Source organism: Pinus tabuliformis, chromosome 4_2 (genome assembly GCF_031772625.1).
Source record: "Pinus tabuliformis cultivar Carrire ecotype Pingquan chromosome 4_2, CPIR1, whole genome shotgun sequence".
Taxonomy (NCBI): domain Eukaryota; kingdom Viridiplantae; phylum Streptophyta; class Pinopsida; order Pinales; family Pinaceae; genus Pinus; species Pinus tabuliformis.
Genome location: NC_142304.1, coordinates 327,335,643 through 327,479,821, shown reverse-complemented (window position 1 = coordinate 327,479,821; position 144,179 = coordinate 327,335,643). Strand labels below are relative to the sequence as shown.

Here is a 144,179-nt window from a genome sequence, read left to right as displayed (position 1 = left end):
TAATAATATAATCTCATTGAGCCAACACACTTTCATGCTTATATTGTGAATGTTGTAAGACTATTCTTTAAATTTTTGTGGTATGTGTTTATGTTTTTATGTATTAAATAAATTGAACTACTTCATTTGCTTTGGTGCTCATCTTGCTGAATATATGTTGTATTTTCTTTAATGATTGTTATGTCTATGTGAAATAATTCACTAGATTATTAAAATTCTTTCATATGTATGTGTGTGTGTCTTTATTAGAATAATACTTTTACTTTTCTTCTAAAGACTCACTTTCTCTTCCCTTTTGTTGAAAAAACCTTGACACATTGCAATTGAACATTTCACAGGGCTTACTTACTTGCTCATTCGAAAGTACATGTGTGTTGCTTTCTTATGATAACTATTGCAACCAAGGAAACTCTTTAAGATAATGGTAGCCAAACCACATTCCGAATGGGGCTCCTATAAGGAAGCCGTCAAAATTGGAACGGTCCGGTTTCCTGTATTATTTGTACCCGATTAAACAGCGATGGGGAAAAATACAAAGGCAAAAGCATAGAAGGCAGTTGATCATCCCTAGCAGCATGAGTGGTAGAGTTCCCAGACGCATGGGAAAGCCCAAAGTGTCTACCGACTAAACCGCATGCGGCATGCCGGACGCTTTAGTCAAGGCCTATGGTGCCTATATGTACAAATATCTCGTCGAAATTATCAGGGGTGTTGGAGTTGATACTTGGCATACTTAATTTTTTTTAATTACGAAAATCGAACCCTAGATTGCAAAAATTAAACCCTGAATTGCGTGTTGGCCAAAGTTCTTTAAAATCAAACCCGAAATTGTGTGTGGGCCGAAGTCTATAATGTATAAATCAATCGTGCATGTGGAGTCTATAATGTATAAATCAATCGTGCATGCAAATTTTTTGGTGAAAAAAATTGGTATAAAAATATCTAATATCGTACCACAATCCTAAGGTTATCCCACAAATCTAGCAGTCACTATTGTTATAGAAAAGGGAAAATGCTATTTCCAACCCCATAGCCTCATTAATGCGGGGCTACATGTGCAGGAGATAGCCACCTCGCGTTTAGATAATAAAAAAAAAACGGCGTAGTACCCACCTCGCGTGTTATAAACTCCTATCTCCTGTGCATGTAGCCCCGCATTAATGAGGCTATGGGGTTGGAAATAGGAGTTGCGATAGAAAAGTATATCATTGTCCATTGTCTGACAAAACCAAAAGATAATAAATACCTGTGAAAAAAATAAAAAATAAAAAATAATATAGATATAGATATATATGTGTATGTGTGCAGTGAAATGAACTCTCCAGTGAATCTGCGAGCTGAAATTTCTCCGATGGATCCATCGATTTTGTCTTAAATGCAAATTTATCACATTCCCTTACATTGCATGTGCATCCGGGAAAACAAGAAAAGAAAGAATTCCTATCGCTGATTAGCCAGAGGAAGGCCTCCATGATTGCAGTGATTCCTGCAGCGGATTATTTCATTTTCCTCGTGCCAAAACAAGGTAGAGGCTCGCATAATTCGACTCCTTCATTTTCCTCATGCCAAAATAGGGTAGAGATTTGAATTAATTTGAACAGTGTATGCAAATAGAAACAGAGCATGGCTTTCTTCCCAAAAAGCTTTGACATCTAATTTGACATACTAGATGGGGAAATTGGGGAAATTAAATTAATAATGGCAGGAAATAAAGTAAATTTGTGAAATTCAAGTAAATTTCTCTCAAATGCAGTACAATAGAAACTTCCACGTTTGACCAGTTTGGAATGTTTAAAATATTTTAATGAGGAAAAACAAGTGCAGTAAATAAAAATGAATAAACCTTGAGGTAAACAAATTACTGATTATACCCAACATGTTTAGTTTGTTGTTTGTGCCACAGAAAATCTTCCAGCGGGAAACATTGTTAATACCACAACAATTTCCAGTGAGAAATATTGTTAATCAAGGTGACACATTAACCTCTTTAAGCATGTCGTTCCATGATTTAATGGATCCATTTTGTATATAAAAGTCATTTTAACATAAATAAATTAAAATGTTGGCAAGATTAGATGCTAAGTATTTCAAACCAGCACTTAGATTATTATACATGCCATATTTTTAAGATAACGAAAAGATGATTAAATTAAGAAATATAGGATAAATCCAGGATAGTGTAAAGGTAGGTGAAATGGTAGTTTAGCGGTCAATGCTGGAATTTTAAACATTGCCAGAGCACATTTACAGATACGTGGATAGGCACAACGTAGGTTTCCTCTAGTATAACCCACTTTGAATTGACACGTATAGAAATTTTGCGCCATGTTTTTATTTGTTCTTTAATTAAGAAACAGTGCCCAAATTTGATTTCTTTTTTGGAACGACTTCGAATTCAAATTCTTCGAGGAATTTGCACAGTTCAAATTTGGTTGCCTTCTCAATCACAACTGAACAGAAGTTAGGGTGACAAATCTTCATTTGGTGTTCTGTTGGAATTCCAGCCTAAATTCTTCAGTGTCAGATATCAATTTGACTGGATAGGAATTGTATTCAGATAAACAGTGTGATGACAGGCTTCCATTAAACTTGTATATCACATCAAAATATGAAGCATGCGAGCATCATTTTTAACTTGCGTGAATTATTCGGCAAACAATTCTGTACATTTCCTAATCTATTTCCATGAACAATTTATGTCTCCCCAGTTCTGAATAATTCTTCTGCATCTTTCTGTTAAAAATATGTTCATCATTTATTTTATTTTGCAGCTTTTAATGCAATTTCCTTCTCTCTTTTTCATATCCAGGCTACTTTTCTATATGATTCCTTCTCTTCATTTCTGAAGTCTGACAGTTCAGATGGACCAATAATTAAATATCCAGAAACATGGGCCCTTTCATTGATTTAAACTTTGTTTTCTTGGAGTATTTGTGAACAATTGGTACGGTTTTATATGCAAAATGATTTGTTTTTAAAAGAATCAATTTTGAATATGGCTTAAAGTTTCTACCAGAATCCACTAGGCATTTTCCTTGATTAGTTACCGTCAAAGTTCTTAAGGCACGGTTATTGAACTAAATATTGTTCAAAGGGACTACTTGAATTTAAATGGAAATAATTGAAGGCCTATGATTTGAATGACACCATGGTTGATTCTCTAGGCTAGAATTTTCTTTTTATTCTGATGTTATGTCGCCCATTGCATTTACATTCTGTCCCCGTCTCTTATTAATTGTGATGCTTACAGCTTCTATTGTCCATTGACTACTAGAAGAGCCTATTTTTGGTACCTAGAATAACGCAGTGGCTTTGAACAAAGGTTATGAACCCTGATTATGAATGCCTCTTATTATCGCTGAAAATAAATCCCAAACTGTCTATTATATTCTCTATTTCAATCTGCTATGGTGATCCTTCAATTTAGAACACAAATTTTTAACACTGATGAGTTTTACTTTCATTAGGGAGTTGTGGTATTTATGGGTCTATTCGTTTCCTCTCTAGATAAAGCTTTGAAATTAATCTTGTTTTTGGGAATAAAACAATGTTAGTATTAAATAACACCCTTAATCGTTAAAAATCCTTTCTATGCTTTATGCTTTTAACTATTACAGTCTGAATCTATATTTTCTTGCTTCAATTCTTTACATGAGTACTTTAGAGTTATCAACTGAAGCAATCTATTGTTCCTTGTACAAGTTTTTGGGTTGTAGATGATAAATGAAAAAGAAAGTAAACATATTATTGTTCAGACAACAAAGTAGTCATTGGGAGTGGTTATTAAAATATGATACAAACATTCTACTTATTTTTGGAGTGCCTAAGGAAATAAATTTTGTATTGCAGGATGAAAAATTTATATCAAAGCTTTTGTAAGTGATATGTCCTTTTAAGATGATGAATTGGAACTTGGAATGGGAATTTTTGGTTCACTAATTTCAAACTCCTCAACCAGTCTCTTTGATCAAGAATATGTTATTGCTACCAATGGCAAGATCAATGTGCTTTAAGCTTTTATAGTCTGAAAATGAAAAAAAAAAAAAAGCGTTGCTCTAAGTTATTTTCCTTAAGATGTTTTAGTAACACGTGCTTCTTTTGAAATGATCAGTGTCAGCATGGACTTGTATAGTAAGTAAGAGGTGTAATGCTAAGATAATTCAGTTAGTTTGTAAATTCAAAGAAATTAGTTTGTGTGGACCTTGATATCATGTTTCCTGAATATAAGACAGTCTAATATGTTTTGATCTAGTGAAAACTAAGGCGTGTTATTCCCTTCATTCGTGCTTTGTTATTTGTATTTTTGTGCTAGTAAATCCACATATTGACATTTTTACTCAAAGTTAAATTATGCAAAAAAAAAAAAATTTGCATGAACAATGGTGGGCAATAACTATGGGTAAATATGTTTCTTTACCTGAACGTAAATAATAACTCAAATAGCTCTTGCACTATTCTAGTCATTTACGCTTCTTGGTTGTGCTAGTTTAACATTGTGAGAACCATTACATTATTTTCATTATTAAATTATTTTTCCATATAAATAATGGAATTTATTATTATATATGATTTCATTATTAATACTTGTTCTTAGATATCTTATATACCAAAGTATAACAATGTGTCATATCATACACTTTTAGCTATATAAGCACTTATATATTATATCATTAATGTAAGCCCAGATTAATTATTGCTTCGAATTGGTATCCCTATCATACATGCATGTAATATAATAATTACCCTATTCTAGTGGTATGTTATATAACACAATATTTACCTAATCTTAGTATTAATATTAGGGTTTTTGGTACTTCCATTATTAAAATCATAAAACATTAGAAACTTACTCTCTCTCTTTTTACTATTGACAATCTCAGTTTATGTTATGATAATGCTACCAACCACCCTACCATTTACATGACATAATGTAGTCTAAGCCTACTATGCTGAGTAGATTGAATGGATTCTTTTAATTAAATCTTATAGGAATATTTGAAATTGATAGGTGAATTATATAATCAAGAACCTATAAACACATCAATTGTTCCTTTGGAAGTATATTACCGAGCTCCAAAGAAAGAACAAAAAAAAAATCAGCAGAAAAATGTGAAGAGATTTTTCAAAGGTTAAAGGTGTTATTAACGACAACACCAATTTTGAAGGTGCCAGATATGGAATAAGAAATTTTTGGTTTGTACTGACGCCTCCAAGGAAGGGCTGGGTTGTGTGTTGATGCAAAAAGGAAGAGTAATATCTTATGCATCAAGGAAACTTAGAAACCATGAAGAAAACTACGCAACCCATGATCTAAAAATGGCAGCAATTGTTTATGCACTAAATATTTGGAGACACTACCTTCTAGGAAGGAAGTTTGATCTTAGGACTGACCATGGTGGGCTACAATGCAAATTCCCTCAAGACCACTTAAATGCAAGACAAAGACGATGGTCTGAGCCAATTAGTAAATATGATTTTGATATCACTTACATAAAATGAACGATAAATAGGGTGGTTTATGCTTTAAGTAGGAGGCCTCAGATATTTTCAGTGATTCCCTTAAAGACAAATTTGAGGGAGAAACTGCTTGATTTTCAATTTAAAGACACCTAGTATCATGAGGTTAACAAAATTTTGAGGGAGGATGCAATGAGGGTCCCAAAATATGAAAAATGATCCCTTGATAATTATGGGCAACTACGATTTTGGGGAAGATATATGTACCACCGAATGAAGATATACTCCAGTTAATCTTGAATGAAGCACATCGTGTAGTATACATGGCACACCCTGGTGTTAAGAAGATGAGTGCGGACCTGAAACCAATTTTGGGAAAGGATGAAGAAGGACATCGTGAACTAGGTAGCAAGATGCTTAGAGTGTCAACAAGTAAAAGTTGAACATAAACATCCAACAGGGTTATTGAGACTCATGAGATACCAAAATATAAATGGGAAGCTACATCAATGGACTTCATTTTGGGACCTTTTGAAATCTTAGAAAGAAAAGGGCCGGTGGCATATAGGCTTGCCTTACCTCCATCTTTAGCGCGTATGCATGATGTGTTTCATGTTTCTGTTTTGCGTCATTATATTTCAAGATCTTTCGCATGTTATTGACTTTGGTCATTTCAGGTTTCAAACGAGGGAACAGTGATGGTTGAACCAGTTCACATACTGGATCAATGAACTTTGCAGCTTAGAGGACTGTTAGTAGACCAGGTTAAGGTCTAGTGGGACAACTATAGTCCCAATTGAGCTACTTTGAACGACACCAAAGAGATGTGTCACCAGTTTCCTTACCTATCCCAAGGACTTCGAGACAAAGTCCATTATTAAGAGGGGTTGTATGTAGTGCCCCGCTCTAATTGACTAACAATGATATGTCATTAACATTTAGTTAGCCCTAAGGCCCACACTTTATTCTTTGAGGACCTCAGGTTGAGGATCCGAACATATGACTCTATTATTAGTGGTTGTGATATTAGTGGTTATGATGTTTATGTATGTTCTCCATTGATACTATGATGAAGATAGAATAAATGGTTATGTTTGGTCTCTATTGATGTTATGATGATGATAGCCATGATGGATGTTCCCCCATGCTACCTACTTGCATTAGTTCTGGTTCACAATGAGCAATGATGTGAATGACTAGGTGATGTTAATGATGTTATTATGACAATGACTAACACTAAGAAACCTTCTACTGATGATTATTGAGTATGGCAGAAAACCATCAGAGGCACTTGCATATGATGAGTTGATGACACCTGGTTTGATGAAAATTTATATTATTTTATCTTTGAAATTCTAAGTCGATTTTGAAACCTGCTATATATGTTTATCTATATTTTGATGATATGTTAATGGTTGCACGCACAGATTAGTTGCTTGACCGAATGACTCACATATGGGTGATGGGATTGTATAAGTGGATGGAACTACATGGGAGGGGTGGGACAGTGTCCCTGATCTCACCCACTAGCATTCCCGCCGTGACTTGGGCTAGAAGGGTTGAAACACCTTCGCCTTGAAGATCACGATGCCATGAGGGCAGGTCCCAAAGTTGGGTCGCTCATGAGGATTATATCGGGGGGCGCACATCAAGGCAGATTCCTTGATCCCCGACACCATTAGTCTCACTATAGCAGGCAACATAAGAGATGATAGTGGTCTATGTCGTTGCACCTATATTTTCCCCTCGTAGTCACTAAATGCTTGAAGGGAAAGTGGTGTGGCACCCTTGGAACTTCAAGGGAATTTCTTGAAGAGCACGACCAACTTGGCACCCTTGGCATCACAAATAAACTATTAGGCGTGGCAACCTTGGAACTTCAAGGGAAGTTCTTGAAGGGCACGACCAAACTTGGCACCCTTGGAACTTCAAGGGAAGTTCTTGAAGGGCACGACCAAACTTGGCACCCTTGGGATCATTAAAAATAAATTAATTGATAATTATAATCAAGAAATGAAAACTAGGTAAATTTACATCAAGGGTAAATGATGTTAGAAACCGAGGTAATTAAACCAAAAATAAAACTTGGGTTAAGAGGATCATAGGAAGAAATAAAATTGTTACCTTAAAAACTTTACCCTTCCCATATTGGAAAATATTAGGTAGATTATGTAGTTTAATTAGGTAAAAAGGGGAAAATGGGACATAGTTGTAAGGATAAAGATTAATCCTAAGATAGTTAAACCTAATTAAGAGAAAAGGATGGTGAATTAAATAAGATTAATAAATTTAATTTTAGAGAAATGTAGAGAACCTCCATGTGGCAAGAATATCCATATAAGAGATAACTTGAGTTAAATTAGGGAATAGATAGGGGATCAAATCTTGAACTCATTAATTGATTTTAGTAATGAACACAAATTAAGGAGTAACAAGGGGGATCAAGAGGCAACTAGGAGAAGAAATAGGAATCTTGTTGAGATGAGGAAAATATTAGTTTTAAATTAAAATTTAAGTAAATAATTTTGGAGACGCTTGATGAGAGAGTGACATATGGATGGGTGAATAATCAAGCAGTTGAATTATAAAAAAAATAATTAATTATGCATGACATGCCAAGTGTCACCTATGAGGACTCCTATAAAAGAAGGGGTAAGCCTTGGGAAAAGAGACTTTTGGAATCCTATGGTTAGATGGATGAGACTATGTCAGAGCAGTGATTACAAAACTATAGTGAGTTTGGTGAGGTAGAGGATTTTAGAGAGGGGACACTTGAGCCAAGGAGTGTCCTCCTCTTCCAGCTATTTCATTCCTCCATTGTACAACCCCATTGCAGCTGGGGGGTCCGCAGGGAAGAAGAGTAGCCAAGGAGTAGGTTGGGAAGTTAACCGGTGGGTCATTCGGATCAAGTATGTCGTCATTCACTCTTGGAGGTGACCAGCAACAATGGAAGACAAGTAACGGCAAATCAAGTGGAGTCTTGTCTTCTGATGAACGGTACATATGTGTTGCAATATTTCTTTATGGCCTTAGTTAAATATATGTAAATTTCATGATATGTTCAGTGAAATGAATTTTGGAATGTTTAGACAGTGCTGAATAAATTGCTCGTGAATTCCCAATGTTTTTCTCTTCGGGTTGTGTTTTATTGTGATATATAACAAAAATAGAAAAAATTTATATATAGTATAGAACTGTTCCTTACAGAAGTATTGGAAACTTTGTTATACTAAGAGAAGGGGTGAATCAGTATAACATCGATTGGATCATCATTAACCAATTTTTACTTTTCATTAAGAAATTAACTTATCCATTAATTAACCAATATAACATATGAGCAACAAATCAAAAACACAATACATGAAAAGGAAAAGGAAAACCACATAAGCACCACAATCATAAAATTTGAACACTAGGGATTTTAAGTGGAAACCCTTCCTGGATAAAAACCATCGAACTCTTTGTCTTATTATTCTTCATATCAATCTTCTTTTACAATGTACTAGAACCAACCAAAATTCAAGCACTGACTTGCAAAATATGTGAGCACCCACTCACTTTTTACATCAACTTTTCTAGGCTTCTACCTACAAGAGGCTTCAACCTTGCTTTTCTTATGCAAGCTACAACTTGCTAGAAGCACCCACTCCCACTTATTACAAGCTCCAACATGCTCTTTTTCAGGCTACTACCTGAAAGGAGACACCAATCCCTTGACAATATTACAAATTTACTTTTTTGGTTTACCTGGTCTTTGAATGAATCTAAGTTCTTCTTTTTCTTTGGCTATGTTTTGTACTATATCTATGCTCCCTTTATAGTTGCTTATCTATTGCTCTTGATCCTCAATTTTGTTTCACATTTTCTCCTCTTCCTCTTTTTTCTAAGTAATTCATGAACTAGGTCTCACAAAACTCAATCCTCTAACTATTATGCCATCCAAAAGCACATATTTTTATATACATAGATTGTTGATTGTTTGTATTGCAATGCACAGATTTGAAGTGAAAGTTTGTCTCTTTGTATTCCAAGGTTGTCTCTTTGTGGTCCACCTATTCGTTTCCAAATTCTTTCAAGTTTTGAAGATCAAATAAAAATAAATGGTCCTCCAAATATTATTTGAAGATTAACATCAACCAACTACAACGCTTGCATAATCCAAGGCCCAAAATTTTCTTTATCTATGCTATGGGAAATAGAAGTTGATTACCCACTGGTAATATAGGTTGTGGACGTGAATTTCCCACTGGAAATCTAGGCTACAAATGTAGATAGCTAAGCTTTAATCTGTGTTTGTTGCCTGAATTAAGGAAAACTTAGAATGTCTCCTCCCAAATCAGTAATACTTGCTTCAAGCACTTGCTATGAAAGAAGTGAGAAGACAAAGCATTGAATTTTGCATTAGAGAATGTAATGGAGACTACAATATCGATAACTAACATCATATGTATTATGCTTCATGTTGATTTTGGGTAGCATCGGATGTCCTCTAACCATGAAATTTGGTGGAAAATCGTTTGGAGAAATTCCACCCGGATGAAGAGATACTAAAATAATTAATATTTTAATGGGTTCCTAAGTCTAAACTTAGGAAAATAAAAATATTAATGTGTATTAATATAAAATGGGTGAGAAAGTTCTAAGTGATGAGGATCAAGCTAGTTCTAATCTTAGCCATTGATTAGGGACTTAATCTCGGCCGTTGAATCTTCAACAGAAAAAGTATAAGAGGAGGCTTTAGGGTTAGTTGGAAAAACACCAGGAGAGATCAAGGATTTGATTTTTGGGCTAGGTTTGCCGAGGAAATCAAGTTAGAGATCAGTTGTAGTGAGGGGCAGTTCAGCAAGGGATTTCGATCAAAGGCTGAAGAATACATAGCAGAGAGGCAGTGAAGTGCCGAAAGAGTCAGTGCAGGTCCAAGAATGGTTGACGTAGAGGCCGAAGGAGCCAGCGCAAAGGATGTAGAGGGTCGTAGAGGCTAACGCAAAATCCATAGAGGCTGATGCAGAGGAAGCAGAGGGCTTCAGAGGCAGTGCTGGGAGATTCGATGGGGCAAACAGGGAGTTTATCAGCAGATCCTGAGACGGGAGAGGGTGATGTAGTTCTAATGATCCTAGGTATTGCAACAATAATGTTGCAACTCCCAGGGCTACCAGCTTTACTTATCAACCCAGGTTTCGTACATACTTGGAGGTGACAGTGTTATATGCACAAGTAGAAGTGAAGGTCCTGTCTGTTGTCACTATTTATAAAGTCAAAAGAAACTTTAATTCTTTGATAGAAGGAGAGAAAATCTTATTCTAAGAGAGAGCTACTTCTATTGCAGTAATGAAGAAAACAACATGAAAGGCTAAACTTGCACCATAACCTAACTTAATCAACCAAATAGCTATGCTAAGCAGAACTGCTAATTTAACATTAACCTAAGGCTAATTATCTATGTTGCAGAAGTAAAAACATTAAAACTAGACTAAGGGGTAACAAAGAAACTTAGGCTAAATCAGGTTTCAAGCGGAAAAATTGATCGGAGGTTGAAAAGAGTGAAAGGAGGGTGTGAGGGAGCAACAACGCACGAGAACTGTTGGATCAGTCGGGTGAAAGGAAATGAACGGCGGAGATTTGATCGCGGAAGGTTACGTAGGTAGATGGGTGAACAAGGTTGCTAATGAGATAGACGGTTGATATCTTATCGCGAAGGTTTTAAGTGAAGGGATGGACGAATGAGGGAGCAAGGCGAATGAACGGTGGAGATCATGTTGCGAGGGATGAGGTGAGTGGATGGACGGATAAGGGAATAAAGAAGATGAGTGGCTGAGATTTAATCGCACTTGTGAGGCCAAGAGATGTACGGGTGAGGCTAAAAGGAGCGATGGACGGCTAAGATCTTATCGTGCGGGTGAAGGTCAGAGATGGACGACGGAGATCGCACCGTAGGAAAAGCAATGTGCAGAAATGAGGGAGCGGGTTTCTAAGGCGGAAAGTAGTTTCTTGTGCGTCCTTCAGGCAGTAAGCAGTTTTCAAAATTTTCACGCGATTAGCCTTACTGTGTGACACGTAACGCAAGAAAACCACTTTTCTCGCGTGCTCTCGGGCGGATAACTTTCGTGCATTAATCCGCGCGAGATCAAGAGGGGTTGATCAATGGTGGAGATCGGCCAAGCTAGTTGGCGATCAGGTGAAGCGACAGTCGTCGGATCAAGCAAGCCAGATTGACGGTGGGGGCTTAAAGCGCCTAAAGTGATCGAGTGAAGCGACAACCGTCAGATCCGGCAAGGCAGATAGATAGTGGGACTCAAAGTTCATGAAGTGAATGGTGGACTCCACGCGAGGTAGCAGTTGGAGAAAATAGTGGATCGGATGGTGATTGTGAAGGTTTGTTGGTGATCAGACGACGAGGAAGCGATAGAGGGAGAACATGTTGGAGGTGGTTTTAAAGGAAAATAACAGAGAAAACCAACAAGGGTATACAACTAATTGCATTCAAACAGCGAACTCCATAGCCTATGCGAGAACCAGAAACTGTGTTTTTGGGGTTGTTGGCGGCTCTCTACCTGAAGTCATGGTCCCAGAGGGAGGATATGAGGCTGAGACACCTGCGCACAACTTGATAGCAATCTTTTCCTCTAATCTGACTTGTGAATTAAAAAAACACAAATGACAGTAAACTACAGCAAATGCAACTACTGAAACAGATGAACAGAAACAGGAAGCTATTCACATAAATGAACAGAACTAGAAAGTTGCTTAACCAAAACTTCTTGAGAAAATGCATCGGCAAACCATGAAACTACTTAACAACTAAACAGAACAGGATTTTATGCTAGAATAACATAACAATAAAGAGGAGTTGTGGCTGCTTGGGTCGGGCACTAACCCAAGAGCTTTAGCCCTCGAAGTTTAACTCAGAGCTGGCTTAAACAGAACTCCTCTTCATTATAAAAACCATGGATTACAGAGCAAATTCACAAGTCTTTGCAGTTCAGAAATAAAACAGAGTTTTACAAATGATGTTTGAATCCTAGTGAGGTCCTAAGCCTCTCTATTTATACATATGAAGTCTCCAACAACTTCCTCTCAAATTAGGGTGGTTTGGCTCCAAACTCAAAATAAATTGTTTTCTATCCTTTTCACTTGCGTGGTTGTCTTTTAGTCCTCATGATGTGGCTGTTTGCACTCCGAGTAGGTGGAGGAATATTCGAATGGAGCGGTAGTAGATGAGGAGGATTAACCTTCTATAATTCCTCTACCTCATCCCATTCGAGTCTTGACCAAGGTCTTTACTATATTTCTTCGCTTTTATCCTTTATACCTGCATTTCTCCTTGCTTTTACCCTTTATTCTTGCATTATATGCACATTAGACCACAAAGCCAAATATCCAACTCTAACTCATTTCATAAACAAAATATAATCAAAAGTATGCAATAAGTTGTGAGAATAGTTGGTTTGACTAAGCTAGGAGGTGAATTAAGGCCAATTAAGGCCCATATAATTACTCAATAATGAGGCTCATCATCACCCCCCTACTGAAAGTGTTGCTCATCCTCTGAGCAACTTAGTGGCTCTGGTAGCCTCTCTGACATCCCATGCTTCTGTGGTGGCTTCTTCTTCTTGTTCATAGAATCCTGCTTTCCTTTCTACTTCTTCCCACTGCCTCTTTTCCTCTTCTTCTTTCCTCTGATATTCAAATTGTGTGGCATTGTGTTCTATTTTAGTAGGCATGTATATTATCATCTCTTAGCAGCTTAAAAATATCCTCAAAATGTGAAATTTCTTGCCCTTGGGCAGCAAGATATCTAAGTTCGAAGTGAGGATCATTTGCAATTAGATTATGGGTGCTGAGTAGGGCCATGGGATTTGATTTTTCAACTCTGATGAAAAGAGGTTCATTTTCTCTCTAGCCAATATTCTTTCATCTCTGCAGCCCTTGACTTCTCATGGTTTAGCCATGATGCCAAAGCCATTAATTGTAGATCTCCTAGCTCTGCATTAGGATCCCAATTATTCATGTCTGTTAGGGCCATGTTATGCAAGTAAAACTCAACTATTTTGGCCCCATCCTTTAGTGCACTTTGATCACAAAGATAAATAAACTGTCTGTAGTCCTGAAATGGCATGGTGCTCCTTTATGCTAGTGTCTTAATCTGAAATTGCAGCCATTGTTCTCTAAGGAAAAGAGGATAGGATTTAGGTGGTATCGTACACTGGATGGCCTCCAAGGAGAGGTTGGCCATACATGCTAGCTGGTTTTCCTTTTCCTACAGTTGTCCACTTTGTTTTTCTTATCTTCTTCCTTTTGTTGTTCTTTCTCATCTCCATCAGTTTCTTCCTATGTTTCAGCATGGTCCTATGTATTAGTTTCTTCTTTATTCATCTCATCCCATCTAGCTTTGTATCATCTTCTTGTTTTGCCTCCTCTTCACTGACATAAGGACTAACATCATAGATGAAGGTTTTAATGTCATCCTCTGTTGGTAAGTCTCTAAGGACAGACCATTTCATAGGGATCCTAAGGTTTTGGAGGGCATCCTCAATGAGGATTCTAATCAAATCATGGTGAGCCAACTGTTGGGAATTCCCTTCCTTTACTTTGTTGCTAGAGTCTATCAGTGATTGCATCAAGAAAATAAGGTATGTTGAGTCTTTGGTGAACTGGTGTTTCTACCCCAAACCTTAATTCTTCAAACATTCTCAAATTGTTGCCATAACAATACTGTATCTATAGACTCTTTCATTCTCTTTTGACTTATTAAAGAATTTTCTTTTTGCCATCTTTTCACTTATAAACCAACCACCTCTTAACCTTTACAACTTTTGATCAAATGATGCATATGAGTGAGTGAGTAGAATACTTACATGTGGTCTTGATGCCATGCTGCAGTTTTCAAAGATTAGAGGTGTTGCCGATGGTCATTCTTCTTCCTCCTCTGTTGTCTGTTGATGGTTTATTAGCTTTTGCAGGTGTCTGTGACTGAAGATATAATGTTGTTGTTACTGTTGTGGAGCTCTTGGATCTGATGTTGTTGTTGCTGATGTGGAGCTCCTGGATTATCACTTACAATGTTTAGTGTCTTCCTTAGGATTCTTGATCATTTCGTTGGATGGTGCTGTGAGGATGTTGTAATGAATGGACAGAGGGAGTAGGAGTGTATGTGGATGCAGAGATGATGGTAATGGTTGAGGTGATTCTGTTAGAAAACACAATCTTCACCTGAATGGAAGCAATGAAGTAAAAACAATATAATTGACAGAGGGATGCATTGGTGAGGAGTGGAGGAGATGAAATATATGTGAGGCAAGGTTCCCTTTGGATCTTCTCTCCGCTCCTTAGTTGTCTTTCTCACCCACCTGCACATAACAATTATGGTTTTTTTCTTATATATATATATATATATTTAAAACAAAACACCTAGGCTGCCTCATAGAGGTTTTCACCCTAGATATTTGCCCTTGGTGCCTCAAGGAAGGTTTTCACCCAGGTATCTTCTTATCCTTTTCATTTTTCTCATCCTTGGGCTACCTCATGAGGTTTTCAACCCAAAGATGGGAATTAGGCACCTCATAGAGGTTTTCACCTGAATCCTTATTCTTTTTTTCCTTTTTCAACGACCGGATGAGGGAGGAGTTGGAACTTGCTCCACCATCATCACTATCTTATTAATGTTGTCAATGAACTCTTGTCTTGATAAAGGCCTCATGTACATTTTCAATGTGTCCATTAACTAGCAATGGAATGGATTCTTCATCAATAGTTCTAATTTGCACTAAACCATTGTCATGGCATCTTTCCACCACATAAGGTCCAAGCCATCTTGTCCTTAGCTTGCCCTTGAAATCTTTAAACCTGGAATCATATAACAATGCCCAGTCTCCTTAAAATTGCTTCTCCTTGATGTGCTTGTCATGCCAGATCTTCCTCTGAAGCTGAACTCTTTATGTATGTAGGAGGGCCTGCATTCTAAATTCATCTAAGCCATTCAAATGGGACAATATTTCTTTCTATGCATGACTGAGATCCAAATCTGGTTGGGCTACCATCCTCAATGTATTATATTCAAATTCAATGGACAGCAAAGCCTTCTTCTCATAGACCAACTCATAGGGTGTAAATTTAGTAGTGGTATTCCATGTTGTATTATAGGCCTAGGTGGCCTCAACTAGTCTTTCTGCCCAATCCTTTCTGTTGCTATTCACTACCTTGGTTAGGATGTTCTCCAGTGCTCTGTTGGTCACCTCACTTTGCCCATTAGCTTTTGGATGATAAGGAGTGGAGGTTCTATGCTTGATTTTGTGATGCTTGAGCAGTTCTTCAATCATGTTGGAGATAAACTAGCTGCCTTGGTCTGCGACTAGCTCTCTAGGGTACCCAAATTTGTAGAATATATTCTCCCTTAGGAATTCAGCCACCTTTTCTTCTGTTGTTGCCTTAATTGCCTTGGTTTCAACCCACTTAGTCAAGTAACCAGTGCACACAATAAATTGTTGTTTTTGCTTTGAAGGAGGATTGATAGGCCCAATGAAGTCCATGCCCCACTTGTCAAATGGCTCGAAATTCACTTGAGGTTGTAGGGGCATTTCATCTCTTGGAGTAGGCTTTCCCATCCTCTGGCACCGATCACACTGACTAATGTACTTCCTCACATCCTGATGAAGAGTAGGCCAATAATAGCCTGCTTGCAACACTTTGAATGTTGTCCTCTTTACTGCAAAGTGACCTCCACAAGGCCCATCATGACAGGTTAGAAGGATGTCAAAGACTTCCTCTTCCCTTACACATCTTCTCAAGATTTGATCTGGGCCAAGTTTGAACAGATTGCCCCCAATCCAGGTGAAGGGGGCACTTTTCCTGATTATCTTGCTCTTTTCTCTAGAGGGCAGGTTTGGTAGGAACTATGTTTATTCCAAATAGTTTGATATATCAGCAAATCATGGGGAGAGTACTGAGATAGCAAACAAATGCTCGTCTGGTAACTGATCATCCACCATTCCTTCTTCACCTGCAGGTAGATTCATCCTAGATAGAAAGTCAGCAACAACATTCTCCTTACTAGGCTTATCAACAATAGTTAGATCAAATTTTTGTAATAAAAGTAACCATCTTATGATTCTACCATTTACATATGATTTGTTCATTAAATATTTAATTGTAGCATGATCAGTATGCACAAATGTTTGATACCCTGTAATATAATGCCTAAACTTGTTCAATGGAAGCACAACAGCCAGGAGTTCTTTTTCAGTGACAGTATAATTTAACTCAGCCTTTGACAGGTTTTTATTGGTAAAATAGATGGCATAAGGCAATTTCTCCTCTACCTGGCCTAAGGCTGCTCCTATGGCTTTATGTGAGGCATCAACATGGATATGAAAATGGAGGGCCTGGTTTGGGCCTCTCGGGATTGGTACAGTGATTAATTTACCCTTTAGAATGTCTAGGGCCTCTTGACAGCATTCTGACCATATAAATTCAGAATCTTTGGCCAATAATCCGAACAAAGGAGAGGCCAATTTGTTGAAGTCCTTTATGAACCTTTTGTAGTATCCAGCTAACCCTTAAAAACTCCTAACATCTCTCTACTTTTGTGGAGGTGGGACCCTTTGGATGATGGTTATTTTGTTTGGGTCCACCTATAGTCCTTGCTGAGATATGGAATGACCTAGCACAGTCCCTTCAGTCATTAAGAATTCACATTTTTCTGGACTGAGAGATAGGTTCATTTCAATGCACTTGCGTAATACTTTGCCTAAGTTATTTAGGGACTCTTGAAGATCACAGTCGTACGGTGTAAAATCATTCATATATATCTCTACAACATCATGTACTAACTCAGCAAAAATACTCAAGAATGCTCTTTGGAAAGTGGCAGGAGCATTGCATAAGCCAAAAGGAAGGACCCTATAGGAAAAAGTACCCCAAGGACAGGTGAATGTGGTTTTATCCTAGTCTTCTGGGCAGATTTGGATTTGGTTGTACCCACTGAATCCATCTAGGAAAGAAAAGAACTTCTTCCCTGTCAGGCCATCTAGCACATGGTCAATGAAGGGTAGGGGAAAATGATCCTTCTTTGTGGCTTTGTTCAACTCCCTATAATCAACACAAATCCTCCACTTACCATTCTTCTTGGGAACTAACACTAAAGGAGAGACCCACTCACTGTCATAGATAGGGTAAATGAACCCTGCATCTAACAATTTTTGCAGTACTTTTTTGACGATGTCTTTAAGGGTTGGATTCATTCTCTTTTGTGGTTTCCCGACTAGCTTGCAACCTTCCTTGATGTATATGTGGTGAGTACACAGTAAAGGGTGTACTCCCTTCATTTCCTTATAGCTCCGAGCAAAGGCTTCTAGGTTCTCTTTCAACAATTTGCATAGATGTTCCTCTTCTAAAGTAGAAAGAGATGGATTAATATTCAAGGTTTTCTCTGGGCCAAATTCTATGGTTTTGACTCTGAGTGGGTTGGAATCGGCCAAGCATAAGTCAATTTGATGATTGTTCAATGTTTCCTTTACTTCTTCTTCTAAGGGTAATAAACTAGGAGTTGGACTTTGGAGCAGGTGTTCAATTAAGTCATCCTCCTCTTGTTGTCCTCCTCCTATGATTGCTTCCATAGCATAAATTTGGGTAGAATAAAGCTCATCTTCTTCCTCCTCCTCTAACCATAAAGGTAAATCATGCTCTAGAGAAGGTTGAGTAGGAGGGTATAGGACTAATTGTTTGGACATATGCCCATTCTTGATGGTCATATTCCCAGCTTTGCAGCTAATGTAAGCATCAGCTATGGCCAACCATGGCCTCCCAAGGATGAGAGGGTAACTAGTAAGCTTAGCCTTAGGCTGGGGAACTAGGAACTTTGCAGGGTATTCCCAGGAATCCATGGGAACCATCACATCCTCCACAATTCCCTCAAGGGTGACTGTGGAACGGTCTACAAGTTGCAGCACTGTTGTGGTATTTCTCAATGACCCTTAGAGGTTGAGTTTGAGCATGGTGTCTTTATTCATCACATTAATGGCAGCCCCAAAATCAATCATAGTGTGTGGGACAATGGCGCCATTGATGTGCACATCTACAACAAGGCTTCCAAGGTCCAAATATTTTGGACATATTACCTGCCCCAGCATTAAGTTAGACAACTGCCCAATGACATTAATGGTAGGGGCATCCCTTTTTCTTCTTCCTGGATGCTTGAAGCACTTCTCCTTAATCAATTTATTGTAAATAGGCACATCTTTGATTGCCTGGAGAAGGGGGATCTTTACACATAAATTTTTCAATTCTCCCAGAAGTTCAATTTCTTCTGGGGTAGGCTGGAGTGGTTGGGTTAATCTTTGAGGAAAGGGTGGATTTACTTTAAGGTTGCTTTCCTCTCTTTCTTCCTCAACCTCCCTATGTGGAGAAGGAGGTTGGTTGTCTGGGAGAATTATCCCAGATCTTAGGTTGATCTCCTGGATTTCTACAGCATAAGCTGGGTATGATGTCTCTCCACTGTATGCTTGCTGAGCCTGCCTATTGTTTGGGTTCAGATTTGGTTGGGCAGGCATCTGGGGTTGCTTAGGTGGAGCAGAGTGCAGGAGTTTTGGTTGGTTAGGTGGTGGATGAAATAGGGCTATAACATTGTTAAATTGGGGCCTCCACCCTTGGGGTGGGGTATTCCACTGATGTTGTGGCTAAACATAAGGTTGAAATGACTGGTTGGCTGGCTGTGATTGATATTGAGATGCATAGGACCAAGGAGGGGGTGTAGACCAGGAAGGATGAGCAGGGGGTCCCCAAGAAGGTATAGCGGTGGCTTGGTTGGGGTTGTAGTATGCATGGGATGGCCCTTGCATACCCTGCTGGTATGGTCTAGGCCCAAGAGGTCTCCTTTGGTTGATGTAGCAAAGCTGCTCAGTGACCCCTTCAGCTCCTTGATATACAGCTTTGAGTCCAGGTAAAGAAGGGCACTTGTCTGTGGAGTGGTTTTCTTCACAGACTAAGCAAATCTGAATACAGTTTAATGGACATTCGTTCCTAGGATGCCTCCTAGTGCATCTAGGACAAAAAATGGCCAAGGCTCTCTTTGCTTCCTCTTGCTTCCTTTTGATGTTCATGGTGTCCAATTGCAAGGCAAGGGTTTGCATCATGTCACTTTTGAAATCTTCCAGCATATTTCCAATTTCACCTTTGATGGATAAGTTAGAGGATGATGTACTGGCCATAGGTTGACTACCCCTACCCTTTTTCTTGGCTGTCCTAGAATGGTTTCTAAAGACAGCCTTAATGTCCTCATAGGGTAATTGGTATACATCTCCTCCCGCTATCATATGTAAGGTATCCAGAAGATCTTCCCTTACTCCTCTAACCAAGACCAACTTTAGTGACTCAAGGTCAAGTGTGCACCTAGCCCTTTTGTAACTAAGTTGGAATCTTTCTTCATAGTCTTCTAGGGATTCATCTTGGCCTATCATCATCCTAAAAATATCTTCTTTAGTATCCTTTGAACTGTAGTAGTCCCTATATTTGTCGTTAAAAGTTTGCTACATCTGAGCCCAAGTTGTGATGCTATCTCCAGGTAAACCCATGAACTAGCGCAATGTTGCATCCTTGAAGGTAGATGGGAAAAGTTTTAACCTTTTCTCATCAGTTGTATACTGATAGGTTCAGCATATAACAACAAATTCAAATAGGAAAGTGTTAGGGTCCTTTGTGGTCAGGCCATGGAAATGAGGTAGAGTAGAGGGGCTTATATTCTTCATCTTAGTGTCCCCATTGGTTTCCCTGATGGGGAAGGCACTCTCAATTATCTCTCTATCTCTCCTTTCATTTTGGTTTCCAGCCATTGGTTCAGTAGGAATGGGTTCTTCCTCTTCTTCTTCTTCTGTAGGTTCCCCAAATAGGTAAGTTTGCTCACCTAAAGGGTCTTCCAATTCACCGTCACTGAAGAAGAGAGAAGGTTGCCTGTTGGATGCAATGGGGGTATTTGACAAGAATTTTTCTGAATTGTCCCTAATCCTATGAGGCATGAAAGGAAATGTTTTTGGGTTGGTTTTTGTAAGATTTTGTTTTAAAGCTAGAGAGTACTTGCAAAATGGAAAGGAAAGCAGCTAATGATCACTGAAAGAAAGAAAGAAACTAGATTACCTTTGCAAATATAAACTAATAGAAGAAAGTTTGAAGACTAGAAGTAGAATAAAAGAAAGTAGGAGACTAGAAATAGAAGAAGGCAGTAATTATTTCTACTTAGACACCTCCCCGGCAAAGGCGCCAAAAAGTGATGAGCCTAGGTATTGCTGCAACTCCCAGGGCTACCAGCTTTACTTATCAACCTGGGGTTCGTATAAACTTGGAGGTGACAGTGCTATATGCGCAAGTAGAAGTGAAGGTCCTGCCTGTTGTCACTGTTTATAGAGTCAGAAGAAACTTTAATTATTTGATGGAAGGAGAGCAAACCTTATTTTAAGAGAGAGCTACTTCTATTGCAGTAATGAAGAAAACAACATGAAAGGCTAAACTTGCACCATAACCTAACTTAATCAACCAAATAGTTATGCTAAGCAAAACTGCTAATTTAACATTAACCTAAGGCTAGTTATCTATGTTGCAAAAGTAAAAACATTAAAACTAGACTAAGGGGTAACAAGGAAACTTAGGCTAAATCGGGTTTCAAGTGAAAAAAGCGATCTGAGGTCGAAATGAGTGAAAGGAGGGTGTGAGGGAGCAACAACGCACGAGAACGGTTGGATCAGTCGGGTGAAAGGAAATGAACGACGGAGATCTGATCGCGGAAGGTTACGTAGCTAGATGGGTGAACAGGGTTGCTAACGGGATAGATGGTTGAGATCTTATCGCGAGGGTTTTAAGTGAAGGGATGGATGGATGAGGGAGGTAGGAATATGAAGGTGGAGATTGTGTCGCGAGGGATGAGGTGAGTGGATGGACGAATAAGGGAATAAAGGAGACAAGTGGTTGAGATTTAATCACGCTCGTGAGGCCAAGAGATGGACGGGCGAGGCTAATAGGAGCGATGGACGGCTAAGATCTTATCACGCGGGTGAAGGTCAGAGATGAACGACAGAGATCACATCGCAGGAAAAGCAACGTGCGGAAATGAGGGAGCAGGTTTCTAAGGCAGAAAGTAGTTTCTCGCGTGCCCTTCATGCAGTAAGCAGTTTTCAGAATTTTCACGTGATTAGCCTTAGTGCGCGACATGTAGCGTGAGAAAACCACTTTTCTCGCGTGCTCTCGGGCAGATAACTTTCATGCATTAATCCATGCGAGATTGCACGATAGTTGTTGGATCAGGCAGGACTGATCAACGGTGGAGATCGGCCAAGCTAGTTGGCGATCGGGTGAAGCAACAGCCGTCAGATCAAGGAAGGCAGATCGACGGTGGGGGCTTAAAGCGCCTAAAGTGATTGGGTGAAGCGACAGTCGTCGGATCCGGCAAGGTAGATCGACGGTCGGGACGTAAAGTTCATGAAGTGAATGGTGGACCCCAGGCGAGGTAGCAGTTGGAGAAACTAGTGGATTGGACGGTGATTGTGAAGGTTTGTTGGTGATCTAACGGCGAGGAAGTGATGGAGGGAGAATGTGCTGGAGGCGGTTTCAAAGGAAAATAATAGAGAAAACTAGCAAGGGTATACAACGAAATACATTCAAACAACAAACTCCATAGCCTATGCGAGAACCGAAAACTGTGTTTTTGGGGTTGTTGGCGGGTCTCTGCCTCAAGTCATGGTCCCACAGGGAGGATATGAGGCTGAGACACCTGCGCACAACCTGATAGTAATCGTTTCCTCTAATCTGACCTGTGATTTAAAATAACACAATGACAATAAACTACAACAAATGAAACTACTGAAACACATGAACAGAAACAGGAAGATATTCACATAAATGAACAGAACCAGAAAGCTACTTAACCAAATGAATCAGAACCAAAACTTCCTAAGCAAATGCATCAGCAAACCATGAAACTACTTAACAAATAAACAGAACAGAATTCTATACTAGAATAACATAACAGTAAAGAGCAGTTGTGGTTGCTTGGGTCGGGCCCTAACCCAAGAGCTTCATCCCTCAAAGTTTAACTCAGATATGGCTTAAACAGAACTCATCTTCATTTTAGAAACCATGGATTATAGACAAAATTCACAAGTCTTTGCAGTTCAGAAATAAAATAGATTTTTACAAATGAAGTCTGAATCCTAGTGAGGTCCTAAGCCTCTCTATTTATACATATGAAGTCTCCAACAACTTCCTCTCAAATTAGGGTGGTTTGGCTCCCAACTCAAAATAAACTATTTTCTGTCCTTTTCACTTTCTTGGTTGTCTATTAGTCCTCATGATGTGGTTGTTTTCACTCCGAGCTGGTGGAGGAATATTCGAATGGAGGGGTAGTATATGAGGAGGATTAACCTTCTATAATTCCTCTACCTCATCCCATTCGAGTCTTGACCAAGGTCTTTACTATATTTCTTCGCTTTTATCCTTTATACCTGCATTTCTCCTTGCTTTTATCCTTTATTCTTGCATTATATGCACATTAGACCACAAAGCCAAATATCCAACTCTAACTCATTTCATAAACAAAATATAATCAAAAGTATGCAATAAGTTGTGAGAATAGTTGGTTTGACTAAGCTAGGAGGTGAATTAAGGCCAATTAAGGCCCATATAATTACTCAATAATGAGGCTCATCATCACCCCCCTACTGAAAGTGTTGCTCATCCTCTGAGCAACTTAGTGGCTCTGGTAGCCTCTCTGACATCCCATGCTTCTGTGGTGGCTTCTTCTTCTTGTTCATAGAATCCTGCTTTCTCTTAAGGGTTGAGCCATTTCTGGCACCCTAGGTGTATTCACGAATCTACTTAATAATAAAAACCCTCTATATGTTGCACAGGTTTTCCTGCATTGGGCTTTTCTGGGGACGATTGTCCAAAAATAACGGTGTCCGTTGTGTTATTGTTTCTGTTTACTTTAGTGCATGATCTGTATATCTGTGAAGGCTGCATTTGTGTTTACTTTCATGTTTATGCAATTAAATAACTTGTTAATGTAAAGAACAAGTAGGAGATAGTAAACCAGAAATTGCAGTAGGGGTTTCTGATGTGTTAGATTCAGTAATTTTCACATGGTATCGGAGTGATTGCAAATAATAGGAGATTGAAGGCACCAGTTGGGAAATCTAAGTGTTTGCAGTAGAGAAGCAGTTGTCCCGAGAGACGACGTTGTTCTAGAGCCAAAGACATAGAAGGAAGGGTGACACAGTGTAGAGAAGGTGACACATAGGCTCACGTAATGCTTGCATCAACATTCTGAGCCAGGAGAGGAAGATGTAGTAGCTGGGAGGAGCCCACACAGTAGCTGCATCAGTTGTCTAAGCCAGCGCAGAGACAGATGGGGGAGGAAGATCAGGCCTATGCATCTTTCTCAACCAAGAAGGATTGACGTAGTGGCCAAGAGGAGTTGATCCAATTCTCATTGTGATCGCGTAGAGCCATAAGGGCTCAGATTCTTTGAGTTGTCGGGGCTAAGGGAGCTGTGCAGATTTTGATTTGAGGAGTTGGTGGGACATTGGGTTTGTCAGTGCAGAACAATGTCTAGGTAGACTGAACCAAGGTTGAGGGAAGCACTACCTCGACAAATTTCTAGCCAAGAAATCTAAGTCCGGGTTGTAGCAGCAAAGGAAGATTGGAGAGGAGTGATTCGACAGTTGGCCAGAGGATTTTCGAGAGGGAAATCAAGATTTAGAGGGGTCTAGAGAAGAGGAGCAGAGATGGCAGTGAATGGATTGAGGGATAAGCACTGATTGGATGGGGCTTCCAATTTTTTCATCTGGAAGGCCAGGATCCTGGAAATCCTGGATAAACATCGCATCAAGGACTATGCCTTAAGAACCATAGTTGTCCCCGTTGACCCTGATCCAAATGAGAAGTATGAGGAGGCCCATGCGAAGGCGAAATGCATGATTCTAGATGGGGTCAAGGATCATGTCATACCACATATTGTTGAGAAGAACAAACAAGGGAGATGTGGCAGACCCTGACCACCTTATACCAGGTCTCTTCCGTGCAGCAGAAGATGTTATTGGAGGATCAATTAAGGTCATATCAGATGCAGAAAGGAGAGGAGATAAATCCATTCCTTCTCAGGTTGCAAGGGATTCGCGACCAACTTACTTCCCTGGGGTCTACATCGGATCCCGAGTTCATGGTCAAGACTGCCATGAATGTAGTCTCCGAGGAGTGGGAGGCATTTGTCCAAAGCATCTTGGGCAGAGCGACTCTCCCCAATTGGGAGTAGATGCGGGCATCTCTTCGACAGGACGAGCTCAACAGAATGACCAAGGCGGGGAGTAGCAGGAAAGGAGTTTGAATCAAGAAGGAGGAGGAGGAGGATGCAGCTCTAGCATTTGCGGGACAGTAGGGGGTTCAAAAGAGGAAGAAGAAAAATATCTCCAAGGTCAATTTCTTCAATTGTGGGGAGCTAGGATATTATGCCTCTCAGTGCCCTAGGAAGAAAGGCAAGGGAGAAGCATCTAAGTGAAAGGTTCCTCCAACAAAGGCGGAGAAGGATGTCAAGATTGATGACGATTGTGCCATGAGTGCTCATGCACCTCTAGAGAGGAGGTGGGAAGACATAGAGTTGTAGTCAAGAGGACTACAAAAGAAAGGGGCAGGATCCTTGAGGTGCCCAAACTTTAGGACCACATACGGCTATGGGAGCCCTTAACGATAGTAGCATGATGACAGGTGTCAGATGGAGAAAAGTGTGATGGAGAGCGGCAAGGCAGTGCTAGAGTGCAGAAGTCTACATCAGCGCAGTGGAGGTTACAGCAGTGCAAGAGGCACAGAAGAGGTTGCAGCAGCGCAGAGGCAGCAGAGGGAGCACAGGATAGCAGCAAAGGTAGCTTCAGCATCACGAAGCTTCCCCACTGACCAGGATGTTAGTGTTTGAAGTCAGTTACTTCTCGGTAACGAAGTTGTAGTGCAACAATTAGCATGGGTAGCATTTTTGAGAGGGAGATGCAGTACAGATGTAGCAGTGGAAGTGGTAGTGTCATGGGCAGCACTACAGGAAGCAACAGTGCAGTGGATGTAGGGCAGCAGGCTAAGCATCAGCACAGAGGACCAATGCAAAAGATCAGTGTGATGCTTCTATGGTGAAGCATTGTTAGAGCACATTCCTCCCTGAGAGGGAGTGTTGATTTTGGGTAGCATCGGATATTCTCTAGCCATGAAATATGGTGGAGAGGTTAAGGCACATGAGATCTCCAAGACCTAGAAATCGTTTGGAGAAATTCCACCTGGATGAAGAGATATTAAAATAATTAATATTTTTAATGGGTTCCTAAGTCTAAACTTAGGAAAATAAAAATATTAATCTGTATTAATATAAAATGGGTGAGAAATTTCTAAGTGACGAGGATCAAGCCAATTCTAATCTTAGTCGTTGATTAGGGACTTAATCTCGGCCATTGAATCGTCAACAAGAAAATTATAAGAGGAGGCTTGAGGGTCAGTGGGAAAAACACCAGGAGAGATCAAGAATTTGATTTTCTAGGGTTGGGTTTGCTGAGGAAATCGAGTTAGAGATCAGTTGCAGTGAGGGGAAGTTCAGCAAGGGATTTCGATCCAAGGCTGAAGAATACATAGCAGATAGGTAGTGAAGTGTCGGAAGAGTCAGCGCAAGTCCTAGAAGGGTTGACGTAGAGGTCGAATGAGCCAGTGCAGAGGACGCAGAGGGTCGTAGAGGCTGATGCAGAAGCCATAGAGGCTAACGTAGAGGACGCAGAGGACACAGAGGGCTTCAAAGGTAGCGTTGGGAGATCTTGTGGGGCAAACTAGGAGGTTATCAACAGATCCTGAGCCGGGAGAGGGTGACGCAGTTCCAAAGAGGGTGACATTGTTTCAAAGTAGTGTATGGAGTAGCTTTCGTTGTCTAGCACAAGGAACAGCCAGAGTCACTGTGGGGTTGTTCATCCAGTTGCTGATTTTCCAAAATATCTGTCTCTGGAGAGAGGTACTACTACCAATGATATTCTCTTAAGGGTGAGTCATTTCTGGCACCCTAGTTGTATTCACGAATCTACTTAATAATACAAACCCTCTGTATGCTGCACCAGTTTTCCCGCATTGGGTTTTTCTAAGGACGATTGTCCAAAAATAACTATGTCCCTTGTGTTATTATTTCTGTTTACTTCAATGCATGATCTGTATATATGTGAAGGTTGCATTTGTGTTTACTTCGATGTTTATGCAATTAAATAACTTGTTAATGTAAAGAACAAGTAGGAGATAGTAAACCAGAAATTGCAGTAGGGGTTTCTAATGTGTTAGATTCAAGAATTTTCACACTTCAAGGTACAGAGAGCCAATCACTTCATAAAGTAGTAAAATGAATGGATTAGAAAGCATGGCATTATCCAGAACTATTTCTTCCCACAAACGCAAGTGCAACAATTTTATTCTCTTTGTCAAATATCTTTCTTAACCTTTGACAGCAATGCCAACTCTTTCATCAAGAAGGATAGTTAATAAATTCCCCATGAAATACTTCAAAATTGTAGCATACATGCCTTCCTCCTTGCATCAAGACCGCTCTCATAGCATATCCACTCATTCTATCTCCACTTCAACGTTTTGTTGCAAGTTTGTAATGCTAGAACTGGTGTTTGACTGATCTTCTCCTTTAACTCCTCAAAGGTCTTCTGTCAACCCTTTCCCCACTGGAAATGTTGCAACTTATTATAGCATGAAGTGGTGTTGCCACTGTTAAAAACAATGTTATTAATTTCCTCAATTATTATGTTGCCCCAACAAAACCCCTGACCTCAAAACATTGGTAAGCACTTGCCACTTCATGATGGCCTCCATATTAGCAAGAGATATCCTTAGCTCTCCTGCACCTATCACATACCCTAGATACACCAAAGGCTATTGTGAAAACTGACACTTCTTGAGATCTAATTGCGTTTTTGCATCTTTAATGTCTCTAGCACCTATGTCAAATGTGATATTTCTCCTCCCAGATAACATTGTATACCAATATATCATCCAAATATACAATAACAAATGAATCTATAAAAGGGCATATAATATCATTCAATAACCTCATAAATGTAGTTGGTGCACTACATAGTGTTAGGTATGTATTATATTCTTTCCACGGCCCAATAATTGTTGGGCATACCAAAGAATGGGGGTTGGACCCAAGGATGGTGGGTAGACCCACCCATCGTTTTGTGCATGGTTTTGGGAATGATGGTTTTTCCCATGGTATTTTGTAGATCTAGTCAAGGGAACTGCAATTATGTTCTAATCCAAGGTTAATGGAATGGAGTTTATGAATGTTTCAGTATGTATATAATGTATTGTAACATTGAAAGGAATATAATGAAAAATCAATCTGGTTTTCCCAGTTTTGGGTTCCAGAAGAAAATCTGTGTGTATATTTTTATGTTCTCGCCATTGTATATTTTTCTGTTTTTAAGAATTCATTTGCATGTAATTTTGTACAAGCTTAAAACATATACATAGGCCAAATGGTATGATTAACCACTCATACAAACCTTTCCTAGTTTTGAAGGCAGTCTTCCAGGTATCTTCTTCTTTGACTCAAACTTGGTGATATCTAAACTTTAAGCCCAGCTTAGTGAAGTATTTCACTTCTTGCAATTGATCCAACATATCATCTATATTGGGCAAGGGGTACCTGTTCTTGAGCATAATTTTGTTTAACACCATGTAATTGATACACATCTGCCAAGTCCCATCCTTCTTTGGCATAATAATGATGAGTGACCCACATGGTGAGGTAATGATATTGTGTTCCATTAGTTGTTGCAATTGATTCTTTACCTCTATTTTATAATGGATTGTCTGTATAACCCAATGTTTGGCAATAAGAAGTCCCACAATAGTTGGATCTCATGTTCCACTTCCCTCTTGGGTGGTATCCCTTTAGGCTCCTAAAACACTTCCTTATATGCTTGTAGCAATCCTTCTAGTTATTGTCCACATTTTTTAGTACACTCCTCCAGGGATGACATTGCTCTTATTGACTCTTATATAGATTGATTTCTCTTAAAATAGTAAAACGTACTTTCTATAACTAATCAGTTTTCTGATTAGGTTAGCACTTATCATTGAAATTTCAAACTTATGCTTGTGTGCATTGATGGTGAATGATCTTATATCCTTAATGAGGTGGTACGTGTTGACTCTCTACATAAAAATTGTATCATGAATGTGTATGTATGGACTTATAAACACCACTTCACATCCATCAAATGGGAACAACATTTAGTTCTTCTTCATCAATAAAATCAACACTAATAGCAAATCTAATTTTGCATTGTTTAGTTACCTTTATTTATGCATCCTTATTTACCCATCCCAATGGATATGGGTTTGAATGATCACGAACTTTGAATTCCAATTCGTTGACCAACTCTACTACAATGAGATTTTTCTGTGATCATGAGTCAAACAAAGCATCAATATTTATCTTCATAACCTATATCTTTATATGTAAGAGTTTGGTATTTCCGTTCTCTTCTTGTTGTTGAAGACTACTTAGATTCACCTCCTTTTGAATTGAAGTACATATGATCTTCTCATCCACATATGAGCTACTTTCAACATAGTTGCTCGAATCAGTGGCCATGAGGTTCTTCTTATTTACATTTTTCTTTCTATTCTTCGGGTTCAGTTTTGGGTGCAACTTCTAGCACTTCTCCCCCATATCATCGCCAATGTTATAGTGGTTGTTGGGATATTTCCACTAGTGTGTTGTGGCTACCATAATTTTGTCTTTTACTATTTTCCTCTTCTTCCTCCCCTCCATAGAAGTGTCATGGTTCTCCTTCTACTTCAACCCACCTAATTGCTCTTTCTTTTGGATTATGTTCTCTAGGTATTTTCCTTATACACTAGCCTCATCCACCAATCTAGGTTTTAACAACATCAATTGCTTCTACAAATGGATGTGTATAGCCCCTAGATACTTGAAGAGTACACCTAGGTTAATTGGGGATATAATTAGCATTATGGTCATCTTTCTAAACTTTGCGGTGCACCCCTGTACACTTTTCCCCTGCTTCTTCCTAAAGTAATATCACCGGATCCATTGGTCCTATATATACCCGACAACGTAAAATTGTGACTTTATGAGGGTTTTAGAACCCTCCCACTAAGTCACTTGAATATCTCCCTCCAACCTCAAGGTCTTTGTGTGGATTTCCCACCAGGTCAGAGCATGGCCTTGTAATTTTAGCCAAGCAAACGAAAACTTATGTTCTTCCTCTATATGATGAACAAACTTATAATTACTGCAACCAATGATTTAGGTTTAGGGCATCAATCTCACCTTGATACGACTTTATGTCAACCTTCACTTGTGTTTTGAACAGAGATTGTGGATGATTCACGGGACTTGAACTGGGTTGATATTTTTCAAGTTATTTATTTGGCTCCTTTATTTCTTCCTAATACCCTAATCAAACCTTTGCATTAGAACCCCCATCTTCTTCAAATACCCCAATATTATTGGTCAGGGTTTCCATAAGGAGGTTCACATTATAATTTATATTTGTAACTTGTGCTTCCAGCGCACAAAGCTCTCATTTGTAGGATCATTAGGGTTATTCACAATTCATTAGCCATGACTTGGGTTTTCTAAATTTCAATTTAACCAATATGGATCCCCTACAACTTCCCACAATATACTTAAAGAAACTTGCCCTGGTACCAATATGATCCATAAACGATCATGGATACTCCACTGGACAATTCATCACAAAAAATTTACTAAAATATGTTAGAAATCTGAAATCTACATGTTGAAGGTTTATTTCTACTATTCTAACTCTATTAACTATTTTTTATTATGTATGCATGGAAATTATAATTATGCAGAAAATAGAGAACAATGAAATAAAAACTCACAAACCATAATTGACACAAGATATATTCTGGGAAACCCTTTTGGGAGAAAATCCCAGCCATAAGGTCGATACTCTACTCTCTTTCTATGAATAGAAAATAGATGTGAGTACAAAAAAGTGAGGCATGTGGCCCTTGGGTTACTGCAGTGCATTAATCCTCTTTGTTTTTTCTTTCCCTATCCAATTTCTGATTACTCTACTCATCTATGGAACAAAATTCCTCCAATAGAATGGAACTCAATTTTCTCCTAGTGGCTAGGTTATAACACAACCCAATAGTCTACTAATGGTTTGGTTTGACTCGTTCAACTCTTAACTAGAGTTATATATTGACTCTTCTAGATTCTTCTTCATCATGATCACCTGGCTAGCCCATTTCCATGAGTAATGGGGGCAGATGTGGCATCCTCTAGAAATTATGGTGCTCAAAACAAGAAGGTCAACTTCTGAGTGGCATTACATTTGCATATAGACTCCAATTGAGATTATTTTTATGACATTGGAAAGGTATGTTTGTGTAGAATAGCACAAAATTGTTACACGCTTAAGTGACAAATTTTTACCCCTTCCCCTCCCCCCATATGGAAAATTTTTAATGCCTCAAATTGATCCCAGAAGGTTTCAAACCCCAATTTACCAAACTAGGTCCTGTCGGTAAAAATGAAACTGTGAGTTGATTCCTTCGCTTTTTCCACTCTAAAAGCATCGAGATGAATGAAAACCATATATTGATCCAATGTGAATCAGTATTTGAGTCTCCATTAATTTTAAAATAGTCCATCTATGTAAATTAAATGGTTGGCAAACGTCGATACTCATCAATTCATGATGATCATCAAAACATGATATATCTCACATTGCTAAGATTTTAAAAAATCATAAAAATCAACTAAATTATAATTTTATTATTATTATTATTATATTTGAGATATGGGTGACAGGAGCAGGAGGGGTGATCTTCTACCCTGAAGAACAAATAGAGATAAGATTTGCTTAGGGTCTGGGTCCAACAACAAATAACCAAGCTGAATTTTTGGCACTGTGGAAAGGACTAGACATAAATATAAGTAAATTAATAAGGAGATTAGAGATTCTCGAGGATTCGATGATAATCATAAAGATGATCTCCAACAAAATCCAATCAAGGTCCTTCTCCCCCGACCTTAGTGAATAGAACTACATTGCAATAGGAAATTTTGAGGACATTTCCCTCTTCCACATCCTCAAGCACCTAAACAAAGATGGAGACAAATTGGCAAATCATGGGGCAATGCTCGAGCTTGGAATATTATAACTAAATAATGAGCATGGGGTCTTTTCCCCATTCCTTAATGTAATTCTAATGTGTTATATGGAAAGGGTGAACAATTGTATTGGCCACTCCTTGAATTGCAGGAGCTTCATTGAATGCAATAGTTTGATTGCCATAATTGAAAGGTGTAAGGAGTCTCATGCTAATGGCACATAATGCAAGTGGAGGTCTTCATGTGGAGGGATTGTGTACTTCGCGTCTCTTTCCCATCTTCAGTGGCAGCAGCACGAACAGATGGTTTGGTTTGATGATATGTTTTAATTGGGATTAGACGAGCTCATCCAATTCGCTTATCCAACCGAAATTCCCCAAGTCATCAATCTTAAATGCTTTGTGTCATTCCTCTAGTTTAGTCGTTCTGCATATGGCAAATCTCTCTCCTATCGCGGGCTCCCCGATCTAAGGAGATCAAGAATTAATAACACCTCTCAAGATTCGTCTCACTGGGGGTGTTGCGGAAATGTTATATTTGCAGGGGATTCCTGGTTTATTTTCATATTTTCCTTCTGCTTCCAGATGTGTTTAGCAACTTCATATCCTAAGTCTAGATGGAAGAAATCAGTGGAGAATGTGTTTAAGGTGTTGATGGGCATGGTTGAACTCACAACCAAAAGGTTGGAGCTTGTAGAAAGCAAGGAGGCAAGATTTAATCTGTTAAAGAAAAATTATGAATGGCTCCAGACAAGAATGGATAGGAAACTCATTGGTTTGGAGCCAGAGTTGTTCATCTAGAAGATTAATGCTAGCGGATTGGAGTCAGAGTTGTTCATCTAGAAGATTAATGCTAGTGGAAACAAGTTGTTTGCAAGTGACCTCAGTTTTAAGAGTGGCAATGAAGATATTATCACAGATGTACAGACATGGGATGTTGGTTGCGCTGCAACAAGCGATGGTTCGTCTCACGGCAAAGAGGTGATCCAGAACTGATATGTTGAATTTGGGTTTTCAAAGCCTGTTTAATTTCCACTTTTGAATATTTATTGCCAGTATGTTAAATTTTTGGGTCAATTTTGTAGAAAATATGGAAGGTTCCAATGTAAAAATTTAGTCCAGAAACCTCGTAAAGGCAAAAAAAATTGCTTTGGATACTGGAACATTGAGATAGAAGAAATCACTGGAGCATGTAAATGGTTCTAGCTATGCCACCACATTTTCTACTAGATAAACTACCTTAATAATAATAATAATACATGATAAATATATATATCATTAAAAAACATATAACAAGATTCTTAACCATGGACATTCACCCACACTTTATCATGGAAATTGTTAATTGGTAAATAGGGTTTGTTACATTATGGACGAATACATGGCTTATTAATTCCACATGCAAAAAAAACCATAACTTATTTCATATAACACTTGATCATATGACATTTTTTAATTAATTGATTTAATTAAAGGGAATAACTAAAATAAAATTTTGGAAGCTCTCTTCCAAATCAAACTTATATGACACTTGTACATATGACATTTTTTAATTAATGACTTTAATTAAAAAGACAAAAAGAGCATAATTACCTTTGAAATAAATATCAATTTTTTATTTGTGACTACTACTAAAAATATTCTAGAATATTCCGTAGAGGTTAAATTCCTACCATCCACCTAATACTTATTGATATTTAAATTAAAATTCAAGAAGCTTTAATCCAAAATAGACACATTTATTGAAAAGAATTAATACATTAGTTATATATATATATATATATATATATATATAACATGTAATAAGATTCTTAACTATGAAGATTCACCCCCACTTTACCATAGAGATTATTTTTTGTTACAATACCATGGTTGTATAAAACATAAAATTCTTCAACCCGGTGTTGGATGTAATGTCTTGTTTAACATTTTTACTTGGTCAAAATAAATAAATTAAAATAATTAATTAAACTAGTCCATATCCATCTAGATCCATCTTAACTTTGAATCTAGCAAGCGCCCAGAGGGATCAAATCTCTTGAAATGAAAACCTCTTTTAAGATTAAGATGGATCTATGTGGTTTACTAATACAACATGCCCATAATACATATTCATATGACTTTTTCTTAATTAATCAGTTTGATTAAAAGGAAAGAAAAGGCGTAACTACTTTTGAAATAAATTTCAACCTTTAGTTTGTGATTACTATTAAAATTATTCTAAAATACTTTATAAAGGTTAAATCCCAAAAGTAAGATAGAAAAATAAATGGAAGAATAAATTTATTAAATATTTTAAAATAATTAAATTTATTCTTTTAAATTTTAATATCTAAATTTTATAAATATGTATTTAAATTAGAATACATATTAAAAAAAAATATTAATTATATTGGTTGTCAATCTTCTAGAATTTAATTGTGTATAGATTGATGATATCCCTAATGATAAGTAGAGAGTTCTCTAAAAATTGGCCAATCCAAAATCTATACAAAATCAAATCTTAAAAATTGACAACCAATATAATGAACAATTATAGAAATATACGTACTTAAAAAATATTAATTTTTAAATATTAAATTTAATACTAAATATAAATATTGAAAATTTAAAAATTAAATTATAAAATTTTATATTATTTAAAATATATATATATATATAACTACATCTAATTGTTCTATGTTTTATTTTTTATTTAATAGTGAAATTATAATTTTTATTATTTAAATTATTTATTGAATAGATAAATCCAAAGTCTAAAAAACTTTAAAAAACACTTTGCTTACTCAAACATACCATTCTAGCACATTATTTTAAGATTAAACTGCACCTATATATCTATGTAGAGAGTGCACAAACTTATATATCTGGAGAAACATATATATCGAGAAAGGAATTTATATGGAAAATGGAATTAAATTAAAATATTTTAATATTTTGCTAAAATTTATTTGTTTTTATTATTGGAATATTAATTTTTATTGGAATTTTATTATATGCAAAGTAATAGGACTCAAATTTATGATTAAAGATTTTATTTTTATTTTTTAATTATTTTATTAAAAATTATAATTGAAGGTTTTTTTATTATAGTATTAATTATTTTTGGGATTTTATTATATAAAAAGTAATTTGATTCAAATTTGTAATTAATTTTTTTAATAATAGTATATTTTAAATTATTTTATTAATTATCTATTAATTAATGTGTCTTAATTATTAAGATATTAAATTGCTAATTATTATAATTTCTCAACATTAAACATAGTAAATTACTAAATAAATATAGTTATTCATAATTGACCTTACTAATATGTATTCCCTAACTTAAAAAAAAATTGTGCATTGTCTAGTTAACATTTTAAGAGCTATACAACTTTGTAACATTTACAATTCATTGAATATGTTCCTACAATCAAATTTAATTGTGAATTACAAAAATACCAAATTTTCACTTTAAGAGTTTGAAGGTACAAGTAATAAACATTTTGAATTTTGAAAATTTTTCATATTTTATATTTTATCAAAAATTTACTTAAAAAATGCTTATTAGTTTTTCTCTATTGTATTTAAAATATATATATATATAAATTTCAAAAATTAGGATAACAAGAAAGGGGGTGGTGATGGATAATCTTATAGGGTGGAAAACAAGTACAAGTATATTTTACTTAGGATTTAGGAGTGGCAACAAACAACTAAACAGAAGCTTATGGTCTCCTACAAGGTATAATTCACATTAAGACTTTCAATATTTATAAGCTAATCATAATTCAAGATTCTAAAAATTTTATCTCCCACCTCATAATAGAATATATCCTAAAGGAAGTAAAATTAAACACATTTCTAAATAGACACCATCTCAAGCATATAAGAGATTACTTTGACTTCCATGTATTAAGACAAAACAATTAATAAGCAAATTTAATGGCCAACAAAGGAATTGAGAGAGAAATCATATCATTGGTTGTAATTGTAAGTGAACAAGCATTTTTTCCCATAACATATTGGGAAGGGCCACAAATTTTATTATGGATGGATACCAAGTGACCTTGTATAGTACAAGGTGACATGCAAAAATTATGTATCTATTTCTATGTATATTCCGAGAAGTATCCTTCCCAACGTGGGATTGGATTCAGGATCGGGCTTGGACAAGTGACAAATGCAATCATCATGATAAGTCAAGGTGGTGATAGTCCCATAATTGTATCCTCTGTCATGTGGGGCAATTAATTCAAATAATCATTAGGGTAATCCATCTTTAATGGCAGTTATGTGATGGAAAGTATCGTATAGAAATTGTGATGGCATGGCAAGTTAGTTAATCCAAATGGTAGGTTGGCAACTTGGGTTGAGGGAGTTTTGCCAGCAAAGCCTAGATGGACCGTAACAAAATTCTCCCTCATCAGATAATTCTACTAACCACGACATTCTAGAAATATCTAATCTAAAAACCTGTTCCTAATCAAGAAAATGAGGAATAATTCTACTAACCACAACATTCTAGAAATATCTAATCTAAAAACCTATGTCCCTAATCAAGAAAATGAGGAAATATAAAAGAGAAAAGTCTAAGTCGTGGCTTGGTAATTAAGTAAATGTTAACTAGAGGAAATATAAAAGAGAAAAGTCCAAATGGTGGCTTGGTGATTAAGTAAATGTTAACTAATGCAAGTTAGATGATGTCAATTTTTAGGCTCCTTTTGGAGGAGTTGTAACGCAAGTTAGATGGTGTCAATTTTTAGGCTCCTTTTGGAGGATTTGTATCTCTCGATGTTTTAGAACTCTAGTGGATTGATCTTCAAATCCTTTTGAATAGAACTCTAGTGGATTGACCTTCAAATCATTTTGAACCTAGACGTCTGAAAAAAGGATGATATATATTGCTTGAAATATTTCATTTTTGCAGTAATGCCATATTGTTGTGCCTCCAAACATAAATTTTAATATGAATATTTACAGTTACAATCAGATTTTTAAAAATAATAATAATAACTAATTCAATTTCAAAAATTTATGAATAGTAAAATCATATACATATATACACATTTTTCACTGTCAATTTTTCCTCATTCAAAGAATCTACAGAATGGGAATTTTTCAAGAGTTGTCATTATGATAACAAAGATCAAAAACCAGTATATTAAATTTTAGACAAATCTATCAATATATGTTGAATCATTATATTATTTATTTTATGTCAAAGGATCCAAGGGATGGAAACTTTCAAGAATTGCCATTGCACCGACAGACACTCTACAGCCTAGTATGGGGTGATGTTGTAGTGGTGCAAATGTTTGTATACATTTACTTGTCTACTCAATTAAAAAATAATAAAAGGTCAAAAGTATTAGAGCCCAATATGTTGGAGATGTAGGAGTGTTCATAAATGAGTGTACACATTTAAATGTTGACTTAACTAATAAAAAATTAAAAGTATTAAAAATAATAAAATTCAATTTGTTGTATAGTAATTTTGTTTTTCTAAATAAAATTACAAACAATTTTTTAAATAAAAGAAAATCATAAGATACAGGTCACATTAAAATATATAGCATATAAATAGTAGCTACAAAGTAATATTCATTTTACCATATAAATTAAAATAATGATTCTAACCATATTTACATTTAATTAATAAACACAAGAAAAACTTAATATTTACAATAAACTTACAATATAACAAGATTTTTAACCATGGATATTCACCCCCACTTTTCCATGGATATTATTAATTTGTAAATAGACTTTGTTACAATACATGACTTATCAATACCACATGCCCAAAAATCATAACTCATTTTACAATCAAAATTCTTTATAAATATTTTATTTAAATTTCGTTTTATAACAATAATAAATAAAAATAAAATCTAAAAGCAAAAAAGTTATAATTACTTCTTAAATATATCTAAACCTCTATCCTCGCTACTACTAAAAATATCCAATGGATATTCCTCAGATATTAAATCAAGGTTTTAATAAAATAAAAAATGAGAATGCTTATATATATAGAGATGTGAAATTTATATAATATAAATAACATTATTAAAACCAACATAGATTCATATTAAATAAAGATCTATTAAGCAATGGGAGGCATCAAATCTTTTCAGGTGCAAACATTTCCTTAATTTTTGCACTCAAAAAAAAGTTTGCATCTTGAGAGATTTGATCCTTATTAACCCTTGGTAGATTCAGAATTAAAATGGATCTATACTGGTTGCAATAACCATGATCAAAAATTAGTTTCAATATGACTATTTACTTCTAAACAAATCATAATAACTGAAATGTAATGTTTAAATAACTTGATAATGAAATTGATTGTGTTTCAAGTTAATAATTAAAGACACCCAAGCACGATTTCCACATACAAAAATCCTTCTAAATACCTTGTCCTAATCCTAATCTTGAATGTTAAAATCATATCATTTAAGGCTACAAACTCTTTGAGGACGCATAGTTTGAATCACTCAAAACACCTTGTCCTGATCCTAATCTTGAATGTTAAAATGGCTACAAACTCTTTGAGGACGCATGGTTTGAATCACTCTAATGTACGAGCAATATAAAAGAACCACACCATAGTTTCACAACTTCCCAACAAATTGACTTTTGTCATTCCCATTCTCCCAAAAAGCTTATTTCTGGTTTTAAAAGAGGTAATTTTTTGAAACGTGCGCAAGTCACTACCATTGGTGTACAACTCCTAAGCCATGATGAGAATGTGGATGCGTATGTTACATTTAAGACATAAGCCTCACGTAGAACTCCTAAGCCATGATGAGAACGTGGATGCGTATGTTACATTTAAGACTTAAGCCTCACGCTACCCGCATTCCTTTAAAGTATAATTTCAAACTGAATTTAAAGACGCCCAATAATGCATACCAATCATCATTCATGTAACATGATTTCAAACTAGTTAAAACTTAAAGTGTCTAAAGATCTGTGTTGTAAAGATGGCCACCCTTCTCAAAAAGATTGAAAAAATGTTTCTGTTGCATTGAATGTGCTCTGTGCAACTTTTGTGGCAATACAACGTCCACGTGTATATTAGAAGGGCCCAATTTTAGCTCATTTACTATGGAAAACATGCAAAATGTCATTTGTACTTAAACTATATATATATATATATATATATCATCGAATCATTTAACCTATTTGAAATCACGAGGGCTAACCTAAAAGCAAATTAAACATTGCAAAATTGTAATTGGAGAACTAGAGTTACACATCAATACATGGAGGAGTTTGCAATGAAATCCCAGAAAATGTTAGTATTATGGTCTAATGATCCTCCATAGCATGCAGCTATTATTTCCAGCTAAGCCAGTCTAACTATTATTTCTAAAATCATGAAACCATAAAAAATTATAAGCCATGTCTAACTCATAAAAATAAAAATAAAAATATGCAGTATACCAATTAGAATGCCACTCATTTTCCCAGTCTTTCCAAGTGCTCTGATGTATGCTTCAGAGAAGCGTCATGGAGTTCATCCTCATCATCTTCAGAAAGCAAGCAATCCTCGATTTGCCTCCTAGAAAACCAAACAGAAAAAAGTTATTTGACAGGAAGTTTTGTGTTGTATATGCTAGTTCCTGTTATAAGACCCATATGTGTCTATGATGCAAAAGCATATATTCACTAAAGGTACTTATATTCCACTAGAAACTGACCTCATCCAGCTTTCATTCGTGATGATATTTTCCACTGCTCTTTTCTTCATTACATCTGGTAACAGAGAATGAATATGCTGGCTTGATGACTTCTGGTCATGAAAGATCTGAAATTGACAACTAGGACAACATAGGCGCTGCAAAACAGATGAAGGCAAGTCCGAAGTTGTCTCTCCATTATTTATAGCAACAAGAAAAGCCCTGAAGCTTGAATCTGTCCCAAGACTCTTTATTATCTCCACAAAGTCCTTGTCATTCAATGGAGCACTACAAATTGGACATAGTAATTCCGAGGATGTGTTGTTAGTCATGCAATTTCGCAAGGCTTCCCGTCTCCTACGAGGCAACTGGTAAATAGCCTCACTTTCTGGAAGCTGATTGAAGCTAAATGCATTGAGCTTCTCTGCTGTTCGTACTATTGTACGTTCCCTTGAAGGATTTTCTTCCTACAACCCAACTTAAACTCATCATTAAGTGAATTTCATGATAAAATAGGGTAATCCTCACGGATAATAACACATGTTACCTGCAGCAATGCAACAAATGATGCTATTAAACTGTTCACACTGAAATGCGATCCAGCAAGAGTTGACAAAGCCTTCGTGAAAACAGTCTTCCAGCTGCCCTGCCAGCAAAGCATTATGAATGTATCATCTACCAGGCAAAATTTCAGGTGCAAGTCCTGATCTTTTTTTATTTTTCTTCATCAACAGTTCTCATCATGTCAATGAACTATTCTAGACTGCATTAAAAAATATATACAAATCAAAACCCTTAAGTGATCGCTAACTCAGAAGAAATAATACAAACCTATTCAGATGGCAAAGCATCGCCAATTCTTTCACAACACAATCACGGAGAGGAAGAACCACGGGAACTTTCCATCTTGCATCAACATACTGCACATCTGCAGGTAAAGAGTATCCTTGTCCCTAACAACAAACAAAACAACCAAAATAAATTGCATGAATTCCAATATGCATACTTTCATCTCATATAAGGAAGTGTGTCAAATTACAAGCATATGATGCAATGAAAGATAAATCACCTCAAAGGCTCAAATGACAAGCAGAAACCAAGTTATCAATTCTACATGCTTACAACTATCTACGGACAATAGATCCTGCAAGGCCGTTTTGACGAACAAACACATGACCAAATACATTAACCAATAACATACATAAAAATATATTTTAGCTTAAAGAATTGGTTGATTTGGGACTTTGTTCAAATTTCAGGGAAATCAAGAGCTTATACCGAGACAGAATTTGATCCTGAAAAGTAGGGCACTGAAAAGTGAATTTGGACCTCACACAAAAAAAAATTGCTTGCAGCATGATACAAAATTGCTGATGACTGGGGGAGAAGGGTTAATTCAAAATCTGGTCACCTGCAATAGAGAAAAAAGATGGTAACCCAAGCTGCTGCAGAAGTATTACAGAAACAAGTTGATATGAACATGAATGAAAGGTAAAATTGCCACTTCAGTGAATATATATGTATAGTACAACTTACAAGACATTCATTCTGCTCTGCAGTCTTTCCAGTCGTTTTCCTGTAACCACATTTACAGGGAATTGAATATCAAGGTGGATGAGCTCTCCAAAGAAGCTCTCCAGCTGCTAGCCAGCTCCTTCAAGCTGTATGAGTTTATGGACTGGACTGAATTGGACTCGATGGAAATTCATTTCTAGTTTATCCTTCATTTCTGGAATGTCTGTATGCTCTGGTTATGGGCTCTTGTGTGGCACCATTTTACAGGTGTGAAAGTATTGCCATTGGATCTTGTTTTGTCATCATTATCCAGGTGGGATACCCATTTATAAGAGCTCTTTAACAAGCCTCTATGGCTGTTTTGTACAGTCCGTTCTTGACCACTGATAAGAACGGTTTCTGTAAAGGATTTTGATCAGTCCTAAAATTTGGGCAGGGAACAGTCAATATGCTCATTGGCTTACAGCTGAGAAGTCCTTGGATGGGAATATGTATTCCCTTTTTTATTAGAATGATCTTTCCCATATATATATATATATATATATGAGAGAGAGAGAGCTTAATCCAAGCCGCTGGAGAAATATTACTGAAAGAAGAAAGTTGGGCATGAGCATGAATGAAAGGTGAAATCACCACTGGAGTGAATACACACACATACCCACCTTTGAACAAAGTAGCCAAGATGTGTTGAGTACAGGTGTGGATTTCGGTGTAGTTGCACCAGGTCTGAAATTTGGGCGAGATCACTTATATAGAGATGTTTATATACAAATAAAAAATAAATAATAATATATATATATATATATATATATATATATATATAGATATATATATAGATATATATATATCTATATATATATATGAGATGGAAAATAGTAAAATACAGAAATTAAGAAATAAGAAATGTAGAATTTAAATATAAAACAATGTTAAATATGATAATGACATTCATAATCACAATTCTAATTTCATATTGATGATTTAATTTCAGAATTTCAAATTTAAAGATTCAAACTTAAGCACTTTAGTCATAATTGGCTTGGTGTCTTAGCATGTGGAAAATTGTCTCTTTAGATGATAAACTTTGTAAAGTGATTTTATAAAGTATCTATTGTATTTAATGACTAAAAGTGACTTCATTATAAGTTGAGACACTCAAGTGATTTAAGCGATCTCTACGAGAGATTAAGTCATGATCATTGATCTCAAGTAATCAAAATTTAATCTTGACCACTAAGATCTAGGGTTATGGTTTTTAGTCATTACTAAGTTATAAAAGATTTGAGGGAGAGGTGAAGACACCTTGTACATAGTTTGAGTGGAGGGATTTCACTCAAGTGTGCAGGTCGGGTAGGGGCCTAAGTGTGCAGGTCGGGTAGGGGCCTAAGGGAAGGGAGCAAGGGGTAGTTAGGGAGTAGCAACAAGGCTGCTCCAACTATCTGTATCTTTCCTATGATTGGTCATTATCCCTAGTACGGGAACCCAAGTTCTTAATAGAACAAGTTTGTTGATTTTTCCCCTTTGTGGGTTTTCCAAGGTATATCGTGTGTCTAACGTGTAATGATGATTTATGTGTGTTTTTGTTGTGCATTTTTTGTTATGAACCTAGTTGTGCATAAATTAATAAATCATGTAAGGGTTTGTTTGAGATTTATTGTCAGGGGCTAGGTTAGAGGAAATTTAACATGGTATCGACGCAGTGAGACTCTATGCACAGAGAGAATCAAGTTGGTTTGTGTGATTGCTAGTTCACTATTTGTGAGGGTGTGCTCGTTAAGCGAAGTTGTTGGACGCAAGAGGGAGTTGTTGTTGCCGGCAAAAGAACAGGTCAAGGCCAAGCATAATCGAGTGGGGAACAATAGGGCGAGGCTCGTGAAAAAGAAAAAGCAATAGGCACAACCGAAGGATCACACCGACAGCATCTCTGCAAGTGATACAGTCAACAGTGAGACAAAGTCTGGGTTGCAACAGAAGACTTGATGGCTCGAGACAATCAACCACAACCAACCGAGTTTGCAAGCGAGGTCGAACTTAGGAGAATCGATCGGGTCGTGAACAACCAAGTCAACGGCACAGCGAATCGCAAAGTCGAGTGGTCGAGCACGAACGAGTGGTGGTGATTGGCCACAGTCGGCCGACAAGATATTAACTGTCACACAAGTAGAGGCCACGAAGGGCAAAGGGTCACATACATATTGAGTAAGCTCTAGTTAGGGTTAGGGTTTCTAAGGCACAAAAATACTTAGAGAAGGATGATGTCATCCCTCCTAAGGGAAATTTCACCATGCAAAAGACTAGATTTTGAGTTAAAAGGATCACCAAGGTAAGATCTAGGTTTTATCACCTAAAACATCCAACCAATAGAGCCCTAAATCAATTTGGCCCTACCTAAATGCCCTAGTAGTTTCCCTTTAAAGCCATAGAAAATAGATGAAACAAAAATATTAAAATTTTCAAAGTTCTTGATCAACACCAAGGTTGTCAGTGCCTAATCCTACTTGGGTGATGGAGTCTTTAGGGCTACTCCAAGAGATAGTGGACAAACGCTTGGAGTAAGGGGGGAAACCTCTTGTTTTCACTTATATAAACCATAACTATCTTTGTTGTGAGGGGAGAAATTAAATAGGGGAAGCTCACTAGGAGGTCTCTTATGGATTTTAAGGAAGAAACATTCAACATGCAAAAATTATCCAAGATTCTCCATAAGCAATTTGCATTTAGACATGGATCATAGAAAAATCCTAACAATAATTAATTACATGTAAAGAAAATGCAAAATTGCAATAAACTTACAATTCTTACGTGAAAAAGCCTTATTTCAATCCTAAAAAGACATCTCCAAGACATAAGCCAATCTCCAATAGCAAGATCAAACCATGTCCATCAAATAGTCAATGCCATCCTAGGGCATGTTGGGCCTGTTGGGCACATCATCAAGAATCTCCACCACAAAGCAAGAGGAGCTCAACATTTCAGCATATTGTGGTGCTCTGTGTTGAGAAATCTAGGGTGGCATTATTAGGGCTTCTTATCTAATTTGATTTCTCCATTACTTGACAATTTCTTGTGATTAATTATTTCTTCTTCTTATTTATTGTTATTATTATCAGTGTTGAAAATATCGGTATCGCAAAATATCGGCGAGGGTCCAGAAAATATCTTATCGACAATATCGGCGAAAATATCGGCAAGCATAAAAAATAATTTTTTCAAATTTTTAAACATAGCAGATATTTTGCCGATATTTTCTTGGCGATATATTGTTTTGCCGAAAATATCGCGATATTTTTGAATATCGCCGATATTATCAACAGTGATTATTATCATCAAGATAATTGCCAAAAACACAAGAGAACACAAGATATAGGCGGTCAGCCATGGCAAAACCCCTATAAGGGGAAAACCCAGTCATAAACTCTTCCTACAATAGATTCAATTCAAGATGAAACATACCTGACCTTTGACCAAAGACATAGACTCACTCCATCCACCAAGCCAACCCTTAACACATATTCTTGTCTTCTTCTTCACTGCAACTACTGCAACTTAATTTCTCCATCTCAGCCCTATAATTTGCTTCATGATCACATGTGCAACATCAAAATTTTGGTTTCACAACTTCACAGACTTCTTGCTTTTTCATTTGAGTTTACTCTCCTTTCCTATATCTTCGCATTACTTTTCTTCAAGCTAAAACTTTAGATCAAATATATGTATGAAGTGTCTCACAATAGGTCGAATCCCTTCAGTATATATAGTAGGATGAGGCTTCTTGGAGGCCGGCTTGTAGGAGAGATAAGCCGACATGTAGAAGAGGAGTTGACTCCTGAGTCCCATTTTACATATAAATAATTTTCTTCTTTGACTAAAGGTGCCCATGAAGGGTCTTTTACATCATGACTATAATTTTGACTCAATAAAATAATCCTAGAGCACTCAGGGTGCTTTGACCTATTAACTATTGACCCAAGCATGAAACCCATGCTTTAACAAGTCAATTTAAATAATAATAATATTATCTTTTGACAAATACATTACATAATGACTCAAGTACAATTATGACGACTGACACTAGTTACATTCTTCAACACTCCCTCTTAACTAGAGAGGTATTCATAATTACATACATATGAAGGTACATGGAAGATCTCAAAATGAAATGAACTACGAAGAGTTCTAGCACACTCAGTGTTGCGGACTAGATACTTGACCAGGGTAATCTATCTAGGGTGGGACTAAGATGGACTCAAGCTTTCAGCCACTCTAGGTACCATCAAGCTTACTTGCTAACCATCAACCCAGGGATCTAGGTGCGTATCCAAGGTCGGAGCTCCATGACCAATGCCACCCTCCCTCTTTGGGATCTAAACATCAACACATAGGCCAGCCAGATGTCCTCCCAAGCATCCACCATTAGATGCTTCAACTCTCCCTATCAAACTAGATATATCCATTTGTCCAAGCATGCTTCCAAAGTGTTCAACCTTTTTATGGAGAGATTTACCTGTACAAACACAACCCCAATCAATAATAAACTTTCAAATATAAGTAAACACAAACCTTCGGGGTCCTCTGATGCTACTATCATCAAGTTATCCATATACAATTTGTCGGAAGCTTTCTTCTTCTTTCATTTCTTCAACAGCACCAAATACATCTTCAGATTTCCTCAAGTCTTTTGTTTGCAACTTCACAAACGTTTATTGATAGGCTTCATTCTTACTTCAAGGAATTCACTAACATAATATTCCCTCCCTCTTAACTGGGGAGATATACTCTTTCTTCTATCCAAGCTCCCTCTCAACTTAGGGAGATCAATAGCTTCATAATATCGAAGAAACTTCATCCTTTCAAGGCTTCATTCATTCTTATGGCATCAAGGTCATCTTGATCATCATAATTTATATAACTTCCTTCATCATGCTTACCAATACTATCATCTTCACTTACGAACATCCTCAACATCTTGAAGATTTTGTACCTGCAAAAACTTTAATAGCAAGTACAACCAAGTACAAGTATACAGTAGTATAAAATCAACTATATCATTATAAAGAAAGCATCAAAGAATTCAAACTTTAGACATTAGATACCTAAACCTACTTAGGTTCATAATCAGTAGAGGTTACATTCTTTAGACTTTAACTACTTGCTAGGGTTTTTGTCATAAATCCTAGACTTTATTTCTGAAACACAAACCTTAGATAAGTCAATCAAATAATAATTTAATCATAGTCTTATGCATCTAGGACTTCAATATTACTATCAGAATGATAGATTCTACTAGAATTTATTGCAAACCCTAGATTTTCATCATAATATCATCATGTCCTAGAATATCAATCTCTACAAGGGTTTTGTTCAATACCCTAAATCAACAATACTAGCATATGCATATCTAGGGTTTCATCAACTTATCAAAACTTACTTCGGTACACCCTAGACACAAACATCAAAGCATCAAAGTTAGATATACAACATTTTTAATCAAGCTAGGGTTTCGATTATGCGAAAGAATGCACACCTAGGGATTCATTCCTAGGACTTTATTTTATCTATTACAAAGGTCATACTCATAAACCCTAATTTACCAAACCCTAAAGTCTAGGATTTTGACTCAATAATAGCCAAACGTAACTTATCAGAATCTTAAAGATCTAGGGTTTTGGTTTACAACAAGGACAACAACAACAATCCTAAACGACTAGGGTTCAATATCAAAAGTCAAGAATAGATTTTTCATCATTGGTTCTTTATTAACAACCCTAAGAGGACTAGTATTTCAACATTATTGTTAGCATATCCTAAGCAAGGATAGAATTTTATTTTACAAACCCTAAGTAGACTAGGGTTTTATCGACACACCCTTAGGTTAGGATTTTATAGTGAACCCCAAAGGTTAGGGTTTCACAAATTGATCAAAATAATATAACGATGGTAGATTCAATCTAATGATTAATCACCCTAATAAGTATCTTTATGATTCAAGCATTTAGACATTAGAGAGTTAGTAACAAAAAGTAAATTCAAAAAATAAATGTACCTTTTGATGTGAGGAAGACTAACTATAAATTAATCATACCTTGAGTTGCTCCCTATACAAACCTCGTAGGATTTTCTTATTGAAGGACTCCCTCTTAGTATCTTCATGGTATATTACCATATGAGTTAATTTGTGCCCAAGGATCCAACTTTGCTTCCTTTAATATGTCCCTGCAATATTTATTAACAAACACAACAACAATATACAAATACAATAGCATAATTACTAACTAGGGTTTCCATTACCTTGAACGAGCTTCAAAGGATTTAAACCCTAACTAGATCATCATTCAATTATATGTTCACAAATAATTTACAAGTCCTAGAGATCATGAATTTAGAAACAAGAGTATTAGAGTTAGAGCATTCCATATGTTCTATCCTATAAATTAACACTCTTCAAGTCAACCCTAAAATCATACGAATAGCCAAACCCAAAAGTATTTCATGCTAGATCTTAAAAGATTATTTTGTATATACCTCAATATTACGTACCTCAGCGCTTTATGCTTGAAAGTTTAACGCTTCATTGAGCCTATTGCTCTTCTTGCAAACTATAGTCATAGTGTTAGATAAATTAAGAAACAAAATAATCATTACTTACTTGAATTTTGATGTGATCCTTTATTTCCACAAGTTGGCGTAAGACAAACTAGATTGTAGACTTCTTCCTTTCTTTAAAGTTTTGTACAACATAGAGTGGCTTCTTTGTCACTTATAAGTCTAGGCCTTACTATACAGTGCTCTTTAAATAGGCTACACTTTATATAGACTACTTCCTTTTACTTAACAAATGTCTTCTTCTAATTGGTTAGACATTTATAATTATAAGGGATGTAGGGCTCGATCCTTTTCAAAGTTGCAAGGTTAATGGATTAAGTTTTACTAACGTTGACTTCTCACAATATATCTTATTATGTCAAGAACTGAGATCCTCCAAGTCAGCCTTTTATGTCACTTTGGATCTTATATACATTTATATATATATATATATATATATAAACAGATTCTGGTCCCTTTTCTACAAACATCTCAGCTCTTTTGATTTTATGGAGTGACTGAGATTTTACAACAGACCCATAGCATTTCTAAATAGTTTGATTCCTGAGACTTTTGATTCTTGAACCATTGTTGGTTATATGGACTATATTTTTGTAATGCGGTCACTTTCCAAGAATGATAATTTCAGTTTTTATACAGATCATTGCTTCTTAGGTTATGGATCTATTCTTCTCAAACAGGTCTTAAATACTTGCTTTAGAACTTCGCTCTTCTTATTAGGATACTTGGCCTTGAGAGAGATACTAAACAAGCCTCTCAGTGCTTTAGAACAAGGCTTCAACTAGCCTTGCGTACTTATTCTAATCACTGTAACTAGGGCTTGAGATCGTGCCTAGAATTCGAAAATTCTTAACTTTATGAGTTCGGTCCTCTATAACTTGCTTATGCTTTCCTGTCTTGAAGCCTTTTATTGCTTGTCATGATTTTCTAACTGCCCTTATGCTAATGAACCAAGCTCTGATACCATGTTGAGAAATCTAGGGCAGCATTATTAGGGCTTCTTATCTAATTTGATTTCTCCATTAATTGACAATTTCTTGTGATTAATTATTTCTTCTTCTTATTTATTGTTATTATTATCATCAAGATAATTGCCAAAAACACAAGAGAACACAAGATATAGGCGCTCAGCTAGGGAAAACCCCTATAAGGGGAAAACCTAATCACAAACTCTTCCTACAGTAGATTCAATTCAAGATGAGACATACCTGACCTTTGACCAAAGACATAGACTCACTCCATCCACCAAGCCAACCCTTATCACACATTCTTTTCTTCTTCTTCACTGCAACTACTGCAACTTAATTTCTCCATCTTGGCCCCTGTAATCTGCTTCATGATCACATGTGCAACATCAAGATTTCGGTTTCATAATTTAATAGACTTCTTCTTGCTTCTTCGTTTGATTTTACTCTCCTTTCCTATATCTTCGCATTACTTTTCTTCAAGCTAAAACTTTAGATCAAATATATGCAGTGTTCCACAAGGACGCGTTTCCCAGGGTCGGGTGTGCGCACCCATCGCACCCGGGACAGGGGGACGTCTGGGGAAACGTTTCCCCACGTCCCCCTTTTGGGGAGACATGGGGAGACGCAGGGGGGACGTTTCCCCAATGTGGGGGACGCGACTGCCCAAAAGGGGGACGCACTTGACCTTTGACCAAAGACATAGACTCACTCCATCCACCAAGCCAACCCTTAACACACATTCTTTTCTTCTTCTTCACTGCAACTACTGCAACTTAATTTCTCCATCTTGGCCCCTGTAATCTGCTTCATGATCACATGTGCAACATCAAGATTTTGGTTTCATAATTTAATAGACTTCTTCTTGCTTCTTCGTTTGATTTTACTCTCCTTTCCTATATCTTCGCATTACTTTTCTTCAAGCTAAAACTTCAGATCAAATATATGCAGTATTCCACGGGGACGCATCCCCCAGGGTCGGGTGCGCACACCCCTCACACCCCACGCACCCGGGACGGGGGGACGTCTAGGGAAACATTTCCCCACGTCCCCCTTTTGGGGAGACATGGGGAGACGCAGGGGGGACGTTTCCCCAGTGTGGGGGACGCGAGTCCCCAAAAGGGGGACACCCTTCAAAATGGGCTATGCGTCCCCCTTTAAATTTGCTTGTAAGCAATGATTTATGACAGGGAAAACGTAGTATTTGACCATATTTCCCTACTAATGTTATCCATGGTAATGTTAAATTCCTAAAGTAAAAGTGACATTCTCCTTATCTTTCATTTTCATCCTTTTAATTAAATTTTTAACATTACCATGAAATGACTCGGGATGTTTGAGAGTGGTTCTGACCTCATTGGATTTCATATGGAGAACGTAGAATTTTAGATCTCACTCAAAATCCAACAGACTTAACAGTTTGTCAGGAATTCAGGATTCGATGGAGTGTGATGTTTCCATTGCATTTTGTCATGTACAAGGGTATGGAATTGGTATTTAATCAAGAGCACCAAGCCCTCTGTGTACTTTAGAGTGACTTTTAGACTCATCACTCCATTGTTTTTGAGTTTTAATTATATCAATTTACTATTCCAGTCTTTAGATCAATTTTTCAGGAATTCAGGATTCGATGGAGTGCAATGTTTCCATTGCATTTTGTCATGTACAAGGGTATGGAATTAGTATTTAATCAAGAGCACCAAGCCCTCTGTGTACTTTAGAGTGACTTTTAGACTCATCACTCCATTGTTTTTGAGTTTTAGTTATATCAATTTACTATTCCAGTCTTTAGATTTCAGTATCTATTATAGTCTATTTTGCTTAGTACTAATTAGATTCTAGAATGATAAATGATGAATTTTAATTTTAAATCAATTTAGAATCTAGAATGATGAATTTAATTTTTAAATCAATGTAGATTCGAGAATGGTGAATAATGAATACTGAATATGGATCAGAGTATTTCATTATTGAATCTCATGGTTTATGGATGAATCATGTATGTATTAGTAAGGATGATGAGTATGGATCAATGTATTTCATTATTTAATTCAATTATGTATGTATCATTCTATTTATGCTTTCATTATTGAATATGAATTTGAAATATATATATATATATATATATATATATATATATATATATATATTAAAAAGGAAAAAAATTATAAACTTTGACGTCCCCCCATCCCCCCTAAATTTCCCTAAAATTTGAGGGTACTCCCACACGTCCCCCTTGTGCGTCTCACCGCACCTGCGTCTCCCCGTCCCGGAGACTTGGTGGAACATTGAATATATGTATAAAGTGTCTCACAATAGGTCAAATCCCTAGAGTATATATAGTAGAATGAAGTTTCTTGGAGGCCGACTTGTAGGAGACATAGGCTGACATGTAGAAGAGGGGCTGACTTGGTGGAGGAGCCCCTTTTTACATATAAATAATTTTCTTCTTTGACTAGAGGTGCCCATGAAGGGTCTTTTACATCATGGCTATAATTTTGACTCAATAAAAGAATCCTAGAGCACTCAATGGTTGCTTTGACCCATTAACTATTGACCCAAGCATGAAACCCATGCTTTAATAAGTCCATTTAAATCATAATAAAAATATCTTTTGACAAATACATTACATCATGACTCAAGTACAATTATGAAGACCAACACTAGTTGCATTCTTCAACACTCTGAGGTGTCAATCAACTATTGGAATCATCAAAGTGCCCAATGCTCTACTTTGGAGGAGAATGATGCATCTACAAGGTCAACATTTCTCTCTGGAAGTGTGGTATGGCCTAGGCACCATGTGTTGTGTAGGCATAGAGTATGCCCTCAATGCTTTTGTTGCTCTGTGAAGGACCACCAGGCAAAACCATCTCAAACTCAGATGAAAGTTACCAATCATTAGAGACAATGACCATAGATGCATCATAGTGGACCATACTTATTTATTAAAGGCATAATAAGACTTTAAACTGCAATCACCTTCAAATATCTAACTAGACCAAGTTCGTAAAAGTGTTCCCTACCTTGTTAGGGATGGCTAGATGGTCATCCCTATTAGGTGCTTCTAGCCCCTAAGGAGAGGTGGGATTTCCTAGGTCAACCCTTCAATTCATAGTTGTTTGTGATAATGTGGCAACGGAGGGGAAATGCTTCATGGCTAGGTGCCATGGTCCTAGGACTAGCTAATGGAGGTCCATCATCTTGAGGGTATATAGATGTATCGAGGGAGCAACCATGGAGGCATGAGTTACCCCTTTCCTTAACCTACTTTCCCCACCCCTCTAGTGCGCCTTTTACTTCTTTTTTATAATGCTTTAACAAGGATCATAACTTAGGTGTCCAAGCTTTCTTTTAATGATATCACATGGATTTACCCCTTAATGATGAGTCAGCTTCTTGCTCATCAAGGTTGGGACAAGAAAGGGTTCCTTATTATGTGATGGAGCATCAAGTGCTCAAGAACCAATTGATGGCTAATGAGGGGGTTAGAGCTCATGCTAGGTTTTTCCCCATGCGCTAATTAACGACCTGACCAACTTTTGCATTTTAACTTTTCTTTTTCTTTCATGGCAGTCATTTTATGCTTTTACCCTTCTTTTCGCTGCATCAACCTCTAGGGAAATTTTTTTTTCCCTAAGTCAAGGATGAGGATATGAGGGTGTTAATCCCAATGAGCCAATGATAGCAAACCTAAAGGATGGATATGAAATCAAGGGAATGGTGAAGAATGGTAAGTATGGAAAAGTTATGGACATGCTACTTCAAGTTTCCTAATTAGTGCCCATGTTATAACCCTAAGGCCTCAAAGGAGGTCCCATTGGACTAGCGTCAAAAACCAACCCCCCTGGTAAGGTGAGAGAACAAGTCTAAGGTCAAGATTGGTCAATCATTCAAATCACCCCTTTATTCGTGTTAGAATCCCCAAAACATTAAGTAAAAGCACATGATTGCAAAATCTACCGAGTGGTGACCCACCTTCCTTCAAGAGGAATGTTGGATGGTGAGATGTGTCTAAACCGTGCAAATGGCGGAAGAACATGGGATATCATCATATACTAAGAAAACATAGGGTTGCTAGCTAGTTATCCAAGGACAAAGAAAAATTTTCTCCTATGGGGTTACCCATTTTTGGTGGGTAACATCTGGCTCCAACTCGAGGACGTGTGCTCACCCTAAAACACATGATCCATATGCTCGAACATGGAGTTCATGAGAACTCCAGCAATCCTCGGGCTCACAGACCTGTTACTTGCACACTTGAATCAACTTGTTTTGCGAGCATGTATATGGGGTGTTGATTATCACCCTTGAGTTTATATGATATATATAAAACTATACTGAAAAAGAAAAGATTAGATTAAATGCAAACACATCAACACGAATAATGAATAAGCAAGATGCACACACGATAATGGAACACAAATGCAAAGCAACTACCTAAATACAAGTGCATTAGGTTCCATTGAACAATGAAAGGTGCTTTCCTCCCACGGGGGAGGGCAAGAGCTCACTCTATTCCTTAATTAAAGAGTGTCTTCACCTAGCTTATATATTGATCACCTTGAACCTTATAACATAGAATGTCCTCTTAGGTGATCATTTAGAAGAATCCAATGTGGTGCAATTCGACTAAAGAGCAGGTGGAAGATGGCTGAGGTGAGAGCGGAAATCTGCCTCATTGTTGCAACAAGATTTGGCTTTTTTCCTTCTGAGTCCTCTCACAAGGCCTACTAGATTTTGAGGAAACAGGAACCATAAATCTTTATTGTTGCCATGTCTCCCTTCATAACCTCTCCATCACTAGAAAGAGACTTCTTATTTTTCTCTTCAATATCACACCATTTTAGATTCAATGGATAAGACCATACAGAAATCTATTCAGTGTGTTCCATCACCCATGTATAAAATGTTATAATGTGGATATAGGTTGAGATCTCTTTTCTCTACAATGGTTTCAAGATAACATCATTTGTTAATTTACTCCATTTCTCAAAAGGATATTTTTTTATCAAGAAGATGAAGGGTATTATGAATGTAACCCATTTTTTCTTCTTTCTCAAATCCCAATTAGTTTCACTTCACTAAATGCACAAAACCATAAGTACCCAAATTCCTCTTGCAAGCTAAGAAACTAGCTACTTGTGAAAGTAATCGTATAGAAAATGCTTATATATCTTCGACACATGCACCATGAATTTTGCCATGACACCTATCACAAAATGCCTTGATTGTGCCGAAATCACCTCACCCACATGAAAATTGGTCAAATTGAGTCTGGGTGAGGGATTTTTCCTCCAAATTTGAACCATAGATCTTTGATTTTGCCATGAGTTCCTTCATAACCTTCTCTATTAGTGTTGATAACATTGGCAAGGGTACGGAAAACATCTTCTTAGAAACATTGGCAAAAATCAGCAAACCACTGCAAACATTAAAAAATATAAAGCTACAAAGACATCAGATAAACACATTGGCACATAAATATGGAGAAAAGCACTAATTTATAGGATGTAGTGGATGCCAAATAAAAAATGATGCATCAAAGTCAATACTGAATCTTGAACCCTCATCATCAATATCACCCTCTAACCATTAAAATAAGATAGAAAAAGCTTAAAATGTTAATCCAAGATTTTATTTGAGCGATGGGTAAATTTTTACCAAGGCCATGAAAGAGGAGTTCAATAACCACTGTAATCAACATTGAGCTATATAGAGGGCTTGGTGCTCTTGATTAAATGCTAGTTCCATACCCTCATACATGACAGAATTGAATGGAAATGTTGCAATCCCCCAAATCCTGAAATCCTAAAAATTGTTATGTTGGATTATGAGTGTGATCTAAAATTCTACTTTTTCCATATGTAATCCAATGAGGTTGGAACCACTCTCAAACATCTTGAAACAATTAATGGTAATGTTAAAAATTCAAGGAAAAGGATGAATAAGAATTTAACATTATCATTAATTACATAGCATTAGTGGGGCCTAGATAAATCCACTTGCCCAACACTTGGAATCCCTCCTAACACTACGCAATAAGCCTAAGTTTCACTGTAAATTGCCTCAAAGATCTAACTTGCCAAGTGAAATGACAAAAAAAGGCATTATGACTCATGACTGTGGGGTTTTAGTAAATTGCACAAAAAATAAAAAAAATCGTGATTTTTTTGAGCCAAAAAATCAACAATGTTATTAACATTTCTCTCTATCACTAGAAAGAGACCTCTTCTTTGTTGTTCAAAATCATACCGTATACCATTTGTATTCAAGGCATAAGATCCCATACAAAGATCTAGCTAATTTGTTATCAGGGATGCCATGAACTAGATGTTTAAGAGTGGGAATGACCTTGTAGTGAAGATGACCATATCTTCTATGCCATAGCTCAATGGGGGTGATTTTCATATGAACTAGGGCTTGAGGAGGTGGTGTAGTGACTCTATACAAGCTTCCTTCACCAACTCCAATAATCCTACCTTTATCAATACTTGAATCTTTTCCCCAAACCAAGACCTTTCCATCAACAAAAGAAACTCTATCCCCTTTATCTTCTAAGCAAGAAATTGAAAGCAAATTCTTTTTCAACCCTGGGACATATAGAATGTTGTTGAGATGTAGTTTTGCTCCATTCTCCAACTTCAAAGATGTTGATCCCAAACCTCTAAAAGCATAGCTTTTGTTGTCACCCAATTCCACTGCATGAGAAGATGGTTCCTTTGATAGAGTTCGTAGTTGTTTACTTTCCCCTGTCATATGTCTTGAAGCTCCACTGTCAATGATCCATGCATTATCATCATTAAGAGATCCAGTAAGTGCAGCTAAGAAACCTTGACTTTTGACCTTGTTGAATAAGTAGTAGACAATCTTCTTGATCCATCTTCCTATAGAATTGAATCTGATTCTTATCATAGAGGGAGTAATCATTTCCTTCAAGCCAACAAAGTGATCTTCAATCTTCTTTGACCTTAGCTCTGATACCATGTTGACAAACCAATGCTAGTAGAATTAGGGTTAGATTTCTCTTTCTTGATAATTACATGTGAATTATGATGCCTTCTTTTACTTATTTGTTATATTATCTTTCATCAAGCAATTACCAAATTATGTGTGCATGAAGATCATAAAACACAAGACACAAGATGTAGGTACTCTGCTAGGGCAAAACCCCTCTCTAGGGGAAAACCCAGTCAAGATCTCTTCCTTCAATAGTTTTTCTTGAGACTCTTCAACCTAGACACAAACCTCCTCCACACCAAGCCAGCATTTCTTTCTTCAATCCAACCTTCGACCTAGTAGCAACAACACTTCAATCCTAGCAACTCGACTTGGCAACTTTCGACATCAACAGCAGCTTTCACATTGACAAGGAGACTTCGATCTCCTAAATTAGCCCACACAAGAGAGAGAGATATACAAATACTTTGATTTTGTCCGTCTCTTCCTTCTTTACCAAACTTGCACTCCTTTTAGCCTCCTTCTTCACCTTTGTACTTTTTCCCAGCTTCCAGGTTCAAATATCGAACTATGTGTGAGAGAGTGAGATGGTCCAAATGAATTCGAATTGCCTTGTATATATAGCCTTCCAATGAGGTCGAATTGCCTTCCTTGAGGCCAACTTGATCTTCTTGAGGCTGACTTGGTGTGGAGGTCACATAATTCATCTTTGACTGAAAAATAATTATTTTTACATCGTTCAAAATCCCAAGAAGGGTCTCATAATATATACAATGACTTTAATGACTCTTTATTAATCCTAGGGGTCCACAATGGGGACTTTGACTTATAAAATGATGACCCAAGCATGAAACCCATGCTTTATTAATAAGTCTCTAAATTTACATAACATTTACTCATGAATGATCACATAATGAAAATACCAATATCCAAAATCAGCCACGAGAAATTTCTAATTTCTTGTCTCGTGCTTGATTGGGAGTATCCTCCTACATAGTCGAACGACCTTAGAGCTCTTGATTAAATACAAGTTCCATACCCTAGTACCCTACATGCTCTTGATTATTGGGAGTCTCCCCTGCATAGAGGGGTTGGTTCTCTTGATTAAATACAAGTTCCATACCCTAGTACATTATAAAATCCAATGGAAACATTGCAATCCCCCCAATCCTGAAATCCTAAAAAATAGATAAGTCTGCTGGATTTTGAGTGAGATCTAAAATTCTACTTTCTCCATATGAAATCCAATGAGGGCGAAACTACTCTCAAACATCCTGAGTCATTTCATGGTAATGTTAAAAATTTAAGTAAAAGGATGAAAATGAACTTTTACTTTAAGAATTTAACATTACCATGAACTGCATATCAACACTAGGGCCATAGGTTGTCTCACTAAAAAAATCCTCTTTTTTATAACTTGAGAGGCATCTAGAAGCATCCATAAGATATTTTAGTCGCCCAATAAAAAATTAGAAGCCAAAATATAAAAAAAAAAATACAAGAAAAAGTCAAGTTAGAAGAGGAAACTCCGTCGTACAGCGTGGAAACTCGTTTCCTGCCGTACTAGCCATGTTCCATCCTCGAGAAATGGGCCAGTACGGCCGGAAACGAGTTTCCTCGTTTTCAGCCGGAAACGGACCCTTCTCCAACGTTTCTTGCAACTTAGTTTCATTTTTTTCATATATTTAAATTTGTATTTTTTTTAATTTTTAATGTTTTAAAAAAATTATTAGACAAAAAAATGGGTGTGTCCCCCTTGCATCCCCCTGTCTCCCCTACAAAGGAGTCGCGTTTCGTTGATAGAAAAAATGCCCCCCTCTCCCTCCCCCTCCCCCCCCGAATTTTTCCCGAGTTTCCCCAAAAAGGGGACGTGGGGGAAACGTTTTCACAATCCCCGGAGCGTGGGGGAGCGCCAGGGCGAGTTCCCCACCCTGGGGCACGCATCCCCGTGGAACACTACGAATAAGATCCATTCCATTCATCACGAGAAAACATTTTTTCTGAAGTTTTGTGCTTGGGAAAGGAGATATTGCAATGTGAGGAAGTGAGTTGCAAATCTCATGATTGTAGGCCTAACAAGGTCCTTGCCCCCAATGTTTTTTTCATTAAGTTCAATACCCATGACTGGTTGTAGATGTGTTCTGTGATGCACTTGGCATGCTCTACAATGTTCGTGATCCAATCCTGCTTGCCTGTGCCCTCAAGCATGAGGTCTCTACAATGTGCTACATGGGGACCAAATTTCAAAATATGGTCCTGTATTTGGACTCTAAAATTTTACCAGCAGGAACATAGTGAGAGGCATTATCTTTGATGATCTGAACAACATCCACCTCCTCCACTGTCACAACAATCTCATCCAAAAGCTGAAATAGCAGGTTTGCCTCTTTCACCTTATCAGATGCATCAACTGATTTCAAAAACATGGTTCCCTGAGGGCAAGAAACAAGGAAATTTATGGTTGTCCAGTTCTTTCCATCAACCCATCGATTTGACATGATGGTACAACCTGTTTTGACCCATGAACTTTTAAACTCCTCCAAGTATTCATTCTGGACAAAAGGCTGTAGTTGTATACTTTATTTTTCTTTTCCTTGCTGGAAAAGATTTCTCCCATTATAGTGTTTGTTAGCCAGCATATTAGGGATGAAAAAAGTGACATGTCTGTCCTCTTAAGAATTGATAATACCAGATCTGAAATGTGCAATGCATGGGGTTGATTATTTAGAAGAAGATTACTTTTTACTTTATATATTCAGCTTTGATGCTATAATTTGAGGCAAGTACATAATGGAAGTGCCGTAGTATATTTTGGAGCTGTCTATATTTGCTGTGAGTGTAAATTGCAGACCTGTTATTGCTAGAAATACTAATGTTTATGGCATGCTTGCTGGTTTAATATGCTTCATTATCAAGTTAACAACTCAGAAATGATTTGGATTCCATTGACCAATGGAAAAGGCGCCATCTACTTGAATCCACAATCATGTATTAATCTCAGACACGTAATCTTTGTTTTGCCAAATCAGTTATAAGTATTTCCATTAAAAGGAAAGATAAGCAATTCTATTAAAAAACCTCACTTGTGCTGGAAAAGAACCAGCCTAAAAGCATCCACCAAGGTGACAGTGGGTAGAACTTCATAGTTACCCTAGGATTTGTGGTTGGTGACTGGACTTATCTCTGTGCAGTGTCTTGCAGCATGGAGGTAACACAAACTATCCAATGTGTTTGTTCTTTCCCTCACTCATGTATTTTTCTTAGTGCAATAGATTTCTTCTTGAAATGGTAGTAGATCACATCCTTGCTTGTCACTTGGCCTCTCTGAGATTGTACCTCAGATTGTTTAGAATATTGCTATCTTTGTGCTCCTTTCTTCTTTTGTTTTGTTGTGAAAGCTTCCTCACTTGAGTTTGGCTCAGCTCAAACTATGTGATGCTTTGTTGTCAACAACATGCCTTCGAGCTCATCATCGAGTGTCAATGTAAGCGCTCGAGTAATGCAACCTTTCTTCTTGTGTGGTAACCTAAGTCACATGACACGAGGACACGAGACACGGAGGACACGTAAATACGAGGTATTCAATACGAAACGCAGCGACCTGGAAACAGGACACGGGGGACACGTTTTATATATATTTAATAAAAATATATATATATATATATATTATATATATATATATACCGAAATATAGTTTTTTATCCATATTAAATTGCAGGTTGCAGCTTATCTAATCAAATTAAAATATAATTACTTCTCAAAGTTCATAGTTCACTTTAAAAAAATAAATAGAATCAAAATTTACAACTTACAAGCACATAAGAAACTAAGTAGTAAGTACTTACTACTAATTAATTATTTGATATTAAATCAATTTAGATTTATTTTAACTCTAGATCTACCAAATTTCTAAAAAGATTAAATTTTCTTTTCAATCTTAAAAAAATTAGACATCAAAAATTTAATCAGTTTCAACACTAAATAATTCTGAAGTTAAAATAAACCTAAACTAATATACATTTTTCCATATTTTATGTGAAAAAAGTTACCATTACACCTTATCAAACCAACTTACCTCCACACCATCATTTTAAACTCAAAATTATAAAAATTTTATTTTAAAAAAGTCACACGTATCAGCATAGTTAAACAATTCTAAATATCGCAAACTGTTCATATTTAAGTTGAAAAATTTTACGACTACAACCAGTGAAACCAACCAACTTCCACATGACCCTAAGGACAAAATCACTTCACTTTGATAAAGCTTTACCATTTTCCGGTTGGACGCTATAAAGTTAAAACAACCCTTCCAGTTGAACACACCTCTAAACCTCGTAGCCAATGCCGAATTTGATGCCAATTTGTCGTCCAATGAGAAATCTGTGCAGTTGTTCGACTGATCCATCACCTGCCTCGACAATCCAACTGACTCCCCAGCGGTTTCTGATAAGTACCAAATCACATTTTCAATAGCTCTAAGTCTGTACTGTGGTTTTATGATTCTCCATGGGGAATTAGGAGGCCAGCCATTGAAGACTACTATTAAGCATTTGGATCCAAAACAGGAGTTGCAGCCCAAAGAATCCGTGGGTCTTTTTTGAATTCAATGAAATGTTCAGTTTGCTAAATTTCATTAGTTTTATTTATTTTTAAGGGAATTTTTGCATTATATAAAAAGTTAATTTATTGAGAAGAAATGTCTAATATGGGAGAATCTATGATAGCTCCAGACAACCGAAAATAACCCGGGGGCCGTAATAGACCAACGCTTACGCTATAAACCATGTTTTTTTTTCAATACGTATTCAAAACATCGAAATACGTTAGGGCAACGTATTTTATGTACGAAATACGCGTATTCAAAATTTATGACACGAATGGAAAACGTCGAATACGTATTCGATTTTATGGTTTTATGATTCTCCATGGGGAATTAGGAGGCCAGCCATTGAAGACTACTATTAAGCATTTGGATCCAAAACAGGAGTTGCAGCCCAAAGAATCCGTGGGTCTTTTTTGAATTCAATGAAATGTTCAGTTTGCTAAATTTCATTAGTTTTATTTATTTTTAAGGGAATTTTTGCATTATATAAAAAGTTAATTTATTGAGAAGAAATGTCTAAGATGGGAGAATCTATGACAGCTCCAGACAACCGAAAATAACCCGGGGGCCGGAATAGACCAACGCTTACGCTATAAACCATGTTTTTTTTTCAATACGTATTCAAAACATCGAAATACGTTAGGGCAACGTATTTTATGTACGAAATACGCGTATTCAAAATTTATGACACGAATGGAAAACGTCGAATACGTATTCGATTTTTATGACACGTTAAAAATCGTATTGGACACGTATTAGGGCCGTTTTCGTGTCCAATACGTAAAATACGGGACACGGGACCCTAGGGGACGTGTCCTATGACTTAGGTGGTAACAGATCACATTCTCGGTTATCAGCCATGTCACATGGTTTGAATTTGGCAACAATAAAGTTCGATTTGAATTCGAATTTTCCAATAAGGTTTAGATGAGGCTCACCATTAAATTCAACTATATACTTTTTTTGAAATATAATAATATATTAACAATATCAATCAATATATATAGATAGATTGATAGATAATTTTGTATTATTTTAATACATACATACCAGTGAAACATGAATCTCCGATCACTCGCGAGTCGAACTCTGCTCTTCCCTCAAACGATCCAATTCAACTATGGGCAAGTCAAACTCACATTGACCGAGTTTGACTCGCGACTCACTGATTAATTGCGGTTTAGGCAACTGAGGCGATTTTCAGCCCTCGACTCGGCGAGCACAAGTTTTAACTTTTAGGGTTGTCGCATTGTTCATCGTGTGGTTTAGTTAGGTTAAAAATTAAACGTCGGTCTGTAACTCACTTCTCACTGCTTAGGCTTGGCAACTCATATGCCAAGAAGGTAATAGAGGCATGGTTTCAGTTTTAGTTTACTCCGTGTAATAGAGGCGTAGTGTGCAGTGTGCTCTAGCATTAGCTTCAGCGTGTGCTCTGTCAGAGATTTCAGTAGCAAACCATTATCGTATCATTTCAACAACAATCAAGAGATTTTAGTTACTGCTTTTTTACTGATTAGTATGCAGTATTTTATAAACTTTTAGAAGCAGATGCTTTTGGTTCTATGTAGTCACTGGTTAGGAGTCAGGACTCAGTGCTTTGGATCATGTTTGGACTCATAACATATATGAGATACTTATTCATTCATGATATTTTGGACATCTATTGATATTATGCATTGTTTGGACATGGCTTTATTGAATATCAATGAAAAATATAATTTTTTTTAATTCAATATATGTGTATATCTTTATTTATTGAATTCACCGATTTTTTCCCTATTTGATTAAAACTCTTTGCTCTTTTGCCTCGCCGATTTATTGTCGATTCCGAGTCTAGTAAAATATATATATATATATATATATATATATATATATAAAATGTGTGTGTGTGTGTGTATATATATATACACACGCACAAATATTATTATTATTAACATCTCTGTTGATTTTTCAAGTGCAATAGATACTAGCACAATATTTTTGAAAACTGATAATTACTTCTAATGATGTTGATCTTCTTTTAATTATTCCAATATATCATTAAGCAATTATACTTCAAAAATTCAACCATATAAGAACAATAGAGATCACAATGCACAAATAGAACACAAGATTTACCCTAGGAAAACCCACTAAGGGGAAAACCCAACAACCTTTTTAATAGAGAAATTATTTTGTTCAACAAGAGACACACCTAGGCCTTCTAGTCATCAACTAAGTCAAACCCTCCAAGTCAAGTCTCCCAATCTAATCCAGCACTTTGCTCTACTAATCTACCCCAGAATTTCAACCCTCCTGCAATTGCCAAGATCCCAAAAATTTCGGCCCCTGCAACAAAAATTGCCTAGAAAAATGCGAACTATAAAGAGAGAGAGAGAGTCTATCCACATGTGCGAGCTTGAGAGAGAGAGAAAGAGAGATGCAATTCATCCTTCTTTTTGTCCTCCTCGTCCTTCTTGTTCTTTGTTAGGATGCCTAGAAACAGTCTTGCTTGAGAGAGTGAATTTGGGTGCCTTGAGGAGAAGGTCAAACTGTCTATATATAGAGGTTTGCCTGGGCCAACTTGACTTGGAGGGAGGCTGACTTGACAATCTTGGAGCCAAAAATTTCAATTTCAAAAATTCAAATTTTCTTCTTTCAAAAGTCCAAATGGGACTTGACTCAAAATATATTTTTCTTTTGACTCTAACATTTAAAATATGCTTTACAATAATCAATATAAATACATTAAGGGCCAAATATACATTATGAAGACTGACCATAGTTACAATATTCATAATGACTGTGATAGGTGTTCTCAAGTTGACAAATTTCTCTAATAAAAGGTTATATAATATCATCAGCATCAACATCACTAGCATCATCATCTAACCATCAGCATCTACTAGTCACCATAGACCATTGTTTTACAAAACGGCCGAATCGACTCCGACTCGGCCGAGTCAAACCGAGTCAAAGGCCTAGGGAGTGACTCGGCCAGCTACCCGGTTCGGTTGACCGAGTCACATATGACTCGGCCGAGTCACATATGACTCGGCCGAGTCATATGTGACTCGGTCAACCCGGCCGGGTAGCTGGCCGAGTCACTCCCCAAATCACAATATAAGTGTTATTACTGAAGGTGAAGATTTGCTGAAGGTGTATAGTGTTATTACTGTTGCCAAAGTTTCACAGTCATAGTCACATATCAAAGTAAAGGTTGTCTCGTTGTCAATACTAATAGGTCACTGTCTCACAATATAGAAGTCACTGGTGTCAATAGGGTGACTGCTAGTGCTAATGCTGTCACATACCAAGGGCATTGTGATGTCATGTAGATCAATGGTATTGTCTAAAGGTAATGTCAACATGAACATCCAGTCATACATCCATGCAATGCATCTATATCATGTCAACTTTATTATATACTACCATACTATTGATAGTGTCATTGTCACTGTACTCAGAACTTACTCCTGTAGAGTTGTAGTGACTGTGAAACCAGGGTATTGATAGTGACTACGGTAGAGTCAATATTTAGACCTAAACCTTCACATGTGATGGATCAAAAGTTACAGAAGAGAAGGCTGCATCTTCTGTCTATCACAGTATGGACAATAATGTTTATGAAAATACTCATATCAACAATACAAACCCTTTCAGAAATTCTGATCAAGGATCCAAAGATCAATGCACATGTATGTGCTCCACCACCATACTGTTACCAAGACTTCTTCAATCACCTTAATGCTGCAAACAATAGGACTGGTTAATTGTGTAACTTTTACATGCTGCTGTAGGATGAAGAGTCACCAACAAAACTGTTAATGCAAACATTGTCATAACCTCAACAGAACTCATACTTAGCATGTGCAATGAACATGGAGATTCAAGCATTTTATGTGACTGCTCAAGATTATAGTTCCAAGTAGCTTCAATGGAGCCACAGATACTTCATAATACATATGTGGTCTAGAAGAAAGGGCCAAGCACCTTCAATAAATTCCAAAACTGTCTTCACCCACTGTGTGTTTGGAAACATGAATGAAAATCTTTAAAATTATGTTTAAAATATTTAAAATTATGTTTTTTAATAAAAAAATAAATATTTAATGTATTTTTTACAACGACCGAGTCATTGAAATCGAGCCGGCCGAGTCATTACCGAGTCGGAGTCGGAGTCGGAGTCGATCCTCGGCCGAGTCGGAGTCGGAGTCGGAGTCGTTAAACATTGCCATAGACTAGTTGGGTTCACCATAACCCTCAGAACATACCCTCTTAGATTAATTAGTCCTCAAATCCAAAGGCCTCTCACTAGGCCAAGATGCTAAGATACTAACTCAACCACCCTAGGGAGTACTCACTCAACCCTCTTAGGTAGTACTAGCAAGCACTCACTCAACCCTCCTCGGGAGCACTCTAGGCCTTAATGCTAAAATACGTCACTAAACTCTCACTTGGGGAGTAATCTGTGTCTTGATGCTAAGAGACCACACTCAACCCTACATGGGGAGTAATAAGGGTCTCGATGCTGAGAGACCACACTCAACCCTTACGTAGGGAGTAGTCAGGGTCTCTTCACTGAGAGGCACTCACTCAACCCTATTTGGGGAACTCGCTCAACCTCTCAAACTAAAGGGAGAATGTCTATCCATGTTATTGTCACATCAACACTCCCTCTCAATGAGAGGGGTAATCTCCACAAGCCCCAGCTTGTCTTTGAAGTACACGAACCTCTCTCTGGACAATGGCGTTGTCAAGATATCAGTTGTTTATTCATCAGTGGAGATGTACTCTAGCCTCATTGCTCTCCTTTGCACCATTTCACGGATGTAGTGGTACTTGGTCTCAATATGCTTCGAACTGTCATGGAACATTGGATTCTTTGAAAGCTTCACACAACTTTGATTATCACAGTATATTACTGTTGGTTCCAGCTCTTGGTCAAATAGTCTTGCAAACAACTTTCAAAGCCACACTGCTTCAGTACATGCTTCATTGGCTACAATATATTCTGCTTCTGCAGTGTTGAGTACGACAATTCTTTGTTTCCTGCTCATCCAAGATATCATAGAGGAGCCCAAACTAAATCATATCCCAGAAGTACTCTTCCTACCATCAGCGCCCAATCAGCATGTGTATATCCCTGAGGTTGTACATCATTGTTTACGACATTTCTCAAACCATAGTTCACAGTACCATGAAGAAATCTCAAAAATGTGCTTTGCTGCAATCCAATGCTCATGTCTTGATTCCACTTGGAATTGACTTAACGTGTTCACCGCAAAGCAAATGTCTGGCCTGTTGTTAACCAAATACATCAACGAGCCAATCAATAGCCAGTACATAGATGGATCTACCAATCTGGATTCGGAGCCTCTCAATTTCTTTCAGTTAGTTACCATGTGTGTTACCATGGATTTATAGCCCATCATGCCAAATCTCTGAAGGATCTCAATAACATACTTTCCTTGACTAAGGAAGACTTCGCCTAGTTTCTGGCATACTTCCTATCCCAAGCAATAATGCACCAAACCAAGATCCTTTATATTAAACTCAAAGGCCAGGTGCCTCTTACACTAAATGATTAGAGGCTCAGTGCCTATCAGAAACAAATCATCAATGTATGGCAATAGAATCACAAGTTCACTCCTCACAACCTTGAAATAGAGGTTTGGATCGGCATCGCTCTTGGTAAATCCAAGTCTCGTCGGGTAACTATTAATTTGAGCATACCAAGCTCTTGGAGCTTGCTTGAGTCCATACAAGGCCTTCTTCAAGCTACAAACCTGAGAATCCTTTCCATGTATTTCAAAACCTTGAGGTTGCTCTATGTAAACCTCTTCCTCAATTACACCATTGAGGAAAACAGTGTTCACATCCATTTGATGTAAATTCCATCCCAACGAAGCAGAAAGAGAAATAATAGATCTAATGGAGGTGTACCTGGAAAATGGACCAAAGGTCTCATCATAATCTTCTCCCTCTTTCTGGGAGAACCCTTTAGCGACAAATTGCGACTTGTATTTGTCGATACTTCCATCTGTAGCCTGCTTGATCTTGAATATCCACTTGGAAGTCACCACTAACTTCCCTTCCAGCCTCAGCACAATCTCCTAGACATCATTCTTCATGATGGATTGGTATTCTTCATTCATGAGCCCCTTCCATACTTGTTGGCTAGTTGCTTCTTCATAAGTGGAAGGTTTTGCATCAATAAGGTTAGTCATAAGAGTTGCATAACTAGAAAACCTTTTAGGTTTCTTACTTTCTCTAGATGTGCCATCTGGAGCTGCATGTCCTTCTGCTTCTTCCAATGTAGATCTAAGCCATGCTAGTCTCTTCCTGATTTTTGGAACAATAACTGGTTCTACTGGTTCACAAGGCCCTTCTAGCTCTTTAGGACATTTTGTAGAACTTGAACATCCTTCCTTCGAAGACTCGTGTTTTACTTCATTGTAGGAGTCCATGGAAACTTCCTTATATCGAAAATGTAACTAGTTTCGGTCTTCATAATTGTTGTTGTACTCATTTCAATATGTATCTTATGTAACAAACAAAAGAAAAGAAGAAAAAGTTATTATTGTAAAGCATGGATTTCATGCTCTTTATTGATGGTCTTCTAGGTAAAAGCATGTTCTTCATGGTTCTAGGGTTTGTTAGATCATAGGATTTATTGTTGCGAGTCAAGAGAATCAACATCATGTTTATAAGACCCTTCTGGGCAAAATATATCTTGTAAAATAATTTATTTTGAGTCTAGAAAGTCCTGGAAACCTCCAAAGTACAAGTCATCCCTAGAAGCTTCAAGTTGACCTAAAGGAGGGAATTCAACCCCTTGGAAAGGTTATATAAAGGAGCAGTTCAACCTCATTTGGGACACACTCATCAACAAGTTTGATCTCTCTGGAAAAGGTTCAATCTAAAGCTAAAAGAGGCAAGGAAGGCGGAGCGCAGGTCTAGAAGTTTTTGGGCTCTATCTCTCTCACACGTGCGAAGTTCTAGGGTTACTACAGCTACAAAGAAGGCTGAAACTGTAGGGCTAAGTTGCAAGAGGATGAGGTGCAGTATTAAGTTGCTGGAAGAAGAAATACTCTGTCTTGACTTCATTGACCTTTGAAGGAGCTATCCTGAACTAGGAAGGATCTCTTGAAGAAGCAGAATTAGGGTTTCTGCAGCAGCTACAAGCCCGAAGTTGCAGATCAAAGTTGCCGGGCAAAGTTGAAGGATCAAAGTTTTGGTAGAAGTTGCAGTTGGAAGTTGGTTGATGCAATATTAAGTTGTGACCTTGGAAGGGCTAACTTGGTACTTAGAGGAGGACTTGGTCTAGGGTTTGGGTCTTTGTGGTCTCATTTGAAGCAGATTCTATAAGAAGAGAAGAGCTTTTGGGTTTTCCCCTTGGAGGGGTTTTGCCCTGGCTTGGAGCCTAACTTTTGTGTCCACTATCTTTATTATTATTTCTCTTGATATTTGTTTGATGAAGAAGATCTAATAAATAAATACAAGAATAATAAAGTTCACAAGCAAGTATTGAGGTTAAGGAAAATTGGAAATAATAGTTGCCACTTTGCATTTTCCAACACCTTAGATTTCCAATATGCAACCTTCTCATCAAAGGTGACATCTCGACTGACCTCAATCCATCGTTGTTCTGGAATGTAGATTTTGTAGGCCTTTGATGATTCACTGTAACCAACAAATATGCCTTTCTTTCCTAAAGGTTCAAGCTTGTTCCTTTTATCCTTAGGAACATGGATGTAAACAGGGAAACCAAAGATTCTCATATGCCCAACCTCTGGCTTTCATCTAGTGAATGCTTCTTTAGGAGTCATATCTTCCAAAATTCGATGAGGACTTCTATTCTGAATGTATACAGTTGTCAATGATGCTTCTCCCCATAAGAACATTGGCAAATCCTGATCATGCATCATAGCCTTGACAGATTCTTCAATGGACCTGTTCTTTCTTTCTGCCACACCATTTTGTTGAGGATTATAGGGAACAATCAACTCCCTCTTAATCCCAGCTTTCTTATAGAAAGCAACAAGTTCTTTCGAGGTGTATTCTCCTCCATTGTCAGATCTCAAAATCTTGATCTTCTTACCTATCAAGTTTTCCACTTCAGCTTTGAATTCTTGAAACTTGGTGAAGACTTCATCCTTGGTCTTCATGAGATAGATCCACGTCTTACAAGAGAAGTCATCAATGAATGTCACATAGTATAACGAACCTCCAAGCAATCTCATAGGCATAGGACCACATACATCAGAATGAATCAAATCCAAAACTTCTTTAGATCTATTGTCACTGCTTGGAAATGGTTTCTTGATATTCTTTCCAAGTGCACAACCTTTACATACACCTTTATGATCTATTTGCAATCCAGGAACTCCTGAAATTATTTGATTCAATTCATGCAATGCTCTATAATGAAGGTGACCATATCTCCTATGCCACAGTTCACTTGGATTGATTTCATCATGTACTAGGGCTTGAGTTGGTTGTCCCACGAGCCAATACAATCTCCCTTCATGAAGTGCAATGACTCTAGCATCATCTATACTAGAGCCCTTGGGCCATATAAGTACTTTGCCATCCACAAAAGCTACTCTATCTCCTTTATCTTCTAAACATGAAATAGAGACTAAATTCTTTTTTCAAACCTGGTACATATAGAACATTGTTGAGAATCGAGATGTACAATTTTACCAAATTCCAACTCAATGGATGCCTTTCCAACTCCTTTGACTGCATAACTATGGTTATCTCCAAGCTCCATGCTTTGACATAGTCTTCTTTCCATCATGCTAGCGAGATTGCCACGATCTCCTGTCATATGTCTTGAAGTGTTAATTTTTCCACTACTCTATGCTATTTTAATTACTTTAGCCCAATTCACTTCTTCAATAAGAAATTCAGTAACAATTAATTCTTTCCAATTCAATTTAGTAACTGAAGATAGAACAGTAAATGTAATGAAAATAGGAGACAATCAACACATCAACAAGAGACACCAATTTGGTCAAAGACCAAGGAAAACCCCACAAGGGGGAAAACCCTTTGAAATTCTTCTTCTATTAGATTGTCATAAAATGTTTAGCAAAGAGTACAATGAGCCCAAATCCATAAATAATAATGAAAGTCAAAGATTGACTTATCCAACAATACAACCAACCAAACTCCAAAATATGAGCCAATAGTCAAATCTGGTCAAAGTCAACACTGGTCAAATTCAATGAAAGTAGCAATAACAACAAATGGTCAACGATCAATGGTCAACAGTCCTTCAAATGAACTCGGTCAGTAGTCAAAAAATGTGCCCTGATCAACTGGTCAAAGTGCCTCAAAAACAGTCCCAAAATTCTCCTTCAAACTTGGTCAAAGTCAAAGTCAATGGCAACTAAAACCCTAGATTTGAAGTCAACTGTAGTCAATGTGCCCAAAAATTCGGTCCTCCAAAACAATCCAAGAGCCCAAGTCAAAATCAGTCAAAACATGCCCAAACTCCAAAAGTCAACCCAAGTCAAAGTGTTGGTCAAAACATAATTTGGCTCCTGCAATTTCTTCTTCTTCCTCTTGCTCGCACATGTGAAGAGACTCCTACAATTTTAGATGTATCAAACCAAATGAAGAAGAGAGGTGTGCGATGAATGATGTCCAAATGAGCTTGCGATGACCATAATTTATAGGCGTTGGAGGAGGGCTTAATTAGCCTCTAGGCCGACTTGATTAAATTGTGACAATGTGGACTTCACTTCAAAAATACACTTTCCCTTATCCGAATCCAGTGCTTCAAAGGTCAAATTTGGTCCTATTAGAAAGAGGAATCCAGTCCAATGATTGGAATTTGTCACTGAGCTGCCAAATTAATGTTAGGATATTCCAACACATAGGAAATAGTTAAGTAATACTTGGTTTAGTGTATAGTTAGGTAAAGTGTGTTTCTTTACTATGTACTTTTTGTAACTTACAATCCGACGGTCACAATATGTTCTAGACATCAAGTGATCCGATGGTTTATTCTCTCCTCAGTATTACCGACTTTTTCTTCCATTGAAGATTTTTTGTCCAAGTTCAAGACCCTTAGACTTCTCTTGGAAGGTGTTAAGGTTAAGAAAGAAGATGGTAGCCTTATCTATTCCATTCTTACTAAGACAGGACCAGCCTACTCTATGTTTGTTTCCACCTTCCATTTGTTGGAATTTCTACGTTTAACTTGTTAGAAATTCTTCCTATTTTATCAGGTTTATTTCTTCCTACTTGATTAATTACTTATCAAGTTATTTACCATGTAAATACTGAAAATAAACACTAAGTACAGTATCAACATCTACAGATCATCAACTGAAAGAAAACAAGCACACAAGTGACACTGTTATTTTTGTACCAATGTCCCCGGAAAAACCCAATGCGGGAAAACTAGTGCAGCTATTCAGAGGATTTTATTATTATGCAGTTTTCAGAATACAATTAGGGTGCCAGAAATTGTTCACCCAACAGAGAATGCCCTCGGCACTAGTACCTCTCCTCAGAGACAGATATTCTAGTTGAATAATCATCGAATGAACAATCCCACAACAACAATTGCAGCTCCCACTACTTTGTGTCACTCTGATAGGGACTGTCTCACCCTACCCGACTCACTAGCTCCCAGTCTATCCCACGAAATCCTCCCAGCACTGCCTCTTGGCCCTGCATCAGCTCTACTAGCCTCTGCATCAGCTTCTGGAGCTTCTGCGTCAGCCCCTAGACCCTCTGCATCTCACACGCTGGCCTCTCCTAGCTCTGTTCAACTCCTGGCTGCCTCTGCGTAGCATCCAGCTGCATCTGTGTCAGCCTCTCCTGGCTCTGCGTTGTCTCTCTGGTACCAACTTTGCCTCTCTGCTATGTATTCACTGCCCCTCGCTGTTGATCACTGATTCTATCTCTCTTAGCAAACCCCGCTCTAGAGAATAGAATGACTGATCACTCAGGTGTGTTCTCCAACTAACCCTCAAGCCTCTTCTTATACTTTTCTCGTTGGTCCATCAACGGTCGAGATTAAATGTCTAATCAATGGCTAAGATTAGATTTGGCTTGATCCATGACTTTTGGACCCTTTTAACCCAGTTTTATATTAATACCCATTAACATTTTATTTTTCCTAAGTTTAGACTTAGGCACTCCATTAAAAATATTAATTATATTAATATCTCCCAAACTGGTTAGAATCTGCCCAAACCATTTCTGGGTCTTGGAGATCTCACGTGCTTTAGCCTCTCTACCAATTTTCATTGCTAGAGCACATCTGATGCTACCCCAAATCAACACTCCCTCTTAGCGAGCACTGTGCTCTAGTAATACTCCTCAATGAGTATCACCCTGATCATCTAGCATCAGTCCCTATGTTGATGCTAAGCCTCCCTGCCCAACATCCTCTGCACTGCTGCATCCTGTACTGCTGCCCATGGCCCTGCCACTACCACTGTTGCATCCATACGACATTTCCCTCTACATTCGTGTTGTTGTTGGTCCATACACCCAACATTGCATCTGCACTGCATCCCCTTATCCTCACGCTACATCGTGCTACCGCATACTACTACTGCACTACAACCCAGTTACTGAGAAGTAAGTAACTGATCCACCCAACTTCTGACATCCTTGTCAGGCTAGAAACACTCCCGATGTTGAAGCTCTCTCTACCGCTAACCAATGTTTTAAAACTCCGACTCGGCCGAGGGTCGACTCCGACTCCGACTCCGACTCGGCCGAGGGTCGACTCCGACTCCAACTCCGACTCGGTATCGACTCGGCCGGCTCGATTTCAATGACTCGGTCATTGTAAAAAATACATTAAATATTTATTTTTTATAAAAACACATAATTTTAAAGATTTTCATTCATGTTTCCAAACACACAGCATTAGAATATAGATAGAAGACAACATATGATCAAAGTAGGCTCATGAATATATCCATTATATCAAAATGGCACCCAATGCATTGTCCAATACATACACGATGATGATATAGAGATCAAAACAAAAACACATAACCAAGGAGGCTATAAATGGCCTCTACAACAAAAGTCTGTGACCAGTACTACTGGCTACTGCTAGAGTTGCCAACATCATCTGGCTCAGTGTTACTTGGAAGTTGGGAGCAGGAGTGAAAGTGGGGAGCGAGAGCGAAAACGGGAGCGGGAGCAACATTTTCAGAAGCTCCTGGTTTGGGAGCAAATCCCAGAGGAGTTTGACAACCAATGTCACTAACATCAAGGTACATAGAAGGATTGGTGCTCTTGATTAAATACGAGTTCCATACCCTAATACATGACAAAATTCAATGGAAACATTGCAATCCTCCAATCCTGAAATCCTGAAAAACTGATAAGTCTGCTGGATTTTGAATGAAATCTAAAATTCTACTTTCTCCATATGAAATCCAATGAGGCCGAAACCACTCTCAAACATCCTGAGTCATTTCATGGTAATGTTAAAAATTTAAGTAAAAGGATGAAAATGAAGATTAAGGAGAATGTCACTTTTACTTTAAGAATTTAACATTACCATGAAATTTGAATAGCATATCAATAGTAGAGAGCATTTGAGTGTGTTAAAAAGGGTTTGGGAGGGGGAAATGGACCCCAAATAACATTTAACTAATTCATAAAACACACTGGAGTTCGAACCAATCAGCAAACACTTCAAAATTTCATTAAAAAAATGTCAAATCGTTGTTTTGATGGGGTTACAGGCCACTAGTTATGACTCGGCCGAGTCAATATAGAAACGGCCGAGTTGGCCAAGTCAGCCATGACTCGGCCGAGTCATTGAATGACTCGGCCGAGTCATGGCTGACTCGACCTACTGAACCGTTTCCTCCACCGAGTCACATTTCTGGGCAATGAAACGGATCAACTCGGCCGTTTCCGTTTCGAATCGGCCGAATTTTAAAACTATGCCGCTAACAAGTGCTCCCTCTTCTGGCCTCTACGTTGCTACAACAACTCCCTGCATCTCGCACCGTTGCAACCCTCTTTGTGCCATCCTGCACCATTGCAACCCTCTTTGTGCCATTCTGCACCGTTGAAACACTCTTGTGCCTCTCGCACTATTGCAGCCTGCTAGCCTCGAGCTGTCTGAGGACTCCTGCACTCTAGCACTCTTTGTCGCTTCATCCGCATTCGTCTCTGCCCACATTCGCCAGTCCTGCTACTCCTCTTCAGGGCTCCCGTAGTAAGGTATAATCCAAGAGGTTGGGTACCTCAAGGATCCTGCCCCTGATCACCTGTAGTCCTCCTGACTACAGCTCAATGTCTCCCGCTTCTTCTCAAGTGGCACATGAGCACTCATGGCACAATCGTCATCCTCCTCGACTTCTTTCCCTGCCTTCGCTGGCACTGCCTTGGTCTCAGAAGCTTCTCCCTTGCTTTTCTTACTTGGACACTGGTTCGCAAAATGACCCAGTTCCCCACAATGGAAGCACTTGACCTTGGAGAGGTCCTTCTTCCACTTCCCCTGCTTTCCCACAAATGCTAAAGCTACATCCTCTTCTTCCTCCTTCTTGATCCTAATCCCTTTACCGCTACTCCCGGCCTTAGTCAGCCGTCTAATCTCTTCTTGACGAAGAGTCGCCCACAGTTCTTCCCAATCTAGAAGCTTCGACCTGCCCAATATGCTCTGGACAAATACTTCCCAATCCTCAGAACTGCGTTTAGTGCGGTCCTCACCAACATCTCCTCATCCAGCGTGGCCCCTATGTAAGTCAGTTGTTCCCAGATCTCCTTCAATCGATCGAGGAAGATATCTCTCTGCTCTCCCTTCTGCATCTGGTATGACCGCAGCTGATTTTCAAGTAACATCTTCCTTTGCACGAAAGTATGTTGGTACAATTTCTTCAGGGCCTCCCACATCTCATTTGTTGTATCCTTTTCGGCAATATGCGGCACCACATGATCCTTGACCCCATCAAGGATGATGCACTTCACCCTGGCCATTGTCTCATTGTACTTCTCATTTTCAGCTAGGTCAACTGGGATCGCTATCATTTTCAAGGCGAAGTCCTTGATGTGATATCTGTCTAGAATGGACAAGATCCTGGCCTTCCAGACCACAAAGTTGGATGCTTCGTCCAGCCTATCCTGATCTCTCAGCCCATTCACAGCCATCTCACTGCTCCTCTTTCGACTCCTCTGAGTCTCTCAACTTCCTGTCTGGAAGTTCTCGGTTCAACTCCCTCTGAGTCTCGATTTCCCTTCTGGAAATCCCTCTACCAATGTCAAGTTGGCCATCTCCGATCGTCTGTGCAACTGCACCATTGATCCAAATTCCTTGGCTAGAAATCCGCCTCGGCAACAACTCCTTCCTCCTTGGTCTTGCCCTGTTAGGTACTGTTCTGACCACAGTACCCCACCAATTTTGCTCCGCAAATTACCCAAAGCCTCCTATGCCCCAGCAACTGAAGGATTGAGCCACTTGGCTTTGCGCAATCCTGGCAAGGGCAAATCAGCTCCCCCATCCAACTGCGTCAGCCCTCATGGCCTCTACGTGGCTCTGCGTGAGCCTGATTTTGCCTCCCTTCGCCTCTGCGTTGTCTCTCTCTAGCCCAGAATGATGACACAGTTCCTCTACCGCACTCCTTCCTCTGTCGCCTTCTGCAATGATCAGCATTGTCACTCGGGGCAGCTGATTCTGCTGCTAATGCTCTGCTCGGCTGATGCCTTCAGTTATCCTTTGATCTGCAACCACCCTCTGATACCATGTTGGAATTTCTAAGTTTAACTTTTCTTGTACTATCTAGTTTATTTCTTCCTACTTGATTAATTACTTATCAAGTTATTTACCATGTAAATACTGAAAATAAACACAAGTACAGTATCAACATCTACAGATCATCAACTAAAAGAAAACAAGCACACAAGTGACACCGTTATTTTTGGACCAATGTCCCCGGAAAGATCCAATGCGGGAAAACCGGTGTAGTGATTCAAAGGTTTTATTAATATGCAGTGTTCAGAATACAACTAGGGTGCCAGAAATGGCGCGCCCAACAGAGAATGCCCTCGGCAGTAGTACCTCTGCTCGGAGACAGATATTCCGGTTGAATAATCACCGGATGAACAATCCCACAACAACAATTGCAGCTCCCACTGCTCTGCGTCACTCTGATAGGGACTGTGTCACCCTACCCGACTCACCAGCTCCCAGTCTGTCCCACGAAATCCTCCCAGCGCTCCCTTTTGGCCCTGCGTCAACTCTACTAACCTCTGCGTCAGCCCCTAGACCTTCTGCGTCTCACACACTGGCCTCTCCTGGCTCTACGCAACTCCTAGCTGCCTCTGTGTCAACCTCTCCTAGCTCTGCGCTGTCTCTCTCATACCAACTTTGCCTCTCTGCGATGTATTCACTGCCCCTCGCTGTTGATCACTGATTCTATCTCTTTTAGCAAACCCTGCTCTAGAGAATAAAATGATTGATCACTCAGGTGTGTTCTCCAACTGACCCTCAAACCTCTTCTTATACTTTTCTTGTTGGTCCATCAACGCCCGAGATTAAATCTCTAATCAACAACTAAGATTAGATTCGGCTTCATCCATGACTTTTGGACCCTTCTAACCCAGTTTTATATTAATACCCATTAACATTTTATTTTTCTTAAGTTTAGATTTAGGAACTCCATTAAAAATATTAATTATTTTAATATCTCCCAAACCGGTTAGAATCTGCCCAAACCATTTTTGGATCTTGGAGATCTCATGTGCTTTAGCCTCTCCACCAATTTTCATGGCTAGAGCACATCCAATGCTACCCCAAATCAACATTGGTCCAAACATAATTTGGCTCCTGCAATTTCTTCTTCTTCCTCTTGCTCGCACATGTGAAGGGACTCCTACAATTTCAGATGTATCAAACCAAATGAAGAAGAGAGGTGTGTGATGAATGATGTCCAAATGAGCTTGAGATGACCTTAATTTATAGGCATTGGAGGAGGGCTTAATTAGCCTCTAGGCCGACTTGATTAAATTGTGACAACGTGGGCTTCACTTCAAAAATACACTTTCCCTTATCTGAATCCAGTGCTTCAAAAGTCAAATTTGGTCCTATCAGAAATAGGAATCCAATCCAATGATTGGAATTTGTCACTGAGCTGCCAAATTAATGTTAGGATATTCTGACACACAGGAAATAGTTAAGTAATACTTGGTCTAGTGTATAGTTAGGTAAAGTGTGTTTCTTTACTATGTACTTTTTGTAACTTACAATCCGACAGTCACAATATGTTCTAGACATTAAGTGATCCGACGGTTCATTCTCTCCTCAGTATTACCAACTTTTTCTTCCATTGAAGATTTTTTGTCCAAGTTCAAGACCCTTAGACTTCTCTTGGAAGGTGTTAAGGTTAAGAAAGAAGATGGTAGCCTTGTCTATTCATTCTTACTAAGATAGCACCAACGTACTCTGTGTTTTTTTCCACCTTTCATTCTACTAGGGAAGCCTCTATTTCTCAAGGACAAACCTACAATTCCCCCTCGTTTGATGCCTTTTGTGATTCTTTAATAAGAGAACAAGAAAAACTCTTACATCTTGGTCTTATTAATACTAGAAACTCTTCTAAGAAAGCCTCAACATCCCAGTAGTAACCAAATTCAAAGAACCCTAAGAAGCAGCATCCCAAAAAGAATGGTCCTAAACCAAACAAGGGCCATAAGCAATTTCAGTCTCAAAATGAAAAATCAATTCAACAAAATGATAAGGCAAATAAAAACAAAGGGAAGAAGATTGATAGACGTTGCAACTTTTGTAATCGTGATGGCCACTTAGAGTCCAAATGTTTTAAGAAGATGGAAGCCTTGGAAGCAGCAATGAAGAAGCACAACATCCATTTGGAGCACTCTTCAACTTCAACTTCATCTTCAGGAATAACACTTTCTGCATGTGGTTGTCAAGCATCTTGGTCTGGTTATGAACTAAATGTATCTTCTTCTTCTCATTCTCATGAGTGGCTCATTGATTTTGGAGCTTCTTATCACATGGCCAAAAACAAAGCCATGCTTTCTTCTTTAAATGATTGTAACACCAAAAATATAAATGTTGGTGATGATAGATCTCTTAGTGTTGTAGGCACTGGAACTATTTATCTAGAGAATGGTCAATTGAATGATGTATTATGTGTTCCTACCTTATCCTGCAACCTTCTATCTATATATCAGATAACTCATTCAGGGGAAGGTAAAATCGTTGAATTTTCACCTCATGATGTTGTAATTAAGGACCTAAGAGATCCTAGAGAGATTTTAGCTACTGGCATTGTTGGTGATTCTACAAGGTTGTATAAGTTTAACAACTTTGGGTCATCAACACTTCCCTTGGTATTTGTTGCTCATAATGATGAAGTGACCAAACTTTGGCATGAGCGATTTGGTCACTTAAGCTATCGCTCCCTTCAAAATCTATGTAAAGAAAATATGGTGACAAGTCTTCCTATGGTATCTTGCTAAGATGGTGTTCGTTCTGGATGTGTACTCGGAAAACATCATCGGGATAGTTTTGAAAAACTCATCGGGATAGTTTTGAAAAACTCATCGGGATAGTTTTGAAAAACGTGCCTCTTGGCACGTCTCAACCCGTTTACAGCTTGTGCATAGTGATTTATGTGGTCCACTTCCAGTTGTTTCATTCTCTGGCTACAATTATTTCTTAACTTTCATTGATGATTTCTCCAAACGCACTTGGGTATACTTCTTAAAACTCAAGAGTGAAGTCTTTAACATGTTCTTGGTCTTTAAAGCCTTTGTTGAGAAACAATCTGGACATCAAATTCTTAAGCTAAGATCTGATAATGGTGGAGAATATGCTAACAACAAATTCATCAACTTTTGCACTGAGCATGGAATTCAATTGCAACATATTGTTCCATATACTCCACAGCAAAATGGTGTAGCTAAAAGGAAGAATCGCACCTTAAAAGAAATGGTTAATTGTATGCTTCAATCTAAAGGACTTAGTCTTAAATTTAGGGTAGAAGCAACTAACTGTGCAAATTACATAGTAAATCACACTCCTACTAAGGTTTTAAAGAATATCACTCCAGAAGAAGCATGGAGCTCAATTAAACCAGATATAAGTCACTTTTGTGTTTTTGGAAGTGAAGCATGGACCCATATTCCAAATGAGAAACATAAAGCCTTAGAACCTAAGAGTGAAAAAAGTATTTTTGTTGGATAATCTGAAGATGTCAAAGGATATAGACTTCTTCAACCTAGATCCAAAAACGTTAGCATTAGAAGAGATATAAAGTTTGTTGAAAATATATTGGCCTACGAACCTAGTTCTGCGAATGTGCCACCTCTCTCTATCCCTTCTACTTCTGAAAATATTTCTTCTTCAGATGATGACAGCGAGGATGACAATCCTCCCCCACCTTCTCGAGATCCTCCTTCAGCTCCTCAGCTTCCAAAATGGGTCTGTGCTACTCGGGATGCAACAAGTGCTCTTGCAGGTGATCCTACAGATCAGCGTCGTACATGTTCTCACTTCAATAGAGCCTCTTCTTTACTAGCTCAAGCTTCAGTGAATTATGATCCTAACACCTTTGCAGAAGCTTCAGGCCATCCAGATTGGGATACAGCTATGAATGAAGAATATCGTTCACTATTGGAAAATGATACATGGGACCTTGTTCCTCTTCCAAAGGGACGAAAACTTGTTAGATGCAAATGGGTTTACAGAACCAAGTTTGGACCAGATGGAAAAGTTGATAAACATAAAGCTTGTCTTGTTGCTAAGGGTTTTTCACAAGTTGAAGGCATTGACTATACTGAAACCTTCTCCCCTGTTGCCAAAATGAACTCTATCCGCCTTTTTCTTTCCCTTGCTGCCTCTTTCAAATGGAAATTCCATCGGATGGATGTTAAATCTGCCTTCTTGAATGAAGAAATCCATATGGAATAACCTCCTGGCTTTATACAAACAGACTCCAGCCTTGTATGTCGGCTTAAGAAATCCCTTTATGGTCTCAAGCAAGCCCCTTAGACTTGGTATGCCAAAATGGATAGCTTTCTTTTAGATATTGGCTTTTCTAGGTGTCATTCTGACAATACTGTCTGACAAGAAAGTGGGTAAGTCTCTTATCATTCTTGTTCTTTATGTTGATGATCTTATCCTTACTAGTAGTGATCCCAACCTTATAAACCATGTGAAGTCTAGCCTTAAAAATCAGTTTGAAATGACAGACTTAGGACACTTGCATTATTTTCTTGGTCTTCAAGTCTTGCAATCCAAAGAAGGTATTTCCCTTTCCCAGTCCAAGTATGCCTGTGATCTTCTACACCACTTTCACATGGAAGACTGTAAGTCAGCCCCTTCTCCCTTTCAGTCTAGAGCCAAACTTTCAGTCACTTGTACTTCCCCTGAAGTTGATGCTACCTTATACTGTCAACTTGTTGGAAAACTTTTGTATCTAACCCATACCCGTCCTAACCTTTCCTTTGTTGTTGGCCTTATTGCTCGGTTTATGCAAAACCCACATTAAAGTCATTGGAAAGAAGCTAAAAGAATACTTTGTTATGTTCGAGGTACAGTTCAGTTTCAGATTCATTATAGTGCAGAAGCATCTCCTTATTGGTTGGTTTCACTGATTCCGATTGAGCTAGTGACCCTAATGATTGAAAGTCTACTATAGGTTATGTCTTCACTCTTGGTTTTGGACCTGTTACATGGGCTTGCAAGAAACAAAGTGTCATTTCTCTTTCTTTAGCAGAAGCGGAGTATCACCCTAATGATCGAAAGTCTACTGTAGGTTATGTCTTCACTCTTGGTTCTGGACCTGTTACATGGGCTTGCAAGAAACAAAGTGTCATTTCTCTTTCTTCAGCAGAAGCGGAGTATCGTGGCATCATAGAAGCTAGTAAGGAAGCCCTGTGGCTTCATCAAATCCTGTCAAAGTTTGGTTTTCAGCAGCAACATCCAACTACACTTTGGTGTGATAATCCAAGTGTCATTCAACTATGCAAAGATCCAGTCCAACATCAGCGCAGCAAACACATTGAACTACACATGCACTTCATCAGAAAGATCATTTATGACCATGTTCTTGAAGTGCAATATTGTTCAACCGATGATCAAGTTGCAGACATCGTTAAAAAGGATCTCACAGAGGCGACGTTTACTAAACTTCGATTTATGGTTGGAGTTCAGGAAGTTGTCACTAAGGGGGGATAGGTTCTAATGCCTCCTTCCTTCTCCTATTGTGTCATCTTTGTACATCCTTCAATCCTATCCCAAGTTGTTCTTAAGGGGGGATGTTAGGATATTCCGACACATAAGAAATAGTTAAGTATAACTTAGTCTAGTGTATAGTTAGGTAAAGTGTGTTTCTTTACTATGTAACTTTTGTAACTTACAATCCGACAGTCACAATATGTTCTAGACATTAAGTGATCCGACAATTCATTCTCTCCTTGGTATTACAGACACTTGATCTGTGGCTTAACACCCGATTGGTCCATGATCTCTATTTAAAGAACATGGAGGGTCATTTGTAAGGTGACCGTTCATGAGAGAAGCTTATGTAAATTTTCTTTCTTTTACATTAATAAATTGCCTGAAGTGGCCGCGTTGGCTCAGGCCGTGGACTGTTTCCCTCTTTGAGGGTTTTAACCATGTCAAGAATATTGGTGTACCGATCTATGATCTGTTTGTCAGTGGTGTCCTTTGGTGCTCTATCTAAGGAACTTACCCTGTAAATTTCTATAATTAACATGAAGCACCACTATCTACCAATCACATATCATCATCATCTGCAATAGAACCTATTAGAGTAGAAAAGTAAAAGAAATCTTTGTCACCCTTAAACTTCTTTGGATGTTCATCATCAATATGAGTTGCAGAAGCATGTTGTTTTCCCTTTCACTTTTTGTTATTAGTCATCTCAAGACAATCCCTTTTATAGTGTTCAAATTTGTGACAACCAAAGCATTGAACTTTTGACATATCCTTCTTCCTTTAGGGAGAAGGTGATATTTTTCTCGACTTCTTGTTTTGAAAGCCAAGCTTCTTTTTTCCTCTGGACTTCTTGAAATGAGTTGCAAATGCTTGAGAGTCTTCTTCATTTCTATCTCTTGATATAAGCCTTGAATCTTCTTGAGCACAAGAGGTCCATAATTCTTCAAATGAGGGAGCTTCGTTCCTGCTACTTATTCCTGTTGCATATGCATCCCATGATCTAGGTAGCCCATTGAGTGGTGTAGTCACAAGTTCCTTCTCAGAGACAATCTCATCAATTGCTTGTATTTGGTCTCTTAATTGAGATATTCTTACAAAATATGAGGCTACAGTGTCATCATTTGTCATCCTTATATCACGGAGCTCATTCATCAAGCTCGTGGCTTGGCCAACATTCTTTGCAAGAAAAAGATCAATTCTAGTCTTCCAAGCTCTGAAGTTTGACTAACTTGTTCTCTGATTTCATAGAAGAAGCCATGGATGTAACAAGGACTACAACAATAGTGATCTCAAGATACAGTTTCTTCTAGAGTGATCTCAGTGTTCCTTCATTCACCAAAGCTCTGATACCATGTTGATTTTTCAAGGGAAATGGATACTAGCACAATATTTCTGAAAACTGATAATTACCTCTAATGATGTTGATCTTTGTTTAATTATTCCAATATATCATTAAGCAATTATACTTCAGAAATTCAACCATACAAGAACAGTAGAACAGTAGAGATCACAATGCACAAAGAGAACACAAGATTTAACCTGGGAAAACCCATTAAGGGGAAAAACCCAGCAATATTTTCAATAGAGAAATTCTCCTATTCAAAAAGAGACACACCTAGGCCTTCTAGTCATCAACTAGGTCAAACCCGGTCAAACCCTCCAAATCAAGTCTCCCAATCCAATCTAGCACTTCGCTCTATTGATTTGACCGAGAATTTCGTCCCTCCTGCAATTGCCAGAATCCTAGAATTTTGGCACCCAGCGATTTCACAAAAATTTCGGCTTCAAACAGAAATTGCCCAAAAAAGTCTAAATTGCACAGAGAGAGTTTATCCACACATGCGAGCTAAAGAGAGGGAGAGAGAGAGAGAGAGAGAGAGAGAGAGAGAGAGTTTATCCACACCTGCGAGCTTGAGAGAGAGAGAGAGAGAGATGTGATTTGTTCTTTTCATCCTCCTTATCCTTTTTGTTCCTCACTAGGATACCCAAACACTATCTTGCTTAGCATAAGAGAGAGAGAGAGAGAGAGAGAGTTTATCCACACGTGCGAGCTTAAGAGAGAGAGAGAGAGAGAGATGTGATTTGTCTTTTTCATCCTCCTTATCCTTCTTGTTCCTCAATAGGATACCCAAACACTATCTTGCTTGAGAGAGTGTGAATTTGGGTGCCTTGAGGATGAGGTCGAACTATCTATATATAATGGTCAGCGTAGGTCGAATGGGTGTGACTCTGCCTGGGTCGAATGGGTGACTCTGCCTAGGTCGAATGGGTGTGACTCTGCCTGGGCCAACTTGACTTGGAGGGAGGCCGACTTGACAAACTTGGAGCCAAAAATTTCAATTTCAAAAATTCAAATTTTCTTCTTTCAAAAGTCTAAATGGGACTTGACTCAAAATATATTTTTCTTTTGACTCTAGCATTTAAAATATGCTTTACAATAATCAATATAAATACATCAAGGGCCAAATATACATTATGAAGACCGACCATAGTTACAAAATTCAACAATATTAATAGAAAATTTTACACGTTTAAAAACCATGAAATATAAATCATATAATATTAAAAAACTAGAAAATATATAAACCCTGGCTCGTTGCAAAAGTTGTTGACTAATGGGCATTAACGAATTGTTTCATGTCGCCAATCGTGGTTGTGGTCGTCATAGCATTAGCCATTGTGGCCCTTGTAGCAGTCACCACAGTAAAATGCGCACTAAGATGGAATCACAACAGTCAAGCCATGGGATTTTCCCTACTGATATAAAGTCATAGCAGGAACCATGCGATTCAGCATGCTAAAATGGAATTGCAATAGTTGTCGTGGAGTTGCAGCAAACAACAACCAATGGACACAAGGGGAGTACCATGGCACTGGCTCCTTGAAAGAATCCTCGATCACTATGAAAGAGTCGATGAAATGGAGGATGATGTTCTCCAAGGAGTGAGTATGGATGAGGGGACCTAGCTATATGACCCTAAGGGGAGACGAATGAGGCAGCCCCACTCTTCTAACATCCAAGGTTACAGATAGAACCTTGATCATTCAACTAAATCTAGGGGGTAGTCCAACAAGCGTGAAGCACCCTACTGTAGATGCATTTAGAACCAGTTCCTTTGTCAATCAAATGATGCATGGTATGTGGCTTAGCATTGCAATTCTTTACAAGCCTTTGATATGTCAATTGGTCACTCGAGGGGAGGAAGAGAAAAGGGTTGAGGCCTTATTGATCTATGCTCTAAAGTTCTTGGTGTTTTGTTAGTCGCTTATTGCTCCAATGAAATGGGACCAACCTAGAAATATAAGGTGATCCTCCTTGTGGTCTCAAGAGAGGGCAGGGAAAGAAAAAATTAAGATCTCGCATAACATATTTCTCTCATGAAGAGAGCAAGGCATCCTTGTTTGTGATATCAAAAGGAAGTGGAAAGGGATGTTAGTTTTTGTAGCATTGGATGTGTTCTAGCCTTAAAATTTTGTGGAGAGACTAGAATACATGAGATCTCCAAAACCCAGAAATCGTTTCTAGAAATTCTGCCTAGAAATGACTTAATTAGATAATTAACCAGTTTTTAAATATTTCCTAAGTCTAAACTTAGAGAATATGGTTAATTAATCAGTATTAATTAAGTCAAGGCGTGAATGATCTAGAAACTCACTCGGATCGACTTCAAGTTAATCCTAGCCATCGATTAAGATTTAATCTAGGTCATTGGAGTCCCAACAGAGGATTACAAGAAGAAGTCGATGTGCACTTGGAGAAGACACTTGCAGAGTTCGATTTCACTGGCAGATTGATTTCCTGAGCAGTAGCAGTTAGTTGCTGGAGAGAGAGTCAGAGAGATCGAAGAAATGTGAGGAGCAGGGACAGTGATCCGGCGGAAATATTTTCCATATCGGAGAGGCAACAACAAGAGGGTCGAATTATCCTAGAGAGGTAGCGCTGAGGGACAGCGCAGTTGCTTCAGCCAGGCAGTTCGATTTGGAGGAAGGAAAAATCATTCTCAGTTCCAGAGGTTGGGAAGAAGTCCCAGAGGGTCGAAGAGACGATTTCCTCAGCATCCAAAGGCAGAACGACTTCATCAGAGCCCAGTTCGAGGCAAGTTGTCGAGCTAGCTACGCAAAACAGCGTAGACGCTGATGCAAAGCTTCAAGAGGCCGAGTTTTGATAGGCAGAGCCGTGCTAGAAATTACTTGTGGGAGAAGGGTAATTTCCTTCAGTATTTTGCCCAGATTTTCTTGCTGCCTGGATTGCCAATTGAGCATCCATATATGTACTCAGATTTCACTGCTTCATAATAAAATAAATTCCGCGCTGTTGCACCGATTTTCCCAAGTTGGGTTTTTCTGGGGACATTGGTCCAAAAACCACTGTGTTATTTTATGTGTGTGCTAGCATTTCTTCCAGCATTAATTCTTCCGCAATTTTATTTGTGTATGTTGCAGTGTGATTTATTCAATATTTGTTGTAGCAAACAATAAATAAATTGTTAAATAAAATCAACAATTAGGAGAATAATTTCCAGTCGCTGCAATAGGATTTGGGTTTCCAAATTTTCACATGGTATCAAAGCGCAGTTGAGTAGCCAGAGAGCTCAGTAGCGAAGACAAAAGGAGTTTCGTTGTTTAGTGTGGGCAGCAAATCGAAACCCCAGAGGCAGCGCAATCACTTTGCCAAGAGGCCGAATTTCTTGAGGAGATTTGATTTTTCTGAGGGAGGGGCAGAAAAATGCGATCTCTCCATATCGAAGGATTCCAAAGGCAGAGGGAGCAGCCCAGTATTTTCGTAGAGCAGATCTCTAGCTGGACGCAGTAGTTTTGCAACAGTTTGCTAGAGCAAAGCTACCGTCGAGTGGAAGAAGAGCACACACTAAGGGAAAATTTTCCTCAGGGAATTTTTAGTCTCAATAAGTTCGATTTTCCTTGCAGATCAACAGTTGTTGTGACTAGAGTTTCTCACTCCAAAACGGAGTGCGAATAGTTGAGCAACAGGGAAGAGGAGATTTTCGACATTGTTGAGATGGCCACTGCTAGGCTTTGTGATCAGGACAGGTTGGATGGAGCTTCCAACTATGTCATCTGGAAGGCAAGGATGTCCTTCTTTCTAGATGAGTTTGGCCTGAAGACATATATTGATGCAGTGGTAGCAATACCCCAGGATGCAGATCAGCTGAAGGAGTACAGAAAGGAGATGGCATGAGCGAAGAGGTTAATCCTAGATGGAGTCCGGGATCACATTATTTCACATATCGCTGGTAAAGGTACTACCAGAGAGATGTGGGAGACTCTCCACACTATACCAGAGCACTTCCGAGCCGCAAAATATGTACTTAGAGGAGAAGCTAAGATGCATCAGGATGCAAAAGGGGGAAGGCATAGACCCTTTCCTAACCAGGATTCAAGAGGTCCGAGACTAGTTGTCAGTTGTTGGAGAGGCGCCTCAACCCACAAAGCTAGTGCGATTGGCACTAAATAGTGTCTCTGAGGAGTGGTAAGTGTTTGTCCAAAGTATTTTGGGCAGAGCTATGGGACATGATGTGGGCCGATTTGCAGCAGGAAGAGTTGAGACGAGCTCTATTGAAGAGCTCCATCAGTGGCAGCAATAACGGATCGAAGAAAGTGAAGGAGGAGGAGAATGTGGCCCTCGAATCAAAGGGTCCTAGACAGGGGCAGGGGGAGCAGAGAAGAAAGGAGGACCTGTCAAAAGTCAAGTGCTTCAAATGTGGTGAGCTCGATCACTACAGTACCCAGTGTCCTCTCAGCAAGAAGGACAAGGAGGAGAAGCAGGACCAGCAGGCAGCATCAGCAAATATCTATAGGTTGCCCTCCAGACTGGAGGAAGACTTCGCTCTGTTTGTTGACATACCTCCAGGAGTGAAGTGGAGTGACTTGGTCTTGTAGCCCTAGAGCACTACAGATGGGTAGGATCCTTGAGGAGTCCACCTCTTGGATCAATCCCTTGCTATAGGGGCCCACAGTATTCAGTAGCAAGATGGATCAGTGGCAGCCGACGCAGTGAGATGCCAGAGTGACACTTGCAGAGACTAGTAGCAGTCAGATGTTGGGGAGTGCAGTGCAAAGTTGGCAGCAATGCAATTGGCACAGTGCAAAGTCAGCAGCAGTGTAGTTGGCATAGTGTAGAGTTAGCAGCAGTGCAAATTCTTGAGTGATAATGCAGATACTAGCAGCAGCCGGACTCGGGTGACATATGCATCATACTGATCACAGTTGATTCAGTATTTAGGATGCTTCTCAGTTGCAGTTGCAGTAGCGACATATGAGAAGGAGTTGCAGTGTTGGCAGCAATTCAACAAGGTCAACAACAGCACAGGTGTAGCAGATATTAGAGTTGCGCAGTGGTTGGTGGGCAACAACAACCAGACATCAGCAGTGTGAAAAGAGATGATGCAGAGACAGGTTGTTGCTACAGGATGGGCAATAGAACACTAGAACACATTCCTCACTAAGGAGTGTTAGTTTTTGTAGCATCGGATGTGTTCTAGCCTTGAAATTTTGTGGAGAGACTAGAATACATGAGATCTCCAAAACCCATAAATTGTTTCTGGAAATTCCGCCTAGAAATGACTTAATTAGATAATTAACCAGTTTTTAAATATTTCCGAAGTCTAAACTTAGGGAATATGGTTAATTAATAAATATTAATTAAGTCAAGGCGTGAATGATCTAGAATCTCACTCGAATCGAATTGAAGTTAATCCTAGCCATCGATTAAGATTTAGTATTGACGTTGGAGTCCCAAAAGAGGATTATAAGAAGAAGTCGATGGGCACTTGGAGAAGACACTTGCAGAGTTCTATTTCACTGGCAGATCGATTTCCTGAGTAGCAGCAGTCAATTGCCAGAGAGAGAGTCAGAGAGATCGAAATAGTGTGAGGAGCAGGGACAGTGATCTAGAAGAAAGATTTTCCAGATCCGGAGAGGCAGCAGCAAGAGGGCCCAATTATCCCAGAGAGGCAGCAATAAGGGACAGCGCAGTTGCTTCAGCTAGGCAGTTCAATTTAGAGGAAGGAAAAATCATTCTCAGTTCCAGAGGCGGGGAGGAAGTCCCAAAGGGCCGGAGAGATGATTTCCTTATCATCCAAAGGCAGAACGACTTCATTAGAGCCCAATCTAAGGCAAGTTGTCCAGCTAGCTACGTAGAGCAACGCAGAGGCTGACGCAGAGCTTCAGGAGGCCGAGTTTTGATAGGCAGAGTCGTGACAGAAATTGCTTATGGGAGAAGGGTAATTTCCTTTAGTATTTTTCCCAGATTTTCTTGCTGTTTGGATTTCTAGTTGAGCATCCATAGATGTACTCAGATTTCACAGTTGCATAATAAAATAAAATCCTCACTGTTGCACCGGTTTTCCCAAGTTGAGTTTTTTCGAGGACATTAGTCCAAAAATAACTGTATATGTGTGCTAACATTTCTTCCAACATTTATTCTTCTGCAGTTTTATTTGTGGAGGTTGCAGTGTGATTTATTCAATATTGTTGTAGCAAACAGTAAATAAATTGTTAAATAAAATTAACAATTATGAGAATAATTTCCAGTTGCTATAATAGGATTCGGGTTTCCGAATTTTCACAAGGGATCTCCCCAAAACCTAATATAGATAGTAATAATAACCTTTGATCGTAAAGAAAAAGGGGCACCTAAAAATGAGATGCATCTTTGTCTTAGGCTCTTGTAAGTGGTGCATCTAGCAAGTCCTATCTAGCTACAGGATATGGCCATTAGTCTCTACCCAAAGTTTGTGGGATCCTATCTGAAACTAACCTAGGGGGATCTTGGGTGAAAGCATCCAATATCTCTATGTGTAGAGTAGGCAGACAATGATGCCATTTCGTAACTCCAAGAAATGCTTCAAATAGAAAACCATCTTTGAGCTTAGGTTCTTCGAGGTGTGGTCCAAGTAATGTGATGTATACTCTATATATGTTGTCTTTGATGGCCCAATTCAACTCTTGTTTAGTTAATGAGAGGTGGCTTGGTGCATTTAAAGAATACCTAAAAGGGAGTAGCTAAGTCACATGACACAATGATACAGGACAAGGACACAAAAATACAAGTGTCCAACACAAGACATGGCAACCCCGAAAAAAGGAAACAAAGGACCCATTAATATATCAATCACAAATTAGTGAATTATACACACAAAAATGAAATATAGACAAACATTCAAATTTTTTTAGAATTTAGAGACGAAAAAGGTTAAAAACCACTTGCCCAACACTTGGAATCTCTTCTAACACTGCATAATAACCCTCATCTGCACTCCAAAACATCTCATGCCTCCAACCTGTTGAGTGAAATGAACTCAAAAGAAAGGGAAAACATGATTTTATGGGCCATGGGCCTCTTTTACAGAGGGAACAATGAGGGCACATGTCCGAAACATGTTTGGCACATGTCCGAAACATGTTTGGCACATGTCCTGTGAATAGGACAGGTGCCCTCAAGTATTTGTGTGTAATGTTCCTAACTAGGAAAAATAGTGCTATGCAAAGCAAACAATAAAAACAACACCATAAAATTGAAACATTCAGTGCACACCCATAAAAAGTCCAGGAATAACCAACAGCTGAGCCATTTTATTATAATCTGAGAGAAAAGTACAATAATTTGGAAGTGGTGCACCTGGGCTTACCTCGATGGCATGCGTGATTAAGCCCGGGTGGTAATATGTCAAGCCTAGATGGCATAAATCACTGCTACAATGATGCCCTGCACTACCTTGGTGAAATTGTGTTGTCTATTGCGAAGATGCTGCTAGAAACCCCACCTTCGGTGCTCAGAAAATTCCAAGAAATTGACCCGGGCCTCTCCACCAAATACCCAGAATAACCTATGAAGGAATTGTCCAAATGTTGACCTTGGAATTTTGGCCCAAATTCTCCCTAGCTCCTCTAATTGTTGCCTGAGTTGGGACCCCTATTTGACTTCTCAGATCTGCCTAGAAAATTCTGCAAATATAGCCCCAAGCTCCTCAACCAAAAGACGCCAAAACCCAGAAAGGGTTTGGCCTGGTTTTGACCCCGGAAATTCAGCCTCCCAAGAGCCACGCCCTCCTCCAACTGCTGAAGTGTACGACCTGCCTGTAACTCCAGAATAAGCCCTCCAAAACACACCAAAATGGCTGAGATAATCTTCCCAAACTTCCCCTTATCTCTCCCGGCAAATACTCGCTCCACAACTGACCCACGAATTCCCCATGTGTGCCCAGTGATGAATTCCTGCGCTGGTCCTGAGTGCTAGCAATCACGTTGCTCCCAAACAAAATCTCCAGCTCCCAAAATCCTCCTAAAGGCTAGTCTTCCCCTGTACTTCCTTCTCCAAAACTCCTCCAGCAATTGCTCCCCAGAAGGCCACTGAATTATCTACTGCGTATTCCACTACTACGTCCTTCTGGAGTATGCATTGACTGAATGATGGCTGAGTTGGGGGCTCTAAATATCCACTTGCAATCTCCCAGAATGATAGAAAGAAACCTCACTAGGGTGGCACTCATGGTCCACCGAAGAGAGGGTGAGTTCTTCTCTTGGAGAACTCGTGCTAAACAGCAGGTGACCCGCTAAGCAGCTCGAGCAACTAAGGTTGAGTTCAATATGTCCAAAATATGCCAAATGAAATAGAGCCTCCTCTATTTATAATTCATGGGCCTTTTTTCCCTTGTGGGCCCCCTCCAACTAGCAATTCAACTTTCCCTACTTAGTCATTCGAACTTCCCTCTAAGGTGGTGCGTATTTCCTCATGTGGGTGGCCCCCATGCTATGCCAACAAAACATTTCGGTTCCTTTTCCTTCCTAAGTCTTTTCCAAAAATCACATGGGTCCCATGGCCTCCAAAGTTGTCAAAATTGTAGAATAAATAAACCTGTAACAAATTAATTTCGGAAGGGACATTACTTTGTGTCTAATATGTAGGATATGGGACACATGCCCTATTTGGACATGTTCTTACTTTGGGGGGTAGACAATCTAGGGAGATGGCCACCAATTAGAGAAGCCAAAACACCTTTGAGTAACAAAAGTTCATGTACACTCTATTGGACAGGCTGAAGCTATGACATCAGAAGAGCAAAGTGCTAGGTAAGAGTAAATCTCTCTCCCAAAGGCTGGGTTCCAAAAGATCTGAACTCATGTAGGAAGGAGACTAAACATAAGATGGGCTCCAAACATTACTTGAACAATCAATTGTGGGACCATACAATTGCATCAAATGGTGCAACATGCACCTAAGAAATAGGATTTGGACTCTTGCTGCTGACTAAGTCAATCTACAACAAAGTTACAAACTCAATCCCTCGAACAGTTTGAATCATAGAGGATTGTAGGTCTAATAATCATTTCTAAGAGGTGGAACTTGGATGAGATGTCTTGAAACTAAATCTGGAAACATAGTCATTTGAGAAGTGAAGGGAGTCATAGCCTTCGTTGGGTTTGCTTTGGAAGGCCTAGTGCATGCTAAAATGAGGCCTCACGACTAGACCCCCTAGTAGATATAGGATGTCATGATCTCAATCTCTTCCCTCGGGAAGAGACATGTAAGTCAAAATAAGCACTTTTCGATGCATTGAAGATCATAACCTTAGTGTTACCTAGGTTGACCATCAGCTACCTTAAGTCTCAAATGTTGACCAAGGCATCAATCTATCTCTAAAGGCCCTCCACTAAGGAAGTCAACAAGAAAAAGTCATTAGTGAAGAGAAGCAAAGAGATCAATACATGGTAAATGAGGCAATCATCCCCAAACTAAACGTGCTTGTCAAAGGAGGATTTCAACTCATCAGTGTAGATCCCAAAGAAAGTCTGTTGAAACGCGTACCCCTATGGACTCCCATGATGCTTTGGATGAAGCTAGAGAGGTCACCCTGTAGAATGCTACTGACAATCAATGCAGCAAAACCAAACACACGTGTCCTCTTAAAGTACAATCTCTAGATGGTTATTTATTGGAATTTATTTTTAATTCTCTACCACTAGTCTTATAGATATGCTTGTTCGCTTGCCATGTTATTGCATATGGCTTCCAACAAATGCTCTTATTTTCAAAGATTGGACTTGGATAGAAAACAATATGATTTGGACTTAAGGAGGACTGCATCATAACACAACATGCACCAAAGGATAATGCAATTCTTGTAGTGAATAGATTCTACATCTGAAAGGCAAAAGTGGACATGTATCTCCGCAACCAAATACAAAAAACACCCAGGCAAACAATAAGTACATCCTAAATTTGTTAATAGTTATAGAAGGGAGAAGGGGCAGTCTAAAATGGACTCTTGCCAACAAATTAATAGTTACATTCTTTATTAGGAGCAATGGATATAATTAGGCTACACTTATGAAACAAAGCAAATGTAGGGAATCATAGAGATTCACATTCTCAACAAATAAAGGAGGCAAGAATGCATGATCTGGAAACAATATGTCAACACCGCTTCCCATTTTGATTGGAGCATTGCCTTGGTAGAATACCAGAAAGCATTAAAGCAAGTTTGATGTGACAGGATGAGATCCAGGAGCACATAGAATAGTTATCACGAAAGACTGTTACAATCCAATCAGACCACCATCTCTTTGAGGACAAGCCTAGAAGTAACTCCTATAAGCTTTCTAGCCACAACTTTGTCAGAATTATAATCCCACTGTAAACAACAAAACTCGTGATCCTTATTCAATCACCACACTCTCCTAGCAGATCAAAAGCACTAATATTCATGCTTCTAAGTTCTAACACAAGATAAAATAAAACTGAGATCTCCTACAATATGAGCCAACTTCAAGGTTCATCTTTGTTGAAGTGGGTTTTGGACGCTGGTGATTCTCTACAATATTAGGTCATCCATACAAAGGATACATAACAAAACATAACTACACAAGAGAATAGACAGTCTCCATACCTTTACCGTTGAGGCAACCACATGTGTTGCAATCCTTGATGTGCAGAGTCCTAATACCAACTTGCTATAGCCATGTTCAACAGCAACCTGCAGGAAATTTTGAAAATATATCAGAAGTGGCTAAGATTCGAGACGTAGTGAAAGGTCCTCAGCTTGTAGTACTTGTAAAGATGGGGAATGTATGGCATTTCTAGAATTACCTTCTGTAAAACTTGCATTCTAGGTAACCTAGCAGATCTTCCTTTCCAGTTGTGTCATGCACACTTCCTAACAAATCCAACAGCTTTTCTTTGGAATCTGCAGAATCAGACCAGATGCTTTCAATTGGGACAATATGCGTTTGCTCTCCTGGATTTGCTTTACCAGAAACAATGAACTTGATCTCTTCAATCAACTGACAAGCTTCATGAGAATCAACTAGTAATGCTGTACTCTCATCCACAAAAGCGACTCCAACATGGAATACATGTAGAACACTGTCTCTACTTGCATCTGAATCTCTCTGTGCTTTGGATTGAATTTCTTTTACGAATTCTAAAGCAACCCTGTTGAAACTTAAAAAGTGAGCACAGCAGTTAACTTATTAAGACTAAATATTTTTCACAATTGTGAAGCAAATAACATAAGTTCATCGTGTTCCCCTTCCCCTTATGGCAAGCCAACAATACCGAACAGGATCATAGATCCAATGTCAAGCATGAACAAGAGTCATCAAGAAAACCTACAAAACTTAACATGTTTACATGGGACTGAAGACTTCACAAAAGGCTCTTATTAATAATAGGATTGGTATTAGACCTATGGTGGTGCATAAACAAATAGCTATTTGATGATAAACACATCCACAAACAGAATATCAATTATGGCCGGGAAATTGCGTGTAATTAGGTTAATTAGGTCCAGTGTTTATGGAGCAATTATGCAGGTTTGACATCAATCAGGATGAATGAGTGTTTGCAGAAGTGGGATAACATCAATTTTCTTAAACATCAAGAAATTTTGATGTTCATGTATAATAGAGACAAATGGATACAGTGCAGATGTTTTCTGCAGCTAATAAAACCTGACAAATGTTACATTAGTTGCTGCATATATTGTGATTTGTTTGTAATTTGTTACAAGTATTAAATGAATATGATAAATACATGGACTGCAGCTCCATGTAGCTGTAAGGACCTTTTGGCATTCCTACAGTTTGTAACAAAGCGCAGTTGGCCTTTGCATTATTTTTGGTGTGTTTTCAGTATCAGGGACTAGGGTGTTGCCATGGACTTCTTCTACAGTTCAGGTCTTAGAATCATCACAAGATTCTCGCGGTGGGTATTCATCATCAAAGCCTGCATCCCTTGAGGATTGTGGTTCACATTTCAACCTTTCTGTGGGTGCCTGCATTCTGTTGAGGAGCCTGTGTTCCCTGTTGCAGTTTTAAGTTCAATAGCTATATGGTGATCTTAGGTCATCGTTATTAGTTTCCATTGTCATGTCTAAATATGGATGTTGTAATAATTTTATGTTGGGGTTTCATCAACTAGTCTTTGAACAAAATGTGAATCAGGCTTAGCACATTGGAATGCAGCATAAAACTTTGTTTGTGATATGGCCAACATGTCCATTCATATAACTTGTCAAACCTGTTGACAGTGTTGTCAATCTACCTTCTGGTATGCTCAATGACACAGATCAACTTTGCTGTTTCAAAAATTTTATTCTCTGATGTCTCTGGGACTAAAAACAACTTTATCTCCTGCTCTGTATGCTTGATTTGCCTTCCAACCATGTTCATATGTTGATTGGTGTCCTGAATTGTACCAGCAAACTTTGCACATTCACAAATAAGCATAACTATGCGTGTGCTTATTAATTGTCTTATTTTAAATTTCAAGTTTTGAAGGATTAGTTTCTTGGGTGGGAAGTTGTTGTTGCTCCTCTAATCAGTTCAATCCTCTCAGTTGTTGGTGTTGTTGGTGTTGTTGCTGCTCAGCTACAAAAGTAGGTCATTTAGCAATTTTAATCTTCACCTCATAGACTTGAGCCATATGCTATTTAAAGAATTGCTTAGCTCCTCTATAAGACACAAGTTTTGAATGCAGTTTCTCATAGTCTCTGCTTTGTGGTCGAAAGTCAATTGTGTAGATCAAAGAATTAATGAATTCAATCAAGTCCCTATGACAAAAAAACTCTCAAGTGAACATGAACAACTATCTGAGAAAGTGGATCAGAACTTTTGTCTATCAACTTAGAGACCACATTTCTATCTGTAAACTGCTTCATCTTCTCCAAAATGACTTGCTAACAGGCTTCATAACTATGTACTTTCTTTATTCTTCAATTTACGTCGAAATTTATACATCTTTAATTTCAAAGGCCTATTCAGTCAATAAAGATGAAAGGATAAAAACTTTAAAATCAAAATAAAACTGAGAGATGAGGCCTGTTGCATTGGTTCAACTATCTGGATAACAGCTGAAGGTACAGGAATCTCTTAAGAACCTTTCCTTTGTTGGTAAGCCGTCAATGCATCATATAAAACCAGGAGAAACCTAGGACTTTCTAGTCAAGTGCATGTTAGATGGCAACTCCATTGGTTTATGAGAGACTCTTTTCTGTTGGTTTCTCTTGGGTTCCCTACAGGACTTTAGTTGATTCTTGACTTTGGGGGTGAACAGACTGTTACCCCTCACTTTGACATGGCTAACCATAGTGAATTTCTTCACTAACCCTAGATCTTGGAACCTTAATAGCAGGAGTATTAACTTGTATCCGGGATATTGATGACCAGGAGGTGTTGATGACATGGTATGACACTTTGTGAGCAGTTGTCTTCAACCTTATTTTGGGGCATTTTCATGTTTTTCGAGGCAGTTCACATATCCTGAGGCACTGGTCACACTCTCCAAGGCATTTTCAGGGCTATTTGTATACACATGGACCTCATCCATCTATGCCATGTGGACTAAGTTACCAGGATTCGGATACGGATCCGGATTCGGATCCGGATTCTCTAGTTTTTTGAAAATACAGATACGGATTCGGATTCAGATCCGGATTCTCTAGTTTTTTGAAAATCCAGGATCCGGATACGGCAAGGATACGTCAAGTACAAAAAATATAATAATATTTTTTAAATTTTAATACGTCAAGTACAAAAAAATATAATAATATTTTTTAAATTTTAATAACCACATTAATTTATGTGACTAGATATTTATAAAAAAGCCACATATTTATATTGCAATGTGGCTAGATATTTTTTAAAATTTAAATAGCCACATTAATTTATGTGACTTGATCCCATACAAAAAATATAATAATATTTTTAAAATTTTAATATCTAATCTTCATTGTTTTAGAATTCTAATGGATTTTATTTTGTTTTCAAAAGATCCCAAATTTTGGTCACTAATTGCACTAAAACATTCGACAGCCCAAAACCCTCATTGAGAATAAAAACAGAGTCAAATGTGAACTTTGAAGAATAGACAAAAAAATCAAAATGATAAAATTAGACGCTGAGTTGAAGTCTTTAACATTAGACGCTGAGTTGAAGTCTTTAAAATTAGACGCCGAGTTAAAATTAGATGCGAAATTTTTAATTAACTAACGCCATTGGGAGTCGGGACCACGACCACCAGTATTTACTATTCTGTGGATTGGACATGGGGGAACAAGAGGTCTGTTCCGGACCCAAAGCGGAGACAGTTTACTATTCAATGTTTATTTAACGTGAAAAAAATTAAAAAATGAATGAGTTCAGACCCGATTAAAAAATTTAATTTAACATTAAAAAATTATCAAACTGTGAATTGTTGCCTGGTGAATCATCCTCAGAAAATTAAAACAATTAGTCGCTGCCTGGTGAATAGTCCTGAGTCTGTTGCGCATCGCTGTTGCTCAACACTCTATGAAGAGCGATCGCTGCCTGGTGAATAGTGTGCGGCAGACAAATGCTCATGCTCGCTATAGTGTGCTGCCTGTGAATAGTGTGCTCATGCTCGCTAAAGTGTGCTTCCGGTGAATAGTGTGCTCATGCTCGCTATCCAGGCGCTGTCTTTCCAGGCGCTATCTTTTCAACAAATGCCACAGCCAGCAGACAAATTTATGCTATCCATCTGCCAAAACAAAAACTGGTGTTGTCTCGTTGTCCTTCTCTGTTGCTATAAAAATGTCAATGTGTGCCGACAAACAATAAAAAGATATAGATCAACAATAAAATCCAACCAAAAAACAAAATAAAAAGATACTAAATTCTAATACATGAAAAGTTCAAATGGCTAAAATACACAGAGTAAATTCCATCAAAGCAAAACACACACACACACACTAAAACTAGCCAAAAGAGATCTCATGAAAACTCAACATCATTGCTCAAGACAATGCCCTGCTAGTATTTGCATCTAGTTGTTGCATGAGGAATCAAGATAAGAGTTGCTTGGGAGCGGGAGCGGGGAGCGACATTTTCAAAAGCTCTCAGGTCGAGAGCAAATTTTTATCTAATATATATTTTTATATATTTTGATGCATATATGTCAACAAAAGCATGTAGAATGATGAATTAGATATAAAAAGCATAAAAACATGGATTAAACCATATAACATCAATCATCTAGAAGCTATAATATTCATCAACCATGTCCACAAGTTAGTAACATACAAAATATTGAGTCTCATGATTCGTCAATCTTAAAGTTTCAAGCTTTTAAGATTCAATATATAACATTTGTCATCATTGATCACTAAAGTTGTACTTGTAACCATTACCATTACCAAGTAACCAAACTATAACAAAAAATATCTAACATGAAATGAAATGTTTCAACTTTCACGAAGCATCGTAATCATAATTCATTACCAATGAGTTATAATTTCCAACTTCATACTTCAAACTTAAATCATTAGAGGAAATTTCAGCCTAAAAGTGGAAATAAAAGTTATAAATTTTGGAGGGAAAAGAAGAAAACTACTTTTTAAATTGTATTTTTGGCTCATCTCCTTATAGGTTTACTCATATTTCAAGTGTAGACACTCATTGGATGTGGAATTTGAGTACCAATTATGCATACTTCTGAGAAGACCCATATTGATATAAAAATGAAGATACATTAAAAAAATGTGTTCAACGCGTTTTTTTAATGTATCTTCATTTTTTATCAATGTGGGTCTTCTCAGAAGTACGCATAATAGGTACTCGCTGGATGTGGAATTTAATTTAGCATCTAACGAGTGTCTACACTTGAAATTTGAGTAAACCTATATGGAGAAAAGTCAAAAATACAATTAGAAAAAACAGTTTTTTTATTTTCCCTCCAAAATATTTAAATGTACCTCTTTTTAAATTTAAAGGATTTTGATTGGTTTACATATTATGTACGTGAAAATTTCATGGTCACTTTTAGGTTGAAGTTTCCTCTAATGTGTCATATATTGTTTACAAAAAACATCATAACAAATATGAAAGAGTCAACAGTTATAAAAACTCCACAGTTAAGCGCGCTTGAGCCAGAGGCGATCTGGGATGGGTGACCTCCTGGGAAGTCCTGGTTATCGGGTGCAAGCCCCGGAAGTGATGATTGACGCTATGTGATTCATTTCTCTAGTTTCAATCCCACTTCTTCACCCTTGTGAGCATCGCCCGATGCAATGAGTGCTAAGTGGACTATTCAAAAAATCATGAGAAATTAGTCAGTTACGACTACCCCTCATGGAAATGGTCATAGATGAATGACTTACTTAACGTCGTTGAATCCCAAAATGGTATCTAGTTATAAAAACTACTAGAAACTAGAAAAGACAAGTGAATCTATTATGTATTGATTCCTCTTGCCATGAGAAATTTCTAATTTCTTTTCTCGTGGTCTATTGGGAGTCTCCTCCCGCATAATCGGACTACCAAGTCCAAAACCAGAACCAGAAGGCACATGACCTCTACGTGAGGATGTAGGTGGAGGTGGCGGCAACAAAGCTTATGGAACTCGTACACTGCTAGTGGATGATGGGGGTGACATGGTTGTTTTTGTTGTTGGTGTTATTTCATCAACATCTTTGAAAAGTTTCGTTTCCAATTCTTCTAGATGTATAGCTCCATCCTCAATTCTCTTCCTCTAGTTGTTGCCCCAAGTCATATATGATGTATCAACACAAGCCCGCTCACAATAATGTATCAACCAACGTTGCAGGAAGCGGGGACGCGAAAGCGTCATTTCCCAAAAATCTAGGAAGCGAAGCGTCTCGAAAGCGTTTATATATATATATATATATATATATATATATATATATATATATATATATATATATATATATTTGGATTTATATTAAAAAAACCATCCAAAATACCAAATTAGTTGTAGAAGACATGAAAACATGCATAGTTTTACATAAATCAAGATAGATATGACATCCATTGTACATCAATGATTAATTATTCTAGCATCAACCATCTAGAATCTAGATTCCTCTTCTCTTGTCTAGCCTTTGCCTCCATTTCAATTCTATAGGGATATTAGTCAACATTGTCTAATTTTGATCAAACAACTTAATCCAAGCCTTATAATATGGTAGAGAAAGCTTAACATGCCTAATCAATGATTTTGACTTGAGTGAAGGGTACGTAATTGCTAAGGCCATGACAAAGGATTTCAACAATCAACAACACCAACACTGACGTGTGCTTTTTATTAAATGCCAATCACATGCCCTCATACATGATATAATCCAATGAAACGCCACAATCCCATTGATGTTGAAAACTATTAAGTCTATTGAATTTTGAATGGGATATGAAATTCTATTTTCTCCATATGAGGTCTGATGAGGTTGGAACCACTCTCAAACATCTTGAGTCATTTCATGGTAATGTTAAAAATTGTAGTTTGGAGATTTTTGTGGTGCAACTTTTGAGATTGAGAGCTCGGAAATTCCACACTCTGCATTTTTAAGTCTACGTTTCGAGTCTAGAACAAGACTCATCTTCAAGACTGAATCTACACTCGAAACCTAAGTTACCAAGATTCGGATACGGATTCGGATGCGGATCCAGATCCGCTTGATTTTTGAAAAGCTAGAATTCGGATACGGCAAGTACGATTAATATAAATATATTTTTATAATAAAATTTTGATATTAATGTCCAAATTTATTGTGATCACTATCCATCAACAACAATAGAGTTTATATTATTATTATTATCATCCAATTTTAAAGTCACGGCCAAGCCAAACACCAAATTGGTGTATGAGATCCCTTTGTTTGTGGGACAATGGACCCACCTCCGTGTAGCAATTTGACTGCTAAGTCTACGAAGGCATACATACTCTACCCCTCTAGTTTTGAACCTCTGAACCATCAGGCCCACTCAAGTTGAGTTGTGTAGATGAATTTCATGAAAAAAAATACAATACTTCATAATTAAAGTAACATTAATTATTTTATAAAAAATAAATTATAAACTATAATATATTACAAAACTATTTAAATGATAAATAATAATAATTTAATACACATATAATTTTATATGAATTAAATAATAAACTTACAATATATAAAAGTTTAATATAAAATATAATCTACAAATTTTAAAACTTATGCATAACAAATTTCATATATTTTAAATAATTTTAATTTATAATGTATATGGACAAATAACAAATTTTTTATATTTTGAATAATTAATTTATAATATATATACACAAGAACCTCCCGGATGCGGGTGCTTAAGGTGAGCGGCGGACAGATGGGGAGTCACATGGGCAGGGGTCAGCCCATGTGTGACACGCAGTACCTCGCGGGATGTAAGAGAGGTTCGCATGCTGGAATATCAACGAGGGCATTAATGCTGGTCTTGTCTTCCATAATTCGTCTCCTGGCTAACTGTGCGATGGCGATTAATAAACCGGGAGCTCCTGCTACACTTGCGCATTCTTCTGCAATCGTCTGGCATTCCGCTGCAACACTGGCGCATTACTCGGTGGAGCGGGGGAATGAGCAAGGGCATTCATGTTCTGTGGCCAATTCAGGGACTGCCACAAGCTTGAGAGCAATTCCCAGGCGTTGTGAGCCAAATTCGGCGGCCCCCGTCCTAATTAATCCCTCCTCTCCGGGTTTCTGCAAGCGGGTTCTTCTTTATCCAGCAATGCGGGGTGAGAGACTGAGAATGTGCAGTAGACGCGGAGGCTCTCGCGGACGGGCTACCACTCAGAGGCCTGCCCCCATTTCTCCTTCCTCCTCCGTCGAAGTTACGTCTGAGCAGCAGCACCTCCATGGTAACAGAGCCGGACAAGGCAGAGGGCTGGGGAGTGAACGCATAAATGATTGTGGACATGAGGCGCATCCTACGGTTAGGTATCGGAAACCCTGCACACTCGCCAATTCTACTTTTATTGTCTCTGTAACTGTTGAGCATTGTGATATTTTCAGAGATCAGGCAGATGCAACTCTGGAAAACCCACCTCAAGTTCAAGGGACAGTGCCTATAATTGACCTGCAACGCCCTGTTAAGGAAAGCTCCCCCTTAGCTACTCCAGCAGCTCTTGCAGGTCCAAGCGAGCCTGTTTAGGGTCTCCCTTCCAGCGTGGTGGTCCCTCTCTCCGATTCTGACGACTCTCTGCAATTTGGGTGCCGAGTTGAGGAAGCGCCCTACACCACGAACGATGAATGATCAAGTCAAGCAGTTCGCTCTCGGAAGCCTAGGCCGCAGGAGCATCACTCTGTCTTTGAATCCTGTGTTTATGTATCAGTTCGGCAGTATGGGTCTGTATGTCTATGTGTCGGCAGTATGGGTCTATATGTCAGTCAGTCCATGTTTAAGCGGTGCTCATCATCGCCATGTTTGTCTATCTCAGCATGTCCCTGTTACGTACTGTTTAGAGTCACTGTTTCGAGTCTTAGGAGAAGACACAACAGAAGATAGTAATCCAAATTTTGACTGTGTTCAATTTTGGAAGGTGTAAATCTGGGCAAACTGTCAATTTCTGGGCAGGATTTACAAGGCCATGGCCTTGTTGTAACTCTGATGTAATTTTTGACCTTTTTGTACTATAATAGAATTAGCCTTATTCAGAAAAAAATATATATATATACACAAGAAAATTACTTTATAAAATTATAACATTTCTAAACTAAAAAACTTTTATTTTTGTTTAAATCGGTTCTAGAAGATCTGATAATACAGCAATTTTTGTAAGGGTTGTTTTCCTCTGTCGAGGAGACCCACTTGTTTTGGAAGGCCTTTTGGCATGCTGAAATGTTTTTTACAGGCCTCGGCCGAACAGCTCTGAGAGGGTTTTTCACCCCATAGACCTGTTAACTACTTGCTGCAAGTAGGACAGATTTTTGGTTGTAATCAAAACAGCCTAACAGTCAAACAGAGATGCTGATGCATTTGCAATGTAACTTTTTATCTCTAATAAAAAGTTCGCTTTTTCTTCGGAAAAAAAAAAAAAAAAAACATATTTAAAAGGTTTTAATTAAATTAATGTGAATAAAATATAGCATAGCTATAAAAGTATAATTAAATTAATATAAATAAAATATAACATATTTATAATTTAATTATAATATTATAGCATATCTCAAATATATACACCATGTAACTATACGTGTTCTTTTATAACATTTCTAAATTAATGTCAATAACATATAACAGATTTATAACGATACGTGTTCTTTTATAACATTTCTAAATTAATGTCAATAACATATAACAGATTTATAAAGTTATAATTAAATTAATGTAAATAAAATATAACATATTTATAATTAAATTAATATTATAACATATCCAAAATATAATGAGTTCAAATGTGCGAAACTGCATATGTCCGGCAGATAAATAAAAAACCAAGTAGCGGCGTCATACTACCAAGTCTGTAGATACCAAAACCACTGATATTAATACCAATCGCATCATTTTGGCCGTCTTATTCGCTGCACGTGCATGTACTGTCTGAGCTTCCAGCGAGCAGCTATCAGGGTTAGAGTGCAATACAGGGTCAGGGCATTACCAAGATATTTTCACTAGTTAAAAACTGTTACCAAGATATTTTCACTCGTTAAAAACTGATTTCTCCCGCATCCAAGTGAATCCGGATCCGAATCCGTTTCTGATCCGGGGATCCGCGAATCCACTTCCCAGGGTGGACGGATCCGGTAACATAGCTCGAAACGTAGATTCAATCCTGAAGATGAGTCTTGTTGTAGACTCGAAACCTAGACTTAAAATTGCAGACTGTGGAATTTCCGAGCTCTCAATCTCAAAAATGTTAAAAATTTAAGTAAAAGGATGGAAATGAAAGATAAAGGAGAATGTCACTTTTACTTTAAGAATTTAACATTACCATTAGGGAGCATCTAGGAAGCGTTTAAGGAGCATCAAGGGGCACCTTGGGAGTATTCGGAAAGTGTAGTTCCTCACATAACAGTTCGAAATTTCCAAAACAAAAAACAAAAAAAGCCTCGCGGAACCGTGTGAACTGTCCACCTTCTCTTGAATCCGCTCGCGATCCGCGGTGGATACATGCCCGAACCTCCATAGATCCGCACCCAAACCTTTCCAGATCCGCGAATTAGGCAATACGAACCGCGGGTCGGGTCCCCATGGATCAAATTTTCCAGGAAGCACAAAAAAAAGGCGGAATCGCGGATCCGATTTTTGAATTCGTGGTTCTGCTGAAGGATTTGTGGCGGATCTGTACGAGACGTGGTTTTGCCTCCAAATCCTTGGGGGGGGGGGGGACGTTTCCTGTAACACTGGTATCAACAACCTCAAGTTGTAGTGCACAAAAAACAAACTTTCTACCAGGTTTGCATTGAGGCAGTTTCTTCTCACATTATGGATGAAGCTATAGGTGCCCCAACACCTCTCTGCAGAATAAGTATTTACAACCTGTGAAAGCACTTTTTTTGCCATTTTTGCCAAAAATCCATCACCACAATACATGTCCCACCATGTAACAGCATCCAATCTGTCCCTATCATCCATTGCATGCAAAGAACCAAACACTAAAGTGTTAGTGAAGTACTTGCCTAATTATCCACACAATCTAGCACACTCCTCCCTATTAGGGACCACCTTGTCTAATGTTGTCATATATCCATTTTGTACCTTTGGATCTTTATGGGGTTTTCTCCTAACCACACCCCCAAGTGTAGGTTTGCCCAACCAAGATGGAGAGTAGTATTTTGGCATAAGGATATACACCAAGGCATGTAGTGAAACATTAAGTTTATCCCACCATGCACACACAAAATTGTAAATAATATCATACTGGTTGGGATCTTTTGGTTGAATAATAGCTTTTATTTTCCCTAGGATGTTATCCATCTACTTATACACCTCCCCAATCATTGGTGCATCTGTATCTACAAAACAAATCATGTTATTAATGGGCTTGGTGTATTACAAAACTACCCTCACGCGTCCCCAAAACAGACCGTCAAGAGTGGTCTCCTCCACCTCTTCAAAACCTTCCCTGTCAAGTGCGATTGGAGTCCTGTCCTTTAATGCCTATCAGTGTTGACTTGATACCATGCTAGCCAATGACTCTCTTAGCTTTAAAAGGCGCCCAAAGGTGAGGTAATAGCTAGCAAATCTAGTCTTCCCAAGCTTCAACAGCTCCAACCTTGAGTGACTACGGAAAATCCCATGGGTATTACTATGATTGGTAATAAATTTTATCATTCTCTTGCCTCTCTTGTACAAATCACCAATCCATCAGTATTAAGGTTCTTTGTTCTTAATAATATCATGCATCAAAAGGTTCATTGTGTGAACCAAACACTCAGACCGAAATATGTTGGGGTATTTATCCTCAACGATTGCTCCTGTTGTCTTACAACTAGAAGCATTATCAGTGATGATTTCGATGACATTGTATGGCCTAGTACTTTCAATTGTTTGAAGCAATGGTTCTGCAATGTTGATGGCGGTCTTGAACTTTCTTGAGTAATCATGTGCTGAAAGGAAGATTGCACCACTAGCAGACACACCAAGAACACTTATCAATGGCTTGCCTTTTACATTTGTCCAACCATCAGATACAATGGATACCCCATAGGCATTCCAAGAATTTGTCAATTTCACCAAAGCATGTGTTATTTTGGCTTTTCCATGATCAAGTCCCACAGTTCTAGCTTTGTCATACCTAGGGCTCTTATATCCTTTAGGGGCATCATTGATGGCGCCAACCATTTCATGCCAATAAGGTGAGCGAAGAACATTGAATGGTATCCCACATGCATAGAGAAACCGGAAAATTTTTGCATCCACATCATCCCTACACCCTTGATCAAGGAAATTGATATGGTTCTACACCTTAAAGGGATGTTTGTGCCTGTGCCTCCATATCCACTACCATAGGTGGATGTTGATGGAGTTCTTAGTCTATGTGATTGTGGGCTAGTGGTGTCATGTTCAAAGTCACCCTTTGATCTTTTAGATTTGTATTGGGCTTCCTTCTCTTCCCTTATGTATTTGGCTCTTTTTTGTTGTGACACACTTCCACAAGTTTTGATTCCTATTTGTTTATGTCCATCCCATGCCATTTTCCCACAGAGATGCTTTCTGGCATGGGTGCATGAACCTGTGAAAGTGGTTTTGCAATGGGGGCATGTAAATTTAGTGGTTCGCTTTCCCTCCTAAAAGCTTAGTAACATATTTCCACAAGGGAGTTTGGTCTACTTTGGTTCTCTTGCCCTCATCACCTCCACTCTCATTATCCTCCTCCTCCTCTTCCTCTTGGTACTCCTCTCCAAGGTTTCCAAATCCACCACTACCCACTTCTTCATCCTCTTCATCATTCCTACTCCCCAACACCATCATAACAAAAAAAGGAACCAACATCAAGAGAATGCCAAGCCATATAGCCATGATGTTTGGTGGAGTTATAGTTTCTTGCCTGCAATAAAATGAAGGAGGAATGGGAATGGGAAAGAGAGGAGAACATCTTTCATTCAACAATGAACATAAAAAAACACAAATGCTATTGCTACATGGAAAAATAAAAAGAATGGGATTAGAGTCTAGACCCTACCTCTTTGGCTCTCCAATGGTGCTCAAGCTCCTCAAGCTCCCAAGCAACCCTCTCAATCTTCCTCTCACTCACCTCCTCAAGTCAAGCTCCAAATCCAAAAGCCCTCTCTTGCTCTCTCTTTCTCTCTCAATATGCAAATGATGCATTTGTGTGGGAGGGGAGGAGACCTTTCATTTCTTTTGGCGCCTCCCCTCCCTCCAAAACAAAAATTTGGCCACACGTTATTTTTCTACGGGGAGCAATTATTTTAAGTGGTCGAGAGTAATCGCTCCCCGACCGCTTTTGACTTAAAAAAATTGCTCCTTGAGTGATCAGGGAGCGATCACTCCCCGACTGCTCCCACTTTCGCTCCCGGAAAGGCAGGGAGTGCAATTTTTTTAGGGAGCACACTCCCAAGGTCGCTCCAAATCCACTCCCAAGCAAAGCGCGCTTCGGGAGCAAATTCGGGGGGGGTCACTCCCCCGCAGCCCTAATCAAGATCAACCATGGGAATGCCACTATATGAATCAAAATCATTCAGATTCTTCAAAATGATCAATGGTACACCAACCAACCTAAGTTGTGCTTCATCAAGTCCCTCGTCATCTACATGTATATCATCATCTAGATCAACATCCCATTGGTTGGTTTCTTCAAATACTCTAGTGTCTTATGATGCTCAAGAAGTAGGGCACTATGCACAACAACTAGCTTCTCTACTCCACTAGAGGTAAGCATGCTACTCTAAGTGTACCACTTCCTCTCTATTGTAGAGGAACTACCCAACTAAGAGAACATGCAAATAGAAAGATGTCGGAGCTTGAAATCTATCTCCATGCATCTTCTACCAACCACTCAGGTCATCCTAGCCTAAATCTATACGACTTTTCATAGCTTCAAGCTCATTGAAGAGGCCCATGAGATCAACAAACTAAATAAATTGTCTATGAAGTTATACCATTTTGTGTTAAGTGCATTTGTAGTTATCAATGATGGTTTGTCACGTCACTAAAAGGGGGTAGCTAATATAGCCACAACCAGAGTTCAACTCCTACCAATGACATGCCCATGATTGTTTTAGTGGATATCGACTAGCGCACAGAATAAAAGTTGAATCGGGTGGAAGTTTTGGACGACTTTGGCAAAATAGATATCATATACTCATGGCTTCTAAGCCAAAGGTGACCAAATTGAATAGTGCTAGTCATCCCTATGATGATAAATCTAGGCGCGTGAGCCTTATCGTGAAAGAAGGAAGCTAGTTAAACAAAAAATGAATATGTTATTGTGTGCAAAGGTGTATTAATGTGATCCCAGCTATGTTGAATGATGGGTCGAGACTCGAAGATAGTTCACATAGAACTCTAAAGAGGGCTCCTTTTGATGAATGGTTCCCCTCACTCTACCTGACAAACTATCAAAAGTCTCATATATTTCTCCAAGCCTGAGAGCATTTGAATTAGTATAGAGGATGACCTCCACAATAAGGGCTAGGGATGACACTAAACAATTGCAATCTACCCACAAAAATATTATCCAATGCAAAGAACTTAACCTTCTTTTGCAAGTCTATCTTGAATCCTTGTCACCTAGTCCAATCAAGACTCACAACCATGCCCTACAATGATGGTTACATCTCCAAAATCCTCTCCAATAAGAGGCAATAGCTATCATATCTAGTATCGGTGGGATTGAGGAATTCGTTTCTCATGCAAGAGACCTATACAGTGCTAAGGAGGTGTGATGCTGCACATCTCTAGCAATTGTCACAACTTTGATACCCACTAAATTTTGGCAATGTCCTTCGATGCATTGTTGAGTGCATGAACACAACAAAGGGTACAATGACCATGCCTATGTCTACTCTAAATCTATGTTGCAGGAAACGTCTAGCACAGGACCATATCAAGCTCGTTTCCATACAAAAATATTTTTGGTAAAGCCTTGCAATGCATTTCCAACCATACAAATGTGTCCCACATGTGGGAAATGCATTTCTAATTGCCAAAAACATGTTTCTAAGACATACCAACACCCATGCAATGTGTTTCCAACACTAAATCTCCCTATTTTGACTTGGCTTAACTCAATTTTTTACTAGGTTTGACCAAATAAGTTGGAAATGATGGTAATGTTAAATTCTTATCCACATTTTCTTTATCTTTCTTTTTAATCCCTTAAATTTTTAGCATTACGATTAATTGTTACAAGATGTTTGAGAGTGGTTCCAACTTAATCAAACTTCATATAAAGAGTAGAATTTCATATCCCATTCAAAATTAAGTAGACTTAATAGTTTTTCAGTATTTCATGATTGGCATGATTGCAGCATTTTCATTGGATTCTATAACATATAAGGCTATGAGATTGGGATTTAACCAAAAGCACCAAGTCCTTTATGTACCCCAACATTGGTGATGTTGATTATTGAACTCCTTTGTCATGGCCTTAGCAAAAATGTACCCTTCACTCAAGCCAAAATCATTGATTAGGCATTATGAGCTTTTTTTGCCACATTTTAAGGCTTGGATTACGCAATTTCATCAAAAATGGTGGTGTTCACTAATTTACATAGAAGATCAAGGTAAAGGCAAAGGCTAGACAAGAGGGAAAAGGGTGATACTAATGAAGAGGGTCCCAATATAAGTGATAGTGGATATATATATGTAGCTTTTCCTTGTTTCCAAACTTTTAAGGGGTCACATTTCTAGTATACTTCCTTTTCAAAAATTGACATTTCTTTCCTTGTATCATGCATCTTATCTCTAAATTAGTAACCCCATTGATCTACAAACTATTTATGCATCTATGACAACCCACACCACATTGTTGGTGCCAACATCCTCTATAGCATTCCAAAGAAGCTCAAATTTAAAAGTTGCATCCTTGAACTTTCTAAAACAAGCAATGACTCAAAAAAATGGGCCCAGTGTAGATGTCAATATGATGTCGATGAGTGAGTGCTTACTAACTTTTGTCTACCCATCCATAACAATAGATAACCCCGCCCTCCGCCAAGTTTGTCTCAAGTGCTCCTACAAATTAATATTTGACAGTTGCTTTTCTAAAATTGTCCTTCCTAGCTTATTTCACTAAGGGGTATGTAAGAAGTTCCTATTACTGTAATCATAGAACAAAACGTCATCAAAAAATCAGTCGCATCACAAAAAACCACAACACTAAACTTGAAACAAGAACTTGCCACCAAAAAAAAGTATTGTTTCCAAAAAATTGTGACATCACATGGTGATGAAAAAATTGCAATAGTTTGGGCAAAATCGTGCCATGATGGAAAAAATCAACAAGATCCAATTTAACCTCATAAGGTGCCAATTTTGGTTTATTTTTTACTCATTTGCCTTTGCAACAATTGGGGATTGAGAGGGAAGGCAACTACCCTTGCCAACAATCAATATTAGGACAGCCAAATGATTGTTCTCATTGCCATCAAAGATTCGTTTCTTGAAGCATAAATCAGCTTCTATCTACCTATAGTTTACATTTTTTCAAATCCTAGGTATTTCTTAAAATCCTACCCTCTTAACTCGTTCCTTTCTTGCAAATTTTTGCAAGGTTTTCAAGTGCATGTTGTTTTCCTCTTATTATTATTGTTTATGGCTCATAGAATAATTTATAGCTCTATTTTTTCACCAATGGGTTGTTTTCTTCTATTCGTGTTTGATGTTCATTTTTTTCCTTTTTTGCCCTAGGTTTGAGGTTTGAAGTTAAATATTGCCTTGTCAATATGTCTAAGGCATGGAATCCATTTTGGCAGTATGGTGAACCTAAAATGGGCATTGAATCCATTTTGTCAATATGGTGAACCTAAAATGGGACAAATCGACAAAGATTGACTTGTAAAATGTGTGAGAAGTTCGTAACAAGAGGGATTAGCCAGTTGAAATACCACCTTGCTAGAATCATGAGGCATGAGGTTGAGTGTTGCAGTAAATCATCCCTAAAGATTATGTGAGCTGCCCACAAAGCTATTTACAAAGAGGATAAAAAAAGGAAGGAGACAACCACTCTCAAAGCTAAAATCACTGTCGATGGAATGGCTAGATTCTCAAGAACCATAGGCATATCTAGAATAATGAGGAAGACTCCACGAGCTCACCTTCCATGATGACCTCATTGTTCTTTGTTCCGAGAACTAAAGATAAGCAAAACCTTCCATCTGGTCAATGATTAAAAAAAAGTAGAAGCAAGAAGCAGACAAGGTTGTGGGGAGGTGTCTCTTTAGGTGTGACATTACCTTTGAGCATTATAAAGACCATTCCATTTTTCCAGTCAATGTGGATGTTGTCAGTATTGTTAAACCAAGGTATAAATGCCCTACCTATGAGGAGTTACGGGACCAATTCTTTAAGTAAAAAAGAATGATATCAATACTAGATTAGAGGACTTAAAGAAGCCATCGAAAGCCACTAGATGCATAGTGATGTCCAATGATTGGATAGATCGAAAGGGTGGAACCCTCACTAATTTCTCGATACATTGTCCTGGGGGTACAATGTTAAAGATGTGGGATTATTGTGTGAATCATTAAATGGGTTTATCCAAGAGATTGGTGTGTAACATGTGTAAATAATAAAAGATAATGCAACTAATTATGTGGCTTGTGGAAATTTTTGGAAATTTCTAAGTTTGACACATTAGAAATCCCTACTGCATTATCTGGTTTATTATCTCCTACTTGTTCATTCCATTAACAAGTTATTTATTAATATAAATACCAAAATAAACACAAATACAGCCTTCACACATATACAAATCAGCAACTGAAATAATTGAAACAATCACACAAGGGACACCGTTATTTTTGGACAATTGTTCCCGGAAAAACCAAATGCGGGAAAACTAGTGCAACAAATATGGGGGCTTTATTATTATGCAGTTTTTTGAATACAACTAGGGTGCCAGAAATGGCTCACCCTTCAGAGATTTTCCTTGGCAAAAGTACCTCTCTTCGGAGACAGATATTCCCGCTGATCAGCAACCGGATGATTGATCCCACAGCAACTTAGACAGTTCCTTAGTTGGACAGCGAAAGCTGCTCCAAGCTTCTCTCTGGAACTGCGTCACCCCCTACAGCTCTACGTCTGCCTCTTAGCTCCTAGTCTGCCCCACAAGAATTCCTCAGCATTGCCTCTTCAACGCTGCGTCGGCTCTGCTAGCCTCTGCTACCTCTACGTCAGCCTCTTGGCCCTCTGCATCGACTCTGCTAGCCCTACTACCTCTGTGTCAGCCTCTTGGCCCTCTGCGTCTTTTGCGTTAGCCTCCTCAGCCTCTGCGTCAACCTTCCTAAGCTCTACGTTGCCTCTCTGACACTTCCTCTGCCTCTCTGATATGTATTCTCGGCCTTCTGCCGAACTACCCCTCGCTACAATAGATCACTAACTCAATTTCTCAGCAAACCCTGCCCCAAAAAATCAAATTCTTGATCAACTTGGTGTATCTCCAACTAACCCTCAAGCCTCCTCTTATACTTTTCCTGTTGACGATTCAACGGCCGAGATTAAGTCCCTAATCAATGGCTAAGATTAGATTTGGCTTGATCCTCGTCATTTAGAACTTTTTCACCCATTTTATATTAATACACATTAATATTTTAATTTTCCTAAGTTTAGACTTAGGAACCCATTGAAAATATTAATTATTTTAATCTCTCTCCATCCAGGTGGAATTTCCCCAACCGATATATGGGTCTTGAAGATCTCAAGTGCCTTAGCCTCTCCACCAATTTTCATGGCTAGAGCACATTCGATGCTACCAAAAATCAACACTCCCTCTTAGCGAGGAATGTGCTCTAGTAATGCTTCACTATAGAAACATCACATTGATCCTCCGCATCGTTATCTATGTTGATGCTTGGCCTGTTGCCTCACATCATATGCACCATTGCTTCCTGTACTGTTGCTCATGACACTGCCACTGCCACAGCTACATCTGTATTGCAACTCCCTCTCAATATGTTGCCCATGTTGCGCCTAGCACTGCCACTGCTAATTGTTGCACTGCAACTCAATTACTAAGAAGTAACCGACTTCTCCCAAACACTGACATCCTAGTCAGTCTGGAAGCCTCGTGATGTTGAAGCTGCCTTTGCTGCTAACCTGTGCTCCCTCTGTTGCCTCTGCTGCTAACTTGTGCTCCCTCTACTGCCACTGCGTTGTTGCAAAGCCATTGTGTTGTTGCAAACACCTTTGTGCCTCTTGCACTGCTGCAATCTCTACTGCGCTGCTACAGAACCCTGCACTCTAGCCCTGCCTTGCTGCTCCACCACACTTTGCTCCACCTGACATTTGTCATCATGCTACTGTCGTTAAGGGCTCTCGTAGCCGGATGTGATCCAAGAGTTTGGGCACCTCAAGGATCCTGCCCCTAGTATGTAGTCCTCCTGACTACAACTCGATGTCTCCCCACCTCTTCTCTAGAGGTGCATGAGCACTCATGGCACAATCGTCATCAGTCTCGACCTCTTTCTCCGCCTTAGCTGGAGTTGCCTTTGAATCGGAAGCCTCTCCCTTGTTTTTCTTCTTGGGACACTGGGATGCATAATGTCCCAGCTCCCCACAATGGAAGCACTTAACCTTGGAGATGTCTTTCTTCTTCCTCTTCCCTTGTTGTCCCGCAGATGCTAGAGTTGCATCCTCCTCCTCTTTCTTGACTCGAACTCCCTTACTGCTACTCCCCGCCTTGGTCAACCTCCTGATCTCTTCCTGTCGAAGAGCTGCCCACATCTCTTCCCAACTGGGGAGAGTCGCTCTGCCCAAAATGCTTTGGACAAACGTCTCCCAGTCCTCGGAGACTACATTTAGAGCAGTCCTAACCATAAACTCTAGATCCAGTGTAGACCCCACGGAAGTAAGCTGGTCGCGAATTCCTTGCAACCTGAGGAGGAAGTGATCTATCCCCTTTCCTTTCTGCATCTATGACATCAGTTGATTCACCAATAGCATCTTCCGCTGCACAGAAGAGCCTTCGTATAAGGTGGTCAGCATCTGCCACATCTCATTTGTTGTGTTCTTCTCAGCAATATGTGATATGACATGATCCTTGACCCTGTCTAGGATCATGCATTTCACCTTCGCCATGGCCTCCTCATACTTCTCATTTGCATTCGGTCAACTAGGATAGCTACGGTTTTCAAGGCATAGTCCTTGATACGATGTTTATCCAAGATTGCCAAGATCCTGGCCTTCCATATGACAAAATAGGAAGCTTCGTCCAATTTGTCATGATCCCTCAATCTGTTCACTGCCATCATTGCTCCTCTTCTAGACTCCATCTGAGTCTCGACTTCCCTCCTGGAAATATGCCAATTATCGAATCACTCCTCTCCAATCCCCCTTTGCTATTGCAACTCGGATCTGGATTTCTTGGCTAGAAATCCGTTGTGGTAGTGACTCCCTCTACCTTGGTCCCGCCTCCTTAGACACTGTTCTGCTTCGACAGAAACGGCATCCCACTAGCTCCTCAAATCACAATCTGCCCACAGCTCCCCAAGCTCCAGCGATCGAAGAAACTGAGCCTTTCAGCCTTTGCGCAATCCTGGCAAAGGTTGAATCTGCTCCTCCTGGCCATAGGTTCGATCCTTCCTGGCTGAGAAAGATGATTGGGCACTGTGTAGGTCTGATCTACCCCTCTCTGCCTCTGCACTGACCCTCCTCTTGGCTGGAAATGATGACACAAGCTCTACGTCACTTCCTCTCTTGCTCCTTCTGCGCTAGAACAACACTGTCTCTGGGGACAGCTACTTCTGCTGGAAATTCTTCAGATTTCTCCTACTGGTGTCTTCAGTTCTCTTGCGATCTGCAATCCTCTGATACCATGTCGAAATTTCTAAGTCTAACACACAAGAAATCCCAATTACATTATCTGGTTTATTATCTCCTACTTGTTCATTCCATTAACAAGTTATTTATTAATATAAATACCGAAATAAACATAAATGCAGCCTTCACACATATACAAATCAACAACTGAAATAACTGAGACAATCACACAAGGGACACCGTTATTTTTGGACAATCGTCCCCGAAAAAACCCAATGCGGAAAAACCGGTGCCGCAGATATGAGGGTTTTATTATTATGCAGTTTTCTGAATACAACTAGGGTGCCAGAAATGGCTTACCCTTCAGAAATTTTCCTTGGCAAAAGTACCTCTCTTCAGAGAGAGATATTCCGGTTGTTAAACAACCAGATGATTGATCCCACAGCAAGTTAGACAATTCCTTAGCTGGATAGTGAAAGCTGCTCCAAGCTTCTTTTTGAAACGGCGTCACCCTCTACAACTCGGCGTCTGCCTCTCAGCTCTTAGTCTGCCCCACGAAAATTCCTCAGCCCTGCGTCGGCTCTACCAGCCTCTGCGTCAGCCTCTTGGCCCTCTGCGTCTTCTGCGTTGGCCTCCTCAACCTCTGTGTCAGTCCCGGTTGCCTCTGTGCCAGCCTTCCTAGGCCTACGCTGCCTCTCCAACACTTTCTCCGCCTCTCTGATATGTATTCTCGGCCTTCTGCTGAACTTCCCCTCACTGCAACAGATCACTAACTCGATTTCTCAGCAAACCCTACCCCAGAAAATCGAATTCTTGATCAACTTGGTGTATCTCCAACTGACCCTCAAGCCTCCTCTTATACTTTTCCTGTTGACGATTCAACGGCCGAGATTAAGTCCCTAATCAACAACTAAGATTAGATTTGGCTTGATCCTCGTCATTTACAACTTTCTCACCCATTTTATATTAATACACATTAATATTTTAATTTTCCTAAGTTTAGACTTAGGAACCCATTAAAAATATTAATTATTTTAATATCTCTCCATCCGGGTGGAATTTCTCCAACCGATTTCTGGGTCTTGAAGATCTCAAGTGCCTTAGCCTCTCTACCAATTTTCATGGCTAGAGCACATATGATGCTACCAAAAATCAACATGGCTATGGCAAGTTGCTAATGAAGAGGCAACCCATAGTGTTCTAGACCCCATGTATTGCACATTGCATCAATCTAATGCTTGAGGATGTGGACAAAATCTCCTTTGTGAAGGAGGCCATTAATCTATCTAGGAGAATCACAAAATTCATATATAACCATGCAGTTTTTTAGCCTCATGAGGAAATTCACAACAAACAAGGAGTTATGCCCAACAATCACACATTTTGAGAACAACTTCATTCTCTTTGGATTATGCTCTAATGTTATTTTGGGCTGATACAAATGTTTGTTTGTGATGAGAAACATGATTGTGCATATGGGCATAAGAAAGGAAGGGACAACCATCGTCAAATTAGTGTACAATTCCTCATGGGAAGAAATGGAAGAAGGTACATGGTTAGCAAACATTTGGTAAAGGTTTTTCACTTAGTTGATGGGGATAAAACTTCAATGGGCTACTTGTATGAGGCCACAGATAGGGCCAAAGAAATTATCCAATCTTATTATGTGGGAAAGGATACCATTGGTTTTGAAAAGTATATGAAGATCTAGGATTTGATTGATGATTGATAGACTAGGACGCTCCATCGTGCCATTCATGCAACAACACTTGTCCTCAACTCTACTTTCACTTGCTCATATAATTTTGATTTTCATGGCTAGGAAAGTGTTCATTATGTGTCAAGGGATGGAACTTGACAAAAAGCTCGTAAAACCATTAATCATGAGATGGAGATGTATAGGAACACTAATGAACAAATTGGCCTTAACACTACCATTCAAGAAAGGAATATTTTGGTATACCACTTTCTGAATTTTGTCGTTCAAGTACTAAGCCAAACTAGTAGCACTTCAAGTTGCAAGTGCAATTGGAGTGTATTTGAAAAAATACACTGAATTAAGCATAATAGATTAGAACTAGGCAATTACAATTATTATAATTTATGACTCGCAAGGCTCATTAAATTTATGATGACCCTCTTACAAGTTGGACTTTCATTGCCTAAATGATTTAGTTTATGTCCATTACAATCTCTAACTAGGCAGCTTGAGAAAATCCCTAATGTGGATACCATTTCCTTAGACATTAGAAACATAGTGTATTAATGGAAGGTGGAGTACAAGGCACTTATTATACCTAAGTGGTTAAAAAATGAGGAGAGCAATAAGTGCAAGGCACGAGGGAGGAGGAGGTGCAATGGGCGTGTTACCGCTCAAATTAGCAATGTTGGCAAGGTTCAACCAACGCTGCTACACAGTAAACACTATTGGCAGTACACCCAATGTCAACTCAGTGTATTCCTCTCACTTTAGGTCAACTTCCACTGAATGCCACGGGTGGTATCCCTACACACAACTCAACCAAAGAATAAGTAGACCAGTGCTTATATGGAGTATATGTAATAGGTAGGAGTTAGTTAAATAAACAAATTCTATTCTGATTTATGATGTGACAGCAAATTAATATCGCAGACCAGCAATGAAAAAGTACTCAATATGCTCTAAGAAAATGAGCTTGAAATGCCACAAAATTGAGTATGATAGCTTCTTATCACAATAGAAGAAAAAATAGAGTTGGTGTACCTGTTCTATATGGCTGTAAGAAGACAAAATGCATGTTGTTCAGACCTGTAACTTTAATATTTCTGAAGAGTGCAGCAGGCCAACAAGCATAGGGCCACTTCAGGGGCTTAAAAATAGCCTTTAGTGAACCTGAAACTCAAGGGACTTTGTTGGAGATGTTAATACTATCAAAGAGCTTTCCAATGAGCACAAAAACACTAATTTTGGATAAGTAGTTTAAAATATATTAAATCTGCAATACAACTATCCAGAAATGAGCCCACAACTGTGAGGGCTGAAAATTGACTTAGCCAAAAACAATGATCAGACCTGCAAATCTTTTTGGACAGTCAACGTATCATCTAATAGTAATTTTTAGGCAATGAAAAACCTCTTTAGATCAACTTCAATGGATACAGAGATTTTATCTTGGTTTTCATGTATACCAAGGCAAGGGTTTGCCTCCAATCACTCTCAACTACTGTAGATTATTCCCAGACCCTATAATCATCTTTATAACACTTGAAAAATATGATTAGTACATAAATGTAAGGCAAATTAAAAGGGGGTGTACAGCCTTAGGGCCTAGAGCTTCCCCAAATACAAGTTTTTTGTGGTGATTTTTTCAATAAAATGATCAATAGATGCAATGTAAACCACAATTGAGTAAAATATTCACTATTGAAATAATTTTGGGATTTTGTATAAAGATATAATTTTGATTTTTTTAGATATACAATTTTTTAGGGTTTTTATATTTAAAACTAATTACAAATTTACAAAAAAAAAAATACAACAAATTTAAGATATAATTTTGTAAATAAAATGATTAAAATTTGTTGGAATAAGGATATGATCCTTCTTCCACAAGAGTAGAGGATAGAGAATTATGTCCTCTCTTGATTTGGTATCTCAATGCTTGAGGTTTTGGAACACTAGGTGAAACACCAAGGATACAACCCTAGCATCCAAAACAAGACAAGTAATAGAACCAAAATTCCACTAGGAGGGCCTTCCAAGAAGAGAATCCTCCAACCAAGCAATCAACAATTATTGAAGATAAGGTTATTTACCTCTAGATGGGAGAGTGAATCATGTCCCAAAAGAGAACAACAATACCTTGAATGAATTATGAGAATATGTGAGATGAACCCTAGACCTCTTCTTCCAAGATTCCTTGGATTGATTAGCTTAGCCTTGTAGTAACTTTGTGTTGCTCCAAAAATTGCCTTTGAAAAATATTTGATCAACCAAACAAAAGAAGAGAATTCACATGTAAACCCTTTTGTCTCATGAAAAAATTCACATTTTGATAGATCTCAACAAGTTTATAATGATTTTCCAAGGAGGAGAAGGCCTATATTTATAGATGAGGCTCTTCAAAAATTCTCTCCTTGGTCTCCCAAAAAAATAAGACTTTCCATCCACAAAATGCTTGGAGGCTAAGTCAAGAATAATTTAATTTTCAAAATTACATTGAGTAAAACCCCAATAGAGGCAAAATGCTACATCGATGTGGCCAAGAGGGGTCGTTTTGACTCTAAATGACCAAACATTCCACTTGTAATTGCATGGTTGGCTTGCTTGTAAAATCAACTCTTCATTGGTGGTCCAACGACTTGATTTGACCTTGGTTTGACCCTCCAACAGCTAGGAAAAAGGTGGACGGCTCCTCAAAAAATAGCTCCAATAAAGGCTCAAATAATGCTTATTATCCTTCAAAATATGCCTTAAATGAAGGCCCATGCCTATACTATAAGTCAAGGCACTTCCATGAGGCATGGGAATGACTTTTCAAGCTCAAAAATTGGTCATAAAACCCTCAATAAATAAAGTGACGTCAAACATAGAAGAAATAAATTCGCCTTTAGGATGCAAAATTCCCTTGGATTCTCTCTCGATTTGGCTTGGAATAATTGAAATAGCCCTTGGGAGATAGCCTTCATGTACAAGTCTCCTTAAGTTTGCTTGAGAAAGGCTTAACTTTGCTCAAGGAGAGCTTGGCCTCCTTCCTTGGTCCTCAAACTTCTCAACGGCTACCTTACTTGAGAGAAAATACTTGGATTTGACATTTAATTTGATATTACTTTGCTTGATTTAGCCTTGGGGGCTTGCTTCTTCATTTCTTCCTTCAACGTCTTGCTTGGAGATGCTTCTTTTGCTTGCTTGGAGAGCTCAACCTCCCTTACTTCCCTTGGAATGGTAATGGTTGGGCTGCTTTGGAGCCCTTTGACCTTTCACTGGGTTGATTAGCCCTTAGGAGCTCCAATTTATACATATTACAAATAGACTTCAATGTTCCAATATTTGCCTTTATCTTTGCCCTTTACTCGATCCAACAACCCAAAAGAGAATGACATCATGCCCCACATGTGGTACAAATGCTTGGAAGAGCTTGATTTGATGCCACTTGCTTGAGCATTGAGTTGATTTGGCTTGGAAATGACACTTGCTTGACCCTTCTTCTTTGTCCACCTCATCATTAGTCTCCAAACATGGTTGCTTGCAATGCTACATGGAAAGCCTTCTTGCCCCTGTTACCCACCAACATGGGTAACCCTATAGGAGAAAACTTTTCTCCTATTCTTTACAGTCAGTCAGTGAACCACATAGCCAGCAACCCAAAACAAGCACCACTAGTTGATGATATGCCATATATCTCTACCACTTGCATTAGCCATTTGCTTCTCCCCCATTTGGCATGAACAAATGGACGAAGGTGGGCTCCCACTCAAAAGGTACTTTGGTCATTTTGCAATCAGGGGCTTATACTCGTTTGTTTTTGGGCATTTGATATGGATTATGGGGTGATCTGGAAAAATGATGGGTGTTGACCACGGTCTTTTTCTCTCACCTTAAATGGGCAGCTAATCCTCAATCCTAGTCCAGAGGGGCATCCCTTAATGGCCCAATGGGTATAGGAGGGGCACTGCTTGAGAAGCCCTGATTGAGATAGCGTAGTTCCATCTTCTCATAGACCATACTTAACACTTTCCATCTTACATTATAAGCCCTTATCTCACCTCCATTCTTCGGGTTCAACCTATCATGGTTTCTTTGGGATTTGGCACCCACATGTCCACATACCTGGGTAGGGCCTAGAAACTTTGCCCTAGGAAGTTGATGTAGCTAAAAGAAACAAAAAGAGCATATCATGGCCATAATAAAACTAAAGTAAGAAAAATCAAAATGCAAAAGATGGCCAGGGACATACAGATTAGCACATGAGCACGTGTGGGATAATTAGGGCATATTATGTTGAAACTAGTGGGTTGGCTTGTAACCCAAGGTTATGTTGTCATCAAACTTGTTTTTAGGGGCTTTATAGGCTAATTAGATGTTGTACTCCTCACTTAGACTTGAATTCAACCCTCTTAGAGATTTTGGCCTTCATTGTATCTTGTGGAAATGTGATTCTATGGACTATTCTTGTCTATTGGAGATTTTTCTTGGCATTGGAGAAGTTAACTATCTTGGATCAATAAAGGATTGTTCATGGATTTTGTCTCATAAGTGAACCTTATACTTAACAAATCTTTGATTTTGATGTCTAATGTATGGGATGAATTAATAATGTAGGGTTTTTCTATTGTGCTTTTATTGTTGAAGATCTATTGTATAGAATATAGATATCATCATTGTATGCATTACTCATGTATGAAATGTTAATTGCAATCCCCTTGGTGAACCATTGTAATAGCTCTCACAAAGATAATAGTTAGGGTTTTGTGTTATGGCATCAAAATATCCTTATTCCATGGCAAGATTTAGCCAATCTCTCACATCCATAGACTCCATCGTCCCAAGGACTAAGGACTAGGCACTAGCCTTGTCAAATTGGTGATCACACACAATTTCATCCCCAAACTCAAATTCGATCCATCTTAAGGATAAGTCATCCACCTAGGGCTTGGTGTGAATTGACTTAGGAAGAGGATTTTGGATTGTGGAGAGATTTAGCATTGAGGGAAGAGTTGATTGCCTCAAAATCATCTTCTTTTAGTGGCCAATCTTTCAATTTCAAGACCTAATTCTCTTGCCCTAGGAAAACCCTAGTTGCTATAGAGCTTCAACTTAAGGGCTTATTGAAGGTTTCGTAGACCATTTGCTTGCTAATATCCATTGATTGGAACCTTTTCTTGGCCATTTAATCCTAGGATATCCCATTTGGCTTGCTATATCTCAAGCCCTAGGTCAATTGTGCCATAAGTTGGTCTTATTAGAGGTGCCCTCTATTTCCTTGATTGAGCCTTGTACTTAAGAAGAGCCATCCTCTATAAGCCTCTAGTGTCACCTTAATCCTTGAACCTAACATATCTTTCATAGGTGACCTCTATAACGGGAAGCCTCCCATTGGTGAAAGTCCATTAAGGGCAGGGGGTAGTGGCTATGGTGGCAGCGGGCCACACCTCATTGTTGTCACTTAGTCTAGTGTTTGTCTTGTAGGGTACCCCTCAACAAATCCTACTAGATTTTGAGGCAACAACAACAAAATTGGGTCTACAATTGTAACTATAGATCTGTGAGAGCATTTTGACTGGTTCGAAAGAAAGACAAGTGGTTCAACTTGGCATAGGGAATCAAATGGACACCCTCTTTGCCTCAAAGACGTAGCATGATGCCTCAGGAGACACAAATGTATTAGGAACTATGAGATTACTAGGATGCGTAGACAAGGCCAAAGGGGAGTTCAAAGTACATAACACACATGGCACGTGCGGGGTAGGGGGGTGCACCGAGATTAGAAGGGATAATGTTAGGGAAAAGTACATATGGTGATCACCCTTACAAGGCTTTATTGATGCAAGTGCTCCCTTAAACCATGAGTCCTAGTAATGCCTACTCCATGATACCCACACACCATCCCAAGGTATAAGAATACCCATCAAGGCAGGGAGTTACTGCCCACCAAGGGGAAGTCAACAATGCCACAAAGGCAAACATATCATGAAACAAAAAATACCAGGAGTAGCCATGGTCATCCACACCAACGGGGATCTAAGAGTCACTTTCACAAGATAACACACACCCACATGGCTTTACAAGGCTATAAGGCACATCCTTTGGGCTTATATGGCATGGCCAAAAAGTTTTGGAGTACCCCTGCTGAAAGAGGGGTAATAGGGCACAAGGAACATAGGATTACTTTGACACTACCATTCAAGAAAATAATATTTTGGTAGACCACTTGCTGAATTTTGTCATTCAAACACTAAGCCAAACTAGTAGTGCTTCAAGTTGCAAGTGCAATTGGAGTGTATTTGACAAAATACACTGAAAGAAGTGCAATATATTAAACTAAAAAATTATAATTATTATAACTTATGACTTGAAGACACATTAAATTTATTATGACCCTCTTACAAGTTGGATTTTCAATGCCTCAATGATTTAGTTTATGTCCACTACAATCTCTAATTAGGCAGCTTGAGAAAATCCCTAATGTGGATACCATTTCCTTAGAAGGTGGAGTACAAGGCACTTATTATACCTAAGTGGTTAGATGAGGAGAAGGACGAGCAATAGGTGCAAGGCAGGAGGGAGGACGAGGTGCAATGGGCGCAAGGACCATAGGATCACTTTGACACTTCATAGAGTGATGTGATAGGTCGGTACCACCTTCTACATAGATTGATACACCTACACCCAGCAGTCATTATCAGACAAATGATACAAGACCTTCTAGTGGAAAACAAGCAATGACTCTTCCCATAAAAGGGCAAGAGGAATTGATAGCTAGCTGCTACATTTGTCATTGTAGATGGCTCATGACAATGAGATACATTTGTCTATATTTGATGTCATTTTGTATTGGTGGTCTAGTTTGCCCCTTAATTAAATAACTATTACGGTTCAGTGTCAACTTCGATGTATCATTTGACATCCACTACATCATATATAGGTGATTTTTTCATATTTATGTGCTAGTGTGCTTATATGATGTTGTTGTTGGTTTTTAATTTAAAATTTTGAATAAAAAAATGAATTCATTTTGCATTTTTTACTATGTATCACGGTTTGTCGATTTGTCCCCAATGCTTGTCACAGTTTGTTAATTTGTCCCCAATGTTGTCAATGTCCCAATGTCTGGACCTTAGGTGATTTTTGTCAATGTCGATGTTACTAACAATGGTTGTAAATGCTTAAACCATATCCTTATAATATGGATATTGGGAAACATGGAAGGGAAATCCATTTGGGAATAAGAAATTTGCCAATGGCATCATCTATGTTGTCTTGTTGTTGCATATCATACATCTATGAATTGGCACTTATTCCACAAGAAAGAGAACCCTTCCTTTTTGATGGGGTATGTTGAGAAATCAATGTTAGTGGAGATTAGGGTTTTGATCCCTCTTTCCTTGATAATTACTTGTGAGCATGAGTTAGCCTTTAATTTTTTATTATCACTTCTTCTTTCATCAAGCAATTACCAAATTAAAGTGTGTGAAGATCACAAGAACAAGGGACATAATATATAGGCTCTCAACCAGGGCAAAAGCCCTCTCGTAGGGGAAAACCCAATATATGTAGAACCAAGTCAAAATGAGACAACTAAGACCAAGAGACTTCCACCAAACACCAAGTCAACTCTAGAAAGTATCTTCTCCATAATAGTCAAGTCAATGAAGGTCAACGCTTCTTCTTCCTTCAACTTTCAAGATCTCGGCTTTAGAGTTCGACCCTACATTCTTGACCTGCAACTTCAGACTGTAGCAGAGACAAAAAAACCCTAAAACTTGCACGTGGATTATATTGGGTCAAAGATCATTTTTTCTCTTCGCTTGTATTCTCCTCCTTCTTAACTTTGCTTGCCCTTTTTCTCTTATCTTTGTTGCAGATCGAACTTGTGGATTTATTGATACCAAATAGGTCGAACCATCTTCTTATTTATATCTTCTCAAGGTGTCGAATGGGCATCTTCTAGGGCGACTTAGCTAGGAGAGCCACCTTGGTGTTGGGAGTGTCAAAAACGGCATTTTTACATTGAATTCAAGACTTTTTTCTTGATACAAAGTGCCCATAAGGGTCTTATACATATGAAAAATATCTAATTGACTCAATAAACCCTAAGGCATGAAGAACATGCTTGACCTAGTAGACAAAAATAAATATAGAGCATGAAACCCATGCTTTTCAAAATATAATTTTCTTTTGACTTTGACTTTACAATGAATATTATTACAATACAAATTATGAAGACCGAGCATAGTTACATTTTCCAACACTCCCTCTTAACTAGGAAGGTATTCATAATTAAACAAAGTAGTACAAGGATGATCTCAAGTTGAAATGTTCTAGGAAAAGTATCACAAACAACATGTACAATGCTAGAGATAACATCTAGGCCAATTGCCAAGGTATCTAGGTACCATCTAGGCTACCTACTAAGGTACCATTCCAACAGGGATCCAAGGGTCATCTAGGCTACCTACCAAGACACCAACACTAACAGTGTTCTCGGTATCATCTAGGCTACCTACCAAGATACCAACTCAACACGGATCCAAGTGTCATTTAGGCTACCTACCAAGATACTAACTTAACAAGGATCCAGGTGTCATCTAGGCTACCTGCCAAGACACCAACAGGGATCTAGGTACCACCTAGGCTACTTGCCAAGGTACCAACCCTAACATCACCATACGGTCCCATCACTCCTCCCTCTCAATCAAATAGGATATATCTACTAATCCAAGTTTACTTCTTAAATACTCGAGCTTCTTATTGGGAAGAGATTTCGTCAAGATATTAGCTACTTGTTCATCTGTTGAGATAAATTGTAGCTTTATGGCCCCATCTTGTACCAAACTTATAATCTAATGATATTTGTTATTAATGTGATTTGTTTTAGCATGGAACACAGAATCCTTCGTCAACTTGATGCTACTTTGGTTGTCACAAAATATCACGGCGGGGTCCACAAGTCATTCAAATAGATCAGTAAGAAGCTTTCTTAGCCAAACACCTTCTTTTCCAACTTCATAGGCTGCAATACATTCAACTTCGGCACTACTTAAAGCAATGGAGTCTTATTTTCAACTCATCCATGAGATCATAGCAGATCCTAAATTAAAACAAACACCTGTAGTGCTTCTTCCATCGATCTCACTACCAACAGAGTCTGTAAATCCTGATAATAGAATTTCCTTGCCATCATACTCAAACAGTGATGAATAGTTCCACAAAGGTATCTCAAGATATGTTTTGCAGCTATCCAATGATCATGACGAGGCTCCAATTGAAACTGACTGAGGACATTTACTGCATAACATATGTCAAGTCTGGTATTTACTAAGTACATAAGGGAGCCAACCAACTGACGATAGCTTGTAGGATCCACAAGACTAGAATTTGAGCTTTTCAACTTCTTCAAATTTGTGATCATGGGGGTTGTCATGGGCTTACTATCCATCATACCAAACTTTTGTAAGATCTTGATCACATATTTACCTTGACCAAGATATATTTCGCCTGGTTTCTGCCAAACTTCCAAGCCCAAATAATAATGCATAAGCCCAAGATCTTTCATTTCGAATTCAGCTACCAACATCTTCTTACATTCTTGAATACGATTTTCTACACCTGTAATAGGTAAGTCTTCCACATATAGAAGTATAATAATTGGTTCATTCTTGACAACCTTGATGTAAGTAGGCATTCATTCTAGCATACCAAGCTCTCTGAGCTTGTTTTAATCCATACAACGCTTTCTTTAATCTGCAAATGTGAGTTTATTTGCCATGGATTTCAAATACTTGTGGTTGTTTAATATAAACTTCTTCATCTATAGTCCCATTCAAGAATCATGTTTTGACATCCATTTGATGGATATTCCATCCCATAGAGGCAGCTAAAGAAAACAAAGATCTTATAGTAGTGTACCTAGTTGTAGGAGCAAAAGTTTATTCATAGTCAATTCCTTCCTTTTGAGAGAAACCTCTTGCTACAAATTTTGCCTTGTATTTATCAATTCTTCCATCTATTGCATGTTTGATTTTATAAATCCATTTGGAAATGACAATTGATTTGTCACTAGGTCTAAGAACGATTTCCCAAACTCCATTCTTCATGATAGATTGGTATTCCTCTTGCATAGCTTTCTTCCATTCTGTTTGATTAGCTGCTTGTTCATAAGTGGAGGGTTCTGCTTCAATAAGTTTTGTCATATATGTTGCATACCCAGAATATCTTTTAGGTCTTTTACTTTCTTTGAAGGTTCCTTTTGCTGCTCCATGACCTTCGACTTCTTGTAAAGTTGTTTTTAACCAAGCTGGTCTTTTTCGATTTTCTGGAATGATAGTTTGTTGAATAGGTTCACTTGGTCCTTCATCTTCTTGATTGATGGTAGGAACTTCATTGTTGTCGTGATCTTCTTTTTCTTCAAAGAGTGGTACTTCTTCATCAAAGTCAACAAGAAAGTCCTTGGATCTTTTGTATGCAATGTTTTCATCAAAAATGACATCTCTACTAACTTCAATACAACGGTCTTCCTTAATATAGATTTTGTAGGCCTTAGATGTCAAGCTATATCCAACAAAGATTCCTTTCATGCTGGTGGAGTCCAACTTCTTTCTTTTGTCTTTTGGAATGTGAATATAAACAGGACATCCAAAGATTTGAAGATGATCTACATTAGGCTTCTTTCCTGAAAAAGCTTCTTTTAGAGTCATATTTTCAAGAATCTTATGAGGGCTTCTATTTTGGATGTAGACTATTGTCACTGTTACTTCTCCCCATAAGAATTTTGGAAGATCTTGATCATGGAGCATGGCTCTAACGCATTCTTTGATTGTTCTATTCTTTTTTTTAGCCACTCCATTTTGTTGAGGATTGTAGGGAACTATAAGCTCCCTCTTAATACCTGCTTCCTTGCAAAAGTTATAAGTTTCATGGAAGTGTATTCCCCACCATTATCGGATCTTAGAGTCCTTATTTTTCTTTCTGTCGAGATTTCTACTGCTGCCTTAAATTCTTGGAACTTTTCAAAAACTTCATCTTTAGATTTGAGGAGATAGATCCATGTTTTCCTTATTTGATCATCAATAAATGTTACATAATATTGATGACCCCCAAGAGATTTTTCTACCATTGGACCACATACATCTAAATGAATGAGGTCTAATATTTCCTTAGATCTGGTATCACTGCATGTAAATGGTCTTTTAACATTTTTACCTAAATCACATCCCTTGCATACTTCTCCATGGTCTTCCTTCAAATCAGGGATGCTTTTTACCATCTTACTTAAAAAGGGTAATATTTTATAGTTAAGATGACCATACCTTATGTCTGTGGGTTGTAGCACAATTGGGCAAAAGCATGTTGGTAAGGCCTTGTGAGTCCAAGTGATCAGAAGTTCAACCCCCCAGACATATCTCACCAGCCAAACCTACAAAAAAAAATGACCATACCTTCTATGCCAGAGTTTGGCAGGGCTAATATCCAAATGTACAAGAGCTTGAGGAAGAGGTGTTAATAGTCTATACAGCCTCCCCTCACGAATTCCAATGACCTTAGCTTTATCAATGCTAGAACCCTTTCCCCAAACAAGGACCTTGCCATCTATGAAAGCAATTCTATCTCCTTTATCTTCTAGACAAGAAATAGAAAGTAAATTTTTCTACAAACTTGGAATGAAGAGAATGTTGTTGAGATGAATGTTTCCATTGCCTTCTAACTTCAAAATTGTAGACCCAATGCCTTTGACTGGATAGCTCTTATTATCTCCAAGCTCCACTGCATGAGAGGTGTTTCTTTTTTATAAGGTTTGTAGTTGACCAACTTCTCCTGTCATGTGTCTAGAGGCTCCACTGTCAATTATCCATACATCTTCATCATCAAAAGTACCTGTAAGAGCGGAGAAGAATCCTTTGTCCATGATACTCTTAGATAGTCTTGAGATGAGCTTGATCACACAATCTTTGGTAGATATCAATAAGTTTCCAACAACCTTGATGCCTTGTTTTATGTAGTTAGCCATTGAGGATAGATGCTTCAAAGGAGTCTTCAAAGAGATGGCCAACGAGGTGATCTTCAAAACGTCCTTCCTTAACCTTAGCTCTGATACCAAGTTGAGAATTAAATGTTAGTGGAGATTAGGGTTTTGATTCCTCTTTCCTTGATAATTACTTGTGAATATGAGTTGGCCTTTAATTCTTTATTATTACTTCTTTCATCAAGCAATTACCAAATTAAAGTGTGTGAAGATCACAAGAACAAGAGACACAAGATATAGGCTCTTAGCTAGGGCAAAACCCCTCTCCTAGGGGAAAACCCAAAACCTCTTCTCTATATGTAGAACCAAGTCAAAATGAGACAACCAAGACTCAAGCCAAGACCAAGAGACTTCCACCAAACATCAAGGCAACTCTCCAAATTAACTTCTCTATAATAGTGAAGTCAACGAAGGTCAACGCTTCTCCTTCCTGCCACTTTCAAGATCTCGGCTTCAAACTTCGACCCTGGAATTTCAGACTGTAGCAATGACAAAAAAACACTAAAACTCACACATGTGGATTGTATTAGGTCAAAGATCAAATATTTTCTTCTTTGCTTGGATTCTCCTCCTTCTTGACTTTGCTTTCCCTTTTTCTCTTGTCTTTGTTGCAGATCGAACTTGTGGATTTATTGATACCAAATAGGTCAAACCATCTTCTTATTTATATCTTCTCAAGGTGTCGAATGGGCCTCTTCTAGGCCGACTTAGCTAGGAGAGCCGACTTGGTGTTGGGAGTCTCAAAAATGACATTTTTACATTGAATTTAAGACCTTTTTCTTGATACAAAGTGCCCATAAGGGTCTTATACATATGACAAATATCTAATTGACTCAATAAACCCTAAGACATGAAGAACATGCTTGAATTAGTAGACAAAAATAAATATAAAGCATGAAACCCATGCTTTTCAAAATATGATTTTCTTTTTCTTTTGATTTTACAATGAATATGATTACAATACAAATTATGAAGACCAAGCATAGTTACATTTTCCAACAGGGTAGTCACCATAGTTGATGGTGAAGGCATAAGAATGGATGGGTAAGCATTAATATCTTTCCTTTGAAAACGTATGCCCACATTGTATTGGTGGTTGGAAGGTGAAACTTCTACTAGAAAAAGTTCCATTTGTATCTGTTGCCATTTGAAGCTACAAGAATTTGGATTTTTGAACCAAGGCCGGCTTCTCACGTACATTAACTACATTGTCCAAAATCCCTAAAAGATGTTGCCTAACCCTGCTATAATTTCCGACACAAGGATGGTCATAGATAATGCATGTCCAATCACATGAGCTGCCACTATTCTTTTTCTACTTTCTTTTGGCTTGTTTGGTTGCAGATAGCAGAAGGGGTGTTTTAGATTGAATACCCCCTTAGCATATTGTGCCAAACCTATGTTCATTGTTGGCCTACTTTCCCTTGTCTTCATTTCCCCAAGTCCTTTTTTCATCCACTGCTACTTACAGCCTCAGGAGTTTGGATTTTTGAACCATGTTCCACTTCTGACATACACTAACTCTGTTGTCTGGAATCCCCAGAAGACGCTGCCTAACTTTGCCATAATTGCCAACCCAAGCATGGCCAATCATGTGACTCTGCCACTATTATTTTTCATATTCGTTTTAGCTTGTGTGGTTGCATAAAGAAGGGTTTCTTTTAAGCAAGGTCAGCTTCTTACATACTTCAACTTCGATGCCTAGAATCCCCAAAGATGCTACCCAACCCTGCTATAATTGCCAACCCAAGGATGGCAGCAAATATTGCATGTCTAACCATGTAACCCCTTAAGCATATTGCACCAATGGTCCAATACCTTTGATCATTATGGACTGGTATTAGCTCCAGATTTATGCTCATTTGTTGACCTACTTTTCCTTGTGTTTGTTTCCCAATTTGCCCCACGTCTTCATGGCTTTCCATCTCAATATCACACTGTCACTGCTGCTGGTGTTACCCAAGTGACTCATTGTGGGTATAGGGGTCAGGTTTGTTTAATTTTAAAACACAGCATGCAGCATGGGTTTCTGGTTATTTTCTAGTTATAGGTTTCATGCTTTTAAGGTCTTTACCCAAATCTGAAAATAGTTTGCAGTATAAACTAATGGTAAAAATTTATTTAATGTGAAATTTGAAATCTTGAAATAAGAATATGAAACAGAAAAGTGAAATAAGAAATCAAAAACTATAATTATGAAACAGATAAATGAAAATGAAGGTTGTTTCCCTACCTCCAAACTGTATAAACATGAACACAGACAAGTTGCTAAAATCCCAAGCTACATACAATCTGTAAAAATTATGAACTTCTTCAATTTTGAGTCAAATACTAAGCTCTGCCAGCAAGTTTCAGCTCCTCCAAATGCACATAGTAGTAAGGACAGAAACACCCAGGAAGGTCCAGGCTCCAGCAATGTTTAGGTCACGGTGAGGCTCCTCCATACATCATAGTTCTTCTATATTCTCATGGTCCAGCAAATTTCAGGGTCCTCTATTTAGCATTTTTATGTTCCAGCAAATGTCATGGTCCTCTATTTAGTATTGTCATGGTTCAACAATGTTTATCCACAAGCACTCTTTTACTCTAAAGTCTCAGCCAAATCTCACAGTCCTTCTCTATTGTCACATTCCAGTAATGTTTATCCACAACTGCATTGAGGAGCACTTTATGTCCTGCTGCCCCATTTACTACAAGATCAGAGGGAGGTTCCATTGCTTATTCAAAGAGTCCAAGATTCTCTAGTTTCTTCAGATTCCCAGATCAAAGATGTTTGGCCCTTTACATGCAGGAGACCTTCCGTCCTTCCATCTCTGTTATTATTTTATAGTTTAAGGATTGGATTAGATTTATCTTGAAAAACCAGTGCCTTAATGGAGCCAAATACTTGCTTGAGACCAATGTGGACAAAGTCGAAGTCAGGATTAAATCCGCAAGGGTCCAAAAGTTGAAAAACTCTTTAAAGTCGGGAGTTTTTTGAAAAAGTCGGCAAAATTAAAAAAACACAAAAATATTCATTTTATTTAACATCTAGAGTATCCACAACATCAAATAAATGCATTTCCACATAAACATGTAAAGAAAGCTAATATATAATATGTATATGAAGTCCAGTGCTACATGACATATCAAAATAGTGAATCAACTCCTAAATCTTGAGTCTTGTTTGAGTCTCAACTCTCAAGAGTCAAAATATTAACAAAAAATATAATAAATGTATATCATGAGTCATCTAAAAGTCATAAAGTAATCGGTCATTGAGATCCTCTTCCCCTTTTCCGGGAATAGGGAATGGCTTTGCCTTTTCCTCTAGAGGAAGAAGGCCCAGCCCCTGGAAATACAAATGGAGTCAGTCGTCCTCTAGAAGCCGATAAAAGAGATGGCCTTTGTCCTATGCTGCTGCTACCCATCCTAGATGGTGTCACCTCCTCTCATCATCCTCATCCAGCTCCTCCATGCAGCAGTGGTATCAATATTGTCCAATGAGATGGCTTCCACATCAGGAGGTCTCTGAAGTTGTCTCACCGACAATCAAAGATTGTAGTAGACGTAGACCATGTCATTGAGGCATTGGGACTCCAATCTATATTAGGGTCGTAGATTGTAAATTAGTACTTACAAAATTTAAATATTAAAAATAATCAAATGAGTTCAAAAAATTTAATTTGAAATTTTTTTACCTATTGCGCTTTTTGCTGTGTATTTTGTCAAATACACTCCAATTGCACTCACACCCAGAGGAACTGCATGTTTGGCTGAGGACTCGAACGGCAAGCTTTTGGAGATGGGGTACTCTGCCACCATAGCTTGTCCACCAAGCATCTACAAGTTAGAAGAAAAATGAGAAACATGAAAAAAAAACATTGAAATTCTAAACTAGAAAGTTTGAAACAAACTAAAGCTTACCTGGCATTTTGGTCATCCTATTCTTAATAGCCATGGTAAAACCAAATGTGCCACCCCCATCCTATATACCTCCATTTCTTTAGAAATATCTTCACATTCTTGCTCAGATGACACCATCCTCTCGACACAAGTGAAGAATCCATCCATCACCTCGGCATCGAATCTGAAACCACAGGCATAAGAAAATGTGGGGTTGAGGTAGATACCTGCAGCATGAATGGGGCGATGGAGGGTATTGTTCCATCGCTCATCAATCACTCTCCATATGACCTATTGTTTCTCTAACCCCTTGTCTCCCTTATCTTCATAATAAGCATGAATGGCTTCTTTGGCCCTATCCATGGCCTCATACAAGTAGCCCATTGTGGGCTTCTCTCCATCAACCAATCGAAGAACCCTTACCAAAGGTTCTGAAATGGCATACACCTCCTCTACTCCTGCCCAAAGGCTTTGATCATATGAAACTAGTATGCATATGCCCTCTCCCTCTAGTTTGCGACTAATAGATAAAGCACGCCAATCCGGTGAAAGAAACATGCTCTTCACATCCCACATAGAATTCAACTCTTTGTTTTTGGTGAATTTTCTCATCAGGCTAAAGCACATATGCATGATTATATATAAATTTTGTTATGCCCCTGGATGATTCAAGAATATCCCTCACAATAGGAACCTTACCTATATCCTCCAACATCAAGTCAATGCAATGAGTAGCACAAGGTGTCCAAAACAAGTTACGATACCTCCCCATAAGCAACTTGCCAACTGCAACATAATTTCCAGCATTGTCCGTTATGACTTGGACAACATTGCTTAGGCCTACTTCCTGAATGAAGAGGTCCAACAACTCACATAATGTACGTGCATCTTTAATGTGTGCAGATGCATCAACAAATTTCATAAACATTGTCCCCTTGGGACAACTAACCAAGAAGTTAAGAAGGGTCCTACACTTCTGGTCAGTCCAACCATCTGACATGACTATGCATCTAGTTTGTTCCCATGATGCCCTAAACTCCTCCAATCTAAAAGTGCAATCAGTGTTTTCATCTTGAAGAAGAGGCCCTCTCAATTCTGCAAAGGTGGGGGCTTTGTACCCTAGGGCAACAACATCAAACATAGGTTGGTAGAATGGGTTTGTCTCAGAAATGTTGAAAGGAACGCCACTCCATAGAAGACACTTACTGACCAACCTGTCAGCTTCTACCTTTTCCTTTTTTTAAATGCTGATTTGATGCCAGGTTGTGCACCAGGTATGGTTCTAGGAACAAAAAAAGATGAGATAGATGAGGGATTGGGACATATGGGTGAGGAAGGTGATGTTGAAGAAGCAATGCCACTCTCAATTCCCCCCACTCTTGAGGCCCCTACAAGTTGGAATTTTAGTGTTTGCCCTGGTGTCTTTTCCCTCCACTTTATCCATCAACGATTGAATGGCCTGTCGGATGATTTCTGGCTAGGAAACCAGATTCGTCCTAAACCCCCTGCGAATCCCGAATCCAGCGAATCCGACACGATTCGGTCCGGATTCGTGTCCAAATCACAGGACACGTCGTGTCCGAGGGCATGTCGCGATTTTCAGGGGCGTGTCGCGATTTTAGGACACGTGTCCGGTTTCCAGGACTTGCTAAGCCCAGCGCGGGTATGAAAAGGGCGTGTTTGCTCATTAATATTTTCATTTGGTAAGTGATTTGTGCTGTTGCAGCAAGGAGTAGAGCATTTTGGCAGCTTCATAATCAAGTCTAGGCCCTAGTATTGATATGCTATTCATGGTAATGTTAAATTCTTAAAGTAAAAGTGACATTCTCCTTAATCTTCATTTTCATCCTTTTACTTAAATTTTTAACATTACCATGAAATGACTCAGAATGTTTGAGAGTGGTTCTGGCCTCATTGGATTTCATATGGAGAAAGTAGAATTTTAGATTTCATTCAAAATCCAGCAGACTTATCAGTTTTTCAGGATTTTAGGATTGGGGGATTGCAATGTTTCCATTGAATTTTGTCATGTATTAGGGTATGGAACTCGTATTTAATCAAGAGCACCAAACCAAGAGCTTCTGAATATGACGCTCCCGCTCCCCGCTTTCGCTCCCACTCCCAAGTAACACTGTTCCTGATGATATGGGTCTGGACACCATTGTTGAGTTGGCATTGGCCAACATGGATCTCAATGATCCAGTGCTAGAGCCTGTTAGATTTGATGACTTAGAGGGGTCAGCCTCCATACCAGCAGATGCAAAGGCGACTATGGATACAGGGGAGGAGGAGGATGTAGAGGAGAGCAGTGGGGATAGTGATGCTGATTCTGATGCTGATTGATGCCTTGAGGCTTGTATACCTGTAGTTGTTTTATATTTTCTATTTCTATTTGCCATTGGCATTGCACCAACACTACCTATGTAACACATTTTGATTTGATGACTTAATGAGAAAACTACAGTTGTCAGTGTGTTTATCTTACTATCTTGTAGTTGTAAGTTGTCTTTCAGTTATGAATTATGAATCATGATTTATATTTTTAATAGATTTATCATTTATGTGACCAGTACCACTGACATTTATTTGAATTTTCTATGTACTATGCATGCTAATAGCTATAGATGAAGATCTATGTTTGAAATCAATAAATTTGTATCATTAATTAAAATTTGTGTAAGAAATATGATAATATCTAATTTTTAATATATATATATATATATATATATATATATTTTTAAATATTATATATATATATATATTAATAAAATAATATATAACGTGTCCTGTTCCAGGGGGTCAGCGTGTCCCGAATCCGACACCACGAATCCCGAATCCTACGTGTCCCGAATCCCCGTGTCAGGTGACTTAGATTTCTGGAGATATATTTGGGCAAAGGTTTGCCCCGGAATTTGCCCCAAATGGAATTTTAATCTGTTGATACCTCCTGACATATGCTTGCCACACAACTTGCAAGTCAAATACATTCTATTGATCCCCCCAAATTCAGGTATAGTATCAGGTTCACCATATTCCCACGTAGCGTCCAAAAGCCTTGGCATTTTGTTTTAAACTTTGAACTTGAATTTAAACCTGGGCACAAAAAAAAATTGAAACAAATTAAAAATTTCCCATCACATAAGAATCAAACACAAATGCGATAGTTGATTTTAGATTTTAAATGCCTCTTCTCAGTGACTTGAAAACATTCAGATTCAGTAAACAAGGGTTTGAATTTTTGTCATTTTATTCTTGAAAGTTGAGGTTTTGCTTCAATCTAGATTCTAAACAATGTTTCCCTTTCAAAATTTTAGGCAAAAATAAGATATAAACAAACTAATAGAATTATAGAGAATTATAGAAAGATTTAAGAAGCCATTTGTGTAAAAAAAACTAAGAGAGAAATTAAAATACATAGCTGCCAGCAGCAATTCGGCACTTTGAATCTCTCACGCTGAGCAGTGGACAAATCTCCAAATCCCCACCACAAAACTAGCAAATCTTCTCCTCTAGGGCAATGGCAAACAGCGCCGAATGAGAGAAAAACAGCAGCAAATGATATTATTTTCGGCCTCTTTATCTGCGGCCAGGGAGGACAGCCGACTTTTAGGGTCGACTCCCGATAAAATCGGGCATAAAACAATTTAATTGCGATTTTTTCGGGACTGAAAAAGTCTGCAAAAAATCGGCCGATTAAATTGTTTTGCTGAAAAAATCACCATTTTGGGATTTAATCCTGATTTTTTGCAGACTTTTTCCACACTGCTTGAGATAGATTATTTACCAAGTCACTGGATGAACAGTTGTTGCCTTAGGATGCTTCACTATCCTAGATGAAATGCAAATCCTAAGATGTAAATGAGAAGAAGAATCTTGGTTTATTCTAAATTACATGCCTACCTAGATGAAACCTTCCTCTAAACTGTTTTGAGGCTAGTCTGTAGATTAGGTTGTACGAGAGAAACTAAGGGGAAGCAAGCTATGGTTTGATTAACAATCCCTCCCCTTGAGTTCTAACCACCCGATGCCTCCAGCGCTACAGAAACTATGGCTCTGACGACTACAAGGTCACCATATTAACCACTAAAAAGGCTCTAGACTTCACAAGTTGGGTGAGAAAAGTGGGCCTATCTCTCTATCAACCAAGTTTATGCTTGGAGGTTAATTAATTAATGCAAAACTAGGCTTAAGATGCAAGTGCAATTTATGAGTGAAGACTCTTAAGGTGAGATTATTAAGTTCTTAAGTACTTAAAGACAAGATACGATGATTTTCAATTTAGAACAATGGAATACTTGAACAATAAATCAATGACAATCTTCACCATAAGAGAAAGTGCTCAAATTAAACAGTGCCAAGAAATGTTGCCTATAATACAAATAGACAATTGCTTAAGAGATGAACAAGATCAAATTGATTAGATCAATGCTTCTTAACACAATTAGCAACCTTCAAGATTAAAACAATGAACTTTCAATATGTCAATTACATACACAAGTGTTAAATTGGCAACTAGGGCCAAACTTCATGTGGGTCATCTTATTCATGGCTAATAATATTTTTATTAGATTCCTCTCGTCGAGAGGTGTAGGATTGATCTAAAGATCATCCGATTCCAATAAGTATTTATGGAGATATGAAATTATTTTGATTATGGAATTATTATCAAGTCGACCTACAAATCATGTAGGCTCAAAAGCCCAACAGTCGCATCTATTCAAACATCATCAGTTGTGTATAAATACAAGAGGACTTTTCCTCATTTGCACTCACTCATCTCATCACATCTCTCTCTCTCCTGCGCAGAAAAGAGGATCTTCTCTACTGCACAGAAAAGAGTCTCTCTCTCACACATGTGGAAGGAAGCTGCTGAAACTGACGCTGCAACTGTAGATCCAAAGTTTGACTAGCGTGGACCATCAAACCTCCTCTTCTGAACTGCGTTGTAGGTTCATCTGAACCTCCTCTGAAGGCTGCAACTTTTGGTGGTGGAATCAAGTCGATCCAACGATCAGTTTGCGAGATATCGACTGCCCTAGTTTGAAGGAAGCCACTGAAACTGAAGCTGCAACTGCAGATCCAAAGTTTGACCAGCGTGGACCATCAAACCTCCTCTTCTAAACTGCGTTGTAGGTTCATTTGAACCTCCTCTGAAGGTTGCAACTTTTGGTGGTGGAATCAAGCCGATCCGACGGTCGGTTTGCGAGATATTGACTCCCCTAGTTTTGATGATGAAGCCGCTAATGCTGATGTTGTTGATCTAGGGTTTGCTATTGCTGATATAAGTCAAATTTATTGTACTATTTCTCTCTGTTGAATTATTGAAGATAAAAGAAGATTTGATCAAAGGGTTTCCCCACACATTATGGGGTTTGTCCCTGGCTAGCTGCCACATCTTGTGTCTCTTGCCTTGGCTTGTTTTCTGTCGATCGTTTAATGTTCTATCTACACTTTACTTTATGTACATGTGATTGCTAATCTGTGGAATATAATAAGAAAAAGAAGTACACTATTATAAACATAGAACATGCCATAACTTAACATGGTATCAGAGCTGAGGTGAAGACAAAGCCCGAGCAAGAGCAAGAGCAAGAGCAATCACCGAAGAGAAGATAGGCAAGGCTATCCTAGAAGAACAAGGAGTGTTGAACCATGTGAGAGGCAATATTGTTGAGCCTCCATCAAATGCATCCGCTGTTGTCAAGTACAAATGGAAAACCGAAGAATTCAAAACAAAGAAGATCATCCGGGACTCTATTGACAAGCACTTGGTGGCCTACATCTTTGACCTGAACACCTCCAAGGAAATCTACGATGGACTGGTGAGTTTATTTAAAGTTAATGATGCAAATCAAGTTTTGTTTCTTAGAAATAAGCTGAAGGAAATCAAGAAGGGTAAAGTTGAGAGTATGCAAGCATACTTCTTAAGAATCATCGAGATCAAGAACGATCTCCTATCTATTTGGGAGACTATTACTAATAAGGAAATGGCACTCACGACTCTTGGAGGATTACCATCCGAATGGTACGTGTTCAAGACTACTCTTCTGAACAATCATGTAATTCTTGGTTTCAAGGAATTAATGGCTAGATGCATTCTAGAAGAAACAGGGGTAGAAGAGCAAGAAATGCCCTTGCCTAAAGGTCCTCCTGCTGCCTTTTCTTCTCATGCTAAGAAAAGAAATAATTCTAAGTCTAAATCGAAAAGAAAGGCTGGACCTAAGGGTGGAAGAAAAGGACGATGTTACATTTGCAATAAAGCAGGTCACTATGCAAAGGAATGCCCTGATAGAAAGGACTCTCACCGTGACGATGATCAAAATCCCTCTCATGGTAATCGAAGGGATGGAAAATTTGATAGCAAAGGTAAGAGGAGAGCTGGGAATCAAGGAAGAGGACAACCATTCAAGAAGGCTAGAAATTCCAGGATGTATTAAATGCACCTGACCTCCGAAAGAACCTGGTGTCCATCTCAGCAATGGAAGACAAAGGCTACAAGGTAACCTTCAGCGATGGCAAGGTACGTGTATCGAAAAATAATGTTAAAGATGCCTTTACTCTTGGGTTTCGTGTTGATTCATTATATCAGGTCGATGAAAGTCAGGTAGGTGTCATGTCTTATGACACATCTCTTCAGTCTGAACTTTGGCATTGGAGGTTTGCCCACCTTCATTACAAAGATCTACCCGATGTAAGACATATGGTAACAGGGATGCCCGAATTCCGAGTAGAAAAAGAAGGTGTATGTTCGGGATGTGCCAAAGGAAAGCTCAAAAGGGGACCATTCCCCTCAAGCCTAAGCAAGACCTCCGATATATTACAGTTGGTTCACTCAGGCACACCTGAGGTTGGCATTAAGAGGGAGACTACTACACCACATACTCCATAGCAGAATGGTGTGGCACCGTACGATTGTGGAAGTTGTCTCTATGGGTAGATGATGTAACAATGCCTAATGTGGAAGAACCGATGGATCCTATTTATCCACCTGAGCCTTCCTCTTCCAAGAAGAGGCCTTCATGGCTTAGGGGGATACTTGATGATGCTGAAAGATATGTTGCACCCCGAGGAACCTTCCGTGAAAGTAAGAAACCCAACAGGTATTAGGGATACCTGACCAGTATGAGCACAATCATACAAAATGAGCCTTCATCATTCTTAGATGCTGTTAAGCATAAAGCATGGAAGGATGTTATGACCATTATGGACAATGATGTCTGGGAAGTAGTTCCCAGACCCCAGGACAAGACAATTGTTACTTCAAAATGGCTTTACAAGATAAAGCTGTAGGAGATGGAAGTACGGAATAGTATAAGGCTCGTTTTGTTGCTCGTGGTTTCTCCCAGAAGGAAGGTATAGACTATGATGTGATATTTGCACCTGTTGCCAGATATATGACCATTCGCTTGATCAGAGCCCTTGTGGCTTCACAAGGATGGAACCTACATCATATGGATGTCAAGACCGTGTTTTTGCACGGTTCGATCAAAGAAGTGGTCTATGTGGAGCAACCCAAAGGATTTGAGATTTAAAATCTCATGTATGCAGGTTGAAGAAGGCTCTCTATGGGCTAAAGCAAGCAACCCAAGCATGGTATGAGAGGATCGATAGCTGCTTGATGAAGTTGGGATTCACTAGGAGTGAAGCCGATCCTAACCTTTACTTTAAGGTTGAAGATGACAAGCCTCTCATACTGGTGTTGTATGTGGATGACCTCTTTCTAACAGGTGCATACCCTCTCATTCACAAATGTAAGAGGGAGTTGGCTTCTGAATTTGAAATGAAGAACCAAGGACTTGAAGTGTGGCAGAAGCCAAGGGAAATTTTCCTATCTCAAGGAAAATATGTGGTGAAGATTCTGAAAAGATTTGGTATGGTGGACTGCAAGCCTGTGACTACCTCGAGGATCTTAACTTTCAGAAGTTATATGGTAGTGATGTCGGACCAGATTTGGGAAATGCCTTTGAGTTTCAAAAACTCATTCGCATTGATGTTCATGGTGAACCTCCGTCCGAACATATGTTTTGCAGTTAGCATTGTGAGCTCATATTTGGTTGAGCCTCACTAGATTGGTACCAAGAATCTCCTGAGATGTCTTCAAGACACAATCTCTCATGGATTGAGATACACTGCCAGAAATATGAAACTGCATGATTATTCGAATGCTGATTAGGCAGGTAGTGTGGAGGATCATTGGAGCACTTTTTAGTGTTGTTTCTCTTTGGATTCTGCTTCGATATAATGGATGAGCAGGAAGTAGAAGTCAATTGCCATAAGCACTGCCGAGACCGGATACATATCTACGAGTATGACCTTGTATGAAGCTGCCTGGTTGGGTAAGCTCTTCAGTGAGCTGTTTGAACACATACCACTGTGATTCTCTGTAACAACCAGAGGTGGGATTCGATTATTGAGGAATCCCATATTCGTCGATTGCTCCAACAGATAGACATCATCTGGGATATGGTAAGTCGATGAGCAAGGAGGCTCCATCGCATTAAGATGATGTACAGGTCGATACAGCTTGTCAAAGCCTTGAGGAAAGATCTAATATGTGATTTTCCCAAACAACTTGGAGTTGTCAAGAAACCCTTGTACAAGGGTCCTACATGTTGCATACATTGAGCTCTGGGAGCTCTGAGGGCTTGCGGTTCTTACTGGAGCAACATACGACCACAGGGTGACTCACCCTCCCCTGGTGGTGCGCACTGGAACAAGATGATTCGCTCTCTTGTGGGACAAGATGATTCGCTCTCTTGTGGAACAGGATGATTCGCTTTCCTGTGTAGCAGAATGATTAGTTCTCCTGTGAGGCCTGGATTGATGTGTTCTCCATGGCGATTGTAGCAGGATTGATGTGTTCTCCTATGAGGCCTGGATTGATGTGTTCTCCATGGCAATTGTAGCAGGATTGATGTGTTCTCCTGTGAGGCCTGGATTGATGTGTTCTCCATGGTGATTGTAGCAGGATTGATGTGTTCTCCTGTGAGGACGGGATTGATTAAGTTCTCCTCTCGAGGCATCCTACCCATGCAGTCTAGGAGTCATGGGAAGTACCTCTCATCTTATCAATGAGCATGGAAATGAAGTTAGGGACCATAGTAGTACCAATGGACGCATTGTTGTATCTACCATACTCCCTACACTAGGATGACCTCCATTGATCTGGAACCAATGATACTGGTCTGGGACCAGTGGTAGGAGTTGTACCATACTATGACGCTGACTTCGAGTCGGTTGAGACTGGTCTAGGACCAGTGGTACATACTCTGAGACTGACTTCGTGTCAGTGCAGTACTGGTCTGGGAAAAGTGAGAGTGGTACATACTATGACGCTAACTTCGGGTCGGTTGAGACTGGTCTGGGACCAGTGGTACACTCTCTGAAACTGTGATGCTGGTCTGGAACCAGTGGTAGGAGTGGTACCTACTATGAAGCTGACTTCAGGTTGGTTGAGACTGGTCTGGGACCAGTGGTACGCACTCTGAGACCCACTTTGAGTCAGTGGAGGGTGATACTAGTCTAGGACCAGTGGAGTTGTACTCACTATGACGCTGACTTCGGGTTGGTTGAGACTGGTCTGGGACCAGTGGTACATACTCTGAGACTAACTTTGAGTCAGTATGATACATCCTCGATCATTTCTTCTTCTTCATAATTCGGACACAAGCACAGCAGAACATAGCAATGCAAGAGCAGAGCAGAACAATACAGATCAGTACAGGGCAGAACAAGACAAAGCAAAACAGGCAGAATAGAGCAGAGCAGGGCAAGGGTCAAGCTGTACAGGGCAGTGCATTTGATGGATGAATAGTAGCGACCGACAGACAGATTGCAGATGAAGTTCTCCCTAGTTGAGAGGGAGTGTTAAATTGGCAACTAGGGCCAAACTTCATGTGGGTCATCTTATTCATGGCTAATAATATTTTTATTAGATTCCTCTCGTCGAGAGGTGTAGGATTGATCTAAAGATCATCCGATTCCAATAAGTATTTATGGAGATATGAATTTATTTTGATTATGGAATTATTATCAAGCCGACCTACAACTCATGTAGGCTCAGAAGCCCAACAGTCACATCTATTCAAACATCATCAGTTGTGTATAAATACAAGAGGAATTTTCCTCATTTGCACTCACTCATCTCATCACATCTCTCTCTCTCTCCTGCGCAGAAAAGAGGGTCTTCTCTACTGCGCAGAAAAGAGTCTCTCTCTCACACGTGGAAGGAAGCTGCTGAAACTGAAGCTGCCACTGCAGATCCAAAGTTTGACCAGTGTGGACCATCAAACCTCCTCTTCTGAACTGCGTTGTAGGTTCATCTGAACCTCCTCTGAACGCTGCAACTTTTGGTGGTGGAATCAAATCGATCCAACGGTCGGTTTGCGAGATATCGACTGCCCTAGTTTGAAGGAAGCCGCTGAAACTGAAGCTGCAACTGCAGATCCAAAGTTTGACCAGCATGGACCATCAAACCTCCTCTTCTGAATTGCGTTGTAAGTTCATTTGAACCTCCTCTGAAGGCTGCAACTTTTGGTGGTGGAATCAAGCTGATCTGACGGTCGGTTTGCGAGATATCAACTGCCCTAGTTTTGATGATGAAGCAGCTAATGCTGATGCTGCTGATCTAGGGTTTGCTACCGCTGATATAAGTCAGATGTATTGTACTATTTCTCTTTGCTGAATTATTGAAGATAAAAGAAGATTTGATCAAAGGGTTTCCCCACACATTGTGGGGTTTGTCCCTGGCTAGCTACCACATCTTGTATCTCTTGTCATGGCTTGTTTTTTGTCGATCATTTAATGTTCTATCTGCACTTTACTTTATGTACATGTGATTGCTAATCTGTGGAATATAATAAGAAAAAGAAGTAAACTATTATAAACATAGAACATACCATAACTTAACAACAAGAGAGAGATTAGATTCCTTATGGACACAATAAGATCTCTTATCACAATTATGATTAAATTTGATTAATGTGCTTCGAAATTGACTTAGATTACAAAATATGCAAGAACAAATGAATCCACTTATCCAATAACAATGATAACAGTGAGAAACAAGATCATTAATCACAATGTCACTTATTAAGCCAATCTCATTAGGCACTTATCAAATCAATTAGAGCACTTATGTGTGTTGATACTAGAGCGCAAATAGATGTCAATGATGCATAGATGCAATAAGAGACATGATTGCAGCAATAAGAAAATCACCCAATTACACAATTAAACAATTATCCAAGATCCACAAGATGCAAGAGACGAGAACCAAGTGAAATTAGATAACTTTTAATCACTTTTTCCACCACTGTGAATCTTATATCCGACCTATATGCAGTAAATTTCAGACCTTAAATTATTATTAGAACCTTCAAAAATAATCAAATATGCCAAGAAATGTAAGCCCAATGAGTGCAAGTGACAATATAATGATGAAATATGATTGTCAATGAGTTATTATGCCACTGTTATATAATTTTATCACTGCTGTAAGTGTTTTTATGTGGCTGTAGCAAACATATCAGATCTGAAATTAACCCAACAGTCCACAAGAAATCCACTTATATGCACTCAAATTGACTTTAAGTTAATTCTCAATGCCTTAGGTGAATTATTAATGAATTTAGGCTTATTAAAAATGTGTTTAGGCCTTAAATATACTGCTGTCATAAAATGCTTCAGAAATTGAAATGAGGACAGTGATGAAATTAGAGGGTTAGAGAGCAAACCAAGAGGCCTTATGGCCTTGTAGATGGCTAGAGAGACTTCCAATGGACTTGAGAGCCTACAACCACCAAGTTAGCTCTAAAATTGTTGCAAAACCAAATGTTAGAGATGAAAAACTAAATCAATGACTGAATAATGGCTGAAAGAGGGCTAGGATGATAGACTAGGGCTAGGAAACCCCAACACTAGGGCTAGAAATGGCAAATGAAAAGCTAGAAGGGGCAAACCAGGGCAACGATGAGGGAAAAGAGGCCTTAGAAGGCCATGGCAAGGGAAGCCAAGGCCCTAAGGACTAACGTCAAGCCCAAAGGGGCTGACGTTGGGCTGGGAGAGACCCTAAAAGGGCTAGCAACCAAGGAAAGAGCCCTTTTAGGGTTGCGGCTCGAGGTTGAAGGGGAGCTGAGGGCCAAATGAGGCTCCCCAAGCCCACGGCAAGGGCAAACAAGGGAGGTCAAGGCCTCTTTAGACCTGCGGCTAGCCAAACCAAGGGGGCCGAGGGGGAAAAGAGGACTTGGAAGGGCTGACAGCTAGGGAAAGATGCCCTAGGGCCTACGACCTTAGGGAAAAGGGCCACAGCTAGCCCTAAAATGGGTTGCGGTTAGGCTAAAAGGAAGGTTGAGGGCCTAAAAACCCCTCTAAGGCTCACGACTAGGCTAGAGGAGGGAGAACGGCTAGGCCTTTGGGCCTAAAAATAATTTGAAGCCTGCAATTTCCAAAAAAGCCAAGAAATCTCTGCCACAAGCTGGACGGCTTCCCTTCTTCAGCTAAACATTGAGTTGCTGGAAGTTGGAGAGGCTAGATCTTACCCTCAAGGGCCTAGATCAGCCTTCCTTGCCCAGTTGAAGAGCCCAGAAAAAATTGCTGCTACAAACCCTTGAGCTATCACCGGCAAAATGAACCAAAGAATGCAAAACCCCAAATATATATACAAAAATATGAAACCCCAAATACCCAAGTGTTGCAAAATAAAATGGGTTAGGAAAATTATTTACAAATGTACAATATTTACAAAACAATAATTTTGGAGAAAAATATTTTTGAATAAATAGCAATGGATGAATAATTTCGAAAAATAGATATTGGCCAAAACCCTCCTTCAAAATCAATTTCCACAATGAAATCTTAGAGCCCAAACATAGTCGGCTCTTCCCCACATTCTGTGAACTTGGTGTTGAAATTTCTAAGTCTAACACGTTAGAACTTAGAAATTCTTACTACATTATCTGGTTTATTTCACCTACTTGTTTATTACTCTACATGTTATTTAACCATATAAATATTGAAAATAAACACAAATGCAGTCTCAACTCATATACAGATCATCAACTGAAATAATAGACAAACACACAAGGGACACCGTTATTTTTGGACATTCGCCCCCAGAAAAACCTAATGCGGGAAAATCGATGCAGCAGTTCAGAGGGTTTTATTATTAAGCAACTTTCTTGAATACAACTAGGGTGCCAAACTGGCTCACCCAACAGAGATATCTATCTGGCAGTAATACCTCTCTTCGAAAGCAGATATTCAGCAAGTCTGCTCCATGAAAAACCTTCCAACACTTATCTGAGGCTTTGTGTCAACCCTCCTGGCCTCTGTGTAGCTCTGGAACCCCCCGTGTCAACCCTCTGCTGCTCTGCGCTGGCTCTCTGGCCTTCTACGTCACCCACGCAGGCCTTGCTAGTCTCTGCGCAGTCTGTCTAGCCCTCTGCGTGGCTCCTATTGGCTCTGCGTAGCCTCCTCAATCACTGCGCTGACCCTCCGGCACTATCTCTACCTCTCTGCTATGCACTCATTGCCCCTCGCTGCAACTCAGAGCACTTGTTCGATTTTTCTCAGCAAACCCTTCTCCAAAAAATCGAACTGACTGATCAATATTGGTGTATCTCCAACTAACCCTCAAGCCTCCTCTTATACTATTCCTGTTGAGTCTTCAACGGGCGAGATTAAGTCTTTAATGAATGGCTAAGATTAGATTTGGCATGATCCATGTCATTTAGAACCTTCTCACCCAGTTTTATA

General features: G+C 38.6%; 1 protein-coding gene across 1 annotated transcript; it reads right to left on the bottom strand.

Moving 5' to 3' along the window:
• Window positions 1-38,818: 38,818 nt before the first annotated feature.
• On the bottom strand, window positions 38,819-92,720 carry LOC149169278 (cytoplasmic tRNA 2-thiolation protein 2-like). Its single transcript, XM_089425142.1, is given in 8 exon segments — window positions 38,819-39,181; window positions 39,321-39,766; window positions 39,847-39,940; window positions 40,131-40,252; window positions 92,040-92,126; window positions 92,240-92,262; window positions 92,265-92,618; window positions 92,708-92,720. Coding segments are annotated over 8 exon segments (1,242 nt in total). The 3' UTR covers window positions 38,819-39,078.
• Window positions 92,721-144,179: the final 51,459 nt, after the last annotated feature.